Source organism: Anomaloglossus baeobatrachus, chromosome 5 (genome assembly GCF_048569485.1).
Source record: "Anomaloglossus baeobatrachus isolate aAnoBae1 chromosome 5, aAnoBae1.hap1, whole genome shotgun sequence".
In the NCBI taxonomy this organism is placed as follows: Eukaryota; Metazoa; Chordata; class Amphibia; order Anura; family Aromobatidae; genus Anomaloglossus; species Anomaloglossus baeobatrachus.
This window is the reverse complement of record NC_134357.1, coordinates 537,104,618-537,238,499: the sequence shown is the minus strand read 5'-3', so window position 1 is coordinate 537,238,499 and position 133,882 is coordinate 537,104,618. Positions and strand designations below refer to the sequence as shown.

The 133,882-nt window shown below is 45.3% G+C and overlaps 1 protein-coding gene across 1 annotated transcript; it reads right to left on the bottom strand.

Moving 5' to 3' along the window:
- Positions 1-12,767: 12,767 nt before the first annotated feature.
- LOC142312185 (uncharacterized) lies at positions 12,768-98,198 on the bottom strand. The gene is made up of 9 exons (XM_075351087.1): positions 98,023-98,198; positions 97,825-97,948; positions 97,645-97,742; positions 66,460-66,606; positions 66,151-66,330; positions 65,934-66,057; positions 65,753-65,850; positions 65,465-65,555; positions 12,768-16,389 (listed from the first exon to the last, which is right to left on the bottom strand). Exons 1-9 carry the CDS (start codon positions 98,152-98,154, stop codon positions 14,939-14,941), a joined length of 2,445 nt encoding a protein of 814 aa, XP_075207202.1. The 5' UTR covers positions 98,155-98,198; the 3' UTR covers positions 12,768-14,938.
- Between the last annotated feature and the right edge of the window lie 35,684 nt (positions 98,199-133,882).

The window sequence follows — 133,882 nt, the reverse complement described above, 5'->3', positions numbered from 1 at the left end:
TGTATAAATCTATATATATGGAAAATCCTCTAAAATGTTGCAAAATATTCATAAGGGGCAAAATAAATACATATATAGACATATAAAAAAATATATATATGAAAGTACTCAAAATATAAAAAAACAGTGTAAAAATTACAGTGTAAAGACTGCACACATGCATGTAAAAAGAAGAATTCACACTGATACAATAATAATCATAAATACTAATTACTAGAAAGTGAAAAAGTGCAAATAGTGCACAGTGCGAAGGTGACACGTGAAAATACAGTATGATAAATATATCATATTTTATTAAGAAATGTATCAAAAAAAATAATATTCTTTTGAACAATATCCCCTTGAGAAAAATTTCTTTGTTATCAATGATAAAAAAAAGTGCTGGAAGTGCTGAAAGCTTGTTGAGGATGCCCATCAGATGGTCTCATAATTTTACACAGCAGAAGAGATGTCCATTCCAATATCAACACAAAGGGCCTAAGCTAGAATATATAAATTAAAATTGTTAAAAAGTAAAAATAAAATCAAGCTAAAAGAGTGCACAAATCGCCGTTGATACCAGTAGGAAGTTCCAAAATCATGTGGAACAAAAATTTGATTCGCTCTCTAAAGAAATGGTGAATAACTAATATTCTCATTTAACCCATGAGGTACTAAAGTGTTCAAAGTGAAGATACAACGTGACTCTTTTTGAACCAGAGCCTTTTTCCACTTTCCCCCTCTTTGACTTACCATAATTCCATCAATAGCGCAAATCCGTAAGTGAGAGGGATTGCATTGATGGAACTGCCTGAAATGACGAGGGATAGTCGTAAGTTTGGATACATCCTCTTCATCCCTTGCTGCGGAAATGGCTAGGACATGCTCCCTTACTCTTCTTCTAAATTGTCTGGTAGTGAGGCCGACATACCACAGGTTGCAAGGACAAGAAGCCAAATATATTACCCCTTTTCTACTGTAGTTTATGGCATGTGTGATTTTATATTCCTTTTTGTCGTCGGAGCTAAAAAATTTTTTTGCTCTTTCGACATTGGGACATGCCACACAGTCACCACATGGTTTACAACCCAAAAAAGTTTTTCCTACCTGACCTCTGTGGTGACTGTATACGAGAATATCCTTGAGGCTCCTGGATTTTCGGAAAGTAATGTTTGGATCTGAGGTGCACTGATGACAAACGGATGACATACGGACCAAATACGAAACGGAAACAGATGCCACATGGATGCACCCGTGAAAAAAAGGACCGTTTTTTGCGGACCGCAAAAACGGATCGGTCGTGTGAATGTAGCATTATTCTGATCTGCCGTTTATAAACAGCAGGCAGAAATAAGTGAATAGCGCCCCCCAGCGTCAGAAAATCTCCGGGATTTCAGGGGGTAGCTGAGACCCTGGAGATCATGATTCAGGCCAGTTTTTCCGGTCCCCGCTCATGTGATCACCGGTATACACCGTATACCGATGATCACGTTACAGTAAATGACAGCGCCGGTAAAAAATTATTTATCTCCCATCTGGCATGAACAAACATGTCAGATGGGAGATAAATCTCCTCCCCCGGTCCCCTCCAGTCCCCCGGTTTTGCCAAAGTGCCCCCGCCCGACCCCCTCCCGGAAATCCAAGATGGCCAGCGCACAGCAGCGCGCCGGCGGCATTCACCCTACTCTGATTTCTGTCTCATGTGCCAGGCCCTGCCAGGTCACCCCCTATAACTCCACCGGTGTTCCCCGGTGTCCCACGGTACCTGTGCAGCGTTGATCCCCCGCGGCCCCCTCCTTCACATGCACACAGCGGCTGTCAGCTCAGCTTCCTGTGTTGAGACACAGTGAGTGGCGGTAACCATGCATCTGTAAGCAACTGCAATGCCCTGCTCATGAGGTAAGGAACATAGTTGATCAGGAGAGCTATACTACATTTCCAAATGGAGGTATTTGATTTTATAGTTGCCCTGCTGAACGACTACCAAACATGAGAGTCCGTTATACGCCACAAGTAAACACATCTAAATAGCGAGCTCTGTTGTTTAGTATTCATTCAGCTGAATAACTGGACTTAAAGGGGTATTCCATCTCCAAGATCCTATCCCCAATATATAGCAGGTGGAATAGCAATAATATCAGCAAATACCAATATTTGGAAATGTAGAATAGTTCTCCTGATTAGGCATGCCCTTACCTCATGAGCAGGGCATTGCAGCTTTGGTAGCAACACTTACGACATGGACTCTGCTGCTATGGACCCGGGGAGAGTGGGTGCAGATTCATTGCACCCACACTCCTCACGTGGAGGGTCTGCACTCCTAGAAAATGGGGGATACGTTCCATGAGCGTGTCCCCCCATATTCTAGACGGTCCAGAGTCATCGTGTGATCCCCTTATTTTTTTTCCTTACAATAAATTGGTGAAAGAGGGAATGTTTTGGGGATTGTTTTTTCAAATACATTTTTTTTTGTTAGTACTGACAGTTTGTGATGTCGGGTATCTGACAGATGCCATGACATCACAAACTGCGGGGCTTGATGTCAGGTGACCTTACAGCTAGTATCAACCCCATTTATTACCCCGTTTGCCACCACACCAGGGCACGGGATAAGCTAGGGTGAAGCGCCAGGATTGGCGCATCTAATGGATGCGCCACTTCTGGGGCGCCTGCGGCCTGCTATTTTTAGGCTGTGAAGTGCCAATAACTATGGACCTTCCCACCCTGAGAATACCAAACCACAGCTGTCCGCTTTACCTTGGCTGGTGATCCAATTTGGGGGGGACCCTACTATTTTTGTAATTATTATTTCTAAAATAATTATAAAAAAGAGCCTGGGGTGACCTCCACATTGGATCCCCAACCATGGTAAAGCTGCCAGCTGTGGTTTCAGGCTGCAGCCATCTGCTTTACCCTAGCTGGCTATCAAAAATGGGGGGACCCCACGTCATTTTTTTTTTAAACTATTTTTTTAAATAAAAAAAATTAATGGGCTTCCCTGTATGTTGATTGCCAGCCAAGGTAACGCCAGGCAGATGGGGATGGCAACCCGTAGCTGTCTGTTTTATCTGCGCTGAGAATCAAAAATACCGTGGAGCGCTACGTAATTTTTTTTAATGATTTATTTTTTACAGCACTGTCATGTCAGGCAATCAAAATACAGAAAAGCCCATTTTTTTTTAGTTATTTAAATAAATAATAAAAAATATATATATATATATGGGCTCCCGCTGCATTTTTTGTATTGCTAGCTCAGGGTAATCCAAGCAGCTACTGGCTGCTAACCGCCACTGCTTGGTGTTACCTTCACTGGCAATGGAAAATCCAGGGAAGCATTTTTTTTTTTTTTCCCCAAAAAAATAAAAAAAAAAAAAAAAATGACGTGAGCTTCGCCATATTTTTGTATGCTAGCCAGGTACAGCAGGCAGGTACGGCTGCCCCCAACCCCCAGCTGCCTATTTGTACCCGGCTGGGAACTAAAAATATAGGGAAGCCCTTTTTTTAATTATTTCATGAATTTCATGAAATAATTAAAAAAAAACAAAAAACGACGTGAGCTTCGCCCCATTTTTGTGTCCGGCCGGGTACAACTAGGCAGCTGGGGATTGGAATCCGCAGCACAGGTTAGCCCGAGGTTTCTAGGCGCATCTGCTGCGAATTGCAGTCCGCAGCCACTCCAGAAAATGGCGCTCTCATAGACGCACCAGCATCTGGCGCTGTATCCAACTCTTACAGCAGCCCTGAAGCTGGGTGGCTTGCTGGGTAATAATGGGTTAATACTAGCATTGTTTTCCTAGCTAGTATTAAGCCAGAGATTCTTAATGTCAGGTACGTTTGACCCGGCCATTAAGAATCTCCAATAAAGGGTTAAAAAAAGACACCACACAGAGAAAAAATACTTTAATAGAAATAAATACACAGACACACTTAGAGACTCCATGTGTATTACTCCCTCTCACCCCTCCACGATCCATGGTCTTCTGTCTATTTTCTCCTTCAACCCATGCAGCTCTGCTACATCAGGCTTCACTGCATGGGAGGAAGACGCTGCTGCCCCATGCAGAAATCACTCAGTGAGAGTGACCCAAGGCTGCCGGCTGTTAGCGGTGACTTCACAGCCGGGTTGCCATAGCAACGGTGCTCCGATCACGTGATTTCCGGTGCCGCTATTCACCGGCTGTGACAGCCAGTCCTTGCATGTGGGCTGACTCTGTAAAGAGCGCCCCATGCAGGACCGGGGAGTCGTCCATGTGCCAGAGAATCTCGCCAGTACACGGAGATACACAAACGATCACCACGTACTGGAGAGATGCAGTGACAGGACCTAGGACAGGACATGACGTCTAGCCATGTGACCAGTCTGTAGCCAATGAGATAAGACACGTGACTGGTCACATGGCTATTTTGACCTCATGATAGGTCCTGCAATACTGCTGGTTACTGGGAAGACGCAGCGATTACCGATGGAAACGCGGCGGGAGACAGAGTGCAGGACGGATCGCGGGCACGCGTAATTGTTATGGCAATGTTTATTAACTGTATGTGTACATTTATAATGTGTTTTTATGTGTTTGTGATTGCCTCCCATTGTTTTCTATGGTGTTCGAGTGGTTCGCCGAACCGAACTCGAACAGAGCCTCCGTTCAGCGAACCAAGCTCGAGCCGAACCGCGACCGGTTCGCTCATCTTTAGTTAGCAGCTGTTGGATCTCCGTCTCCAAAGCAAGGTCTTCTTCCGGTGACAGTCTAGAGGTATAAGTATAAACCTTCGAGGATGAGACGTTTGAAAGGAAATTCCAGATCTCACCAGGCCAAGTAACCATTGGTTCAATGAGATATTTTCCTAGGACGGAAAGAAATGAGAGTCTCGCTCCGACCTGTGGAAACAAGTCACTGGGAGGACCTTTTCTGGTCTTTAGAGGGTCCCTTAAACGTAAACCCCTTCCCTGCCTTCTTTCTATTGGACCAATTACTTTGGTCCCTGTGTGGAGCTCCGCAGCAAACCTGTTTCTTCTGAAAGGACCATCTGGAGGATGGAAAGGATGGAAATGGAAATTCGTTCTTTTTATCACTCGTCTTCATTAGGATATCATCCAAGACCGGCCCAAATAAATACTCTCCCTGACATGGGATGGTGCAGAGTTTTGACTTTGTCTGCATATCCCCCAGACAGCATTTTAACTAAAGGGCTCATCTGCCTGTATTTAATAGTGACACTGACTTCGCTGCTTAGTAAAATCTGCCGAAGCATCTGTTAAAAAGGCCGCTGCTCCACGCAACCGGCAAAAGGATGAGAACATCTCCTCTCTTGGGGTTTTTGCCCTTAAGGGTGCTTTGCATGCTGCAACATCGCTAGCAATTGCTAGCGATGTTATGCGCAATAGCACCCGTCCCCGTCGTATGTGCGATATTGTGTGATCGCTGCCGTAGCGAACATTATCGCTACGGCAGCGTCACACGCACGTACCTGGTCAGCGATGTCGCTCTGGCCGGTGATCTGCCTCCTTTCTAAGGAAGTGGTTTGTGCAGCGTCATAGCGACGTCACACAGCAGCCGTCCAATAGCAGAGGAGGGGGGGAGATGAGCGGCTGGAAAATGCCGCCCACCTCCTTCCTTCCGCATTGCCGGAGATGTTCGTCGCTCCTGCGGTGTCACACATAGCGATGTGTGATGCTGCAGGAATGAGGAACAACATCGCTACTAAGCAGACAATGATATTTGGTTTTTGGACGACCTCTCCAAAACCACTGATTTTTGCCTGTTTTGCGATCGTTTAAGGTCGCTCGTACGTGTCACACACTGCGATGTCGCTAACGACGCCGGATGTGCGTCACAAACACCGCAGCGATATCCCAGCTTGTAAAGCCCCCTTTAGGTGATCTTCCAGCTGATCAATCCACAGTTAGAGACCTGGCCGTACAGGTGGCTGCAATGGCAGGTTTGAATCCTCCGGCAGACACTTCCCAGGAATTCGTCAGAAAGTGATCCGCTTTCTTCTCTAGGGGGTCTTTAAGGACCCCATGTCCTCAAACGGCAGAGAAAACCTCCTAGATGCCTTGGCGACTGCAACATCTAGCTTAGGAGCTTTATCACAGGTTGAACAGGAGGCATCCTCAAAGGGATATTTTCTCTTAAAGGCTCCCAGAATGGAACCCTTCTTATCCGGTGTCATGAACAGCTGGGGGAGTCAATCAGATATCCCAGCGCTGCCCCCAGTTTGTCATGAACAGCCGGGGGAGTCACTCAGAGATATATATATTATATATATATATATATACACACACACCTCGGTACCCTTAATGATAGCACCCCAATAATTCTACACAACAATAATTTCACTGCCACCACCGGACCCTTCACAGGCAGTCCGGACACCTGTTACAGATAACATAGGGCCCTTCGGGTTTGGATTCATATATAGAACAGGAGCAAATGAACTATTAAATTTTATATATTTATTCCGAAAATAGGCAGTGTTTATAAAATATACAACATTTTACAAAAGGGAACAATATAAATACATTGTAGACAATTACATAAAAATAAAAGGGATAAACATGAAACTTACTAAACTTGTGCCATAGATGTGACGTCCGGATTTAGGGGGGGGGAAGGTCCCCAAAATAAGATCCGAGCAGACAGCACCACAGCCTAGCAGTGCCTTCCTCGACTTACCACCTCTAAAAATAAGCTTCAGACTTTTATGACCTAGGTTCACCCTCCTTCTTATGACCTCATTTTATGATACCTTGTGGGCTGTGCCAAGGGGTCAGAGAAATGAGCTAATTCTAGTTTTTCACATATATTTGCCCCTGGGCCACACAGGTGAAAGATATTAATGTTATATTTTATACCTTGATTTTACATTCGCATAGATGCCAAACACAACATATCTAGCATGATTTTATTGGCCTTTACCCATATGTCGGATACCAGCGATCTCCTAGTAAAGATAAACGGTGCGCTGAATTCAGCGCTCCGAAGGGATTCTGGCAATATGCTTTTCATTTTTCTAGCTTTAACGTGGCATCTAAAAAACTGAGTTTGTAGCTTTTCCCTCCAAAAGAACAAATATGTTTGTGTGTATGGATTTGGTTGTAACTACCATCACCTGAGTTGTAACTACCTAGCTCTCAGCCAGATCAGATAGTTGTAATGGCGATCTCCATCTTTGTGCTAGCTGATGGTGGGGAGAGGTATAGGAACCTTAACAGTTAATATGACATCTGGTCTCTTCCATTCTTTTGTAATCAGGGCCAGAATCCTGTCTATGACAGGGAAGGTGCACTACTTTCTTTGTTGCAGGCCACTCAACATACGATCTTTGTAGTCATCTCGGTTTTCTCATCCGGGATGCCCATAGTGGAGCTTACTGCCTTAACTAGCTTCCTCGTGTTTTCGATTGGGAAGCATTGACGACCCCCTGAGTCACTAATCTGATGAGGAGGGTGAAGGTGAGGCAGAGGAATCACACTCCCCTATTGACCTATCCGATTCTGCATAAGCAGGGGAGGGGGGCCTGGATTTTTCTGAGCTCTGACTATCCTTAGACAAGGATCTAAGTGAGTTCCTGACCTCTGCCTTTATTATGGACCTCAGATAAGAGGCAAATCCCGTGGTTTCTTCCGACAATGTCTGCTGAATGCAGTCCCGGCACAGCCTTTTTGTCCAGGAACTAGACAGTTCCTTTTTACACAGAACACATTCACTATGCCTGGTTTTGGAGACACATTTTTAGGTTTGTTCCGAATCTAGAAGAAACAGAGACAAAGACGACTTTAAAAAGTGAACTTTCACAAAGATCACTTACCAGTCAGACGCAAAGAGGCGGTACCAGGTTAGGAGTGATGCCATCCAATTCTCCTCCCTTGGAGAATCTCTTGCTGTCGAGTCTGCCAGACTTTGCCTCCCACTGGCTGGATCGGCCATCACTTTTCCCGGAATGCTTTCCACCAGATCCTGTGGTACTACTGTTTCGACCACGCTGAGGTTTGCCTCTTTGCTGCCACTTCGGAGTGTCAGGACAATCCACCTGATCAGACTGCAGCCGTGGTGATAGAGGAGGCGATGGTGATAACTGCTCCTTCTGCTGTTCATTGATATTATCAGAGGGTTCAGAGGCTGTAACACCAGCCTGGTTTGATGCTCAGTTTTGAGCTGACGTGACCAATAGGAGAGGATGCCCCACGTATGTGCAGTGTCCACGATCGCGTCAGTAAAAATGAGAGGGTTCTCAGCTAGTAATGTGCGGACCCGAACTGTAAAAGTCCAGAACCGTGCGGGTTCAAAAGTATCCATGCACCAACCCTGGTCCTGGAGTTCTCAAGAAACTCCATGTACCTATTTGGATCTGGCAATTCAGGTAATTAAAAAAAAATAATAAAGGAAATATAAAGAAAAAAATGGAAAAGCAGGAACATTATACTTACCAGTCTCACATGTGGCTGTAACACTACTTCTGGGGCAGATCATTATCCTTCATACATATGCACTGCTTCCCCCACCACCACCAGCGCCACTGATTAGTTGCAGTCATGCAGCGCCCCCTCACTGTATGGCCTCATTCACAGGTCCGTGCCTCTGGTACATGTTTGTAGATAAAAAGAACCTGCAGACAAAAAAGCGCAATAGGGTCTTACCCTGACAGACAGGGGGTGATAAAGGAGATGATAAGATAGATAGAGATTTGATGTAACTTATGCCTGTTTGGTCCTGAGGAAGGGAGCAGAGTCTCCTGAAACGCGTAGACCTGTGCAAGAATAAAAAGTTTACATTAATCCAAGATTTCATCAGTGATCTTTGGCGCATTACAAAGCCCCTTTCTACAATTTCTCTCTGTTATCCGGTACGTGTTTAGTAGTTTTCTCACTTACCGGAGACACGTACACACGTAGATCTATGGATTCCTATGGTTTTGGACACACGTAAGTATTTTCTCACGGATCGTGTGTCCGTTCCGTACTTACGTGTGTCCGTGTGTTTCTCACGGCAACATGTCTGTTTTCTCTCCGGCATCACGGGTGTCACACGGAACGCAAACGTGTCACACGTAATGCAAACGGACAACACGGATGTGTTCCGTGTGACACGCACTGGAGAAAAGACGTGTCTGTGAGAAAAAAAAACCAAAACTTTACTCACCTTCTCCAGCCTTGCAGTCTCTGCCGCTGCTGTCACTTGCTGCCGACCGCCGCTCATTATGCTCATTGAATATTCACTTCCCTGCAGCCGGAAACAGCAGCAGCGGGGAGTCGGCAGGACCAAAGACCGAAGATCAGCACCACGGACAGCGACGCCAGGGACAGGTGAGCAGAAAGTTCCCGTTCTCCGTGTGTTATCACGGATAACACACGGAGAACACATGTGTGCCATACACACGGCACACCGAGGGCAATACGCACCTTTGACACGTCCGTGAAAAATGTGCGTGATTTTCACAGACTTGTGAAAGAGGCCCATGACAGCGTGTCTGGCTGCTTTCAAATTACTGACGCTGAGTGCGTCTATAAAGTGTAAAAATATAGAGTTGGCACCTGAGGACCTTGGGCAACTTTCTTTAACATCACCCCTATGCAAATCAGCAAAGCAGTCCAATAGGAGAGGGCGCCCCACGCATGTGCAGTGCCCACAATTGCATCAGCCTGCCACACAACGTGGCGCCTCCCCATCAGTACCAGTAGCACCGTCGGAGCCCGCAGCCACAAGGACGTCCCATCCATGTACCGGACCTCCCAGGTAAGCGAACCTGCACCACCGCCTGCTCTGAGACTCACCTGGTCCTCTAGGGACCCCTCGCCGTCCCCATGGACTCACCGCATAGGGGTCCTCGCCACTACGGTCACAGCCCATGGGCTTGTTGTGGCATCACTGGAGGAGGGTGATCCCGCACGTAGCCAGCACCCCCGTGGGTCTGCTGCGGCATCTCTACAGCACCTCAGCTGGCCGCAGCAGGACCCGTGCCTCTGCCAACACCGGCCGGCCAGGACTGGAATTCCCATCTTCAGCCCCCAGGACCATACTGAATCCTGCAGATTCCTGGAGGCTCCCTGTTAAAGGACAGGAAACCAACTGATGCGGGGAGAGGTACCGCTCTTTTTATCCTGTAAGTTCTGTCCTTGAAGGGTGAATCTACTCTCTCGTGGTGCTGTCATGGGTGCTGGAAAAAGAAGGGATATCACAGCAAACCAGTTCGTTCCTGATTCTTATGGACAGACCTTCCCAGAATGCAGCCACCAACTCCTCATTATTCCAGCCTAGTTGGGAGGAAAAGGTGCTGAAACAAATGGCATACTGGCCTACGATGAGATTTTCTCAGGATGTGAAGTCTCAGAATGCTGCAGAGGAAACTCTACCTGGTTCCCTGAATACCTTGTGGAATGCCCCAGGAGGGTTTGCAGGTCCAAGATGACAAGCTCACTTCTCTTCCATAATGGATTGATCCATACAAGGGCCTCGCGGCTCATCTGTACATCATAAAGGCCACTTTGGCCCTGTGCAAGACAAACTGATGACACAAAAGTTCAAAATGCAAGGCACACTGCATTACTTGGTATTGCAGTCAAACCATAGAGGAGCGAGACATCTGAGGAACAGAGCTTAGAGCTGGATGTGCTATCAGGGTGGCGACTACAGCCGGAACAGGATCAGGTGAAGACTTGGGTGTCAAGGCTTGCAAGCAGGTGTCCCCTGACCATAAGTAGGTCAGTATCTAGTCTTGTTGTTTCCGTTTACGGATCATCTGTTGCTGAATATCTGCAAGCTGAGTACTGGAGTCATTGGGATCCATGGCCTGGGAAAATTGTTATACGCACTGGTGTGAGCCAGAGTGGACCAAGTGGGCCGCAGCTTCGGCTCTCCTCTCATTGCTAAGTCATTACCTCATCTAAACTATAGCCTCTGATGGTGAGAGTTGGTTTGCTCTGGAAGATAGCCGCCAGGTGCTACACATGGAAAGACAATACTGATAGAGCGAAGGCCAGGTGTAGGGAATACCGGTATGGCACGGATTCAAGGAGGTACAGTCTAGTGCAGACAGGTTCAGCCTGGACAGCAGATCCAGACAGGATGGGTGGGACCTTCAGAGATGTAGGGTTTGGATGATACAGCAGTTGTGGGTGGTACAGCTGCAACGGTACTGATGGGTGCAGCAGGTTCGGCTAGGACAGTGGGTATAGTAGGTATGACAGGTATAGTGGGCAGGGCTGCTACAGATAGGTGCAGCAGGTACAGCGAGTACTAGGACACAGATACATATTCGCCTATAGTACAGCATACGGGAATGGGACCGGATAACTAGCAATGTGTCTCTTAGAATAGACCACATTGCCCAGGGGGAGGATGCCTTAAATACCTAGTGCATTTCAACCATAGTCTGAGCGTTACTTCTGGGTTAGGGTTAACTGGGCCTTTAAGAATAGGTGCATGTGCCCCATGTTTGTTCCCTGGAAACCTTTGTGGCATGTGCAGGCCCTGGGAGCTGGCGGCAGGGATCGGGGACACAGGCGTTACCACTGAGCGGTTGGGAGGGTGAGTGTGCTAGCGTCCTTTAAAGGAGGGGGTCAGGGGATTGCAGCTACACCAATAATGGCATAACATGCTGCCTCCTACTACAGAGTGTATCAGACGGTGGCACTGAATGTTGTGGAATGCTGAGGAACCTTCTGTAGCCTGCGAGCACTTTAATTTTGGCGTGTAGCAGGTAAAGATCGACTCCATCCTCTCCCTTTAGCAGCTACACCTTCACCACCAGCACCCTCATAATGGTCACGTCCTATATTTGATGCTCTCCCCATAAAAAGTACACACTATTATATGGGCTGTAAAAAGAGAGGGTTCTCAGCTAGTAATGGGCGGACCCGGACTGTAAAACTCCAGAACCGTGCAGGTTCAAAAGTATCCAAGCACTGACCCTGGTCCTGGAGTTCTCAAGAAACTCTAGGTACCTCTTTGGATCTGGCAAACCAGGTAATTAAAAAAAAAAAAATAAAAGGAAAAAAAGGGGAAAAGCAGGAATGTTATACTTACCAGTCTCACATGCGGCTGATACACTACTTCCGGGGCCGATCATTATCCTTCATACATATGCATTGATTCCCCCAACCACCAGCGCCTCTGATTAGTTGTGGTCATACAGCGCCCCCTCCCCATGTGACTGCTTTCAAATACCTGACGTTGAATGCGTCTCTAAAGTGTAAAAATAAAGAGTTGGCACCTGAGGACCTTGGGCATCTTTCTTCAACATCACCCCCTTGCAAATCAGCAAAGCAGTGTAAACCTCAACAAGTCAGGCAAAAGAACAAGAAATCAGGAAGGGGGCAAACTACTGTATATAAATAATGTGAAATATTGAATGCACATGGAATATTGGTGTTTATTTTCTTTTTAGATAACATGTCTATTTTTAACTGCATGTACTATTATTTGTAATATAAGATCTAAATTTCTAGTTTACTTATTTGTCGTTACTATGAAAATATATTACAGTTTCTCCTCGTGATTTTGTTGCTCGTAAACAAAATAGGATTTACAAGTAAAACATTTCTCACCTTTCAGGCATGATACTGGCATCTTCCAAAGTGAGATTTTGGAATATAAAGTTCCTTCTTTTTTGTGTTCTTTGAGAGCAGTTTATCTTGGGTTCTGCAGGTGAAGCAGCGAGCTGTGGTTTTAGCCATTCATTGTCTTACGTCACTGGTATACATGCAATTTTACAATCTCAGAGGACTCCGGACAAATGTGTGTTTGTACTCAAGGAATTACAAAGAAGGAATGGATCATGTAGATTAATAGTAATTTGCAATATGAACATATTTATTACTGTAACTTAAAAACAAAAAGAACTTTTCACACAGAGATTGTGACTTAAAACATACTGTAATGAATGGCAGATCACTGAGATTGGGTGTAAGGAAGAAGCGGGAGGAGGAAATGTTGGGTATTTGGGGGATTTCAGGAGCGGGGTAAGCAATACCTTTTTCCATATATATATTGAATATATAAATATACAATGTGAAATATTCAATGCACATAGAATATTGCTTTTTATTTTCTTTTTTAGATAACACATGTCTATTAGTAACTGCTTGTATTTTTAATTCTAATGTAAGTTTAAGATTGTTTTCCCTTTTGTATTTACTTTCACTCTCTTTCTTGTTTTCTTATACAGTTTGTCATAATATATGGTTTCTCTCCATATGAGATTTTCTTGGTGTCCCAACAAAATATAAATTTCAAGTAAAACACTTATTTTCTATGTGGCTTCTCCCCATGTGAAATTTGTGATGTACAGTGAAGGAAATAAGTATTTGATCCCTTGCTTATTTTGTAAATTTGCCCACTGACAAATACATGAACATTCTATAATTTTAAAGGGTAGGTTAATTTTAACAGTGAAAGATAGAATATCAAAAATAAAATCCAATAAATCACATTGTATAAATTTGCATTTTGCAGACAGAAATAAGTATTTGGTCCCCTACCAACCATTAAGAGTTCTGGTTTCTAGTTAGACCAGTTACATGCTCCTAATCAACTGGTTACCTGGATTAAAGACAGCTGTCTTAAATTGTCACCTGTATAAAGACTCCTGTCCACACACTCAATTAATTAGTCACACTTTAACCTCTATGCCATGGGCAAGACCAAAGAGCCTTCTAAAGATGTCAGGGACAAGATCATAGACCTGCACAAGGCTGGAATAGGCTACAAAACAATAAGTAAGATGTTGGCGGAGAAGGAGACAACTGTTGGTACAATAGTAAGAAAATGGAAGAAATACAAAATGATGTCAGTCGACATCAATCTGGGGCTCCATGCAAAATGTCACCTCATGAGGTATCGTTAATCATGAGGTAGATGAGAGATCAGCCTAAAACTACACAGGGGAATTTGTTAATGATCTCAAGGCAGCTGGGACCACTGTCCCCAAGAAAGCCATGGTAACACATTACGCTGTAATGGCTTAAAATCCTGCAGTGCCCGCAAAGTCCCAATGCTGAAGATGGCACATTTGACATTTGTCAGTGAACACATGGATGACTCAGAGTTATTTTGAGAATGTGCTGTGGTCAGATGAGATAAAAATTAAGCTCTTTGGCATTAACTCAACTTGCCGTGCTTGAAGGAAGAGAAATGCTGGCTATTACCCAAAGAACACCATCCCCACTGTCAAGCATGAAGGTTGAAACATTGTTTTGGGGGTATTTCTCTGCTAAGGACACAGGACTACTTCACCGCATCAATGGGACAATGGACCATAATACCCTAAGTGACAATCTCCTCCCCTCCGCCAGCACATTAAAAATGGGTCGTGTCTGAGTCTTCCAGCATGACAATGACCCAAAACATACAGCCAAGGTAACAAAGGAGTGGTTCAAAAAGAAGCACATTAAAGGTCATGGAGTGGCCAGCCAGTCTCTAGACCTTAATTTCATAGAAAACATATGGAGGGTGATGAAGCGCCGAGTTGCCAAGCGACAGCCTCAAAATCTTAAAGATTTAAAGATGATCAGCAAAGAAGAGTACACCAAAATTCCTCCTGACATGTGCATAAACCTCATCATCAACTACAAAAAAGGTCTGACTGCTGTGCTCGCCAACAAGGGTTTTGCCACCAAGTATTAAGCCTTGTTTGCCAAAGGGATCAAAAACGTATTTCTCTTTGCAAATTGCATATACAGTCATACAATGTGATTTTCTGGATTTTATTTTGGATATTCTCTCACTGTTAAAATGAACTTACCCTTAAAATTATAGACTGTTCATGTCTTTATCAGTGGGCAAACTTACAAAATCAGCAAGGGATCAAATACTAATTTATGTACAAGAAGATGGCATTTGTGGATAAAACAATTTCTACATCCTGAACATAAAAAGGGCTTGTCCTCTGTGAGTTTTCAGATAGACAACTAAAAGTGATTTCTGACTAAAACATTTCTCACATCCTTAGCATGAATATGGTTCTAAAAACTCTGGTGAATTTTTTGGTGTTCAAGCACTTCTGATTTTTGTGAAAAATATTTCCCACATTCTGAACATGAAAAAGGCTTCTCCCCTGTATGTGTTTTCTGGTGCTTAACAAAATATGGTTTACGTACAAAACATTTCCCACATTCTGAACATGAAAAAGACTTCACCTCTGTATGTATTCTCTGGTGCTCAACAAGATGTGATTTCATTACAAAAGATTTCCCACATTCTGAACATGAAAAAGGCCTCACCCCTGTATGTATTTTCTGGTGCTGAACAAGTGTTAATTTACGTACAAAACATTTCCCACATTCTGAACATGAATATGGCATCTCCCCTGTGTGATGTTTCTGATGTATAATTAGATAGGATTTATCTGCAAAACATTTCCCACATTCTGGACATGAATATGGCTTCTCCCCTGTGTGAGTTCTTTGATGTCTGACAAAAATAGATTTATCTGCAAAACATTTCCCACATTCTGAACATGAATACGGATTCTCCCCTGTGTGATTTTTCTGATGTATAGTGAGATAGGATTTCTTTGCAAAACATTTCCCACATTCTGAACATGAAAATGGCTTCACCCCTGTATGTATTTTCTGGTGCTTTACAAGATCTGATTTTCCTACAAAACACTTCCCACATTCTGAACATGAAAAAGACTTCACCTCTGTATGTATTCTCTGGTGCTCAACAAGATGTGATTTCATTACAAAAGATTTCCCACATTCTGAACATGAAAAAGGCCTCACCCCTGTATGTATTTTCTGGTGCTGAACAAGTGTTAATTTACGTACAAAACATTTCCCACATTCTGAACATGAATATGGCTTCACCCCTGTATGTATTTTCTGGTGCTTAACAAGATCTGATTTTCCTACAAAACACTTCCCACATTCTGAACATGAAAATGGCTTCACCCCTGTATGTATTTTCTGGTGATTAACAAGCTTTGATTTTTCTGCGAAACATTTCCCACATTCTGAACATGAAAAAGGCCTCTCCCCTGTGTGCGTTCTCATATGTCTACCAAGATGTGATTTTTCTGCAAAACATTTCAAACATTCTGAACATGAAAAAGGCGTGTCCCCTGTGTGCGTTCTCATATGTCTACCAAGATGTGATTTTTCTGCAAAACATTTCCCACATTCTGAACATGAATACGGCTTCTCTCCACTTGGAAATTGCTCTTTTGCTGTAAGAGCAGGTTGATTTTTACCTCCCCTTTTATAACTTTTATTTTTCTCAATAGTCTGTGATGAATCAGAAGGTAGGACCTGTTTAATAGGATCAGATAACAGATTATTTCTGCATAGGGATGATGAGATATCTGGAATATTGGCAGATACTTCAGAAATATCTTGTATGTCCATAAGGTCATCTGAATCTGATTTACAAATTGCAGATGTCAGTTTTCCCTCGGATCTCGTTAACCAGTAATCTGAAAAGAATAAAAGATTATTTTTTAGTAAAGTAACCTTAAATTATATTTTTTATAAAAAAAATTCTAAACTAGCCATAGAAATTAGGATATTAAACTAGCACAAGTCAATTAAGATAAAAGCAGTACACAATCCAACAGTAGATCTCATAGCAGGAACCACAAGAGCATGATGTTCAACCCTTTTTGTTCATTCTGCCTCCCAAATATTGGCCGAATAATTCATCAAAAAAAGTTACACAAGCCAAAATGATAACAATAAAAAATTCTACTCTGCCCCCACAAAAAAACAAGCCCCTACTTCCCTCCATCATTTGTACATGGAAAATCAGTACGTTTCCACATTACTAGCAGCGGAAAGAAAATTAAAAAGCAGCATAGTTTCCATAAACCAGTTTGGTAAAGTCTGTGCTCTCAATGCTAAATGTTTCTGTCTCTTCTGAACATTGCAGGGTGCCCAAACACTTATTTTTCACATATTTAGCATTGCTGTCTACGGTTTGTGTGTCTCTAGAAGTACAAGCTGGGCACTATACATTGAGCTCTAAAATGGCATATTTGCAGTCTTCTCTCTGCAACATCCACTACGTGTTAATTTCCAGAAAATGCCTTTGGGGTCAAAATAGTCACTACACTGAGGAAAATGGAGTCACTTTGTTTTTTTTTCTTCTGTTCTAGGGTTTTACAAATTGTGCCCACAAACTTTTCCAACATAATCTGTGTTCTGTTCCAACAGCCAAATAGCGTTCCAACCCTTCGGAGCCCTGACATGTGCCCCAAACAATAGGAAACTGTTCGATTCAGGAGCAGTTGCAAAATACATGAAAACAAGATTAATACAATTTTTTTTCCCCCTTTCTCAAGCACCTGGGCCCCCAAAACAAAGCCACAGGTGCAGACATCTCGCAAATCATTCATTGTCTCTGCTCTCATTGGAACAGTTTTCCACATCATCTTCACCTTCTATTCATTGATCTTTTTACATCTTGGAGAGAGTGGCCATAGTCTTACATAGCAGTACCCGAGACACAATGTGTTTGACGATTAATCATTAAGGTCTGATAAGTTTCCTTGGCAATTATTATTACACAATTTAAGGGTTAATATATGTATGTGGTTTTGATACTACAATTTTCTATGCTGTAGGTCCCGCCAAGTCACTTCCAAAGTAATTTAATCAACATCAGACGTAAAATAGAAATATGGTAAATGCTATTAACTATTTTCTGTGGTATCGCTTTCTGTTTTAACCTCTTCACCCCGCAGCCTGTTTTCACCTTCATGATCATTAATTTCAATTTTTACCAGTGTCAATTTATGAGGTTATAACTCTGGAACGCTTCAACAAATCCTGGTGATTGTGAAATTTTTTTTTCATGACATATTGTACTTCATGTTAGCGGTAAACTTGGTGCAATATTTTTTGCATTTGTGAAAACAAATCGGAAATATGGCAAAAATTTAGCATAATTCTAACTTTGAATTTTTATGCCCTTAACCAGTTCATGGTAAGTCATCGGTCACGTCATGGTAATCCCCACCAGCTGCTTCGGTGAGCCAGTGGTGATCCCTACATATGTCTGCTGATATGAACAGCAGACATGTGGGGCTAACAGGAGTGGGTGGATCCATGATCCACCTGTGCCTGCTTGCCACTTAGATTGCGTTGTTAAAATTTGACAACGTGATTTAAATGGCCACAGCAGGGATCGTTCTGTTCCCCACCACCATCGGAGGTCCCATGACGTGATCAAGGGGAGACGATGGTTTTCATGGTAGCTCGGGGGTCATGTGATGAGCCTTGACGAGACAATTACGTATTTCCTGTAGGAGCCGACAGAGCGGCAGCACTCACCGGAATGCTGCAGCTCTGTACAACAGAAATGAACAAGCAATCAGACAGTGAATTCATAAAGTCCCCTAAAGGGACCAGTAAAATAAATCAGTTTTTAAAAATCTAAAAAAAAAAGTTCAAAATCACCCCCTAATTCACCCCATTGAAAATAAAACAGTTAAAAAAAATACAAATATTTAGTATCGCCGCATTTAGAAATGCCGATCTATCAAAATATAAAAACTGTTAATTTGATCGGTACACAGCGTGGTAAGAAAAACATTTCAAATGCTAAAATTAGAGTTTTTGTTTACGGCAATTTTTTTTTTTTTAAAATGCAATAACAGACCATCAAAACATAGCATCTGCACAAAAATGGTATAATTAAAATTGACAGTTCAAGACACAAAAAATAAGCCATCCCTAAGCCCCAGATCCCGAAAATGAGAATGCTACGGGTCTCAGAAAAAGGAGCCAAAAGTGCTACTCTTTTTTTGGACAAACTTTAGAATTGTTTTTAATTCCTTAGATAAAATGATGCTATGGGGTTGTAACGTTTAAAGTTCATTACCTCCCCTGCGTGGGAAGACTGTTAAAAATTGTAACATGCTTAACCTTTTTCCTTTGCGGTTAAAAAGAAAAGAACAAAAATAAAAGTAATAAAACTATCTTGCTACAGCCCGAAGACGTGCTGTGTTTTACCAAGGGGGAATGTAGCACCCCTGAACATGTCAGGGCACTACAAGGAACTGCATTCTCTTGGGGATGCAGGACCTACCCCCTGGGACCTAGAGTAACAATGGCATTGACCACCTAAACACAAACCAAATCCTAGTGAACTCTCCACAACGAGCATAAAGGGTTAACAGAAGGGTTTAGCCAGCTTGTTAGGAGGAGTTAGTCAGTCAGTAGTTGGAGTCTGAAAGCGCACGGTGAAGTTTTTGTTCACGGCAATTTTTTTTAAAATGCAATAACAGGCCATCAAAACATAGCATCTGCACAAAAATGGTATAATCAAAGTCGACAGTTCAAGACACAAAAAATAAGCCATCCCTAAGCCCCAGATCCCGAAAAGGAGAATGCTACGGGTCTCAGAAAATGGAGCCAAAAGTGCTACTCTTTTTTTGGACAAACTTCAGAATTTTTTTTTAATCCCCTAGATAAAAGTAAAAGTATACACACGTGGTCAAAATTGCTTCCACAGAATTTTTAAAAACTCATGAAATAGGCCTGGACAGAAATGATGGTACCCATAACTTAATATTTTTTGCATAACCTTTTGAGGCAATCACTGCAATAAAATGATTTTTGCACCTGTCGATGAGACTTCTGCACCTTTCAATGGGTATTTTGGCCACTCAAGAGCAAACTGCTTCAGTTATCTTTTATTTGAAGTTTGCCCTTTACAGACAGCATGTTTTCAGCTCTTTCCAAAGATGCTCAATATGATTTAGGTCAGGTGTAGCTCCCCTGAACATGTCAGGGTACTACAAGGAACTGCATCCTCTTGGGGATGCAGGACCTACCCCATGGGACCTGCAGTAACAGTGCCATTGACCACCTAAACACAAATCAAATCCTAGTGAACTCTCCACACCGGGCATAATGGGTTAACAGAAGGGTTTAGCCAGCTTGGTCGGAGGAAGTTAGTCAGTCAGTAGTTGAAGTATGAAAGCACACGGTGAAGTGTGACAACGTGCCTGCACTGGGTCCGTGTAACGGTGACCCTGGGGGCACGTGAGAGAGGTCACCAGGACGGGTACTGGAGATACCGCTGGGACCAGAGTATGAACGGGGCACAGGGCCCTTGATTAAATGTCAAGTTTCAAATGGTTTGATAAATACCTGCACGGTGTGGAAACCTTCACGGACTCCACCGAACCAAATAATCCAGGGGCATCAGAAGTAAACTAGGATCGGGGTTCGGACACTTACCTCCCTGCAGAGTCCGCACTGCCCTCCATACGGAGGAGACTGTACCCCAAAAGGGACAGTCGGGGCCCCCAAATGCTTCAAGCTACGGGGACTCAACTAACAAGAGAGTGCCGGGGACAGAGCAACCTGGGTCACTACATTGGCACTGATACTCCTGGGACCGGAACAAGCAAGCCGAGGGTCCATGTGAGTAGAGACGACCCTGACAAAGGCCATGTGCTGAAACACGTGTTGTTTTGGCGTCGGCACGGCAGTGGGACATGACCTCAGGTAAACCCTCTCCTTTACATCTGTAACTATTGCTCCTACCTGATTGCCTGTCTTGGTAGCTCCCTATATTAATATCTACTGAGCTTGTTACACATCTACATCAAGATACTAGTGCCTATTTGGTAACACCTTTATAATGCACTTTATTATTGCACCTTAACCCTTTGCACTTTAACCTTGCACCTTAATCAATTTTGTGGGATTATTTCCTACATACTATATTACATTTTCTATTACACTTTTTATAATTTAATGTGCAACTTCGTGCTGGATATGTGTGTTATCTTTTTGTACCTTTGAATTTTATCTGGGAGAATATACTACCATGGACGTATTTTTCGTATTTATTGCTATTTTATGATTGTCATCTCATTTACATTTTTTTCTGGTATATCATTTGGAGTCTTTAATAATATTCCTGTAAATTTTGATACTATTATATATCCCTTGTCGTACTGTCCTGTCATGCACTTTGCACTAGTTTCATTTTTATCTTGTTTTTAATCATTCATTAATAAAACTTAGTTATATTGACTATTATTGTATTGGCTATTTTTTGTTTATAGGGGTACATGATTTGTATTTATAGCCTCTCCATATATATTGGATGGGGGATATGATGGTACATTGATACCATCGGACATTTTGGTTATTCCCCCATGTGTGACATATTTTGGTAACATTAAATGTGACGTATGTACAGCAGTCCCAGTGTCTCCTATGTGAAATCTATGATTGTGAAAATAAATTTTATAAAAGAGTTGACTGCACTCCTGTGATACAAATGAGACAAATATGAGTGTGTGATTGAATTAAAATAGGTATCCAGTCTTCAGAATAGGTGATTATGGAGGTCATGCTGTCCATGTGCTGCAATCTTAGAGCGTTATGTCTGAACATGAGAAGTTAACTTGCTGAAAACAACATACCAGTGAACTTTAAGATGTTAGACAATAGCAAACCAACCTTACAAACAAAGTTTGGGTTATGTTAGCGACGCTCCAGCGATCCCACTAGCGATCTGACCTGGCAGGGATCGCTACATGGTCGCTGGTGAGCTGTCAATCAGGCAGATCTCCACAGAGATCAGCCACCAGCGACCCGTGTAATGACGCTGTGCTTCGTAACCATAGTACACATCGGGTTACTAATCAGAGCGCTTTGCATAGTTACCCGATGTGTACCTTAGCTACGTGTGCAGGGAGCAGGCAACCGGCTTCTAGCAGCTGCGGACGCTGGTAACCAAGGTAAATATCGGGTAACCAAGCAAGGCGCTTTGCTTGGTTACCCGATGTGTACCTTGGTTACCAGCGTCCGCACTGTCAGAAGCCGGCTCCCTGCACATTCAGATCGTTGCTCTCTCGCTGTCAAACACAGCGATGTGTGCTTCACAGCGGGAGAGCAACGAGCAAAAAATGAACCAGAGCAGTGTGTAACGACCAGCGATTTCACAGCAGGGGCCAGATCGCTGCTCAGTGTCACACACAGCGAGATTGCTGATGAGGTCACTGGTACGTCACAAAACCTGTGACTCAGCAGTGATCTCGCTAGTGATCTCGCTATGTGAGAAGTACCCCTTAGTAAGAGACAACCTTGAAGCATTGTGCAGTGGGTGATCATAAAACTTAAGTAAAACTTTAACTTTGTAAAAAGCCACATACTGCGCAGTTGGAAGAAACTGATGAGTTAGCCAAAACATATTGCGCAGCTGTCATGGAGGAGGATGTGAGAGCTGTGTATAAAAAAGGGGGACCTTGTTCAGCGAGTTAGGGACGTTCTAGAATTAGTGGACACACCGATCCGGGCGCGGGATTTCGGCTGCACAATCCGGAATCGGCAATTAATAAAAAATAAAAAAAAACAATAAATAAATGAGCGTTTCCTACTTACTGAGACTTTGTCATGGTGGCACACTGCTTCCAGGTCGCGCTTTCACTTCCTGTGCTGTCACACAGCTTTCTGTGTTTTCCCCGCCCACCGGCCGTCCTCTCAGCTGTGATTGGATGCAGTCTGACGCGCCCCCCAGCCTGTGACAGCTCTGCCGTGCAGTCATCGCTTATCGCGGTCAGTACTATGCTGCACTAGAGCAGGCAGCCGTGCTCTATGGCTGCTCGCTGTGACATGTAGCAGAGCTGGATGTGTCTTCGCTGGATCTCATGTGGATTACGTTGAAGCTGCAGGGTGTTGGGATAATAAAGTGGTGAAGGAGGAGGTTGCGTTTGTACTTTATTCTGAATAAAGGATTTCTCTGTGTCTTGTTTATTTACTGTAATTTACAGGTTTGTGATGTGGGTGTCTCACAAACGCCCGTGCGATCACAAACCTGGGGTTTAATAGCAGCCATGCGCTGGTATTAACCCCTGCTATTACCTTGATTGCCACCGCACCAGGGCAATCAAGATGAGCCGATATCGCCCCGGAATGGTCACATCTAACAGATGCGGCTATACCGGGTGGCTGCGGGCTGAGGACATACCAGCCCCCGGCCGGCGTTATCATGGCTGGGAATGAAAATTGGAGGGGACCGCACGTCGTTTTTTTTAATTATTTATTTAAATTAAAAAAAAAATGCATGCGATTTATCTTAGGCAGCAGTCACACTTGCGAGGGACTCCCACGAGTCTGACATCGCAGCACAGCCGCACACACTTCTGACAGGAGCGTGCATGTGTTTCTAGGTACATGCACGCTCATGTTCAGACAGCAGCAGACTGTGCGTTATGATGTCATGTCAGACTTGCACGACTCTGACATTGCATCACCCCTACACACATCTGACAGGAGTGTGCATGTGTTGTTTCTAGGTACATGCACGCTCATGTTCAGACAGCAGCAGGCTGTGCCGGGTGATGCCAGACTCGCACGACTGTGACAGCACATCACCGGCACAGCTGCACACTTCTGACACGAGCGTGCATGTGTGTGCAATTTTATTCCACATCTGCATCTCCTGGCAAAAAACAGCCAAAAACCGCAGTATGAAAACCATTTCATTACCGTTTTCTGCCAGGAGATGCAAATTTGTTGGTGAAGTAATACACCAAAATCCTGCACCAAATTTGCACCTCCTGGCACAAGACCGTACAAAAACAGCATCTAAATGTTTGTTTCTTTTTAATTCTTGGACCAAGGGATGTAAATTGTGTGATTATTACAATTTGACACTATATTCCGGCACCCAATCTACACCTCCTGGCAAATAAATGAGGCAAAAATCGCGGGGAAATAACCGCAGCAAAACCGCGGCAAAAAATTGCACCAAAACACCGTGGATTTTTTGCCAGGAGGTCTAGATTGGATGCAGCAATATGGTGTAAAAATCTCAGCATCAAATTTGCATCCCTTGGCCCCCAAAAAGAAAAAAAAAAATTCTGCCACAGGTGGAAATTTGGTGCTGAAAGCTGGTGCAGACGATTTCAGCACCAAATGTGCACCTCCTGGCAAAAAACGTGGCAAAAATCGCAGAAAAATAACCGCGGCAAAAAAATTGTGTCAAAACACCGCGTTTTTTTGCCAGGTGTAGATTGGATGCAGGAATTTGGTATAAAAATTTCAGCACAAAATCTGCATCTCTTGGCAAAAAAATCTGAGATTTTTCTGCTAGGAGATGTAGGTCTGTGAATTCAGTGACCTCCACTTGAAGTCAGGTTACCTGCGATCACAGATGAAGGACTGTGGGAACCTCCAACTGTGACCGCAAATGACCTGAGTGACGTCACCGCTCAATGCGCAGCTCATTCATTTTCTGGAGCTCACAGAGAGCGGTCGGTCGTGCCGCTCTCTGTGATATTCAGATGTAGCAGAGCTGAAGCGGCGTGGGACTTCTGTGGATTACGTCGGAGCTGCATGGTGTTTGGGGTTAATAAAGAGGAGATGCAGGGTGTGTTTTGTATTTTATTCCAAATAAAGGATTGTTCTCTGTGTCTGTGTTTATTTACTGTCATTTACAGGTGTGTGTGATGCAGGTATCTGATAGACGCCTGTGCCATCACACAAACCTAGAGTGTAGCAGCAGCCGTGCGCCGCTGCTAATCCTGCTATTACCCCGACTGCCACCGCATCACGCCAGTGGGAAGAGCCAGTAGCGCACACCGGTATGGTCGCATCTAACAGATGCGGCTCTACCGGACGGCTGCGGGCTGAGGATATACCAGCCCCCGGCCGGCGTTATCTTGGCTGGGGATGAAAATAGGGGGAACCACATGTCGTGTTTTTTTTTTTTTTACTTTCACCGGAATCACACATTCGAGGGGTTCACGCGGGTCTGCCATGGCAGCACCCGGCAAAGCCTCGCACGTGTGACTCTGGGCACAGTATACACAGCACAGATGCAGCGTGACAGCTGGGGTTGCAGCCGCGCGCTATACCTGTGCTGCCGAGTGTTTATTTTTACCACCGTGAACTGACCGACAGACTGTACTGCTTTCCCCACCCACCGGCCGTCCTGGCACCTGTGATTGGTTGCAGTTAGCTGATACGCTGCCACTCAGGGTGGGGGCGTGTCTAGCTGCAACCAACGCGAGTCAGTGGGCGGGGAAAACAGTGAATATTGAATTGTCGGCTCCGGAAGGTGACAGCGTGACCAAGAAGGAGTGTGCTGCCATGACAGCGTCTTGTTGAGTATGCCGCGCTCGCTCCTAGTCCCCTAGTCCCTCCACAAACGTTTTTAACCTCCGGATTCCGGTCCCCATTGACTTTTATGGGCACCGGATTCCGGAGTGGATCGGACTTATTTTTAAGTCTGTTAATGATCCGCCGTCCCCGGATTATTGGCATCCCGCTCAACTTTAATGGTGATACCAGAGTATTTCCTTCTCGCTGACCGTTGTCCCTCCGGTGGGGAAGGGATGCTACAATACTTAGGTAATGTATTGATGTTTATTTCTCATTATACTATGATTTACATTATTTGAATCAAAAGAACAGGGTAATATTGTTGCTGCCATTCCATAATTGAACATTATCCTGATGCAAGCGTAATACATTGTTACATTATTAATGCCTATAAAACTACCAGGTAGAAAGTCCAAATGATTTCAAATCAAAATAAATCTTTATTACAAAAAAATAATACACAAATACACAGCATTTTAGAATGTAGAGATAAGTATATGGCACATGAATAAATTGATAGTCATACAATATGCACAGGTGCCAACGTAAATTCTAAACCATGAAAGGTAATTAGATGGAAGTTGACAGTGTGCAAAAAATATTTACAATCACCCAACAGTGGGAATAATGGACATATCAGATATAACCTGTGCCAAAAAAATGAATGATGAAACCTACATAGTAATATGACATAGGCATAATATGATAACAATGTGAAACAATGTAAAAATCAATAAAATAGCAGATGAAAAAAATAATAATAGGTATGTCAGGAAAAACCTGATACAAAAGTAACTAAACTGCCAAATGCCAATAGATGATTGTACCACATTGCTACATACTAATAAAGCCTTACCCTGACGCGTTTCGCCGTGGCTTTTTCCAAGGGCATATGCCCTTTTTTTCATCTGCCATTTTATTGATTTTTACATTGTTTCACATTGTTATCATATTATGCCTATGTCATCTTACTATGTAGGTTTCATCATTCATTTTTTTGGCACAGGTTATATCTGATATGTCCATTATTCCCACTGTTGGGTGATTGTAAATATTTTTTGCACACTGTCAACTTCCATATAATTACCTTTCATGGTTTAGAATTTACGTTGGCAGCTGTGCATATTGTATGACTATCAATTTATTCATGTGCCATATACTTATCTCTACATTCTAAAATGCTTTGTATTTGTGTATTATTTTTTTGTAATAAAGATTTATTTTGATTTGAAATCATTTGGACTTTCTACCGGGTAGTTTTATAGGCATTAAGTTACCACTGAGCAACTACCTGGTTGTTCTTTTGTTGTTATGGTCTCTCTTTTTTTGATTGGTGGTCAAAATTGTAGGTTTATTGTTACATTATTGTTTTACTATAAAACTGTATTCAGTGTGCCTAATTTGTGTATTAGTGAGCGCTACGTAAGTAAGGGCGTATCCGCCCTGTCACTTTGACATGGTAAGACAACTCCCGACCGAGACAAACCTGAAAAAGCAGTTGGGACAAGCAACATGATCAATATCACCTAACATGACAGCCGCACCAAGGAGAATCAGCTCCAGCCACCACAAAAGGGGTGAGTTAATTGTTTGACCAAATATAGAAAAGTAATTTTAAAGATGATAATTTTGTGCAGCTCCAGAAGATTGGTAGAAATATCCAAATGGCCCTTGACAGAAAAAAAAGTTCCCTACCTCTGCTATAGCCCCACAAAAAGCATTTTCACAATGGTACCAGGAAAAATTGCTCAGTACAATTTATTGTACAATTATTCTCCTGAGTACGCCAATCCCCCATATGTGGTGGAAACTACTGTTTGAGTGCACAGCAAAGCTTGGAAGTGAAGGAGCACCATTTTACTTTTTGAACTCAAAATTAGAGATGAGCCACCCCCCTAGAATTCGAGTTCGGTTTGTCGAACGGGGCAGCCGTTCGACAAACCTCTCGAACCCCGCTGAAAACAATGGGAGGCAATCAGAAACACCTAAAAAACACCCTCAAAGTTGTCCAAAAGGTGCCAAACAACTCCCAAGACAACACAAACACATGGGACAGTGACAAGGACAAATACCCATGCGAAAACTAAACAGCTGGACGAGGAAAAAGAGGAGGAGACACATATATAGGCATTGCATGCCCTTCTAAAGTCATGTAAAACACAGAAAGGGGACTCCAAGCAGAGTCTCCCTTTTTTCCAAACATTGGGCCACACACACCACTTCACTGGCATCACTTGTGCCCCATTTGCAAACTTGACAGGTAGATTTGCATCAAGCACATTCCAAAATACGCCAGCCTTAACGGTCCCCAGGATGACACCGGGATAGGTAGCAAAGTCTTTGCTGAACCATGACTTGTTCATCTTGGCTCATTTTTAAAACACAGCAAGGGTTACTACAAGCGGAGTCTCCCTTTTTTCCAAACATTGGGCCCCACAGACACCACTTTAGTGACAGTACTTGTGCCCTAATTGCAAACAGGATATTTTGATTTGCATCAAGCACATTCCAAAATACGCCAGACTCAGCTGTCGCCCGGATGACACCGGGGAAGGTCTAGCAAAGTCTTTGCTGAACCATGACTTGTTCATCTTGGCTCATTTTTAAAAGCACAGCAAGGGTTACTCCAAGCGGAGTCTCCCTTTTTTCCAAACATTGGGCCCCACAGACACCACTTTAGTGGCAGCACTTGTGCCCTAATTGCAAACAGGATGTTTTGATTTGCATCAAGAATATTCCGAAATACGCCAGCCTTAGCTGTCGCCCGGATGACACCGGGGAAGGTCTAGCAAAGTCTTTGCTGATCCCAGATCTGTTCATCTTTGGGAGATTTGAATGCTGTGGGTTTATTACCCCATTGTCTGATGTGTGGTGTATCTCTGATTCATCTATGCCCAATGACTGGCCATCAAAGGGCATGGATCAATAAGACTACAACATATTAACTTTAAGGCTTGTAATATTGTTCAAGCCTCTATAACAGGGGTCAGGAACCTTTTTGGCTAAGAGAGCCGTAAACGCCACATATTTTGAAATATAATTCCGCGAGAGCCGTACAATATGTTTAAAGGGCCATTGACAGATCAATCGCTCCAATGTTCACTTAGTACAGCAAGGAATGCTCCTCCCTGCTGTATAAAGCCACAACTGGACTGAAACAATGGTAATTAGCAGTAAAAAAATCAAATAAATAACTTACATTGTAAACTTGAGATGCATGACATCAGTCCAGCAGTCTGGCTTCTTCTTTTTCCTGCGCATGACTGGAAGCTGGCATTCTTCCCACCTGATGTTGAGAGAATGCCAGCTTTGAGGCATTCGCAGAAGAAAGAAGCTGGAATATTGGACATGTCACACAACGCATTGTCAGTTATGTCAATTATCTATTTTATTATTTTACAGCGAATTATTGTTTAGGTCCAGCGGTGGCTTAGTGCAGCAGAGAGGAACACTCCTTTGTGTACTAAGTGACCGCTGGAGCAATTGTATCTGTCAGTGGCCCTTTTAAAAGTGTTGGTCTTACAGAAAATGAACAAAAAAGAGAGGCTCAGACCCAGGAGATACACACACAAGCCATACACAGCACTCAACATGCCGTATACACAGTACATAAGGAGAAGAAAAAAAGCTCTGCAGGTAAACATATGCACACCAGGAATTAGATATACCAATAAACCTCACAATATGAAACTTTATTAAGTGCCAAACACAACAAACACAGCACACATACACACCATATACACAGCACACACTCACACACGCCGAATACACAGCACACGCACGCGCCGTATACACAGCACACGCACGCACCGTATACACAGCACACGCACGCGCCGTATACATAGCACACGCACGCGCCGTATACACATTACACGCACGCGCCGTATACACAGCACACGCACGCGCCGTATACACAGCACACGCACGCGCCGTATACACAGCACATGCACGCGCCGTATACACAGCACACGCACGCGCCGTATGCACAGCACACACAGATATAAGTACCTGCTGCTTAGTTGCCCTGTAAGATCAGGTGCAGCACAAGTGATGGATGCAGCAGTTCAAGGGCTGGCTTCATTCTCCTCTTTTCTCTCCAAGAAAAGACCTTATAGACCTGAGCAGCAGAGCACAGAACTGGAGGGTGAGAGGCAGAACGCACGGCACTATACAGGCCCCTGCCCCATCACTCTGCTTCTATCTGCAATTTCACAGGGGAGCATGTAGGAGCCGGAGGGAGGAAGTCCCACCCCCAGTGCTGTCTGCCGGCAATAGACAAGATCAGCGGCTGCCCGAGCACTGCAGCCTCCGGGAATCTGCCCCAGTGCCCCGGGGGCCGCAGAAAAGGTCATCGCGGGCTGGATGTTCCCCACCCCTGCCTTAAAGGGACGGCAGGCACAGTTTCCTGCCGAGGACTGCGGTCCCCGGAACTCAGCCCAGGGACAGCAGAACTGAAGGCGAGTGGCCAAAATGCCGCCCCCCTGACATGTGCCGCCCGGGGCGGACTGCCCCCTCCGCCCCCCCTTTGCTACGCCACTGCAGACCTGCGGGAGAGGCGGGGGGCGGCGGCCCCCCACCCCTCCACCGGCCAGCCCACCGGGAGAAGTCCCGCCCCTCCCGCCTGTCAGTCCGGGCCTGATCAGCGTGCACCGCGGCCTGATGGAGCGCGGTGCATGCATCCTTCCCATAGACAGGTAGGAGCCCTGTCTGTGAGCCAGATACGGCCATCAAAAGAGCCATATCTGGCTCGCGAGCCATAGGTTCCCGACCCCTGCTCTATAAGATCAGATGAAATATAGCACAGACAAAAGCTCATGAACCTGTACCGAGACGTCCGGTCAGTGTTGGGATTTCCAGGAGTTTTCTGTCCATGTCATGCTTCTCTGACTGTAGTTCCAGACAGATGATGTTCCAAAACTCCTTGGTGATGTAAGTATTTAACTGTACTTAACCTTTGTATGTTCAATATACAAAAGTGTACGCAATATCATACTTTTCCTTTATGTTTGTATTTCATATTAACCTTTATAATAAAATTACTTATTTGCCTTCTTTAAAGCCGTATCTGAACCTTAGTGCTAAAAATATAGCAAAACATTTGGCGTAGTTGGCAGGATTCGCAGAAGGCTCTGATGTTATTTTTGTTAGTGTGATAAAAATATGCCTCTTTTTAAGAAAAAAGTGGTTGTGAGTGAATGCATTGAGATTCCAGGTTGGGAACAGAGTCCCTATGATATTTTGGTAACCAAGTGGTCGCACAGTGTTGGTTTGAGTGAACCATGGGACAAATGTTTGAAAAATGCTGAACCAGTAGATGTGGTTGAATGCTTGCAGAAAGTGAAAGTGGAAAAAGGTAAAGAATTGGGCGCTGTTGGTAGGCGTGGATGGATCCTGTTGTCTGCATATAGAAAACAGCATGAGGAAAAGATACGTATGGTAACAAAAGTTCAGGAATTAGAGAGACAGTTGTGTGAGGTCCAGACTGCATTGGTCACAGCACAGTGTCAGAATAAGTTGTCAGTGGACAAATGTGATGGATATCAGCATGATGCAGAAAAGTCTGCTGTATGTATAGAGCAGTATAAATACAGAAAGAAGAGAGGGAGGGAGAATAGAAAGAAAGTGGCTTTGGCCATAGCCAAAGCAGGGACAGAGGGGAACTCAGATGAGTGGAATGGTGATGTACAGAACTCATCTGATTCTGAAAACGTCACCGATCCAGACCAGAAGGATGAACATGTCAGTGGGGAGAAAGACATTGATCCTCCTCTTAACCCAATAAGAGTTCATCCTATATACCATAGACGAGTATTAGAAACAGCTACAGGTAAACAGAACAGGAATATGGTACAGGATTGCAGTCAGCTTCATGATCGTTATTCACAAAGGTCAAATGAACCTTTGATAACTTGGATAGTCAGATTATGGGAGACGGGGGCTCATGGAGTGCATTTGGATGGTGTGGATGGCCCAAAGTTTGTTAAACTCAGCCATGAGCCTGTAGTGAAGGAGGCATTTTGTTCCTTGATAGTTCAGCGACCACATGTGGTGTGTAATATGTTGGATGTTGTGGCTATGGCATTGAAGCATAAATACCCATCTGAGGTGGACTGGCCGTCCAATGAAAAACCATGGTTTACATTGAAAGATTGTGCTCGGAGATTGAAGGAGGAGGCTATGAAAAATGCTATTTCAGCAAGTACATATGACGATTACATGCAAGTTGTTGTAAGTGTTTCTATTAGAAATTGTATCATTAGAAATGCCCCTCCAGCTTATAAACATGTCTGATGGCATTAATGGTAAATCAGACTGGGAAACCCATCTCCAATACATTGGAGGTGATCCGACAGTTAGGGGGTCTGGGAGAATGGGGTCCCAAACAGAGAGGTCAGCTTAATTTTGAAGAACAGTGTAACAACGTCAAAAGTAGTAAAAATCGTAGATCCAGTGTTAGCAGGAGAGATCTGTTTATGGCCCTGATAAAGGATGGTGTTCCCTGGGATAAAATAGACGGGATAAGTACTGACGAGATGTGGAAATTGTATCAAAAGAGAAAATTGTATCAAAGGAGAAGACTCAATAAAAAGTCAAGGGTTTCACATAATAAAACAGTTGCAGCAAAAGATTCTGAATCTCCACAGCAGGGGCACAGCAGGACACGGGGAGAAAGAGGGCCCACTTTCTCATCATCACCAGCAAAGCCCACAGCACCGGGGTTTGAGGATCTTTATGCTGAAGTCAGATGTTTGGTGCAGGAAATCAAAACCCAGCAGAAGAGGTTACCATCATCTTCCACCAAGATGTCTCCATCTGAATGGAAGATAGATGGGGGGGGAAAGATAAGGGTAATATTGAGACCACAAAGGAGATTACCACCAATACAGAATGTACAGAGATATATAAAGAGATAAGTAATATAAAAGCCATTCCTGCTCATAAACAATACAGAGCCATCCAAATGTTCACAAAGGAGAGACTGGAAGCCAGCAGGATCCCTGTGTTCAGTCTATTGGAAGGGCAATTATTTTTGCTATTGTTTGGTTGGTCATATATTTACATACTCATGCTGATAATTAATACAGCACAATATATCAATATGGTTGGGTAAATAGTGAGCTTTTTTTGGCTGCCAAGTTAGATGTGAATCTTTTAGCATATGGATAATGGACTGGATAAAATTGTGTTTTTTGTATTATTTGAGCTTGTATTCTAATCATGTTTGTGCTTTCTTTTTAGACTGGAGACCAGAGTTTTACATGTTATTAGAGCAATCAGGCTAAAACAATGAAACAAGTAATCATCCCATTGTGATGAATGGGTATTGTATTTACCTAATGGTTGTTGTTTGTTTTATGTGTATGTTCAATCAGGACCACAATAGGCTTGTAAATGCCATCTCAGTATGATGGTCTCATAGTCCAAAGGTCAGATTTGGCCTTCAACTGATTTCAGTTAATAAGAGAAGGGATAGATCAGGATTATTAATTAAGGTAATTCTAATGAATAGTGGAGACAGTGACATGTTAATACAGAAGTGAGATAGAATAGCTCAGTTGCTAGTACTGTCTATTTCTAAAATGTAGATAGACAGAGGGAGGGCTCCTTCAGTTCTGCAGAGAAGATAAATGATTTGGATCTTCACATCCTATCAATGATTGTGCAATTGTGCAAAAATTTGGGTGAAACAATTGAGTGACAAAGGTCCTCCAGAACCTGCTGAAGTCATTGCTCAAGGAGCAGACAATGTGCTGACAGTTATGAAACAAGAAAAGTGGGAATACATCCCAACTGACAGATGAGTAATATGTGTATTTTTGTCCCTTTAGATCAAAATCTGGAAATGTTGCATCATTGGCGCCACCATGTGCATGGATCTACTTCCGTCAGAAGCCAAGCAACCTTCAGACCGAAAACTGAGAGACCAACCATGGAAAATGTGGTCTTATTGAAAACCAAACAGAATAAGACCTAGAAGAAGAAGATGTGACCCAAAACTTCACCTCCAATCTGTATTGTGCCTATATGAACTGCACTGGGGAACATTCTCTAACAGAAGAGATGATTGCCCTAAGGACTCAAAGTATTACACCAGCTGATTTATCAGAGGACTTGTCAAAGCAAAATAGACAGATGTCAACAATTAAAAATACAGAATCAGACAGGGCATAAAGAGATTGCTATTATTTGTGGCTCTCATACAAATAAAAAATGCAAACGTATGAAAGCAGGAAATAATAATAAGATTAACAATATAATGACCTTTTCATCATATACACAAGATGTAAAATTGTTAACAAAATCATAGATACAAGGATTATCTATAATAATTGTAGGAACACTCACTGTAGAGGCATATGCAGCTAAAGCAGTAGGCCGATTCTCTTGTTTGGTGGTTAAATTTATAAATACCACAAGTAGAGATACATTTATACTAGATTAATTACATTACACAAGATAATGGTAGATGGTGGGAATGGGTACTTTCTTAGTTACCTGATTTTTGGATATATGCATTATATATTAGGAGTAATTTTTGCTATTGTGCATGCATTGCTTTTTGTTGTTGTATCATCCGCTAAAACTATGCCGTTAGGGTATGGTACCTGGTATAAATAATGTATTGTATTTGAATGTATTGCAAATATAAAAATGGCTATTTTTGAGCACATACATTATGTTATACTATAACATATTGTTTAACCATACAGACAAAGTGTACATGGTGACAAAATCTTGTGTATGCTTAAGGGTTTCTGTGTGTTTGTTGTATTTATACAGACAGACAATATACCATTGTAGGAGAATCCTTATAATTTACTTTAGTTCAACAATCTGATGTTTTATGGGTTTGCTATATACACAGACAGACAATATATCCATTTACCTAGCTCAAATACCTGATGTGTATTCTTGGGAGATTTGAATGCTGTGGGTTTATTACCCCATTGTCTGATGTGTGGTGTATCTCTGATTCATCTATGCCCAATGACTGGCCATCAAAGGGCATGGATCAATAAGACTACAACACATTAACTTTAAGGCTCATGAACCTGTACCAAGACGTCAGGTCAGTGTTGGGATTTCCAGGAGTTTTCTGTCCATGTCATGCTTCTCTGACTGTAGTTCCAGACAGATGATGTTCCAAAACTCCTTGGTGATGTAAGTATTTAACTGTACTTAACCTTTGTATGTTCAATATACAAAAGTGTACGCAATATCATACTTTTCCTTTAAGTTTGTATTTCATATTAACCTTTATAATAAAATTACTTATTTGCCTTCTTTAAAGTCGTATCTGAACCTTAGTGCTAAAAATATAGCAAAACAGCTATACGTCATGACGTATTGCACCAGAGCTCGGTGGTGCTGCCACAGTCCCTGTAACATGTGGAGAGTCGAATTCAGTGTGTCGGCACATCGCATTTCAGGCGATGAACCAGCAGGCCGAAAGACTTCTGGAGCGATGCAAGTCGCTCAGCTGCGGCGGTTGAACGGCGGAAGTGAGCAGACAATTTTCGTGCCCTGTGCAGAAGGCAATCTATGGGGAGATAAGGTATGCACACCAGTGACTATGGAAGGGGAATACATGGAATAGCAGAAACTGCTGTGTGAATACTGACATGAAAAATTCAATAGCTATTTGTAAGAATGAAATGTGAAAAATGGAACCTGCATTACTGCCATGAATATATGAATAAAGAGAAATTTAGCTACTGAATTGATCAATGCAGAAGAGCCCCAACACTACGCCAAAGTATTTCTCTACGTTGGGGTCCCTAGCTTGTGTGTGTCCTCTCATGCAGTTGAGAAGGCAATCTAGGCCGGGATAGTGTGTTAAAAATTGCTGGACAACAAGGTTCAACACGTGAGCCATACAAGGCACGTGTGTCACCTTGCCCAGGCGAAGGGCCACACGCAGGTTTGCAGCATTGTCGCACACGGCCTTACCTGGCTGCAGGTTGAGTGGAGACAACCATTTATGAAACTCGGACAGCAGAGCTGACCACAACTCAGCCGCTGTGTGACTCTTATTTCCAAGACATTTCAAGCTTAAGACCGCCTGATGCCGTTGCACTCTGCTGCCAGCATAGTAAGGAGGTGTGTGTGATTCCTTGTGCGCAGTTACAACGCTGGTCGCCTGACCAGGCAGGCTTGGGGCGGAGGTGGAGGACCCAGATGAGGTTGAGGAGGCAGAAGCGTTGGCGGAACTTATACATACAGAGGATTGACGCACAAGTCTTGGGGACGGCAAGACTTGTTCAGCAGACCCTTCTCCATCTCTCACCATAGTTACCCAGTGCCCAGTCAGCGACATGTAACGCCCCTGTCCATGCTTACTGGTCCAAGTATCCTTGGTGAAATACACCCGTTCACACACAGAGTTTCTCAAGGAAGCGGTGATGTTGTGTGCAACATGCTGGTGTAGGCCAGGCACACCTTTCTTAGAGAAGTAGTGGCGACTGGGCATCTGGTACTGGGGCACAGCGACGGACATAAGGTCTCGAAAATCCTCTGTGTCCACCAGGCGGAAAGGCAGCATTTCGGTAGCCAAGAGCTTACAGAGGGATAAAGTCAACCTCTTAGCTTTGGCATGGGTCGGAGGAAATGGCCTTTTATTTGTCCACATCCGAGGGACAGAGATCTGGCTGCTATGTGTAGACGGTGGTGAGTAGGGTGTCCCTGGAAAAATGCAGGTTTGTGAGGAAAGTTCAGGCGTAGACATGATGTTGCCTTCATCCAACGTTTGTGCTATCGATGTCTGAGAGAGCTGTACACCCGCACTTGTTTCCCCTTCCAAACCAACTGACGACCTAACAAGCAAACTGCCTGTTGCGGTTACAGTGGTGGAAGGTGTGCGTGGAAAACCAGGTGTGACAGCTGTCCCGACAGTCATAGAAGATGAAGAGCGCGCGGATGCACTGGAAGGGGCAGGCGGTGGTTGGCCTGCTACGCTAGGCCGCATTGCAGCACAGTGAGCTTCCCACTGGGAATTATGTATTCATGTGACGATTCATGGAAGAAGTTGTCAAACTGGTGAGCTTTTTGCCTCTACTTATAGATTCACGACAAATTTTACAGATCACATGATTTTGGAGATCCTTTGCAAGGTCAAAAAAAGGACCCGGCTAGGCAAGGCTTAGAGGACATGCGACCTGCAGAGCCACCCCGACTTGTGCTCAGAGGCAGAGTTGTGGCTGAGGATGCAGTTGTAGACGTGCTACCAGTACTCCAACTCTGTCCAGGAAGGCGCAAGATAACTTCGTCGTCAGTTGCATCCTCCTCCACCGCCTCTGTTGACCTCCTCAAGAGCCTGACTGTGGGTTGACAGTAAGTGGGATCTAGAACTTCATCATCAAGCGTTGTGTTTGCACTTCCCTCGCCCTCAGACCTAGCCTCTTCCTGCCCTGACCGAATATTTAAGTTGTCATCCCAATCTGGTATCTGCGTCTCATTATCATCAGTATGTTCCTCATTGTCTCCACCAACAGGTGTTATAGTTTGGGAATGAGGGTCTACATTATGCTCAGAAACTTGGTCATCAGGGCCTGAATGTGACTCACAAAGGGCATCACTGCAGACCATTTCCTGGTCTGTACTCACTGTAGCTTTGGAGCAGACCTCTGATTCACAGGCTATAGTGTGACTGAACAGCTCTGCAGACTCAGCCATCTCTGGTACACCATACTGTGCAAGGCAGGTGGAGACTTGATAGCTGGGAGAAAGCAAGTGTGATTGGGATGACAACTCAGAGGACTGTTTTTTTTATGTGGTAGTTGAGGTGGAGGAGAGGGCACTTGTTGGAGCACTTGAGATCCATTCAAGCATGTTCTTTTTTTGTGCATCATCTACTTTTCTTACAGTTGTTCGGGTCCGTAAAAAAGGGAGCACATCGGATTGTCCACGGAAAGTAGTAGACATCTTACTTTTGCTGGAAGATGGCTTATCTTCAGCAGATGTTAATGTAGCTTTGCCACCTTCCCCACAGACACAAACTTTTTTTCCTTTTCCAACACGCCTGTTCTCCTTTCCACCAGCATCTGTCCTTTTGCCACTCATTTTGTTAGCGACAAGATTAGCCACTTAAAATGTGGTAGCAAAAATTGAGAGGTGGTGTAGATTGCAGAGGTGGTCTAGCTTTAGCTGAAGAACCAACACTGACTATCCCTGACAATGCAACTATGGCCCTAAAACTGTCATCACTGTTTTCTATAAAAATAGCGTAGCAAAATGTGCATGAGGGTTTAATGCAGAGGTGCTGGAAAATGCTTGGCACCAGTGGGACACAAAATTAGCATAGCAGCCACTTTTTGGATGCCACTTATGTTCAGCACTGTTTGCTATAAAAATAGCGTAGCAAAATGTGCATGAGGGTTTAATGCAAAGGTGCTGTTAAATGCTTGGCACCAGTAGGACAACATTGGAGTATAGCAGCCACTTTTTGGATGCCACTTATGTTCAGCACTGTTTGCTAAAAAAATAGCGTAGCAAAATGTGCATGAGGGTTTAATGCAGAGGTGCAGTTAAATGCTTGGCACCAGTAGGACAACAATGGAGTATAGCAGCCACTTTTTGGATGCCACTAAGTTTCAGCATTGTTTGCTATAAAAATAGCGTGGCAAAAGTGGGCAGGTGGGTACAGTGGCCGGGTTCTCTGGGTCAGTGGACATGAAAGGAAGCCTCACTTTCTATCCCTCCTAATGGTGAAATGCAGCAAGGAATTCCCTGAGCTTAGGTACACAGACGCTGTTATCTGAAGCTGTATACAGCGTTCCCACGGACCTGCCTGTCACCTATGGCTCTGAGCCCGAGAAAATGAGCCCTGAAAAGGGCTGAAATAAACTTCTGTCCCTAATCTGTAGAGCGATGTGTGTATAGCGTACACAGCTGGAGCGGCACCAGGAGCTGCGTGAGCGGTGACTGTCACCTACACACAGAAAGCAGATAATGGGGCCGTGAGGGAAAATGGCCGTATTTATAATGCAAGGACATGTGACATGGACAGCGTATGACACATGCCCTTGCTTGTCTGGCAAAAAAGACCACTTAGCTGTGTGTGTGTCTGGATTGGCTGACATGCTGGCCCGCCCCACTGCACGAGCGCTTAGGAAAAAAAAAAAAAAAATGGCGATCGCCATTATCCCAGCAGCACTGATCCAAACGCGACGTCCCCGCACACTATACACTAAAATTAGATAATAGTGTGAATCACAGAGTGACTCACACTATTACAGTGAAAAGCCAGCTAGTAACTAGCTAGGCTTTTTGCTGATCGAACCGTTCTCGAATGTAACTCAAGCTATCGAGCTTTTAGCATAAAGCTTGCGTTCGATCTCGAGCACCCCCAAAATCACTCGAACATGAAATTGGCGAACCTCGAACATTGCTCAACTCTACTCAAAATTGGCTGGAATAGTTAGTGGATTTGGTCATGATCGGAGAGCCCCTGATGTCACAAAACAGTGCAAAACAACTACAACGGACTCCATTTTGGAAACAAGACCCCCCAATGAGTTAATTGAGATGTGTGGTAAGCACTTTGAACCCCCAGGTGCTTCACAGAATGTTATGACATTAAGCCATAAAAAAATACATTTTTACCACAACAATTTTACATTAACCACAATTATTTTCATTCTCACAAATATAACAGGAGAAAATGGACCTCAAAATTTGTTGTGCAATTTATACTGAATACGTTGATACCCCATAAGTAGTGGAAAACTACTGCTTGGGCGCACAGAAGGGCTCCAAAGGAAGGAATGCCATTTGACATTTTGAACGCCAAATTGGCTGGAAATGTTAGCGGAAACCATGTCACGTTTGGAGAGCCCCTGATTTGCCTAACAGTGGAAACCACTCACAAGTGACCCCATTTTGGAAACGACATCCCCCAAGGAATTTATCAAGACATGTGGTGAGCACTTTGAACCCCCAGGTACTTCACAAAATTTTACAACGTAGAACTGTGAAAATGAAAAAAAAAATCCCACAAAAAGTTGTTTAACCACAATTGTTTTCATTTTCACAAAGCTAACAGGAGAAAATAGACCCCAAACGTTTGTGAGCAATTTTTTTCTGAGTATGCGCTGATACCCCATATGTGGTGGGAAACTACTATTTGTACACACTGTCAAGCCCAAAAATGAAGGAGTGACATTTTGCAGCGCAGATGTTGATGGACTGCTCTGCGGGTGTCATGTTGCATTTAGAGAGCCTTTGACATGCCAAAATAGTAGAAACCCCCCACACGTGATCCTATATTGGAATTGATCTAGGGTTTTCCTAGTATGTTATTTTTTATAATGGGGTGGCATATGTGATTTGTGTAGCTTGTAGCACGGTGGCATATGTAAGTTGTGTAAAATAAATCAGGTTGGCAAATGTGAGTTGTGTAGAGTACTTAAGGGTGGCATATGTAAATTGTGTAGAGCATGTCAGACTGGAATATGCGGATTGCGTAGCGTGTATCAGGTTGGCATATGTGAGAACGTCAGGTTGGCATAACTAAATTCCATAGAGCCTTGATCTCTACCTCCTGGAACTAAAGGAAGGTGCTGGTATTCCTGCACATAATAATAGCACGAGAGCATTAGATAGTACAGATGGCACTATGTGCATGGCCAGCTTCTTGTGCCACACCTTACCTTTGCGCATGGCACTGTAGGGCTTGAGGACTTGATCAGAGAGCAACTCACATTAAACCAAATCAAGAAAAAAACCCATAAAATAGTAAACTTTATTACTGTATTTTTCGCTTTATAAGACGCACTTTTGTTCCCCCAAATTTTGGGAGAAAGTAGGGGGTGCATCTTATAAACCGAATATACGGGAGGGGGTATATATATATATATATATATATATATATATATATATATACTGCAGGGTCTGCTCTGGAACGGTGCTGGGGGCAGGTGAACGCTGCGGGCGGCAGCGTTAGATCTCCTGCTCCCGCTCATATAATATGCACAGCCGCTGTCCATCAGCGTGGTGCTGAAACCGCATCGCGCTGATGGGCTGGGGCAGCGGGGCATATTATATCTGCCTGCGCCCTCCTTTGATCGCACATGATCCCCCTGTGTTAGATATGGCCCCCATACTGCTGCCCATAGTAAAATAAAAAAGCTTTTTTTACCTCTAGTGCTGATCTCCTGGTCTCCTGCTGCTGCTGTCTGTGATCAGGCACGCATAGATGATATCACTCTGCTGTGCCGATCACATGACCGGCAGCAAGAACCAGGAAGTGGAGGAGGACGTCAACCCCACGAGGGAGACACAGGGATTACAGCGCTGAGAAGGTAAGGAAAGAGTGTTTTATTTTATTATGGGCAGCAGGATAGGGGGCATATCTAACACAGGGGAGATGTGCCATCTATAGTGGCCATGGGCAGCAGTATGGGGGCCATATCAAACACAGGGGAGGTGTGCCATCTATAGGGGCCATGGGCAGCACAGGGGGACGTGTCCCAGCACAAGGGGGCTATATTCAATATAAAGGGGCCATATCCAGATTAAGGGTGGCTAATTTTAGGATTGCGGGGCTATGAGGGACATATACCCTATATGATTTGTTAGACGGACACTGGCATTATAAGATGGACCCCATTTAACATTTAAAAAAAAAAATCTCTTTTCCTTCACCAAATTTGGGGGTGCGTCTTATAATCAGGTGCGTCTTATAAAGCGAAAAATACGGTAATTATCAAAATACATAAATACAGTGCAAATTAAAAGCAGAGCGCTTGCTGTATATATCTGGTCACAGGAGGGTTCCGGGAAAAAGTTCCCTAATGTCTCCCTACCTGGCCGCGGAGGTTGGCACCCTATTACTATTGCGCAGTGGCTCCCCCGCTCAACGTGGACTGGCCCTTTTAGACCCTACACTGACAACTTTTCAGTGCAGCTATTCTGTGTCTGGGCCTTACAGAATACACAGTGAGGTCATTACACACAAAACGCTGACGGATTTTGAAAACAAACTCAACAGAGATTAGATGGATAGAAATATCCCTCTCAGTAACTGCTCTTATAGCACATCTCCTTCAATCACCATACAGTTGAATCCAAAGAGCCTACTGTAATAACTCAATCGTCACTTCATTGGGTCAGGGCAGATCAATCCTCATAAATATACATACAAAACACCTACAAATATGTCTAGTAGATATTAAGAGCCAAATGGCCAATACTTAGCCACATATTGTAGCTTTTTTCCCGACGCGTTTCTCCCCAGGAACAAAATTGATCGGAGGTTCATCAGGGGCTGTCCATATAAAGTTCACACATGACAGTATTATATTTCCATCATCTAATAAGCAGAAAAACCGGTCCTCCAATGAGGCACTATCCACCCAGTCAGTCAATCCTCCAGTGAGGTGCTATCACCGATTAAATAAGTACTGATGTGTGATAACATAGAGGGTGTACGTAGAGAGGCGGTCCTCCAGTGAGGTACTATCCATCCAGACAGTCAGTCCTCCAATGAGGTGCTATCACCAGTCAGCTGCCAAGATGTATAGTGACATGCAGGGCGGACGCCAGAATCAGCAAGGGGTGACGCGGGTTTTAATTTGCACCACATTTATGCATTTTGAGAATTAATAAAGTTTACTATTTTATGGGGTTTTTTCTTGATTTGGTTTAATGAGCTTATGATACCCCGTGGGGCATTCTTTATGAGGTTTTTTTGATCAGAGAGCAACTCCCCCCATGTTTTTTACTGAACCCCAGGACACAGTTTTGTTTGTGGACCTCTGTAGAAGAACCACGTACAGCGGTGGCGGTGCTGCCATATCCATGGATTGTGGTCAAGAAAAAGACATCCCTCTTGTCCTTGTACTTCACTGCTACCAGGTTGTTGCTACATTAGGTTTTGCTCTCTCCCTTTGTGATCAGCTGCCCAAATGGCATCTTAGGGAGTCCGCTCTGATTTTTTCGCACAGTACCGCATGCTGCAGTAGCTCTGGTGGAGAGGGAACAGTGAGATGCTGGTATAAGAGTTATCTACGTACAGGTGATAACTAGAGATGAGCAAAACCGAACTTGAAAGTTCGGAATTTGTACGGAACACACATTTTAAAAATAACAAACAAACAGAGTTCTTGTGTTTTATTTATGCTAATTACTTAAGCATCGCTGTGCTTGCATATGTTCGGTCCTTTGGGAGTGTTTGAATGCCCCCCACTGGAAGTAATAATAGCATTATCAGATGTAGTGTCCCCTATTTACGGCTGGCTGCACGTGAATGGGGAGCCGAACTGCTCAGTCAAGTCCAGGTCCAGAACTGAACTAAAGTCCGGCTGAAACCACCGAACTGAACTTCAATGGGTCCACTCATCTCTAGTTATAACCCTTATCCAGCAGTGGGTGTATATTTGGAGAGTTATGTTCATTTTCAAAAATGTGATATGACTATATTTGAATAAATGTTGATTTTTTGGTTGAAGAATAAATTTGGATTGTTGTTCATGGAAAAAAAATAAGACATCCCCTGAAAATAAGCCTTAGCCCATCTTTTGAAGCAAAAACTAACATAAGACCCTGTCTTATTTTCTGTAAAACACGGTAATAACATATCTACTAAAATGATCGTACTCCACCCAGACAGTCTTCATCGTCATTGATTTAGTAACTAGTGGTGAAACATCTCTGGGTTATTAGAGTATGTATCATATTAACACTCAGAAATCCAATCTCTTATAGGGGGCGATATTTTCTGTTAGACGAGTTTCTTGCAGAAATCTTAGACATTTAGAGGGAACTTTTTAACACTGTCCACTGAGCCATCATAAAATATATATTCTATATATTACACATACATATATCTCTATCTAAGCTGTGCATGGCTCTAATATACATTTATTCACATTTTCAGGAGATGTGTTGGCGTGAGCAGTTGTTTCATAGCCTGACCCAAAGTTGTAAGCGCCACTGATACTTTTTCTACTTTTCCGGTCAGAACTCACAGGAGAATAAAAGGTCCATTATAAATGGGCTCACGCCAACACATCTCCCGAAAATGTGAAAAAATGGATATTAGAGCCACGCACAGCTTAGTATATATATATATATATATATATATATATATATATATATATATATTATATATATATATACACACAGTTAGGTCCAGAAATATTTGGACAGTGACACAAGTTTTGTTATTTTAGCTGTTTACAAAAACATGTTCAGAAATACAATTATATATATAATATGGGCTGAAAGTGCACACTCCCAGCTGCAATATGAGAGTTTTCACATCCAAATCGGAGAAAGGCTTTAGGAATCATAGCTCTGTAATGCATAGCCTCCTCTTTTTCAAGGGACCAAAAGTAATTGGACAAGGGACTCTAAGGGCTGCAATTAACTCTGAAGGCGTCTCCCTCGTTAACCTGTAATCAATGAAGTAGTTAAAAGGTCTGGGGTTGATTACAGGTGTGTGGTTTTGCATTTGGAAGCTGTTGCTGTGACCAGACAACATGCGGTCTAAGGAACTCTCAATTGAGGTGAAGCAGAACATCCTGAGGCTGAAAAAAAAGAAAAAATCCATCAGAGAGATAGCAGACATGCTTGGAGTAGCAAAATCAACAGTCGGGTACATTCTGAGAAAAAAGGAATTGACTGGTGAGCTTGGGAACTCAAAAAGGCCTGGGCGTCCACGGATGACAACAGTGGTAGATGATCGCCGCATACTTTCTTTGGTGAAGAAGAACCCGTTCACAACATCAACTGAAGTCCAGAACACTCTCAGTGAAGTAGGTGTATCTGTCTCTAAGTCAACAGTAAAGAGAAGACTCCATGAAAGTAAATACAAAGGGTTCACATCTAGATGCAACCCATTCATCAATTCCAAAAGTAGACAGGCCAGAGTTAAATTTGCTGAAAAACACCTCATGACGCCAGCTCAGTTCTGGAAAAGTATTCTATGGACAGATGAGACCAAGATCAACCTGTACCAGAATGATGGGAAGAAAAAAGTTTGGAGAAGAAAGGGAACGGCACATGATCCAAGGCACACCACATCCTCTGTAAAACATGGTGGAGGCAACGTGATGGCATGGGCATGCATGGCTTTCAATGGCACTGGGTCACTTGTGTTTATTGATGACATAACAGCAGACAAGAGTAGCCGGATGAATTCTGAAGTGTACCGGGATATACTTTCAGCCCAGATTCAGCCAAATGCCGCAAAGTTGATCGGACGGCGCTTCATAGTACAGATGGACAATGACCCCAAGCATACAGCCAAAGCTACCCAGGAGTTCATGAGTGCAAAAAAGTGGAACATTCTGCAATGGCCAAGTCAATCACCAGATCTTAACCCAATTGAGCATGCATTTCACTTGCTCAAATCCAGACTTAAGACGGAAAGACCCACAAACAAGCAAGACCTGAAGGCTGCGGCTGTAAAGGCCTGGCAAAGCATTAAGAAGGAGGAAACCCAGCGTTTGGTGATGTCCATGGGTTCCAGACTTAAGGCAGTGATTGCCTCCAAAGGATTCGCAACAAAATATTGAAAATAAAAATATTTTGTTTGGGTTTGGTTTATTTGTCCAATTACTTTTGACCTCCTAAAATGTGGAGTGTTTGTAAAGAAATGTGTACAATTCCTACAATTTCTATCAGATATTTTTGTTCAAACCTTCAAATTAAACTTTACAATCTGCACTTGAATTCTGTTGTAGAGGTTTCATTTCAAATCCAATGTGGTGGCATGCAGAGCCCAACTCGCGAAAATTGTGTCACTGTCCAAATATTTCTGGACCTAACTGTATATATATATATATATATATTTATATATATATATATATATACACACACACACACACACACACACACACACACACACGCACACACACACACATACATACATACAGTGCCTACAAGTAGTATTCAACCCCCTGCAGATTTAGCAGGTTTACACATTCGGAATTAACTTGGCATTGTGACATTTGGGCTGTAGATCAGCCTGGAAGTGTGAAATGCACTGCAGCAAAAAAGAATGTTATTTCTTTTTTTATTTTTTTTTTTAAATTGTGAAAGGTTTATTCAGAGGGTCATTTATTATTCAACCCCTCAAACCACAAGAATTCTGTTTGGTTCCCCTAAAGTATTAAGAAGTATTTCAGGCACAAATAACAATGAGCTTCACATGTTTGGATTAATTATCTCTTTTTCCAGCCTTTTCTGACTAATTAAGACCCTCCCCAAACTTGTGAACAGCACTCATACTTGGTCAACATGGGAAAGACAAAGGAGCATTCCAAAGCCATCAGAGACAAGATCGTGGAGGGTCACAAGGCTGGCAAGGGGTACAAAACCCTTTCCAAGGAGTTGGGCCTACCTGTCTCCACTGTTGGGAGCATCATCCGGAAGTGGAAGGCTTATGGAACTACTGTTAGCCTTCCACGGCCTGGACAGCCTTTGAAAGTTTCCAGCCGTGCCGAGGCCAGGCTTGTCCGAAGAGTCAAGGCTAACCCAAGGACAACAAGGAAGGAGCTCCGGGAAGATCTCATGGCAGTGGGGACATTGGTTTCAGTCAATACCATAAGTAACGTACTCCACCGCAATGGTCTCCGTTCCAGACGAGCCCGTAAGGTACCTTTACTTTCAAAGCGTCATGTCAAGGCTCGTCTACAGTTTGCTCATGATCACTTGGAGGACTCTGAGACAGACTGGTTCAAGGTTCTCTGGTCTGATGAGACCAAGATCGAGATCTTTGGTGCCAACCACACACGTGACGTTTGGAGACTGGATGGCACTGCATACGACCCCAAGAATACCATCCCTACAGTCAAGCATGGTGGTGGCAGCATCATGCTGTGGGGCTGTTTCTCAGCAAGGGGCCTGGCCATCTGGTCCGCATCCATGGGAAGATGGATAGCACGGCCTACCTGGAGATTTTGGCCAAGAACCTCCGCTCCTCCATCAATGATCTTAAGATGGGTCGTCATTTCATCTTCCAACAAGACAACGACCCAAAGCACACAGCCAAGAAAACTAAGGCCTGGTTCAAGAGGGAAAAAATCAGGTGTTGCAGTGGCCTAGTCAGTCTCCTGACCTTAACCCAATTGAAAACTTGTGGAAGGAGCTCAAGATTAAAGTCCACATGAGACACCCAAAGAACCTAGATAACTTGGAGAAGATCTGCATGGAGGAGTGGGCCAAGATAACTCCAGAGACCTGTGCCGGCCTGATCAGGTCTTATAAAAGACGATTATTAGCTGTAATTGCAAACAAGGGTTATTCCACAAAATATTAAACCTAGGGGTTGAATAATAATTGACCCACACTTTTATGTTGAAAATTTATTAAAATTTAACTGAGGAACATAACTTGTTGGTTTGTAAGATTTATGCACCTGTTAATAAATCCTGCTCTTGTTTGATGTTTGCAGGCTCTAACTTATTTGCATCTTATCAAACCTGCTAAATCTGCAGGGGGTTGAATACTACTTGTAGGCACTGTACACACTAGCTGTAGTATATAGTAACTGTCTCTCTGTCTCTCTCCCAGTCTCTGTCGGTGTGCCACTGTCTCTCTCTCTCTCTCTCTTTCCTTGTCTGCCTGTGTCTATGTCTCTGTCTGCCTGTTTCTATCTCGCTGTCTGTATTTGTAGCAGTCTGTCTCTCTCTATCTCTGTGTCTCGTTGCCCGTCTGTCTTGTTGCCCGTCTGTCTCGTTGCCCATCTGTCTCTTTCTGTATCTCTCTCTGTCTGTCTTTTTCTGTCTCTCTCTATCCATCTCCCCACCGACATCTTATTACCTCACACATAAGCTTCTTATACTAACAGTTTATTTTGTTCCTATAGCAACCACTGACAGTTGCTATTAATAGCCTGCAGCTACCAACTCCATCCAGTTTAATAAAGGCACGATTTTGGAGAGTAACTGTAAAGCGCAGGGTTAAATTTTCCCGTCAAAACATTGTCTATGACCTTCCCCGAGTCACATGAGGCGTCTGTGCAAAACTTCGTGATTGTAAATGCGACGGGGTGGATTCCTTTAGCGGATATACATACACACACACAGCTTTTTATATATATATATATATATATATATATATATATATATATATATATATAGAGAGTATTATATATACATACATTTATATGTATATATATAGTATATAAAGCTGAGTGGATGTATGTTTTACAATCACGAAATTTTGTCCAGACACCCCATGTGACTCACGGAACTATGTATTGACAAGAAAATTGAACACTGCGCTTTACAGTTACTCTCCAAAAACCTGCCTCCATTAAAGTCAATGGAGCTGGGAACTACAGGTCATTAATAGCAGCTGTGATTGGTTGCTATAGGAACAAAGGATATTCATAGTATAAGAAGCTTATGTGTGAGGTAATATGATTTCTGTGGAGAGACGGATAGAGAGAGAGACAGATATGCAGACAGGGAAAGAGACAGACAGTTAGAGAAATAGACAGACAGGGAAAGACACAGAAAGACAGGGAAAGAGACAGACAGAGACAGACACACAGACAAATGTAGAGACAGACAGACACAGACAAAGAGAGACAAATAGAGAGATAGACAGATAGACAAAAAAATACAGAGAGAGACATACACAGTTACTATCCCGGGCGACGCCGGGTACTACAGCTAGCGTATATGTATGTGTAATTTTTTTGGTTATTTATCCCAATCCTCTTTAAGTTAAGTTAGTCCAGTCTTTTCTCACAGGAACTGAAAAGTCAGGATAAAGGGAAACTCTGCTGTTATTGTACAGAAATTCACATTTGGCTAAATTAAAAGTAATTTGGCCAAGTTACAAATATTATCTTCATAAACTCTTGAAATTAAGGGGAGATTTTTATTTGTTTGCCTTTTTAAAAGGGAAGTATATCTTTCTCTTCCTTCAGGAACCCTTTTTTTGATTTATGCTTTTTATCAAACCATTGTTAGAAAATGTGTGCATTGGGTATGTCCATTGTGACCGGTTGCATCACAAATTATCCATATATACATATGGACATTGATTTGTATTGCTGCGAGAAGGGCTCCTCCTGTTTCATCACCACTGGGTTTGGTTATTTTGTGTCATTTCATCATTCTTTATGTTATATTGGCTGTTGAGGGATAAATATTGTGTAGGACTTAAGTCTCAGTTGAGGGGGGGGGGAGGTGCTGCTTCTAGGGTGCCAACCTCTGGGGCAAGACCAGACTATATTAAATTCTGGGAATCAGATCTTGGATTTACCTATTTACCTTAAACAATGGGAAGATATAAATTCTGCTAATGTTCTCTTCTCTATGTCCAGTCAAGGAATATTTTAAGTTATGGGTATTCACAGTTATTCAGTGGCAGCAGATATATTTCATATGTATCAGGACTGCCCGGGCATTAAGCAATTATGCGAACAGATTATCACATTTATTGATGAGAGGCTGAATTTTGTTTTTACATTTGACTCTATAGCAGGGGTGGGCAATTAATTTTCCCGAGGGGCCACAGAGACTGTGACTGGTATGAAGGGCCGAACCAATAGGCTGAAATTAGTTCTACTCAATTTTAATATATTAATTATAATTATTTTATGTTAATTGTATCATTTAACATTGATTGGAAGTATTATTATTATTATTATTATTTATTTATAGAGCACCATTGATTCCATGGTGCTGTACATGAGAAGGGGGTTACATACAAAATACATATACAAGTTACAGTAGACAGACTAGTACAGAGGGAAGAGGGCCCTGCCCTTGCGGGCTTACATTCTATAGGATTATGGGGAGGAGACAGTAGGTGGGGTGTAGGTGGGGCGGCAGCTCCGCACGGTGGTGGGGCGGCAGCTCCGCACGGTGGTGGGGCGGCAGCTCCGCACGGTGGTGGGGCGGCAGCTCCGCACGGTGGTGGGGCGGCAGCTCCGCACGGTGGTGGGGCGGCAGCTCCGCACGGTGGTGGGGCGGCAGCTCCGCACGGTGGTGGGGCAGTGAGGTCATTCAAGGTTATAGGCATTTCTGAACAGATGAGTCTTTAGGTTCCGTTTGAAGTTTGCAAGTGTAGTAGATAATCTGACGTGTTGAGGCAGTGAGTTCCAGAAGACTGGGGATGTTCGGGAGAAGTCTTGGAGGCGGTTGCATGAGGAGCGAATGAGAGAGGAGGAGAGAAGGAGATCTTGGGAGGACCGGAGATTACGTTTTGGAGAGTAGCGAGAGATTAGTTCAGAAATATATGGAGGAGACAATTTGTGGATGGCTTTGTAAGTCAGTATTAGTAGTTTGAATTGGATACGATGGAAGATTGGGAGCCAGTGAAGGGACATGCAGAGAGGAGAAGCGGGGTGGTAGTGAGGCGAGAGGTGGATCAGTCGGGCAGCAGAATTAAGGATGGACTGGAGAGGGGCGAGTGTGTTAGCAGGGAGACCACAGAGGAGGATGTTGCAGTAGTCGAGGCGGGAGATTATGAGAGCATGCACTAGCATTTTTGTAGATTGAGAATTGATGAAGGGACGGATTCTGGAAATATTTTTGAGTTGAAGACGACAGGAGGTGGTGAGGGATTGAATGTGTGGTATGAAGGACAAGGCAGAGTCAAAGGTCACTCCGAGGCACCGAACTTTGGGTGCTGGGGAGAGCGTGATGTTATTTATTGTAATAGATAGATCAGGTAGAGAGTGTAGGTGAGATGGAGGAAAGATGATCAGTTCAGTTTTGGCCACATTGAGCTTTAGGAAGCGAGAGGAGAAGAAGGAAGATATAGCAGATAGACACTCTGGGATTCTGGACAGCAGAGTTGTGACATCTGGGCCAGAGAGGTAGATCTGAGTGTCATCGGCATATAGGTGGTACTGGAAGCCATAGGACTTTATGAGTTGTCCCAGGCCAAATGTATAGATAGAAAAAAGTAATGGTCCCAGGACAGAGCCTTGAGGGACACCAACAGAGAGAGGGCGGGATGAAGAGGTTGTGTGGGAATGGGAGACACTAAAAGTGCGGTTGGAGAGGTATGAAGAGATCCAAGAGAGGGCGAGGTCTCTGACACCAAGGGAAGAGAGGATCTGTAGTAGGAGGGAGTGGTCAACAGTGTCAAAAGCTGAGGATAGGTCTAGAAGTAGGAGTATGGAGAAGTGGTTGTTGGCTTTGGCAGTAAGTAAGTCATTTGTGATTTTTGTCAGGGCAGTTTCAGTGGAATGATGTGGGCGGAAGCCGGACTGTAGGTTGTCAAAGAGAGCGTTAGAGGAGAGGTGGGAGGAAAGTTCAGCATGGACGTGCTGTTCCAGGAGTTTTGAGGCGAATGGGAGTAGCGATATGGGGCGATAGCTGGCAGCAGATGTTGGGTCGAGGGAAGGTTTTTTTAGGATGGGTGTGACTGTTGCATGTTTAAAGGCAGAAGGGAAGGTACCAGTTGTTAAAGATAGATTGAAGAGATGGGTTAAGGCTGGAATTAGGATAGTGGTGAGGTTGGGGAGGAGGTGGGATGGGATGGGATCACGTGCGCAGGTGGTGAGGTGTGCTTTTGAGAGAAGACATGCAAGCTCTTCTTCGGTGATGGTGGAGAGGAAGTTTATGGGGGAGGAGCAGTGGTCTGTTATATGAAGAGGTTGTGGTGGTTGAGCAGAAAAGACTTGTCTGGTTTGGTCGATCTTTTCTTTGAAATATGTGGCAAATTCTTCTGCAGAAATGAGGGAGGTTGGAGGGGGCAGTGGTGGGCGAAGGAGGGAGTTGAAAGTATTGAATAGCTGTTTGGGGTTGTGTGTTAGAGAGGATATGAGGTTTCTGAAGTATTCCTGTTTAGCCGAGGTAAGGGCCAAGCGAAATGTGTGGATTGCATTTTTGAATGTGGTGAAGTCTTCCTGGGAGTGCGTTTTCTTCCAGCGCCGCTCTGCAGCCCTAGACACTTGCCGCAGTTTTTTAGTGAGGCTGTTGTGCCAGGGTTGTCTATTGATTTGTCTCACTCTGCCGTGCACAAGGGGAGCAACTGAATCAATAGCTGATGTGAGAGTGGTGTTGTAGAAAGTGGTGGCACTGTTTGTGTCGTGCACTGAAGATATGGAGGACAGTGGTAGGATAGAGTCAGAAAGGGTGTGTATGTTGACGTGTGCGAGGTTTCTGCGAGGGTGTGATACGTGCTGGACAGGAGGGGCAGGTGAGGAGGACAGAGCAGAGAAGGTCAATAGATGGTGGTCAGATAAAGGGAGAGGGGAGGTAGTGAGGTTAGATAGAGAGCAGAGACGGGTGAAGATAAGGTCTAATGTGTGTCCATCTTTATGGGTGGCAGAGGTGGACCACTGAGATAGACCAAAAGTTGAAGCAAGGGAGAGGAGTTTGGAGGCTGCTGACTGGCGGGTGTCAGTGGGGATGTTGAAGTCACCCATGATGATAGTGGGAATGTCAGCAGAGAGAAAGTGTAGAAGCCAGGCAGAGAACTGGTCGATAAAGGAAGTGGTAGGGCCTGGGGGTCTGTATATGATGGCCACTTGGAGGTTGGAAGGAGAATAGATGCGGACAGAGTGCACTTCAAAGGAAGGCAGGACAAGGGAGGGTAAGGGTGGGATTGGATGCTGAAATCCCTCTATATACCATATGAGCCCAAGCCTAGCCCTTTACATGAGCCCCAAGTAGCCTCCTATATACATTATGAACCCCCACATAGCTCCCTTTATACAGTGTGAGCCCCCACATAGCCCCTATATATAGTATGCGCCCCATAGCCTTCTATATTAAATATAAGACCCACACATCTCCCTATATACTGTAAGAACCCCCAAATAGCCCCTTACAAGAACCCAAAATAGCCTTTTATATACCTTATGAGTCCCAGATAGCCTCCTATATACTGTATAAACCCCACACAGCCTCCTATATACAAGACTCCTACATAATCCCCTATATACAGTATGCACCCATATGCATATGAAAAACAAACACATACTCATCTCTCTCTACTTGGCTCTCACTGCACATGGAATTGTGTCTCAATCATAAAAGCGAAGCATCAATGTACTGATATATTTCTTCACATGATTTTCTAAGTTGTCAGCACATTCTATCTACGATGTCATTGGGCTTTGCAGTTTAGAGATCTGGGTGGGTAAATGTCAGCATCTTCTAATTCCACGGGGCACCCAAATGCATCTCAAGGCTCTGGCCAACTGGTCCAGGAAGCCATTATCTATCCCCCATGAGATGGCTGGATTGTCATTGTAAATAAGCACTTGTACCTTGCCCCTCCCCCCATCTCATTGTAGATTGTAAGCTCTCACGAGCAGGGTTGCCATTTTTCCTTTTAAATATTGTATCCTCTATAATTGTTACTTGTTTGTATATGTTTATGTATATGATATGTATATGTTCCTCCTGAATTGTAAAGCGCTGCGGAATATGTTGGCGCTATAGAAATAAAGATTATTATTATTATTATTATTATTAGAGTTGACCTCTAAGCTGCAAGCTCTCACTAAAACCAATCTCACTCCAACAAAAAGATTTGAAATGCCCAAAGTAAAGGGGACAATTTTGGGTGGGGGGCTGGTGACCACCTAATTACGATATGGGACTACACTGCTAATAAAGCAGCCACAGCCGATGACTGAGGAGAATTTATGACTTTGTTGAGGATAAGAATTGAGTAACCAAAAATACTTAATTCAGCCATTTCATAGACTCAGGTATATAGTTTAGTAGATGTAAACTAACACACATATTTATGAATGCTTTTGTTTTTTACTAATATATATATATATATATATATATATATATATATATATATATATATATATATATATATATATATGTATATTGTATATTTAGTGATTTTCCTTAACACAGTATATACCAGTATATGTAACTTGAAGATGGCTGCCACATCCTGGACAACTCCCAAAGAAGATGATGAACAAAGAAATTCCTAAAGCTTGGACTGACCAATCCAGAAGAGATTATGCTAATTTCTATATGTCCTGAATCCAGCTTGCGATACTAGACTGTATTTTGTCCACACCCTTCACTTCTCAAGAGCTATAGAAAGTTTTAAACAATAAAGACCAGTTGGTCAGCGCCCGTCATGGAGATAGTTATAACTGACTTGTTGTCCGTTATTTTAGTCTCATGTGCACACATGACAATATAATTTGAAACAGCAGTCAGATCCCGAGAGACCGCTTGAGTCTCAAGCGCAATGCATGAGGTGCATACCAAAATACTTGAAAAAAGGCTGTTATACTGTGACACTGAAAAGACATATATGTTAACATAATAAGCACATCATACCTGCCAAGTATATGGTCCCAGTACCACGTCCATGTCCAGACCCCGACACGTGTTTCGCCCTAGCGTCCTCAGAGGGCTAGGGAGAAACACGTGTCGGGGTCTGGACGTGGTACTGGGACCATATACTTGGCAGGAATGATGTGCATATTATGTTAACATATCTTTTCAGTGTCACAGTATAACAGCCTTTTTCAAGTATTTTGGTATGTACCTCATGCATTGCGCATTACCATGTGCTCTGCTTGACATACGCATACGCATACTATAGTTATTTACAATATAACATAATATTTAGTCTGCCACTTACCATGGCAAAACTATACTCTGTTATTTTTGGCTGAATTCTGTGCCACTGATAGACTATTAGTACTTATGTGGTTTTGTATATATTAAGAAATCTCTTTGAGTGCACATATCTGCACATTATCAATGCGTCATTTTTCAGATACTTACAGCAAAAAACATTTTTTGGTTGATATATATCCCATATGTTTGCATTGGTAGTTATACTGATATTTGGTCCCTTTACATGCCCAATCGTCTTGAGTGTTAAAATTATCCATCTTGAAGCACCTATTTTGCTGTATCTACCCTTATTTCATTAAAAATATTCCATTCATTTTTTGGACTTTGTGTCACTCTTTTGACCAATACTATGGTCAATGCTGTGGGTTTAAAACTTGATTGACCGTGAGTGCGGTCTATTTAATTCCTTACTTATATTCTAGGGATCTTGTGGTTTTCATAAAAGATAAGGATGGAATGTGTCTTTCCCCAATAGTGAAGTAAGTTCTGTTTAATCCTTTAAGTTCAGGATTTCACATTTTAGTTTCCTGCTCATACCTGAATGATTCAATTAATTTTGTAGGGAAAATTAGATTTCATGAGATATGCAAATTAGTTTCTGTGTTGTTTTGTTTTTTTAATGGCGATTTATTCGAACAATATATTTTTATTTTGTGACTCTATCCCTTTTCTGTTTGTACGATTCGTTCTAAACAATTTATATTTTTGCAGGTTAGCCACCCAGTCACAGCTGTCACCTAACCATGTTTCAGTTATTTTTACTATCAAAGGTCTTCTTTTTTATGGATATAGTGTTGTTTATCGTAAAGTTTTAAAATTCCCCAGCCATGTATATTGTTGTAAGATATAGGTTATTTTCACTGTTTGTCTAATTTTAGTTTTTAGTATGTATTTAATTTATTACCTGCTGTCTTATTTTTTCTTTTAGGGAATACCAGCATAAAAACTCTGAATTTTGCCACATTGGTAAACAAAAACAAAAATAAGGCACAGCAGGCATATTAGATAGGTTTTGAAGCTGGCTTTTCCCTTGCAACAGTTATGTTTACTAGATTACTATGAGGCATATCTATTAACTGAAATAGGAAAATCTTGTTTTATATGTTTATTTGTTTATTTATTTAGTATTTTCAGTCATGTGAAGTATAGATGACCACTAACTGTATTATGGTCAGAGTTAAAGTTATAAGAATGATCTAATGTATATTTTTTAGTTTTTGTTTTTATAGATGGAACAAGATGTTGGTCGATTCTACACTGGATATGCTGCGGTTTGCACAACATGAGGTAGTCTAAATTTGAACCACTCCCTCCCCTCCTATCAGTACAGGAGGAAGTGACGTTTTAATGCCTCTCTAGATGGGTACGGCAGGAGTGGGTAAGATGGTTAGATGTGTTTGTAGGTTGTAGATTTTTTCCTGTTGTCACATGAGCTAGGTATACTGAAGATAAAGTCTAGATCTGAGCTGATGGAATCGGATGGAGATCCCCGCACAGGTGCAGCTGACAAAGAAGTAATGAACGGGCCTAGAGTTGAGAGTCTTTCACCAATATGGACCATACCTCGGTGACACCTGTCACATCAGTGACTTCTGTCACTCCTTGTGTTCTTAAGGGTATGACCGCACTTTGCATTTCCACCTGCGTTTCAGGTGCTTTTTAGGTCCGTTTTGGGCTGCAGCGTTTTCATGTCAAAAAGCATGCGTTCTGCTTTTCCATAATAGTCTATGGAAAATGTTGACTTATAGACCGCACTTTGCGTTTTAAAACACTGCGTTTAATTTGCATATTTTGTGGCAAAAACCAAGCATTCAAAGAAGCAGCATGTCAATTGTTTTTCCCATTTCTGCAGTGTTTTACTAACATTGAAGTCAATGAGAAATGGAGAAGAAACTTCAAATTTCCTGCGTTTTAGGTGCAGAAACATGCGTTTTGAACAAACAAAACGCATGCTTTTCTAACATTAAATTAATGGAATAATATGTCCCTTTACACTCACACATAATCCGACAATTAAATTAAAGAAAATTATCATTTTATTGCTATTTTAGCATTAAATATTATAAAACCGCTATAATTTCATGAAATATAACTTTTTTCTTTATTAATTCACAAAATATAAATGTATTGGGTTTTTTTTTCTCTTTTTTCATTCTGTTTGAATGTGTAAACTTTATTTAGCAGTGTCTTGATGTTCAAAACCCATCTGTCAAAACGCAGGTGAAAAAGCATGTAAAAAGCACTGAAAACGCATCTAAAACGCGGTAAACACGCATGCGTTTTTAGCGCTAAATTTCTGGAAAAGGCAACTTTGGCTAAATCAATTAAGGCAAAAAAGGTGCGTTCTAAACTGCATGTAGGGCAACGCAAAGTGCGGTCATACACTAAATCCCTACAGGAACAAGCAAATCAACAAGGAATGGAGTGTGACAATGCAGGGAGCCAGTTGACTGAGGAAGGTCTGTGGATAAAGGGTGGTAAGCTTTCTCTGCCATGAGATCTTTTCTTAATGATGGCCCAGGTAACCTATGGACTAAAATCTGTGTAAGATGGATATCAGTGTGCACTCTGGTGACGCCAGGGTTCAGTACCCAGGTAGGCAAACCCACCCGGTCTTGTAGAACACGTTTTTAAAACTAAGTGCGGAAAAAAAACTGTAAAGAATCCACAGAAACACCCTGTACCTGCTCTACCCATTTTTAGAGACTGCAAACTGATTATAGATGTATATCATGAGCACGTTGTATGCAAGTCTGTGCGTGTTGTGTAGATTTCTCTCCAGGTTTGGTCAGAGGCATTTCAGTGCAGAAAACGACATTATTGTTGAGAAGCACATGATGGTGGTATGTAAAAAAATGGGTTTACAAAAAGTGCATATTTTATAGAAAAATGGAAACTGGCAAATCGTGAATAAAATGTATGTTTTGTTTTCTTTTCGTAATAAACAGGTTTTTATGTAAGATATTTTTTGGTTTAGCACAGGCATGTACAATTTTTTATATGATTGACTAAGGAGTGTGATAATCAGGTGTATTTTCCAATTCCAGATCATAAATCAGAGCTAGTAATATATGGTTTTCGGTCAGGAGACTGATTGATCCTAAAGGACAAGCAAGAGAGAGCCATGAGTCAACACTAGATGAGCCGATCCAACCACAGAAAAATCTATGAATCCATGCCTCGCATTGTAAAAGGGTCGACCAACCAGAGCTGCACTGAGCATCCTGCTCATATTTATCCTTTTCAAAAAACCTATACAGTCTCAGACCATAATTGCCAGAACAGTTAGAAGAGAGGACTTAGAGAACCTTGAGACATGGGAAAGTCCAACTACAAACGGTGAGGACTCGCCTAGGAGTCCTTGATCTGAAACCGGTGAAGAAAACCCCTTTTCCTTTCCGCCCATGCCTCGACGTTCAGTTAGGCAGGTTTTCCCAACAGATCTTTCTACCTCTCTTCCTAAGGGAACACAGTACCCTTAGAATTCAGAAATGGCAGAAATAAGTCTTTAGGGGGGACTGTTGAGCAGGGCTGTGGAGTCGGAGTCGTGGAGTCGGAGCTCATTTTGGTGGAGTCGGTATAAAATGCACCGACTCCGACTCCTAAAATATATAATAAATTGGGGACATTAGTGCAATGCAGAATGTGCTGAATATTTTTTACTAGGAATTTGGGAAACTTATGAAATGTCCTATAAATGGCTGTTCTATTTCTGATCTAAGGCTACATTCAAACACAGCGTTTTTTGAGGATACGTTTGTCAGCTGCAAAAGCAGATCAGCTTTTTAAAAAAACGCATCACCTGAAAGGTTTTTGAGCTCATAAATAATGCTTTCAATAGCAAAAGCAGATTAGAAAAACACCACACAAACTGACATGCTTATTCTCTGTGAGGATCCTCACAAAATGCTGTGTCTGAATGCCCTATCTTTTCACCCATTGCCTTTGCTGGGATGCCAGAGTCACTGCATTTCACTGAATTATTTTGCCATCAATGTTCGATATGTTTGTAACAAGAAAGAAATTGTTTGTAAGACACTGGCAGTAAAAGATACTAAAGCTCATCACACCAGCCAGTTTCTCCAGGCCTTAGTGGAAAAAGTTCTGCAAGATTACGAACTCAAAAAAGAACAGGTTCTTGCCATTGTAGCGGACAATGCTTCAAACATGATAAGTACAATTAAACTGATGAATGAGAGTAATAAACAACAGCTAGAAGAAAATTTAGGATTTAGTATGTGTGAGATGGAGCCACAGTGCTGTTCATGTAACTGAGGAACAAACAGATATTACAACAGAAGAACAGCAAAATGATACTTTAGGATTAGATGATCTTGTTGAAGCTGCTTCAAAACACTTTCATATTCATCACATGCGCTGTGTTGTACACACGCTGCAGCTGGCAATAAGACAGTCTGCAAGAGGGACCCCAGTTTCACACATCCGGCTTTTCGCCGGTTTGGCGGATGCGGCGCACTCCAGTACAGTGTATACAGTACAGAGTACAGTGGCAGCGCGATAAACTCCGGTCACATGCTTTCATGTGACCGGAGCATGTGACCCGAAAGTTCCGGCGCTGCCACTGTACTGTATCGTGCTGTACTGACATGCGCCACATCCGCCAAATCGGCGAAAAGCTGGATGTGTGAAACTAGGCGTGTATGCTGGAAATCTAATTGGAAAAGTGAGGTAATTGGTTATTGACACCAGAACCCCTAAAATTGATTCCATCTTGAAGAGATGTGCTAGGAAAGGGGCAATTGTTCATCAAGACACTCGGTGAGGCAGCACTTATTTTACGACTGAGAGATTGCTTGAACTAAAATCGTTTCTTATAGATATGGTGAACCCTCAAGTAACATTAAATGAAGATCAATGGACACAGGTGGGTGAATTGAAGGAATTGCTTAATCACCCATTTACCGTGACTAAAAAATTACAAGCTGAGGATTTAACTCCTGGCATTTTCATAAGGGAGTGGAAAAACTTGCTATTTTGCCTGTCCCAAAGAGGAGGTTTAATCGCAGATGGCATTTCTGCTTCAAAGAAACGGAGAGAGACGCAGCTATTGGAAAATAAAATTCTTCTGGCAGCTGTTTATGTGGACCCAAGTCATTGTATACTGCTTGATGATCAACAGCTTACTAAATGAAAAGAAGCTTTGAGTGAGGTAGCAGTTAGGATGAGCAGCTACAGGACTGCCAGGCGGAAGAGGACTTGGGTCCTGACAGTGCTACTGCTGCCATATCTTCATCCTCATCAGATGAGGAGTTTAAGTTTGACAAGTATTTGGATGACATGGAGCAGGCAAAGTGTTGCCGCAAGGAAAAAGATTTCACTCCGTCTCCTATAGCAGCAGATTGACCAGATTTCAGTAAAATTTTTCACTTGCTCTCAAAGAACTAGAAAAATTCAACCGTTCATCAAAACTGACTGTGCATGAGGCAATACCTTTATACCCGGAAATTGTTAGAGATGTTGCCCATGTGGTTACGGCTTTGCCTCCAACCCAAGTTACTGTAGAGAGGTGATTCTCTAGCCTTAAAATTATTAGGTCAGATTTGAGGTCATCTGCGAAGGAGGATCTGATGGAGGCAATTCTATTTCTTAGAACAAATTCATAGACTGCACAAATGTTTAGTATGTTTTGTTGAAAACTGTTTTTTGCTACTTACATAGTGTATTACATAATAACATTATGTAATGCACTATGTATGTGGCAAAAAACAGTTTTCAACAAAAACATACTAAATAATAACATTTAGTATATTGGTTATATTTAAGTGAAAAATGTTACAGAACATCAGACATTTAATAATTTTTATGATACAATAATTAAGATATTTAGAACATAAAATATATTTATTGGAATACAACTTTAGAACACAACAAACTAATAAGATTGTAAATATGTAATACAATATGTAATATATTATATATATATATATATATATATATATATATATACACACATACATATATACACACACAAGATATATATGTAATCTATTGTATATTACATAGTGTATTACATATTTACAATTTATTACAGTTTTTGTGTTCTAAAGTTGTATTCCAATAAATATATTTTATGTTCTATCCAAATATCTTGATTATTGTATCATAAAAATTATTAAATGTCTGATGTTCACATACACATGTTCATGTACTACAATACATTTTTCACTTAACTATAAGCAATATATGTAGGAGTCTGAGTCGTGGAGTCGAAGTCGGTGCAAGGGAAATTGAGGAGTCGGAGTCAAAGGTTTGGCTTACCGACTCCACAGCCCTGCTGTTGAGGATAAGAATTGATTAACCAAAAATACTTAATTCAGCCATTTCATAGACTCAGGTATATAGTTTAGTAGATGTAAACTAACACACATATTTATGAATGCTTTTGTTTCTTACTAATATATATATATGTATGTATATTGTATATTTAGTGATTTTCCTTAACACAGTATATACCAGTATATGTAACTTGAAGATGGCTGCCACATCCTGGACAACTCCCAAAGAAGATGATGAACAAAGAAATTCCTAGAGCTTGGACTGACCAATCCAGAAGAGATTATGCTAATTTCTATATGTCCTGAGTCCAGCCTGCGATACTTGATTGGACTGTATTTTGTCCACACCCTTCACTTCTCAAGAGCTATAGAAAGTTTTAAACAATAAAGACCAGTTGGTCAGTACCAGTCATGGAGATAGTTATAACTGACTTGTTGTCCGTTATTTTAGTCTCATATGCACACATGACAATATAATTTGAAACAGCGGTCAGTTCCCGAGAGACCGCTTGAGTCTCATCATCATAATCATCATTTTAACCTTAACAACTTCTCTACATTTAGGGTACCGTCACACTAAGCGACGCAACCAGCGATCCCACCAGTGATCTGACCTGGCAGGGATCGCTGGAGCGTCAGTACGTGGTCGCTGGGGAGCTGTCAATCAGACAGATCTCCACAGCGATCAGAGATCAGCCACCAGCGACCCGTGTAACGACGCTGTGCTTGGTAACCATGGTACACATCGGGTTACTAAGCAAAGCGCTTTGTTTAGTTACCTGATGTGTACCATGGTTACCAGCGTCTGCAGCTGCCAGAAGCCGTCTCCCTGCTCACGTAGCCAGGGTACCCATCGGGTTACTAAGCAAAGCGCTTTGCATAGTTACCCGATGTGTACCCTGGCTACGTGTGCAGGGAGCCGGCACTGGCAGCCTGAGAGCGGCGTACGCTGGTAACCAAGGTAGATATCCGGTATCCAAGCAAAGCACTTTGCTTAGTTACCCGATGTGTACCATGGTTACCAGCGTCCGCAACTGCCAGAAGCCGGCTCCCTGCATTCAGATCGTTGGTCTTTCGCTGTCAAACACAGCGATGGGTGCTTCACAGCGGGAGACCAACGAGCAAAAAAAGGACATTTTTGTGTACTCACCGTAAAATGTCTTTCTTGGAGCCTTTCATTGGGGGACACAGACAGTGGGTTATATGTTGTCTCCAGGGGAGGCTTGACACTAGGTTTAAAAAAGAGTTAGCTCCTCCTCCCACAGCATATAACCCCAGCTAGGCGGGAACTAGCTCAGTTTGGTGTAAAAGCAGTAGGAAAAGGACAACCAAAACCACAAGGGCGGGAGCTGTGTCCACCAATGAAAGGCTCCAAGAAAGACATTTTACAGTAAGTACACAAAAATGTCCTTTCCTTTCTCGCCTTTTCATTGGGGGACACAGACAGTGGGACGTCCCAAAGCAGTCCCTGGGTGGGAACTGAACTATTAACAGTGTATAACATCAGACTAAGAGCTGACTAACAACTGCAACTGCAGTGAACATATATCAAAAACTGTCAAGAACTGAGCAGTGGCCACTTATAAATGGGCCACTGCCGCCTGAAGGACTTGTCTTCCAAGAGCAGCATCCACGGATGCATGCGTATGTATTCTGTAGAATTTTGTGAACGTGTGCACACTGGACCAGGTAGCGGCCTTGCAAAGTTGGGCCGCCGAAGCCTGATGGCGGATAGCCCAGGAGGCACCCACTGTTTGTGTAGAGTGGGCCCGCACAGATTGAGGGGGAACGGCACCTCGTGCTTTGTATGCCTCACAGATGGCAGTCCTGATCCATCGAGAAATCGCGTGGATTTAGACGCCGGGTTGCCCTTTTTGTGTCCTACTGGGAGGACGAAGAGGGCATCGGACTTGCGCAACGGCGTTGTTCTGGAGATATAGATCCGCAGAGCCCTGACAAGATCGAGTGTGAGAAGGGATTTCTCAAAAGGAGTGGACCAGGGCCGGGCAGAATGACGGCAACACAATGTCCTCGTTCAGGTGGAAAGAGGATACGACCTTCGGAAGGAAGGCGGGGGAAGGCCGAAGGACCACCTTATCATGATGGAATATCAGGTAAGGTGAGCGACAGGAAAGAGCTGCCAGTTCGGACACTCGCCTGATAGAGGTAATAGCGACTAAAAAGGCAACTTTCCAAGACAGTCGTTGAAGAGAGATTTCTCTCAGAGGTTCGAAAGGAGGAAGTTGAAGTACTCCGAGAACCAGATTCAGATCCCAAGGATCTAAGGGGTGGCGATAAGGAGGGACCAAATGCGCTACCCCTTGAAGAAAGATACGGACCTGAGGGCGAGAAGCCAGCTGCTTCTGGAAAAAAATCGACAAGACAGAAACTTGTCCTTTAAGGGTACTGAGAGCAAGACCCGAGTCCAGACCGTCTTGCAGAAAAGCAAGAACATTAGGGATTGAAAAGGTCAGGGTCGACCGATTATGACGGTCACACCAGGAAAGATAGGTCTTCCAGGTCCTGTGGTAAATGCTGGCGGAGGAAGGCTTCCGATCATTAAGCATGGTATGAACTACCCTGGAAGAAAGACCCGATTTGGCTAGAATCAGGGATTCAAGCGCCACGCCGTCAAATGCAGCTGTGCTGTATTCTGGTGGAACACTGGACCTTGCGACAGAAGATCCAGGCGGTCGGGAAGACGCCAGGGAGTGTCGCTGAGAAGTTGGAGGAGCTCTGGATATCAGGCTCTCCTGGGCCAGTCCGGGTCACAAGGATCACCGGGATTCCCTCCGCTTTGATTTTCTTGATTACTCTCAGAATGAGAGGAAACGGAGGGAAGATGTAGGGCAGGCGAAACTGCGACCATGGAAAGACTAGGGCGTCGGAGCCGAGCGCTAGCGGGTCTCTCGACCGAGATATGAAGGGACGTATTTTGGCATTCATTCGAGACGCCATGAGGTCCACATCCGGGAGTCCCCAACGAAGAGTGATCTGATGGAACACTTCGTCGTGGAGGGACCATTCCCCTGCCGCTAGACCTTGCCTGCTGAGAAAGTCTGCGGCCCAGTTGTCTACCCCTGGGATATGGACAGCTGAAATAATGGGGATGTGCTTCTCTGCCCAAAGAAGACTCCTGGATACTTCCTTCATCGTTGCCTTGCTGCGAGTTCCTCCATGACGGTTGATGTAAGCCACGACCGTGGTATTGTCTGACTGGATCCGAACAGGGAGGCCCAATAGTAAGGGTTGAAAATTCAGAAGGGCCAAAAATATGGCTCTGATCTCCAGAACATTGATGTGCAGGGAGCGCTCGGAAGAAGACCAGCGTCCCTGAACAGTGTGGTGGAGAAACACCGCCCCCCAGCCTATCAGGCTGTCATCCGTCGTGACTACCTGCCAGTGGACCGGGCGGAAGGAGTTCCCTTGAGATAGGGATGAGGCTTGAGTCCACCAGACGAGGGAGCTGAGCGCAGACCGAGATAGGCAGACTGACCGGTCCAGTGAAGCTGGATTCTTGTCCCAGGAGGATAGAAGATCCAGTTCTAGAGGGCGCAGATGGAATTGGGCAAAGGACATGGCTTCTATGACCGCCACCATCTTGCCTAACACTCTCATTCCATTCCGAAGGGATGTGTGATGGTGAGAGCGGAGGGATTGGACGGCCCGGATCAGGGAAGACCTCTTGTCCTCTGGAAGAAAAACCCGGGACTGAGCCGTGTATCAGCATACCTAAAAAGGTGATGCGCTGATGAGGAATGAGAGATGACTTGTTGAAGTTGATATGCCACCCTAGCCTTGACAGCGTGTCTAGGCAAATCTGCATGCTGTCTGAGTAAACGTGAAGAGAGCTCCCTTTGACAAGAAACTCGTCTGAATAGGGAACGACCAGGATACTTCTGGGGTGTAAAATGGACATGACGGCCGCCATGACCTTTGTGAAGACCCGAGGCGCAGTGGCCAGCCCAAAGGGGAGGGCCCTGAATTGGAAATGACGGTGTCCTACGGCAAAGCGAAGGAACCGTTAATGAGAGACACATATGGGAATGTGTAAATAAGCATCTTGAACGTCTATGGAAGCTAGGAATTCTCCAGTATGAATTTGTTCAGCCGTTTGAGGTCCAAGATAGGGCGGACAGAGCCATCTTTTTTGGGAACGACAAAAAGGATTGAATAGAAACCTTTGCCGCGCTGTTCCAGGGGCACTGGAATGATAACGTTTGCTTTCTGTAAAGAGGCTATGGCCTGAAATAAGGCCTGGCTTTGCGTTTTGGACTTTGGAAGACGAGAACGCAGAAACCTGTTGGCCGGCAGGGAATGGAAATCGATCTTGTAACCTGAGGTGACGATTTCTCGAACCCAAGCATCATGAGTGTGGTCTAGCCAGATATCCCGAAAAAGCAGAAGCCGCCCTCCCACAGGAGTCGGATCTGAGGAATACCTGGCGTCATGCTGAGGGGGCCTGTACAGAGCGAGGTCCTTTGGGTTTAGGTTGCTTGGAGTGGGAACGCCAAGAAGAGCCCCTTGAAGAACCGGATCCTCGATCTGAGCGATGGGACGGTCCTTGGGCTGATGGTTTTTGGGGGGCAGGCCGAAAGGACTGCCTGCGCCAAGAAGATATTTTGAAATTTCTGGCTACAGGCCGCTTTTATGGTAGAATGGTACTTTTACCACCCGTCGCCTCAGATATGAGTTTGTCCAGGGATTCACCAAACAGACGAAGACCCTGGAAGGGAAGTGTGGACAGGGACTTCTTGGAGGCACTGTCCGCATTCCATATTTTTAGCCACAGAACCCTGCGGGCAAAGACAGCATTGGCTGCCATTAGGGCTGACCAGCTAGCTGCATCTAGGGAGCCGTGAAGAAAAAAATTAGAGGCTAGAGAGAACAAATCAAGAATCTCAAGAGCCTCTGGAGGAATATTGCAAGGGCGAAGCAACTTGCGCAGGTTCCTACTCCACACGCTCATAGCTCTTGCCACCCATGTCATGGCAAACAGGGGGCGCAGAGAGGAGCCTGAAGCCTGGAAAATAGATTTGACCGCAGCCTCAACTGCGCGGTCGGACGAGTCCTTGAGAGACGCGTTGTCTGAAACAGACATAACCGTGTATTTAGCCAGTCTGGATACTGGCGGATCCACAACGGGGGGGTACCGACCAGGGCTTAACCATTTCCGGAGGAAAGGGATAAGCGAATGAAGAGGAGGATTTTTTATTAAACATGAGCTGGCCTGGGGCTCAGGCCAGACGTGTGAGCCTCCCTGCTGACACTAAAAAGAACTGAGCTAGTTCCCGCCTAGCAGGGGTTATATGCTGTGGGAGGAGGAGCTAACTCTTTTTTAAACCTAGTGTCAAGCCTCCCCTGGAGACAACATATAACCCACTGTCTGTGTCCCCCAATGAAAAGGCGAGAAAGGAATGAACCAGAATAGTGTGTAACGATCAGCGATTTCACAGCAGGGGTCAGGTCGCTGCTTAGTTTTACACACAGCGAGATCGCTGATGAGGTCACTGGTACGTCACAATATCTGTGACTCAGCAGCGATCTCGCTATGTGAGAAGTACCCCTTAATGGTTCTTACTCACCTGAGTTGTTATCTGTAGGAATCTCCTCTTTATTCCGCTCATCACCTCTCACATACGTCTCTGTAGTATTAATATGGGTCAGATCTTCACCCTGAAACAAATATTGTGAAAGTCACAGACAGATGGAGAAGTCACATCTATGATCAGCTCTAATCCTGCCATCCCCACTGTTCTCATTACACAAGTATAAAACATATAATACTGGCGGATAAAACTAGACTGAGCACAAGACCTTCACAGCCATCTACACATCATAGGGAGGTTTCACGACACCTTCTCTCCATCTACCTGATGATCCTGAGGAACATTGGGATCTTCTTGTTTACAGTCCTGTGGAAGAAGAGGACCGGGACATCTCTCTGGTGTTGTCGTCTTACTGGGTAGAACTGGAGGAAACACATACAGGGATTGAATTCATTCTTTACATACAGATATTTATAGGCCGTGTGTATTTAGTCTTGTCTATTACCTGGTGATATAAAGGGCTGAGGAACCTCCATCATGACATCATTGTATAGATCTTTGTGTCCTTCTAAATACTCCCACTCCTCCATGGAGAAATAGACGGCGACATCCTGACACCTTATAGGAACCTGACACACACAATGATACCATCATCCCCCGATCCCTTCATAGAGTTACTGTATAATGTCCCAGCATTCCCAGCAGTGTCACCTCTCCAGTACCTCTCCAGTCAGCAGATTAATCATCTTGTAGGAAAGTTCTAGGATCTTCTGGTCATTGATGTCTTCATGTATCAGGGGGTGAAATGGAGGTCCTGTAATTAGGCTCAGGGGTCTTCCCCATCCCTCAGACACAGGTTCCTGACATCGCTCACTAGAGGTCTTCTTCACTACTGTGTAATCCTGGTTATGGAGAGACACAGTAATAAATCTCACTACAGACATTTCCAGAGTCCTCACCTCTCCAGTTCTGTCCATCTGTTATTCCCATAGATAAGAATGATGTAATGTGACGTCATCAGAATCTCTCACCTCTCCAATAAGCCGAAAGAGGATCTCTAGGGTGAGGTGTAATATTCTCTCCACCATCTTGTCCTTGTCCATATCCATCCTTGATGGGTCAGTCAGAATAATTCTCTTATATATATCTTCACCAAGAGGATTTGATATTGTGAGGACCTGAATAGTGGAAGCAGGGTGTTGATTATACTGGTCAACAAAAAAAAAAAAATCACCAAAGGTAATATGTTTGTTTTATGGAGTTTGATGTGCGGATTCCAAAAATATGCTTAGTTTTGATCTATCACATAAAGTTTCTGAGATAGAAGTATTTTGTTATTACGTTATTTTTGCATTTTCAATGTATGCTGGGCCCCTGATGTGATATGCTCAAGTTGTTCAAATGGTCTTCGTGACTGCTTAAATATGAGGAAAGTGGCTATGCCACTTGCTGCTCTCATGATTTGAAGAGAATCCAAAAATCATAGTTATGACTGCTAATTTTGTTTTGTCAAACTGAAGGGTTTTCTACAAAGAACAAACACGATTAGGCCAGTTCCACTTGCCAGTTTCTGTGCCACCGTTGTCTGGATTGATGAAAATGAAGTAGAATGTGAAGACTATGGAGCTGAAGCTACTAGGGAAGACATGGAGACCTCAAGTCAAGATGAGCATGTCTAAAAAAGCAAAAAAGAAAATATCATTACTTACAGCAAGATGGAATTGCAGCTGTATATTGCTCAGGCCAAAAGACTACTACTACTACTCCAGCAGGATACAGCTAAACCCCCACTAGGTGGAGGCAACACAGGTGCAGGTGGAGCCATTCACACTCACTTCCAAATATGGAGGAGGTGATGGCTGGATGGTAAAACTGCACACTGGTGGCTTGCATAGAGCACTGTTCACACTAGCAGACGCACAGTCACAAACCCGCAGCCTATTAGGTGACGCCCATACTTTTAGATCAGGCGGGCTGCCAAGCCGTACCCCCACTGCGCGCTACGTAGGGACAGAAACTCTGATAGCAAGGCCTAACAAAAAGGGGCCTGGCTGTATCCTGTACAAAAAAGTTTTTGAGGTTTTTTGTTAGCGTTATGGCCATAAGACGTAAGCCTACAACCCTCGTCACGGGAACCTCATGCTTGTAGGTCCCTACACTATATATAAATCTATATGATAGATGATATCTATATGATATTTTCTTTTTTGCTTTTTTAGATTTATATATAGTGTAGGGACCTACAAGCATGAGGTTCCCGTGACGAGGGTTGTAGGCTTACGTCTTATGGCCATAACGCTAACAAAAAACCTCAAAAACTTTTTTGTACAGGATACAGCCAGGCCCCTTTTTGTTAGGCCTTGCTATCAGAGTTTCTGTCCCTACGTAGCGCGCAGTGGGGGTACGGCTTGGCAGCCCGCCTGATCTAAAAGTATGGGCGTCACCTAATAGGCTGCGGGTTTGTGACTGTGCGTCTGCTAGTGTGAACAGTGCTCTATGCAAGCCACCAGTGTGCAGTTTTACCATCCAGCCATCACCTCCTCCATATTTGGGAGTGTGAATGGCTCCACCTGCACCTGTGTTGCCTCCACCTAGTGGGGGTTTAGCTGTATCCTGCTGGAGTAGTAGTAGTAGTCTTTTGGCCTGAGCAATATACAGCTGCAATTCCATCTTGCTGTAAGTAAAGATGAGCATGTACCTGATGGAGCAGCCGAGCAGCCAGAATGCTTTACTCAACATGAATTAAATTATTTAATCAGAGACTTTTCATTGCCAAAAGATAAAGCTGAACTTCTTGCGTCTAGGTTGAAACAGAAGAATCTTCTTCATGATGATGTCAAAGTGTGTTATTACCAAAACAGAAGTAACACTTGAACACATTTTACACAGTTGATGGACCAATGGTGTACTGTAATAATGTGAATGGCCTCTTTGAAGAACCGAATCAAGAGTATTTTGTGTCAGATTGGCGATTGTTTATTGACTCATCCCAGAGAAGTGTGAAAGCAGTGTTGCTTCACAATGGAAATATGAAACCATCAATCCCTATTGCTCACTCATGTCATCTGAAGGAAAGTTATGAAAATCTGTCAGTTTTAGATGCTATACAATATAAGCATCATCAATAGAATATCTATGGAGATTTGAAAATGATTGGTCTGCTAATGGGAATGCAAGGAGGTTTCACAAAATATTGTTGCTTCTTGTGTTTATGGGACAGTAAAAATACAGTAGAACATTATGTTCATTGTGATTGGGGACAGAGAAACATCTATGCTCCAGGTAGAGACAATGTTCAGCATAATCCTTTAGTTGCTCCAACAAAAAGGTTTTTTCCTCCACTACATATAAAGTTGGGATTGATCAAAAACTTTGTGAAAGCCATGGTCAAAGACAAATTTACAAGGGTTCCAGTACATTTCACCGAAATTCTCCAGCATTTCACCAGCAAAACTGAAGGAAGGGGTATTTGTTGGTCCTCAGATCAGAGAGCTTATAAGAGATGATGTGTTTGAAGGAACACAATGATAAGGCATTGAGATCTTGGAAAAGCTTCAAGTGGATCTATGAAAACATCTTAGGAAACAAATAAATCTCCATAAAATGTTGAAGGTGTTGAGGAACTGCTAAATGCAAACCAGTGTCTTGGATGTCGCATGTCTTTAAAAATGCACTTTTTGCATTCACATTTAGATTTCTTTCCTCAAAATATTGGGGATGTAAGCGATGAACAAGGTGAGTGGTTTGACCAGGACATTAAAAGTAATGGAACACAAATGAATCAATGATGGCAGATTACTGTTGGATGTTATATAGGGACAACCCTGAAAAATCGTATCAATAGTCTGATGTCAACACTTTTCATTTCTGCTCATATTTTAGTTTCTATTTTGCATGTGAAATTATTTTGGTTCGATAAAAACTGTTTTGTAAGGTGAAGCATTTCTTTCTGATATGTAGATTACTGTTTTCTTAATGTCACCAGTATATTTCCTATACCTTGTAATAATGATGCTGCTGCATGGAAACTATACGTGCTACAGAAAAACTATATACATTTTTGAAATCAGGACAAAAAGATAATTCAGAAAAGTACAGTCACCTGCCATGATTAAAAAAAAAAAAATTTTTTGTAGACCTGTGTTATTAACATTTTAGACAGAAAAAAAATAACAGTAGTCTGTTTTTTTTATAAGCAATTATATTGTTTTGCTTCAGGTTTTTCTGATGGGATGGATCAGAACAGCAGCAGGATCACAGGAGAGATCGAGGCAGATCGATGAGGCAGCAGATGGGGGGGTAGTGGCAGATGAAGGGGAGCAGCAGATGGGTGGAGCAGTGGTGGATGTGAGAGGGCGGCGGCGACTATGAGAGGGTGGCAGATGGAGGAGCGGTGGCGGCAGATGGTGGCGGATGGAGGGGCGGCGGAGGATGGAAGAGGGCGCAGCGGTTGCAGGAGCGGCAGAGAGGATGGGAGAGGGCGCAGCGGATGCAGGAGCGGCGGAGGATGGGAGAGGGCGCAGCGGATGCAGGAGCGGCGGAGGATGGGAGAGGGCACAGCGGATGCAGGAGCGACGGAGGATGGGAGAGGGCACAGCGGATGCAGGAGCGGCGGAGGATGGGGGGAGAGTTGGGAGGGTGGAAGGGGAGTGGGAGGTGAGATTGGGGATAGCTACCTTACAGGATGGATCTAGGCAGTAGGATCAAAGCAGATGGAGGAGGCAACAGATGAACAACGCAACAGATCGGGGAGAGTGAGAGTTGGGAGAGGGGGCAGCAGATGAAGAGGATGGGAAAGAGCGGGCAGCAGATGGAGGGGGGTAGCGACTGATGGGGTAAAGCGGTGGCAGATGGAGGGGCCAGCAGAAGGAGGGAGGCAGCGGCTGAGGGGAGAGAGCGATGGCAGATGGAGGAACGGCAGCAGATGGAGGGGGCAGCGGCTGATGGGGGAGAGCGGTGGCAGATGGAGGGGGCAGCGGCTGATGGGGAGAGTGGTGGCAGATGGAGGGGGAGGCAGATGGAGGGGGCAGCGGCTGATGGAGGGGGCAGCGGCTGATGGGGAGAGCGGTGGCAGATGGGGAGAGCTGTGGCAGATGGAAGGGGCAGTGGCTGATGGGGTGGGAGGCAGATGGAGGGGGGGGCAGCGGCTGCAATAACCTACCGATGGGGCACGCACAGGGATCGCTCTCCTTAGCTTCTACGGATGGAGTGAAGCTGAGGGGAGCGGTCTCGGGCCCCAGATCCACAGTGATTGGAGAGATCGGTCACAAGGCCGATCTCTCCAATCAGAGCTGGGGGCGGGTGAAGCAGAGGTCGCTCAGCTCCAGCCAATGATCAGTGCTATAGCTGCACTGATCATGGCTGGATTTCAATGTTGCTGAAACATTACAGTGGCTGTGATTGGCTGACGAGCGCTCGTCAGCCAATCACAGCCTCCCTAGGTCCGGGGAGGCACCACCCCTCCTGAGGTCAGGCAGAGGTTCCCTCCTCCTCCAATCTACGGTTTTTGTAAACCCATCGCAGTCAGCGGGGCTCCGGGGCCGCGATTTCACCATGACGTACTGAGTACGTCATGGGTCCTTAAGTACCAGGGAACCATGACGTCATGGGTCGCTAATGCAAATGAATAGAGAACCGGATCGACGGAGACATTTATTGCTGGTTCGGGGAACCGGCTGCTATTTTAACAACCGGTTCGCCCAAACCGTACAGAACCAGCTGAATCCCACCCCTGGTCACACCTCCTGCCACAGTGATAGGTACGACCCTGGTGCCAATGACCCTTGTCTGTGTTATCCTCCCATTACGTCACTTCCTCTTGTTAAAATGACTTCAGTAATAAAACCTTTGAGCTCCAGTTAGGGTGAATTTGCGCAATTCTGAACCATGCTCAATAAGTGGCTTGCAAACAAGTAGAGTTTATATTTTTTTTTAAATAAAATAAAAATAAAATAAATAATAAATAAAAAATAAAAACAGGTGTTAGGTTAAAAAACGATTTTAGGCCTGTAAGTATTTACCTTTCCAACCTTTTGTTGTATTTTTACTGTTTGTTTGGATAATGGAGGGCACATTTGAGGTTTCTGATATACTGTATGTACAAACAACTCAATATCGCTGGGCAGATGTGAGCATGTTGGCCATCTGGAAGCTCAAATTAGAGATCTAGATGAGCAAAGTGCATCACAGAAGGCAACTAACAATCATGAGTGGAGCATACTGCTGACTGAGCAAGCAATTAGTGGGTAAGATACGGAGGATGGTGAATACTTAAGAATAATTTTAAAGAATTAGGCACCAAGCTGAAGGAAAAGGACCTCCAGGGCAGTGTTCTCTGAAATATTGCCTGTGCCATATGCATCATAGTATAATGAGATATATGAAAAAGAAAAAAAAAATGATATACTGTTTGGTAAGAAGCTAGAGCAGAAGACTTACAGTATATCTAATGGTCAAAAGACTATGTTTATTTATATGAAGCCTACATAGTTAGCTGAAACGCATTGTTTTAATAAATAAAAAAACTTTTTCATTTACTGGATCTGGATCTGTGTGGAATCACCTTCCTGGGGCTTTCACTTTTTTTGGAAGTATACACGTAAAGTGAGGTCTCGTCTTCTGTATTTATTTTTAATCTTTTCTTTGGATTTTGATGTACTACAATGAATGTGATATTCTAATCTACTCATTTTTTCAGTTGCTGAAATTCTCTCTCCTTTTTAATGTGTCACACACTCAGGAACCAGAATCAGGCCACAGTGCACCGCACCCTATTTTGAGAGATTTCCCTACGTGGTGAGATGATGCTTCTGTCTTTCTGTGTGTTAGAGTTAGTTCAAAGGCGGCTAACTAGACTACTACAAGGAACGGAAGGGCTCCCATATGATGACAGTTTGAAAAAGTTAGAGATGTTTAGCTTAGAAAAAAGACGTCTTAGAGGAGATCTCATTTACATGTATAAATACATGTGTGGTCAATATAAAGGACTGGCACATGACTTATTTCTTCCAAAGACAATAGTAAGAACCAGGGGGCATACACTGCGAGTGGAAGAAAAGCTAAATAGGAAAGGGTTCTTTACAGTTAGAGCAGTCAGACTGTGGAATGCCCTATCACAAGAGGTAGTAATGGCAGATACTATAAAAGCTTTTAAAAAAGGGCTGGATGATTTCCTCAGTACACACAACATTGTTGGTTATAAATGACTAAATGGGGCTTTACACGCTACGATATCGTTAATGTTTGGTCGCCGGGGTCAAGTTGTTAGTGACGCACATCCGGCGTCATAAACAATATCGCAGCGTGTAATACTTTCCAGCGACCTTAGGCGACCTCAAAAATGGTGAAAATCGTTCACCATGGAGAGGTCGTCCCAAAGTCAAAAATCGGTAAGGGTTGTTTAGCATTGTGGTTCATCGCTCATGCGGCAGCACACATCGCTATGTGTGACACCGCATGAGCGAGGAACGTCTCCTTACCTGCCGCCGGCCGCAATGAGGAAGGAAGGAGGTGGCCGGGATGTTACGTCCTGCTCATCTCCGCCCCTCCGCTTTGATTGGCCGGACGCTTAGTGACGTTTCGGTGACGTCGCTGTGATGCCGAACGTCCCTCCCCCTTGAAGGAGGGATTGTTCAGCAGTCACAGCGACGCCGCCGACCAGGTAAATATGTGTGACGCTGCGTAGCGATAATGTTCGCTACGGCAGCGATCACAAACAATCGCATGCGCGACGGGGGCGGGTACTTACACGGTCGCTATCGCTAGAAATTGCTAGCGATATCGCTACCGTGTAAAGCCCCCTTTAGTGACCAAATGTAGAACTGGTGGAGGAAGGTTGAACTAGATGGACCTAGGTCTTTTTTCAACCTAAGTAACTATGTAACTATGTGTATACACAGAGCACATACTGTACATACAAACACAAACATAAGTACAGAGAGCATATATATATATATATATACACACACACACACACACACACACACACACGTGTACATCAAGCACATACATACACACATGTACACAGAGCACATACATACATACACAGATGTCTACACAGAGCATATACATACACAAATAAACATATATCCATATAATATGTATGTGACTTCTGTGAAAGGTCACAAGCACAAAATAGCAATCTCGCACTGACTAGGCAAAAGCCGCTGAGCAAAATGCTGAGAAAAACTGACACCCTTTACCCTAATACAAGGATCTGGATTTACCACAGGGTCCAGTAGATTGCTGCCTATGTATGGGCTGCAGTCTAGAGATGGGAATAGTCACCAGGCAGGATCAAACCAAGGAGATCAAAAGAGAGGAGCATCAGCATACCTCCCAACATTTAAAGATGAGAAAGAGGGACAAAGTCTGCGGCGCGGCGCGCCGCGGCAATTTTAGGACACGCCCCTATCCACACCCATTTTGCAATCTGTCACGCCCACATGCAATCCTTTTCAGCACTGCTGATCACATTGTTTAAGGCTGCGTGCCCACGATCAGTGTTTGCAGCATTTTGCATGCAGTGTGTTTTTGCTGTGTCCAAAACGCTGCGTTGTACAGTACAAGCACAGTGGAAGGATTTCTAGAAATCCCGTGCCCACTGTGCTTGTTTTTTCTGTAGCAAACACTGACCTGCGGAGCGTCTTTCCAGACTGCAGCATATCAATTGTTTGCTGCAGTTGCATGCGTCCTCCGTAGGGAGAACACAGCAGGAGACCGCAGCGCACTGAACCCTGATCATGGGCACAGGCAGCTGCGGTCTCCTGCGGAGGAGACTTATAGCCCCGCAGGTCAGGACCCAATGCCTCCAGGACACAGCGAGTCCTGATCATGGGCACAGGCAGCTGCGGTCTCCTGTGGAGGAGACTTATAGCCCCGCAGGTCAGGACCCGATGCCTCCAGGACACAGCGAGTCCTGATCATGGGCACAGGCAGCTGCGGTCTCCTGCGAAGGAGATGTGCAGCCCAGCAGGTCAGGACCCGATGCCTCCAGGACACAGCGAGTCCTGATCATGGGCACAGGCAGCTGCGGTCTCCTGCGGAGGAGACTTATAGCCCCGCAGGTCAGGACCCGATGCCTCCAAGACACAGCGAGTCCTGATCATGGGCACAGGCAGCTGCGGTCTCCTGCGAAGGAGACGTGCAGCTCCGCAGGTCAGGACCCGCTGCCTCCAGGACACAGCGAGTCCTGATCGTGGGCACAGGCAGCTGCGGTCTCCTGCATTCTCCTGCGGAGGAGATGTGCAGCCCCACAGGTCAGGACCCGATGCCTCCAGGACACAGCGAGTCCTGATCATGGGCACAAGCAGCTGCGGTCTCCTGCGGAGGAGACGTGCAGCCCTGCAGGTCAGGACCCGATGCCTCCAGGACACAGCGAGTCCTGATCATAGGCACAGGCAGCTGCATTCTCCTGCGGAGGAGACGTGCAGCCCCGCAGGTCAGGACCCGATGCCTCCAGGACACAGAGAGTCCTGATCATGGGCACAAGCAGCTGCGTTCTCCTGCGGAGGAGACGTGCAGCCCTCCAGGTCAGGACCCGATGCCTCCAGGACACAGCGAGTCCTGATCATAGGCACAGGCAGCTGCGGTCTCCTGCGGAGGAGACTTACAGCCCCGCAGGTCAGGAACCAATGCCTCCAGGACACAGAGAGTCCTGATTATGAGCACAGGCACCTGCGGTCTCCTGCGGAGGAGACTTGTAGCCCCGCAGGTCAGGACCCGATGCCTCCAGGACACAGCGAGTCCTGATCATGGGCACAGGCATACGCACATATACGGTACATATTTGAAGACAAATTCCCTAAAATACATATAAACAGACAAATCTATACACAGTCATCTGCACTGACATACATAGATAAGTATAGGTAATAATATGAGGACGCCGACAGCAGCCGCACTCACCTACCCCACTTGTCTCTGTCCAGCTCCTCCTCGGCATGTGATCACTTGGCATCACTTTAACAGACCTAGCCACGCACAGTGCACACTGACACCGCTGTGTATGTATCACAAAGGAGGATGGGGGGTTTATATAATATATATATATATATAATGTGTATACACTGTATATATACAGTATATATCACAGGAGGGGCTGGGGGCTACAGTATATACATCACAGGAGGAGCTGGGGGCTACAGTATATACAGCACAGGAGGGGCTGGGGGCTACAGTATATACAGCACAGGAGGGGCTGGGGGCTACAGTATATACAGCACAGGAGGGGCTGGTGCTACAGTATATACAGCACAGGAGGGGCTGGGGGCTACAGTATATACAGCACAGGAGGGGCTGGGGGCTAAAGTTTATACAGCACAGGAGGGGCTGGGGGCTACAGTATACACAGCACAGGAGGGGCTGGGGGCTACAGTATATACAGCACAGGAGGGGCTGGGGGTTACAGTATATACAGCACAGGAGGGTCTTGGGACATAGACAGTACTTGAGGGGGCATACATATTAGGCCTGTTTCAGATGTCAGTGATTCTGGTATGTATGTGCTAGTTTTTATACGTACCAGAATCACTGACCTATGCAGACCCATTATAATCAATGGGTCTGCACACACATCAGTGATTTTTCACTGACCGTGTCTCCATGCGGCGTACATGCGTATCTGTGATTGCCGTACAGAAACATGTCCGTTTTTTTTCTGGCATCACTGATGTCCCAGGACCACACTATGGTGTGATCCGTGAAACACGTACCAAAAAAACATGGACATTTAAAATAAAAAGCTTTTTCAACTCACCTTCTCCAGCGATGTGAAGTTCGGCAGCTGCACTCTGCTTCTTCCTGGCCGGCTCATTATGGCATGCATATTCATTTATGCAGCCAGAGCCGACCCGGAAGTAGTTGCAGAGGTGAGAGAGCGGTGACTGGATGCTGAATCGCGGGACTCTTCAGCACCACGGAGAGCAGGAGCGGGGGCAGGTGAGTATATGTCCATGTGCAATCACGGAGTACGGATCACGTATCACGGATTGCACATGGACTCATGGAGTATGAAGGGACATATGCGTGTTTAACATGTCAGTGTTATCACATCTGTTTTTCACTGAGGGGCATACACGTTACTAAGGGGTATACACATTACTGGGGGAAATACACTTTACTGGGGGAAATACACTTTACTGGTAGCATAGATATTACTAAGGGGCATATATCTCTGGTGTTGGGGCTTATACAGCTCTGGGGGCACATACAGCTCCGATGGGGGGGCTGGGGGCATACAGATCTGGTGGGAGGGGGCTGGGGGCATACAGATCTGATGAGGGGGGTGGCTGGAGGCATATAGCTCTGGTGTGGTGAGGAGAAGGCTGGGGCATACAAATCTGGTGAGGGGGGGCTGGGGGATACAGATCTGGTGGGAGGGGGCTGGAGGCATACAGATCTGGTGAGGGGGCTAGGGGGCATAAAGATCTGGTGAGGGGGCTGGGGGGCATACAGATCTGGTGTGGGGGCTGGGGGGCATGCAAATCTGGTGTGGGGGCTGGGGGGCATACAGATCTGGTGTGGGGGCTGGGGGGCATACAGATCTGGTGGGGGGGTGGCTGGAGGTATATAGCTCTGGTGAGGAGAGGGCTGGGGCATACAGATCTGGTGAGAGGGGGCTGGGGGATACAAATCTGGTGGGAGGGGGCTGGAGGCATACAGAGCTGGGGATATATAGATCTGGTGGGGTGGCTGGGGGGCATACAAATCTGGTGTGGGGGCTGGGGGGCATACAGATCTGGTGAGGGGGGGTGGCTGGAGGCATATAGCTCTGGTGAGGAGAGGGCTGGAGCATACAGATCTGGTGAGAGGGGGCTGGGGGATACAGATCTGGTGGGAGGGGGCTGGAGGCATACAGAGCTGGGGGGTATATAGATCTGGTGGGGTGGCTGGGGGGCATACAGATCTGGTTGGGGGCGGGGGGCATACAGATCTGGTGAGGGGGGGTGGCTGGAGGCATATAGCTCTGGTGAGGAGAGGGCTGGAGCATACAGATCTAGTAGGAGGGGGCTGGGGGATACCGATCTGGTGGGAGGGGGCTGGAGGCATACAGAGCTGGGGGGTATATAGATCTGGTGGGGTGGCTGGGGACATACAGATCTGGTTGGGGGCGGGGGGGCATACAGATCTGGTGAGGGGGGGGTGGCTGGAGGCATATAGCTCTGGTGAGGAGAGGGCTGGAGCATACAGATCTGGTGAGAGGGGGCTGGGGGATACAGATCTGGTGGGAGGGGGCTGGAGGCATACAGAGCTGGGGGGTATATAGATCTGGTGGGGTGGCTGGGGGGCATACAGATCTGGTTGGGCGCGGGGGGGCATACAGATCTGGTGAGGGGGGGTGGCTGGAGGCATATAGATCTGGTGAGGAGGGGGCTGGGGCATACAGCTCTGGGTAGGTGGTGGGGGGGTCACATACAGCGTTCCTTGGTGTTCAGCTCCTCTTCCTGCAGTCTCTTCATCTGTGGACAGAGCTCTGCATGTCGGCGGTAGCTCTGCCCACAGATGAATTTCCTACACAAGCAGCCCAGCTGAGAGCAGTGCACGCTGAGCTGCAGGTGCCGGGTTTAAAGCGACGGCAGCCAGGAAAGTGCTGCTGTCGCCCACCCATAACAGCGGCAGTACACAAAACCAGAGCAGTGAAGCAGCACTCGGCTCTGCTCATGTGCATTAGGAGGGGGAGAAAGTCAGACGGGGAGAGAGCGGGTGGGCGGAGCCACGGGACAAAAGCCTCACGATCGTGACCCCGGGACACCCGCTCAAATCCGGTACAGTCCCGCTGTATCCGGGACGGTTGGGAGGTATGGCATCAGGATCCGAAGAATCGTCAGGGAACCGGGGCAAAACCAAGATGTGAGCAAGGTACAAAATCAGCTGGTAGGAGAATCATCTGAAGAACAGGCCAAGGTCAAACCGGGACAAAAGTAGCAAAGCACAAACAGAACTAGAGAAGCATGAATAACTAAAGTGTATCTGACAAGGTCCAGCAGACGACTGAAGGCTAAAGAAGAGTGTGGTGCCTTCCCATAGACTGGAGCTGGGGAGTTCAGCTGGAGAGTACACACATCCATAGTCAGCTATAAGTACTGCAGGTCCTAGCCCATGCGCTCAACAGAGCTACTGGAACTGACTTCTCCGCTGTCACCTGCATTGCCTAGAGAGGGAATACGGTGGCGCCTGGTGACAGAAGCAAAAGTAACAGAAGCAGCCTCTGGTGGATATAGGACAGTATACACAAACACACATGTATACAATGAACACATACATGTAGGAGTCCAAAATGGTCGCCGATGCAGGAGGACGTATCTGACAGAGCTCCGAGACATCCAGAGACATCTGAGCCCCTGCCCGACTTAGATCCATCTGAAGCCTCCATATACCGTCCCTGAGATCCAGCGGACCCCAGGAGACGAGTATTGTGGGACAGGACCCTACCTGAAGCCCAGCAGACATTATTCTCAAGGGAGGTCTGTGACCACGCTGCAGACGCCGAGACCGGGAGCGCGGTGAAAACCGCCCAGAGGAAGGAGAGCCGACGGGTGAAGACCGCTGAACGATACCGGAGTGGGAGCGGAACCCGGAGGAGGGAGAGCTGAGCCCCGGATACCGACAGCAGAAGTGGGCAGTGAGAACCACAGAGAGCGCGGGAGATCGGGAGGAAGCCGACGCCATCTTATGTCAGAGGGAGCGGAGGCCTGAAGATCCGTCAAGAACACAAGGGAGACCCAGGAGCCCCAAAGCGGAGGAGAAGCAGACACTTACCCAGCCTGGAGGAGGGAGGGACGCTGGAGCGGAGTGGAGCACGAGCCGGACACAGTGAGGGGGAGCCGCCTGGTGACTGTCGGGCCTGAGAGAGAGCCGGCTGGAGGCAGGCAGTGAAGTAACAGGCGAATGGCAAGAGAGAGGAGGCTGGTGAGTGGAAATCCCCTGTGCATAGAGGAGACAACCAGCTGGGTAACTGACTGGTCCTCGGACGCATACATCCCCTGGCTCTAAAGCCAGTGCCACCCACTAGAGCGCCGTTACCCGCTAGGGCTGTAAATTAATCCTCACCCCCACCCCACCCCCACCCCCGCAGCACGAGTCGCGCTGCTCTGTGGGGGAGTCTGAGGCTGGTTTCCCTGGAGGGGAGGGAGCAGTACTAGGGTGAAGTGGAGGGCCTGGTCGGGAGAGAAGAGGGGAAGCTAAGACCTCCAGAGAAGAAAGTAAGCCCTGAGATCTGATAACATCCAGTGCCCTCATAACATCTGAAGAGTTAACCCTTGACTATCTGAAGCCTCATCCACCATAAAGAGCTGTGCCCCTGAGCACTGGAGGTGCAGAGGGGAATAGAAAGAGTGTTGGTGCCGATCTGACTGCTGCCTCTCCACAAGAATTCACTATAGTCTGCCTAAAAAACAACACCACTGGATAGCAGTGACAAGAGCCTCCTGCAGCTTGCCAAGAGTTTCAAGATACACATACAAAAGAACAGTCCCTCCCCCTCCTGCTGCCAGTGTGGCTGATCACAATACCCCCAAGTGGAGGACCTACTTCTACTGGCGACAGCAAGGGTGTCTATGCTGATCGGTCTAATGTTTCCTTACCAGAAATAACCCTACACTGCCGCTACTAAATCTCCATCGGGTAACATTGGATCTTCAGCATTACTGAGTGGTGGTGCCTGGCTCCCCGTGCAGCCAGACAAGAGTACCAACACACATCTATATCAGAATAAATTAACCCTCTCCCACTGCCATTGTAGTTGGACATAGTGCATTAAAGTCGAAGTCCCCACTCCATCCTTCCCTAACAGCATACCCAGTGTGGAGTTAAATTGAGTTAAACCTGTCAGAGACGGAGACCTGATGGAGGTCAATTTCTATAGCTAAGCAACCGAGAACACAGGATGGTGAAAATCGGAAACAAGGCTGCGGGAGCCACTTATAGACCGGCCTCATCATCAACCCAAGCAGAAATTGATAAATTTATTAAAAAACACATGCAAAACCCAAAACAGATGGTATCTCTTCTTCCGGCCACACCTGCAAGGGAAGATTCTGAGTCTGAGGAAGAGAGCGATATGGAGGAGAAAGGAAAGCAGAAGGAGCAACCTTTGTCAAGATCGTTTATGAGGCGCCTTCTTGCTAAAACAATGGCTCCTGTCCTAAAAGACCTAACGGACATTAAGCAGGATGTAGCGCAAATTGGCCACAGAGTGGATGCGCTGGAGTCCGCCAATTCCGCTGTGGTTCATCAAGCAAACTCTACCCTCTCTTGTCTCCAGGCCCAAGAAGGTCATTTCAACCAAATCTACAACATCCTTGAAGATCACGAGAACAGGGAACGAAGGAATAACTTTCGTGTTAAAGGCCTGCCAGAGTCCGTCGCTACAGAAGCATTAGACTCTGCTCTCAAAAAAATATTTACAAAGTTGCTCCTCCCAGATGACCCAAGCTCACTAGACCTAGTCAGAGCACACAGGTCTCTGAGACCCAGACCCAAACGGTCTGACCCACCTCGGGACATTATATGCCGCTTCTTAGACTTTCGTGCAAAAGAGCTAGTACTCAAAAGAGCCAGGGAGGCGGAACGTATCACCTATGAAGGAGCCAATATTTTAATTTTTCAAGATCTTGCTGCCTCCACTCTCAACAAGAGACGTGCCCTCAAACCCTTTACAGAAGCCCTGCGTCTGAAACAGTTCCAATATAGGTGTCTATTTCCTTTTGGGATTGCAGTCACTGCCATGGATAAAAGATATCAGGCCAGGACACAAACAGAAATCCTCAAGATCTGTGAGGAGTTGAATATTGTTTTGGAGAAACCCCCGGACCTGGAAGCAACACAACTCGCATCCATGGTTCAAACAATGCCGATTCCTGCTCCGTGGCACACGGTAACTACGCCCAAAGCCCAGAAGCACAAGCACAAAGCTGCAAAATGCTCCTGCTAAACTCGACTAGCAAACAGGTCTGAGGCATTATCTGAGCCCTATTCTACATCAGGCGTGCTCCCATCCTCACTCTTTGCTTTTGGAAACACCAGGGAGCTGGGATCCGGACTTCCCAGGGGAAATGTCTAGACCTCTAAAACACCCAATGTCTTACCCCTGAGGTGCTAAAAAAACCACTGCTTTCTCCTCTAAAGAAATAGAGTAGTCCCCACGTGTGGAACATTGAATTTAACGCCCTCCCAAAAGCCTTTTTGAACTTGCTTTGGACGTGCTATACCAGGGATTCCACCCTAAGGAGGCGCCTCAGGGAAGCTACGCTTGCTATCACCATCCCTTACATCACTACATATAGAATCGACAAACTGTTAAAAGTTACCCAGCCCACAAAATTCACACCCATCCGGTCACAAGTTCTATCAAACTCATGTTGTTAAATATTAACACTGTTATATCTTTTCTTCTAGCATTGAACATTTTGTGTTGTCATTCCCCTCCTTTCCTGGTCTTTCCTCCCTCCCTCACAACCTACGGCTCTGAAAGGTATTCCTGTCGGCAAACCGCCGCTCGATCTGCACTTCGCCATGGCTTCTGCACACAAGGTAATTAAAATAGCCAGCCACAATACACATGGTTTCAATTCCCCCATTTCACGATCACAAGCTCTAGATAGATTCCGCAGGGAAGGTATTGACATTTTAGCCCTTCAAGAGACATTTTTTATCTGATAAAGTACCCAACTTTGATAGGAATCATTATAACCAGTGGTTTCACGCAGATTCCCCGCAAAAAGGCTCCAGAGGAGTTTCTATCGCCATCTCAAAAAACATCCCTTTCTCGGTAATCGAGTACAGAGCAGACCCAGATTGCAGATACATCTTTGTTAAAGGTCTAACTGGCAGATCCTTGATTATGATTGGAAGCATTTATGCCCCAAATAGGAAACAAATTAAGTGGATTTTGTCTACTATCAAGAAGTTTGGTCTCTTTTCAGAGGGACTGCTCTTCTTGTGTGGAGACTTGAATCTGTCAATGGACCCCTCGTCGGACTCCACGGCAAGGAGGTATCACATATCTTTAGGAGATCTAGCTCGGGTTAAAAACTCTCTGCAAATGTTATCTCTATTAGACTCATGGCGATATCTCCATCCCTCTGACCAGGATTACACTTATTATTCACATCCGCACCATTCTTATCATAGAATCGACTATATATTTACATCTAAGTCTGTTTTGCCTGCGGTGCTTAAGTCTGATATCCTTCCAGCAGTCCTATCGGATCACTCGATCGTCACAATTCACCTTACACTCCAACAATCACACTCGGACATTAGAACCTGGAGACTCAATGAGTCTATTCTATCTTCCCCTGATAACAAGAAACGCATACAGGCCGCTCTGGAAAATTACTTTAGAATAAATGAGACCCCGGAGATTTCTTCGCCCACCCTTTGGGAAGCTCACAAGGCGGTAATTAGGGGGGAGATGATCTCCATCGAGTCATATCTAAATAGAATACGGTAAAATACACTTCACAAATTATATGAAGAGATAGTGGCCCGGGAACTATCACACAAGAAATCCCAGATCGGTTCGGTAGCGGAACAGTTAGCCGCTAAAAGGCAAAGCTTGAAAAAGATTTGCTTAACAAGCAATCAGCCAAGTTATATATGAACTGGAAAAATAAGCTATATGTACACGGGGACAGGGCATCAAAACTAATGATGTCCCTAATCAAAAAGCGCCAAGCACACACCTTTGTTCCATCGCTTAAAACAGCAGGGGGTGGCCGTACCACTGACCCTTCTGGGATTTCTGCAGAATTTCTAAGATTCTATACAGATCTTTATCAAATCCACCCGAACGAGACATCCGAGGAAAAAGAAAAGAGAATCCCCCTCATCCATGATTTTCTTTCCAAACTACAGCTACCCAAGTTGACCCTAAACCAACAAACAGCTCTTTCTAGGCTCTTTACCTTTACGGAACTCCAGTCCACCCTGTCCAGAACCCCTCAGGGGAAAGCGCCAGGGCCTGATGGTCTCCCAATAACTTACTACAAATCATTCTCTAGAATATTAACATCTCATCTACTTAACACGTGTAACGCTGTCATGGCTGGGCATCCCTTCCCTTAACAGGCTTTAGAAGCTCACATTTCGCTAATACATAAAGAGGGTAAGGACCCGGAACTTTGCAGCAATTACAGGCCAATTTCTCTCCTGAACGTTGATTTAAAAATCTTTGCTAGAATGATTGCTGGTAGAATGGCCGAGTCCCTCCCCCATCTTATCTCCACGGACCAGACAGGATTCGTAAAGGGAAGGGAAGGCAAAGATAACGCTATAAGTGTTCTACATCTCCTACAGCACGCTAATCTGAACAAAACCCCCTTGGTCCTACTGGGCACAGACGCTGAGAAAGCGTTTGACAGAGTGGATTGGACCTTCCTTAGGGGGACCCTCACACACCTACTGTTCCCCCAGCCCCTTATTCAGGCCATAATGTAAATGTACACCTTCCCATCAGCAAGGATTAAACTCAACAATTCCTTAAAGGACCCATTTGATATCCAGAACGGGACTAGGCAGGGGTGCCTGCTGTCCCCTACTCTTTTTGTCTTAGTGATGGAGCCCCTGATACAAGCTATTAAAAACTGCGGGGATATTCAGGGAATAAAAGTAGGCGGCGCACCGCATAAAACCGCGGCTTTTGCGGATGACCTCCTTGTCATCTTATCACAACCCAGCAAAAGCATCCCAGCGCTCATGACAATTCTGGAAGAATATAGCTCCTTATCTAATTTTAAAATAAATCCATCTAAGTCGGAAGCCATTGGTTTAAATATTCCTACACATCTAATTACCAGCCTTAAAGCTAACTTCCCTTTTCGTTGGCCTCCAAAGTTTATTACATACCGAGGTATTAAGATTGGCCGGAATTCCAAAGATCTCTTTGAGCTCAACTTCAAACCCTTACTACCAAAGATCTCAGAGTGTATTAATTCCTGGAGGGCCCCATTTTTGTCGTGGATAGGGCGAAAGAACTTGATAAAGAGTATAATCCTTCCAAAATTCGTTTACTTATTCCAAATGCTACCAATTCAGGTCCCAGATTCATTCCTAGCACAGGCCAACTCACTTATTAGAAAGTTTATTTGGAACAACAATAGATCCCGCATAAACTTCCACACTCTGTCTTTACCCAAACATAGAGGAGGAATGGGGGCACCAAACATCCGTTTATATTATCAAGCGGTACTAGCTACCAGAGCACTGGACTGGATCCGGAGACCCAAGGAGAAGGCATGGGTTAGTGTAGAGGACTGTTTGGCCCCAATCCCCTTTCGCTCCCTCCTACTTCTAACTCCTGGACTCGATCGGAAAAGGAAAATACATAATATCCTGACGAGGGCCACGTTCCTGGAGTGGAGAAACCTAGCAAGGGTACTGGCTCCATGTGGGTCTCCCTTAACTCATATCTCAGATATTTTGTGCCTCCGCCAACCACACATAGATGGAAACACTGATAATCGGTCCCTTAACCTCGCTATCCCGGTACATGAGTTCATGAAAGATGGTGCTCTACTAACATACCACGAATTGGGTAATTTCCCTGGACTCGCAAACTTAACTTTTCTACATTATAATAGAATAAAAAACTTGGTCCACAGCCTGCAACTAGAAAGGAGCCCACCAAGGCCACTCACGAAATTTGAGGCACTATGTTCTCAACTGAGGTCTCCCACGAAGGTCCTTTCACAAATTTACAGTCTTTTGATCTCCGATAATATACCCAAGAAGAGGGCCTTTGTGGGAAACTGGGAGAAGGACATGGGCATCACCTTTTCGGACCCACAGGTCAACATTATTTACAGGCGATCACACAGCCCTTCACGCTGCATCAGAATTCAGGAAAACTCATATAAAGTGGTAACCAGGTGGTACACTACGCCAGGGCAGTCGCACCAATGGTATCCATCCTCTTCCTCATTGTGCTGGAGATGTGGTGCAGAGGAGGGTACGTACATGCACATATGGTGGGGGTGCCCAATAATTAGCTCCTTTTGGCGGGACATCTCACTGCTGATTTCGTCTCTTGTGGGTGGTAAAGTCCAGCTCATCCCAGAAATGGTCCTACTCAACTTTCCGATCTGGCCGGCTAATAATTCTCTGTCAAAAATGGCGGCTTTTGTGGTGGCAGCGGGAAAGCTTTAAGTCCCCACGTTCTGGCTTACACCCAACACCCCGTCCAAAAAGCAGGTACTTAGCAAACTAGACCTGTTATTTCGCACGGAGGAACTGGCCTCCCTCTCTCAACTTAGCCTAGACTCCTTCCACAAGGTTTGGAACCTGTGGATGGCTTATAGGAAATCCGCAGAATTTCTCTCAATAATTGCAGCAGAAGAGGAAGCACAAGGGTGAGGTTCATAGAAGACAAGCGGTACCTGTCTTGCCCAAGCATCCTCTTTCTCACTTGAATGCTCTCAGAGTCTACCCATCTCTTAAGGTCCAGTCACACTAAGCAACTTACCAGCGATCCCAACGATAGGGATCGCTGGTAAGTTGCTAGGAGGTTGCTGGTGAGATGTCACACTGCGACGCTCCAGCGATCCCACCAGCAACCTGACCTGGCAGGGATCGCTGGAGCGTGGCTACACGAGTTGCTGGTGAGCTCACCAGCAACCAGTGACCAGCCACACGTGCAGAGAGCAGGGAGCAGCGCACACTGAGCGCTGGCTCCCTGCTCTCCTAGTTACAGCACACATCGGGTTAATTACCCGATGTGTCCTGCAGCTACATGTGCACAGAGCAGGGAGCAGCGCACACTGCTTAGCGCTGGCTCCCTGCTCTCCTAGTTACAGCACACATCGGGTTAATTACCCGATGTGTGCTGCAGCTACATGTGCACAGAGCAGGGAGCAGCGCACACTGCTTAGCGCTGGCTCCTTGCTCTCCTAGCTACAGCACACATCGGGTTAATTAACCCGATGTGTCCTGCAGTTACATGTGCAAGGAGCAGGAGCCGGCACTGACAGTGAGAGCGGCTGAGGCTGGTAACAAAGGTAAATATCGGGTAACCAAGGACAGGGCTTCTTGGTTACCCGATGTTTACATTGGTTACCAGCCTCCGCAGAAGCCGGCTCCTGCTGCCTGCACATTTAGTTGCTGCTGTCTCGCTGTCACACACAGCGATCTGTGCTTCACATCGGGACAGCAACAACTAAAAAATGTCCCAGGACATTCAGCAACAACCAACGACCTCACAGCAGGGGCCAGGTTGTTGCTGGATGTCACACACAGCAACATCGCTAGCAACGTCACAAAAGTTGTTCGTTAGCAGCGATGTTGCTAGCGATGTTGCTAGCGATGTTGCTTAGTGTGACGGGGCCTTTATTCCCGTACTCCACCCTTCCCTACTTCTTCCTCCTCTTCCCTTTGTTTTCTATGTAGTTTTATTGACTTGCTTATTTAGTTGATAACTGATCTAATTATATGCTAAGGCCATTCTCGAGATTATTTCAGCTCCAAACTAATGATGGCCAATGTTTGAAGCATTGTATGCTGTTATTGTTCTTCTCTGAAATACATCCTGATGAGATATGCATATGTTCCAATGAAAATGTTATGTTATATGTGTTTAAAAATTAATAAACAAAACATTGAAAAGAACACATACATGTATATACAGAGCACTTACACACAAATATGTATAAACAGTACATGTTCATAGACATGTATACACACACCATATATACATTTATACACACACACACACATATATGGCAGATCAGATTAAATGTGGAGAAATATAAAATTATACACAAGGGAACTGATAATACAGGGGTACCATATGTTCTAAGAGAAGTAAAACTAGGAGAGGCACTTGTAGAGAAGGGTCTGAATGTACTTGTAGATCACAGATTAAATAACAGCATGCAATGTCAATCCGTGGCTTCTAAACCCGAAGGATACTGTCTTGTATTAAAAGAAGAATAAACTTGAGGCTAAGGGATATAATACTACCACTTTACACAGCATAAGTGCAGCCTCATCTGGACTATGCAGTTCAGCTCTGGGCACCAGTTCATAGACAGGATACCCTGGAGCTAGAAAAAGGTACAAAGAAGAGCACAAAAAAGCTCACCACTCCAAGGCAGGTCTCTCCAACTTCTGGTACAGTGCAGAGAAGATAGACTCCTTATTCATAAGCAACATGCTTATGAATAAGGAGTCTATCTTCTCCGAAACGCATATAGTGTAAATATAACTTGCACTTGGTTGGATTTAACTTTTTTATGAAATTTGAATAAAGAATCCTTTTATTATGTCGGTGCTGGATTTTCTCTCTCTCCCTCCTCCCTTCGATGTAACTGATTATACAAAGAAGAGCCACAAAACTGATAAGGGACATGGACGATCTTAGTTACGAGGAAAGACTAAAATAATTAAATGTACTTATACTTAAGAAGAGATGTCTAAGGAAAAAAGTGATTAACTGCCTAAAGTACATAAATGGCCTATGAAAAAGTATGGTAAAAAGCAGTTTCATGTAAAACCCCCTCAATATAACAAATGGGCACTTCCCTCTGTTTGGACTAAGAAAGGTTCAATCTACTGAGCAGACAAGCCTTCGTTACCAAAATATCTGTGGAATAGTCTACCTCAAAAGCTGGTCAGAGCAGGAATTAAGACAGCAAAAAAGGGCAACAGTATTTACCTCTCCAGGTCACAAAAACTAATGCACTAAGACAGGGGTGGGGAACCTCTGGCCTGCGGGCCGTATGCGTCCCATGAGGAAGTTTTCTGTGGCCCTCGGGCAGATTCCTGTGGCCACAGTGCTTGGCCCAGCCATCGCGTCTTGCTGGCGCCTTAAATCCCTATGTGTGCTGTGAGGATGCACATTCTGGAGTCACACTTGCTAGTGACTTGCGTGAGTCTCACATCGCATCACCCGGCACAGCCGTACAGATGCATGTATTTCTAAGCAGCTGAGATGCTCTTGTCCGCTGACTGTGCGGCCGTGCCAAGTGATGCGATATGTGACTCCGGCAAAAGCGTTCACTACTGAACGCTGCGTGAGCGTACCATTGGGTCCTCACACTGGCCTGTGCCTGTATGCTCAGGACTATGTGGGCGGGGTTAGCGCTTTGCGCTCCCGTCCCACAGAAGACGAGCAGCAACTTCAAGGCTTCCAGCACTGTATGACCGCCTTATGGTGCTGTGTGATCCTGTGCTGTGTGAAACCCACAGTGTTGTGTGTCCCCTCCCCAAGCGCTGTGTGTGCCACTCATAGTGATGTGAGCCCCTATAGTGCTGTGATCCCTCTCCAGTGCTGTGTGCTACCCTCCAGTTCTGTGTACCACCCCCAGTGCTGTCTGTGCTCCAAAAGTGCTGTCCGTGCCCCCCAGTTCGCACCTAGTAATGTCCGTCCTCCCCTAGTCATGACTGTGCTCCTCAAGTGTTATCCGTTTTCCTTAGTGTCCCGCTAGTGCTGTCTGTGCCCCACCCATGAAGTCCATGCTACCCTCATCATATCCGAGCCCTCGTGCTGTCCATACCCCCAGTGATGTCTGTGCTCCTCCAGTGCAGTCCGTGCCCCCCAGTGATGTCTGTGCTTCCCCAGTGCTGTCCGTGCCCACCCAGTGATGCCTGCTCCCCAATGATGTTCATGCCTCAACAGTGCTGTCCGTGTCCCCCCAAGTGCTGTCTGTGCCCCTCAGCCATATATGTCTCCCAGTGATATCTTTGCCCCAGCATCTCCTGTGATGTGTATGCCCCCATCATCTCCTGTGATGTGTATGCCCCCAGCATCTCCTGTGATGTGTATGCCCTCAGCATCTCCTGTGATGTGTATGCCCCCAGCATCTCCTGTGATGTGTATGTGTGACGCCCTGGCCGGGCCAGGTAGTCACAGATAGGGCCCCGATTACACCCTTCCCTCACAGGTAACACAGCCAAACATTTAAACCCTAGTCACCCCCCCAGAGCTTGATGGACACACCAGGGGGTGGAACCAGGCGGTTGGAAGACGCCCACCAAGGAGTCTAGACAGCCCGGGGCGGGGAAGCAAAAAAGTCGAGTTTAGAGTTCAAGGAGAGTGGAGGTCAGGCCTGTGACAGGGTCTGAGGAAAACTGACAGGTGCCAGGGTTGGAGCCCTGGTGCCTTTGGCTAGGAGGCAGGGTTGGAGCCCTGGTGCCTTTGGCTAGGAGGCATACGGCAGTCTCATCTGCAGGAGTCGGGAAGACGGCTCGGTGGAACTGAAGTGGACCGGGACAGGGTTGTAGCCCGCCGGTACCGACCCGGGGAACTGACCCGGAAACCGGAGCACAAAGGGAGGTACTCAGACCCTGAAGCTAGGTCTAGAAGCGACTGGCACTAGTTAATTAACTGATTGCGGCCAGGACTATAGGTCCTGTCCCACCCAAAGTCCCGACTGAAGACAACAGCCCAACGAGGGGGATAAAAAGGCCACCGCCATGGCTCAGAGATTCCACGGGCCAGCATCTGCGGGCAAAGGGCTCCTTAGGCCATATCCAGCCGGGGAGCGTACTCCTGGAGTTGTAAACACAGGCAGTCCATCATTCTACACAGGTGCAGGAGAAAGACAGAGATCACCAACCGGGTGGGGGACCAGAGCGCAGCCGGCTGCAGGCACCGAACATCACCTTGGTTTACCAGAGACTCGTGTGTTTCCTAATAGTGAGTACATCAGCACCCTGCGGTCGCCCATCTCCCAGCACCAATCCCCAACGGGTCCCGAGGCAACCATCCCTGCCCACGGAGGGGTTAACAACTTGCTGCATAACACCTCCCTCGGGTGCCCCATCACTGCAGCGGTGGTGTCCCATCTCACCACATCCCGTGGGTGGCGTCACGAACTTAACAGGCTCAGCCCGTACATATACGTCCTGCAGCCACCACAAACCCCGCCCCCCCTTTGATTAAAGCGACCGCGAGACCCCCGGGTCCGGAGACCCTCGAGCCACCCACAGAAGGTCCGGATCCGAGCAGCTCGGCTGCTGCGAGTGGGGCGGCACATATGCCCCCAACATCTCCTGTGATGTGTATGCCCCCAGCGTTGCCAGTGATGTGTATATCACAGGAGGGGTTGGGGCATCCACATAACATGAGGGGTTGGGCCATGCACATCACAGAAGGCACTGGGGGTATACACATCACCGGATGGCCTGGGGGTCATTCCATGACAAGTGATCCAAATATGAATTTTTTTTTGCCTGACGTCTTTAGATTTTTATTTTTTTTTATTTTTATGAAGTACAACTTTAATTACAAATTAAAAGTTTTGAATTTTTTTCTTCATCAGTTAATTTTTTACCAACTTTTAAAGTTTAGAAAGCGCGAATTTTGGCCTGGTATGGCTTTACATTATTTATCATATCTCGGGCTAGAAGATAAAGAGGTGAGAGAAGCATAATTTTTTCTCAGAAAGGTACCGGCTTTCATTTGATATGTCACAAAACTATGTTTCTTTATATTTTGTTTTGGAGAAATTAAATAAAAAATGTCGATGCGCAATTGTGAAAAAAACTTATTTTTTAAAATTGTGAAAAATTGCATGTGTTATTTGTGTTCTTGGTTATATTTGTGCAGGGATTCAACTCTTTGGTAGTGTAGTCAGTATCACGAACTGTTCACTTCTGCTGTGGGTGGATTTAAATTTAGCTTTAATCTGCAGAATGATGTCTGAATCAGTGTCACTTTTTCCTTCACCTTCTACTGTTTCACCTGCCAGATTAAGGATCCTTTTTTTTTTTTGTAACTTTTTCTAATTTTTGTTGGCAGTATCCTGGATACTGTTTTTTGTCTGTGGTTTGATTTTTTTTGCAATGGGCAATTCTTCGATATTAGAAAGTGATTTATTCAAATACTCTTGTTAAATCAGGATTTATAAAATCCTCAGTGTTGGAAGTCGGGGCTGTGGAGTCAGAGTCGGAGTCGGAGCTCATTTTGGTGGAGTCTGAGTTGATGTCGGTAAAAAATGCACCGACTCCGACTCCTAAAATATATAATAATTTGGGGACACTAGTGCAATGCAGAATGTGCTGAATATTTTTTCATAGGAATTTGGGAAAGTTTTGAAATGTTCTATAAATGGCTGTTCTATTCCTGATCTAAGGCTACATTCACACAGCGTTTTTGCTGCGTTTTTTGAGGATACGTTTGTCAGCTGCAAAAGCAGTTCAGCTTTTTAACCTTTGTCCGGCTGAATAGGTACAATTGTAACTATTCCGTTTTAAAATTGCAATACATTTTTTTGTTCCAAAAGCCGTAGAGGGCTGAAATTTCGTGACATCTCTGCAGTTTTGGTCCAGAATATATTGGCCAAATTTCAATAAAATATCTCCACCCCCTTCCGAGATAAGGGGTCGCTGTTAACAATGTAAAATTATGCAGCCTGACGAAGGTTAAAAAACCACATCACCTGAAAGGTTTTTGAGCTCATAAATAATGCTTTCAATAGCAAAAGCAGATTAGAAAAAGGCCACACAAACTGACATGCTCATTCTCTGTGATGATCCTCACAAAACGATGTGTCTGAATGTCATATCTTGAAACCCATTGCCTTTGCTGGGATGCCCAGAGTCACTGCATTTCACTGAATTATTTTGCCATCAGTGTTCGATATGTTTGTAACAAGAAAGAAATTGTTACCAAGACACTGTCAGTAAAAGATACTAAAGCTCATTACACCAGCCAGTTTCTCCAGGCCTTAGTGGAAAAAGTTCTGCAAGACTACGAACCCGAGGAGATACATTATCTGTAATTTTGTAGTTTAACATAATCATAATGTGTGTATTATATGATTATTGATTATTTGTTTTGGTTATTAAAATCTAATAAAAAGGTTAAAAAAAAAATCCACCTTTGACTTTTAGGATCGCTGCTTCCAATAGGTGGCGTTACGCTAGAGTTTGTCTTCCTTTCCTGGAGAGACAATTTGAATATTGCTTACAACAAATTCATGGACTGCACAAATGTTATTTAGTATGTTTTTGTTGAAAACGTTTTTTTTTGCCACCTACATAGCTTATTACATAGTGTTATATATATATATATATATATATATATATATATAAACACTATGTAATAAATATAAATATATATATATATATGAACACTATGTAATAAACTATGTCAGTGGCAGGCAACAATTTTCAACAAAAACATACCAAATAATAATATTTAGAATAATGCTTACATTTAAGTGAAAAATGTATTGTAGTACAATGTGAATATCAGACATTTAATCATTTTTATGATACAATAATCAAGATATTTAGATAGAACATAAAATATATGTATTGGAATACAACTTTAGAACACCAAAAATGAATAAATTGTAAATATGTAATACAAAACTATATGTAATATATACTGTATATATATATATATATATATATACACACACACACACACAAGATATATATGTAATCTACTGTATATTACATATTGTATTACATATTTACAATTTATTAGTTTTTTGTGTTCTAAAGTTGTATTCCAATAAATATATTTTATGTTCTATCCAAATATCTTGATTATTGTATCATAAAAATTATGAAATGTCTGATGTTCACATACACATGTTCATATACTACAATAAATTTTTCACCTAACTATAAGCAATATATGTAAGAGTCGGAGTCGTGGAGTCGGAGTCGGTGCAAGGGAAATTGAGGAGTCTGAGTCTGAGTCGAAGGTTTGGCTTACCGACTCCACAGCCCTGTCAATGGAAGTAACAGGTTCTTCAAAATTTTCTGCCTGCAAAATATTTTTCTCTTTTGCAAGTTGCTTTCTACAACTGTCACAAATTTTCATTCCTGCATGGATTGATGGATTTATATAAAACATCCAATCTTGTCAGGCCTAAGATTTTTTTTCTTGTGTGTCCAGTTTTTTCAAAAGGATTACAACAGCTTATATTATAAAATGCTGTTTCTTGAGAAGTAGCAGCCATTGCTGTGTGAGAAAAATACAGGTAATATTATGTTAAGGGCACATTACACGCTTCAATCTCGCTAGCGAAATTGCTAGCGAGCGTACCCGCCCCCGTTGGTTGTGCGACACGGGCAAATCGCTGCCCGTGGCACACAACATCGTTAGTCCCCGTCACACGGACTTACCTTCCCTGCGACGTCGCTGTTGCTGGCGAACCGCCTCCCTTCTAAGGGGGCGGTTCATGCGGCGTCACAGCGACATCACACGGCAGCCGTCCAATAGAAGCGGAGGGGCGGAGATGAGCGGGCGGAAGATCCCACCCACCTCCTTCCTTATTGCCGGTGGACGCAGGTAAGGAGATGTTCGTTGTTCCTGCGGTGTCACACACAGCGATGTGTAGTGCCGCAGGAACGACGAACAACATCGTACCTACAGCAGCAATGATATTATGAAAAGGAGCGACGTGTCAATGATCAACGATTTTTGCCGTTTTTGCGATCGTTGATCGTCGCTCCTAGCTGTCACACGCTGCGATTTCGCTAACGACGCCGGATGTGCGTCACAAACACCGTGACCCGACGATATGTGGTTTGCGATGTCGCAGCGTGTAAAGCACCCTTAAGGAAGATGGGTCATAAAAATAAAGATTTACAGTACACTTGAGATAGAACTGTGTCACTATAAAGTGAATATTAGGGCTAGCGCACACAGCTTTTTCTGTCTACGGATAAACGCTGCGGTTTTGGCAGCATTTTTCGACCCAATTTTCACTATATCTGCATTAGTTTTTTTAATCACTAGTGAAAACAATGGCAGCTTTTTTCATATAAATAGTGATAAATGCTGCGTTTATTGCAGTGATCTAACAGTTGTGCAAGCAGTGATTTACTCACTGTGTTTCAAAAAACACTGCGTCTTTAACCCCATTGAAATGAATGGGGGGTGTTTTTCTAAACAATGATCACTCAGAATAGTGGTGTGTGTGTGTGTGTGTGTGTGTGTGTGTGTGTGTGTGTGTGTGTATTAGCCCTTAATAAGAAAAGCATTAAACTATTAATATAAACTTACTCACACATTAAACACACTCACCAAAATTGTAGCACACCAACTCCCTTGATGCCTGTGTAGAGAACGGTTTGTTGAAAAGTGAACGTGTCCAGGCATGGCGTCCACATGAAAGCTCTGAAGCTCGGTCTTACTTCCATATTTTTAAATATGATCCCATCGCGATCCCAACTGGGATTTTGGTACAGATATGGCCAGGAACATAGCAGGCACATGTGCATTTTTTGAAATTTTTAAATTAAACTTTTTTTCCGGAAATTCGATTTAAAATTTTGCATTTGCGTTCAGATGGGTAAAATATTAACAAAGATACTCTTGTTACATATCGGTGAACGCCTGTATAGGTCTGAGTAGAATGGCGTTTATTTTGTTTCTCTATCTTTCTTCTAGCCTGAGTTATAAGGAGAAATGTAAAGGCAGGCAACACCGAAACTCGCACTTTTTTCCGAACTTCGAAAATTAATTAAAAAATAAAATCTAGAATTTTTTTTTCTTCACATTTTGCATTTGCTGACACACTCTTACCACATAACAAAATCTCAAAAGAATTAAAAATCTAGAAGTAAAAATCATTGGTTCACTTGATATGGAATGACTCCTGGGGCATATAAAATTCCAGAAGGGACTGCGGTATATAAAATCACAGGAGAGGCTGGGGGTATATATATCACAGGAGGGACTAGGGGCATATATATCACTGGAGGGGCTGGGGCATACACATCAGGTTGAAGATGAGGGGATGGGGCAAATACATGACATTGGAGACGCTGAGGGAATACACATCACATTGGAGAACCTGAGGGCACACACATCACAGTGGAGAACCTGGGGGCATACACCTCACAGGAGGGGCTTGATCATATACATCACAGGAGGGGCTGGATCATACACATCACAGGAGGGGCTGGATCATACACATCACAGGAGGGGCTGGATCATACACATCACAGGAGGGGCTGGATCATATACATCACAGGAAGGGCTGGATCATATACATTACATGAGGGGCTAGATCATATGCATCACAGGAGGGGCTAGATCATATACATGTCCCCAGCCTTTCATGTGCTGCATGTGCCCCCAATGTCTCTTGTGATATATACAGCAGTTCCAATGTCTCCTTGTGATGTATATACAGCAGTCCCAGCATCTGTTATGTGATATATATGATTTACCAATCTTATTCTCACGAAAAGTTGAATGCGCTCCAGACAAAGTCAAACCTGGAAAAGCAGTTGTGAAAAGCAACATTACGTGATCAATGCCACCGAATATTAACCGCCGCACCAAAGTGAAGCTGCTCTGGCCACCACAATAGGGGTGAGTTAATTCATTTCTTGATCAAATATAGGTTAGTTTTCACATTGATAATTTTGTGTGGCCCCTGAAGGTTTGTAGCAATTTGCAAATGACTCCTGGCAGTAAAAAGGTTCCCCACCCCTGCATGAAGAGGATACTTTAAGAACTCTTAAAGGGAACCTGTCTCCAGTTTTTTTTAGACTCTCAACAAATGCCACAACAATTTTCTCCTTTTCTTAGGCATTTCACAAATGATTACATTGATCCCTGACTCCCCTGTACACTCTTAAAATATCATCTGATTTGGTCCTGCGCTGTATTTAAATGAGGCTGATCCGGTTCGATGGGCGTCCTCCTCATGGCATCTGTTTCTCCTCTCTGATTGATGTGGATGACAAACCCTACATCATCCACATAGCTGAAGTCTTATGCCTGCGCAGTAGCTTTGTCGGCCGCACAGGCGCATTTTTCTCTTCCCTAGTGTGGGCACAGCATAGGACTTTTATGAGCAGGGAGGAGGAACAGACGCCATGAGGAGGATGCCCATCGGAACGGATCAGCTCTAATCCTGCCATCTCCACCGTTCTCATTACAGGTATAAAACAAATAATACTAGTGGATAAAACAAAACTGAGCACAAGACCTTCACAGCAGTCTACACATCATAGGGAGATTTCTGCTTGGATCTCCTCATACTTAACCGATCGAACTTTCAGCGTCTCCCACTCTCACACCACTTCCTCATCTCGACCCCTATCTGTCGGTGTCCCCCAAGGTTCAGTTCTTGACCCCTGTTGTTCTCCATTTACACCTTCGGCCTGGGACAGCTCATAGAGTTCCACGGCTTTCAGTATCACCTCTACGCTGATGATACGCAGATCTACCTCTCTGGACCTGACATCACCTCCCTACTAACCAGAATCCCACAATGTCTGTCTGCTATTTAATCCTTTTTCTCTGCTCGATTCTTAAAATTGAACATGGACAAAACAGAATTCATTGTCTTTCCTCTTCACAACTCAACTCCACCACCTGACATATCCATCAATGTCAATGGCTGCTCACTTTCCCCAGTGCCACGTGCTCGCTGCCTGGGAGTAATCCTAGACTCTGATTTCTCTTTCAAGCCACACATCCAAGCCCTCTTCACCTCCTGCCGGCTCCAACTCAAAAATATTTCCCGGATCCGTACATTCCTTTCCCAAGAAGCTGCAAAAGCCCTAGTACATGCCCTTATTATCTCCCGCCTGGATTATTGCAACCTCCTGCTCTGTGGCCTCCCTTCTAACAGTCTCGCACCCCTACAATCTATTCTAAACTATGCTGCCCGGCTAATCCACCTGTCCCCCCGCTACTCGCCGACCTCTCCTCTCTGCCAATCCCTTCACTGGCTTCCCACTGCCCAACGACTCCAGTTCAAAACCCTATCCATGACCTACAAAGCCATCCACAACCTGTCTCCTCCCTACATCTCTGACCTAGTCTCTCGGTACTTACCTGCACGTAACCTTCAATCCTCATAAGGTCTCCTTCTCTACTCCCCTCTCATCTCCTCTTCCCATCATCGCATCCAAGATTTCTCCCGTGACTCCCCCATACTCTGGAATGATCTGCCTCAACACAACAGACTCCTGCCTACCTTGACAAGCTTCAAAAGGAACCTGAAAACCCACCTCTTCCGACAAGCCTACAACCTGCCGTAACCCTCACTCTGATACAGCGCCGCACACTCAGCTCTACCCTCAACTACTGAATCCTCACCTATCCCTTGTAGACTGTGAGCCTTCGCGGGCAGGGACCTCTATCCTCCTGTACCTGTCTGTGTCTAGTATTGTTTATGATTATTGTACTTGTCCCTATAATGTATACCCCTTTCACATGTAAAGCGCCATGGAATTGATGGCGCTATAATAATAAATAATAATAATAAATAATTTCATGACACCGTCTCTCGATCTACCTGATGATCCTGAGGAACATTGGGATCTTCTTGTTTACATTCCTGTGGAAGAAGAGGATGGGGACATCTCTCTGGTGTTGTCCTCTTACTGGATAGAACTGGAGGAAACACATACAGGGACTGAATTCATGCTTTACATAGAGATAATTATAGGCCTGTATATTTAGTCTTGTCTATTACCTGGTGATGTGAGGGGCTGGGGAACCTCCATCATGGCGTCCTTGTACTGATCTTGGTGTCCTTCTAAATACTCCCACTCCTCCATGGAGAAATAGATGGTGACATCCTGACACGTTATAGGAACCTGACACAAACAATGATACCGTCATACCCCTGATCCCTTCATAACGTTACTGTATAATTTCCCAGCAGTGTCACCTCTCCAGTCAGCAGCTCAATCATCTTGTAGGTCAGTTCTAGGATCTTCTGCTCATTGATGTCCTCATGTATCAGGGTGAGAGGTGGAGGCCCTGTGATTGGGCTCAGGGGTCTTCCCCATACCTCAAACATAGGGGTCTGACAGCGGTCACTAGAGGTCTTCTTCACTACTGTGTAATCCTGGTTATGGAGAGACACAGTAATAAATCTCACTACAGACATTTCCAGAGTCCTCACCTCTCCAGTTCTGTCCATCTGTTATTCCCATAGATAAGAATGGTGTAATGTGACGTCATCAGAATCTCTCACCTCTCCAGTAAGCCGGAAGAGGATCTCTAGGGTGAGGTGTAATATCCTCTCCGCCATCTTGTCCCTGTCCATATCCATCCTTGAAAGGTCAAATCAAGAAAAATGTCTTATATATAGAAGATCTCCACTAAGAGGATCCGAAATCCGATATTGTATTGTAATAAGACAATTACTGGAGATTATAAAGGGAAACATATGAGGAGATAAAGCATGAAGTTGCTATATTCTCGGATTCTATAAACTCGAGTATCATAAACACCGGATACTCGCTGCACTCGTCACTCAGATGTGATAGTAAAGGAGACTCCAATTCTCGCTCGTCCACTCAACTACCGCAATAGACTAAACTGAGCTAAGTGCTCACACAGGCAATTCACTCATCATAAAAACAAAAAAAAAGTTAAAAAATGATTTTCAGCGAACTTTTTTTTAACAGATTTAGGAAAAAGAAAAAGGACATTGTCCATTCTTGATGAAGACAGAGAGAAGCCATCTTCAATATATCTGAGGTTACTGACAGAGAGCAGCCATTATGTTTCTGAGGCAGAGAGAGATACAGACATATACAGCCGCATCCATCTTATCTTACAGGAAAATATATCTTTGTACTTCATTATCCAGTAAAAAAATAATCAAAATTCAAAGTTGAGCGGACCTTTATATAAAGTTCAGTTTTGGACCCCATTGGAAATCACTGAGGGGATGGTGGTACTATGGAAACATTATACTGTGTTTGGGGGAATGGCAGTACTGTGGGAACATTATACTGTGTGTGGGAGGGATGGCGGTACTGTGGGAACATTATACTGTGTGGGGGGGATGGTGGTACTGTGGGAACATTATACCGTGTGTGGGGGGGATGGCAGTACTGTGGAAACATTATACTGTGTGAGGGGGATGGCGGTACTGTGAGAACATTATACTGTGTGGGGGGGATGGCAGTACTGTGGGAACATTATACTGTGTGGGGGGGATGGCAGTACTGTGGGAACATTATACTGTGTGTGAGGGGGAATGGCGGTACTGTGGGAACATTATACTGTGTGGGGGGTATGGCGGTACTGTGGGAACATTATACTGTGTGTGGGGGGATGGCGGTACTGTGGGAACATTATACTGTGTGGGGGATGGAGGTACTGTGGGAACATTATACTGTGTGTGGTGGGATAGTAGTACTGTGGGAACATTATACTGTGTGGGGGGGGATGGCAGTACTGTGGTAACATTATATTGTGTGGGGGGATGTCGGTACTGAGGGAATATTATACTATGTGTGGGGGGATGGCGGTACTGTAGGAACATTATGCTGTGTTTTGGGAGATGGCGGTACTGTGGGGACATTATAAGGTGTGGGGCTAAGAAAGGAGTGGTAGTATGAGAGCAATTATTCATTCCTCACTTCCTGGTCTTCAGAGTTGGGTTATCTGTATCTCTCAGGCCTAAACACACGTCATTGAAAACCACGTGCGTGTAATACGGGTCGTTTTTCAGGTCCGTTTTCTGTTTTTTTAGGTCAGTTTTTATGGTATGTGTGGCCTGCGTGTGTATCCCGTATACTAGCCATATGTGCGTGTGAAATGTCCGTGTGTGTGTGTGTGAAATTTAACTGACATGTGTTTGTGTTTTCCGTGAGAAATGTTGCATGTGTGATGCAAAATGTCGTTACTACATGTCGGCTGACAGCAGACAGAGTTGCGCAATGAGAATGAACTCGGGTGAACTTCACCTGAATTCATTGTCAAAAAGGCCTCCATGTCCGGCGTAATCCACGTAGTTCCAGCGTCGCTTCCAGCTCTGCTACATGGAGGTGACAGGAGCTGCAGAAGACACCGCCGCTCCTGACAGCTCCATGCAGCAACTGAAGACAGCCGCGCGATCAGCGATGATGTCACTGAGGTTACTCGCGGCCACCGCTGGATCATACAAATGTGACAGCAAGTCGCCCAAGTGACAGCGATGAAGTCACAGGTGAGTTGCTGTCACAGTTGTATGATCCAGCGGTGTCCGCGAGTTTCCTGACTGACGTTATCGCTGATCGCGCGGCTGTCTTCAGTTGCTGCATGGAGCTGTCAGGAGCGGCGGTGTCTTCTGCAGCTCCTGTCACCTCCATGTAGCAGAGCTGGAAGCGACGCTGGAACTACGTGGATTACGCCGGACATGGAGGGCTTTTTCGGGCTGAATAAAGTGGTGAATGAGGGTATTTGTTAGTGGTTTTTATTGCAAATAAAGGATTTTTTCAGGTGTGTGTATTTATTTATTGTAATTTACAGATTACTCATGAAAGGTATCTCGGGGAGACGCCTGACATGATTAATCTAGGATTTAGTGGCAGCTATGGGCTGCCATTAACTCCTTATTACCCCGATTGCCAACGCACCAGGGCAAAATCGGGAAGAGCCGGGTACAGTCCCAGAACTGTCGCAGCAAATGGATGCGGCAATTCTGGGCGGCTGCTGGCTGATATTGTTAGGCTGGGGGGCTCCCCATAACGTGGCGCTCCCCATCCTGAGAATACCAGCCTGCAGCCGTATGGCTTTATCTGGCTGGTATTAAAATTGGGGGGGACCGCTCGCCGGTTTAATTATTTATTTATTTCTCTGCCCCATAGTGACACGCCCATCGGCGGCTGTGATTGGTTGCAGTTAGACTGCTGTCACTCAGCGTGTGGGCGTGTCTCACTGCAACCAATCATATTTGCCGGTGGGCGGGGAAAGCAGGGAATACGAGATTGTTTAATGAGCGGCCGGCTTTTTCAAAATAGTAAAAGCCGCCGGAGCTTTTAGAACAGCAGTGCAGCGCCGCGCCGGAGATCGGGGAACGGTAAGTATGAGAGAGGGGGGGGAACTGACCGACAGACAGCGAGAGGGACAGATAAAACAGAGAGACCGACCGACAGACATAGAGAGAGACTGACCGACCGACGGACTGAGGGAGAGAACGACACAGAAAAAAAAAAAAAACAACATCACATGAAAAAAGCACAAAACATACACGGAGCATACAGAGATGCGTCCGTGTCACTTAGGCGTGCGCACAGACCCATTGACTTTCATTGGGTCCGTGCTGCGTGTTGCGTGCTGAAAACGGACATGCTTCCATGCAAAACGGAGACACAAACGTAGCACGCACATGGACCTTAATGAAAAACGCACAAGTGTCCTTGAACATTAAATAACATTAGTGCACGTTTGCCCGTGTCTCCGGTATATACGGAAACGGACCAAACACACACGTATTTCATGGATGTGTGTTGGAGGCCTCAGAGGAAAAGGAACAAAATCTTTCTGATTCTTAGAAAGTGAGAAAAAAAACAACAACAACTCACCAAAACAATCCCAGTACTGAAAATATTAATGCCCCAGTAATGGGGAATCTCCATCTACAGAGCCGCACACCCAGATGGTAAATGATAGAATGTACGGGCTCCTTCCAGGTATGAGGTAAGTTGTCACATGATAGGGGCGTGTTCAAAATGCAGCCGGATGTTTTGCAGAGGGAATAAACATTTTTCTAAGTCCACGTGGTCCTGCAGTTATTTATAATAGAAGCGAGGAAAGGGGGTAAGAGCCCCAGAAGGGGGGTGCAGGGGTCCCCCTTTCATGATTACAGTGTACAGGAGGGAAACATCATCACGCCCACTAACCTGGAAGGAGCCCATACATTGTAGGCTCAACTGTAGATATATAGCTGCTCTGTGCTTACAGGACCTGTGATGATGTCACATGGAGGGGAGGAGTCAGGGGTCACATGATCAGCTCCTCAGTGTATGCAGGACTCTGCTGTGCTGGATGAGGGGAAGTTTATCTGTGATGAAAGGGATCGACATATTGGTGCAACCGCACAAGGGCCGGGGGGTTTGGGGGGGTCCATTTCTACCTCCAAAGTCGGTGGAATTGTACATTTGCTTTTTGATGAGTTATTGGACTGAAAAGGCCCATTTACAGGTTTTGCACAGGGGCTCTTTTCTATCTGTGTCCATCAGTGATGTCATGTCAGGAGTAGAGATGACTAGAGATGAGCGGACCCAAACAGTGAAGTTCTGTGGCCGAACTCGGACCTTACAGAAATAAACAGCGTTCGGGTGCTTTACGTATGCTGACCACTCTCACGAGCTTCACTGTGCTGGTGTACACTCAGTGCTCGGTCCAGTGCGAGCCGCTTGTAGCGCTTGAATGCCTCGTGTGTATATATATATATATATATATATATATATATATATATATACAATCCCACCCACTTTCCCCTGGAAATACTCAGTTTCCATTGTTAGATTCTTATTAGTTTTCAAACAGAAAAATCATCAAAATAGAATGACGGTATGAGAACAAAAAGAGGGGGAATAGGGAAGAATTCCACCAATAACCAAGAGCTTCAGTTACAAGTAGGGGAGAGATAAGAGGGGAGATCAACAGGTATAAAAAAGTATAGATAGAAAGAAGGGAATAGAGAAGAGGTGAGATCAGCAGGTTTAAAAAGGGACAGATAGAAAGAAGGGAATAGAGAAGAGGGGAGATCAACAGGTGTAAAAAGGGACAGATAGAAAGAAGGGAATAGAGAAGAGGGGAGATCAACAGGTGTAAAAAGGGGCAGATAGAAAGAAGGGAATAGAGAGGAGGGGAGATCAACAGGTATAAAAAGGGACAGATAGAAAGAAGAGAATAGAGAAGAGGGGCGATCAACAGGTATAAAAAGGGACAGATAGAAAGAAGAGAATAGAGAAGAGGGGCGATCAACAGGTTTAAAAAGGGACAGATAGAAAGAAGGGAATAGAGAAGAGGGGAGATCAACAGGTGTAAAAAGGGACAGATAGAAAGAAGGGAATAGAGAAGAGGGGAGATCAACAGGTATAAAAAGGTACAGATAGAAAGAAGGGAATAGAGAGGAGGGGAGATCAACAGGTATAAAAAGGGACAGAAAGAAAGAAGGGAATAGAGAAGAGGGGAGATCAACAGGTATAAAAAGGTACAGATAGAAAGAAGAGAATAGAGAAGAGGGGAGATCAACAGGTATAAAAAGGGACAGATAGAAAGAAGAGAATAGAGAAGAGGGGAGATCAACATGTATAAAAAGGGGCAGATAGAAAGAAGGGAATAGAGAAGAGGGGAGATCAACAGGTATAAAAAGGTACAGATAGAAAGAAGGGAATAGAGAGGAGGGGAGATCAACAGGTATAAAAAGGGACAGATAGAAAGAAGGGAATAGAGAAGAGGGGAGATCAACAGGTATAAAAAGGGACAGATAGAAAGAAGAGAATAGAGAAGAGGGGAGATCAACAGGTATAAAAAGGGGCAGATAGAAAGAAGGGAATAGAGAAGAGGGGAGATCAACAGGTATAAAAAGGTACAGATAGAAAGAAGGGAATAGAGAGGAGGGGAGATCAACAGGTATAAAAAGGGGCAGATAGAAAGAAGGGAATAGAGAGGAGGGGAGATCAACAGGTATAAAAAGGGGCAGATAGAAAGAAGGGAATAGAGAACACGGGATTCAATAATTCTAGAAAAGAAAAGTCCCCAATTAATCCATCAGTGGCAGTATTTGTGCCCTCCTGCTGGCAATGAAAAATATATCTTTGTACCTCATTATCCAGTAGATAGAAAAATAATCAAAATTCAGAGTCCTCAGTAGTTGATGCCTTTAATGTCTGACGGAAAAGATGGAAAAACATATAATATAAAGTGACAAAGAGACCGGAGGAGTCTGGAGAGCGGCTAATTATTACCATCTTTTCAGTCATTAACAGGAATCAACTTCTGAGGACTCAACTTGGATTATTTTTCTTCTTATCTGAAGCAAACGAAGAAAGGAGGGAGAGGAGGCCGGTGTTCCCCATAGACACATCCCAAAACATCGCCATGACAGCCGGAGGCCTAACAATGGTGTCCTAGAAAGTGACAATACATTATACATTACATTATACAGCGACACTGACTGAAAAAGATAACGTTCTACTTCTGGAATATTCTGTCCCCACAATGTCTCCATTACACTGGAAACAAAAAATCCTTCAGTCCAGTATTATCTATATTCAGGGAAATAACCCATTTACTATGCGTATGTCCACCATAGCATACATGACAGGAAAAGGAGAAAGGAGATAGACTTGAATAGAGAAGTAAAAAAATTTTTATTGGTAACAATATTAAAAATTTGACATAAATATAGCACAATTATAAAAGCATAGAGGAAATGGACCGGCTATGCAAACATACAGAACAAACATTACAAGAATATCAAAGTTATGGCAGAATCCCAAAGATTACATGTGAACATAAAGGCTGAAGTGCCTGTATTGAATTGCCAGAATGGGAGCCATATGGAAATGAACAGTCAGCCCCCTGCAGGGCTATAGTAAATAGTGAGTTGAGCTGTTTAGTCACTATGTCAGAGACAGTAAAGCTGGGTTCACACATAGCGACAGCGACGTCGCTGTTACGTCACCATTTTCTGTGACGCAACAGCGACCTTGTAAGTCGCTGTTATGATTGCTGCTTAGCTGTCAAACACAGCAGATGCAGCAGCGATCATAACAACGCGTCGCTGTGCTACATGTGCAGAGAGCAGGGAGCTGTGCACACTGCTTAGCGATGGCTCCCTGCAGTCCTAGCTACAGTACACATCGGGTTAATTACCCGATGTGTACTGCAGCTACATGTGCAAAGAGCAGGGAGCCGCGCACACTGCTTAGCGCTGGCTTCCTGCCCTCCTAGCTACAGTACACATCAGGTTAATTACCCGATGTGTACTGCAGCTACATGTGCAGAGAGCAGGGAGCCAGCACTGGCAGCGAGAGCGGCGGACGCTAGTAACGAAGGTAAATATCGGGTAACCAGGGAAAGGTCTTCCCTTGGTTACCCGATGTTTACCCTGGTTACAGCTTACCGCAGGCTGCCAGATGCCGGCTCCTGCTCCTTGCTCGCTTCATTTCGTCACTCTCTCGCTGTCACACACAGCGATGTGTGCGTCACAGCGGGAGAGCGACGACCAAAAAATGAAGCTGGACATTCAGCAACGAGCGGCGACCTCACAACAGGGGCCAGCTCGTTGCTGGATGTCACACACAGCGACAGCGACGGGATGTTGCTGCTACGTCACAGAAAATGGTGACGTAGCAGCGACGTCGTTGTCGCTGTGTGTGACACCACCTTAAAGTGACGAAAGATTAAGTCAATCAATTACACAAATAGTACATACCAACCAGCTCAAAAAAATGCACCTGCAGGGGGGTACTGGCAAGGAACCACCCAACGCGTGTTTCACATGTCTTAGTACTCGCTTTATCAAGGGGGATACTTGCTAGTAATCTGCACGGACCTTTTAAACCATGTGGCAGGAGTCACATGTTCCAAAAGGGCCAGTAACAATGGGATTGCTGGCGCATGCGCACCAATTATGAAGCCGTCCATTGCCACTCCGGCATCAAGAAGCCGCACTCACACCCGGAAACCGGGACACCTCACCAAGCTTACCAGACATGTGCGCTAGCAATGAAAGACATCAGGGAAGCAAAGGAGGGACATTCATGGCGATCCGTGAATGCGCTCTCCCAAAGGAATGAAGACTCCAAATGTGAAAGATGTGAGTAACTATACAAACAATGTAATAACAATTAATTCAAATGAAGCCGTTCCATGTTGACTTCAGCATTCCCACCGTAGTACAATATAAACAAGATTTTCTTATTTCAATGCAGAAAATGAAGGGATAGTACATCAGGAAAATAGGATGTTGCCCATAACAGAAAAATATCAATATTACGTATATTTAGAAACACATAATAACGATTAATAACGATTATAAAGCTATATAGCAGTATCAAATATCAAAAGCCCATAGTGTATAGTATGCAGCAATAATTGATTGTTAGTTGATGAAGTCAGAAAGCAGAGACCACACAGGAGAGAATATCACAAAAAGAGGGTGAAACTTAAAGTTTAATTTAGTCCATTCGGTACCAGAGTACCCTAAGTTACTATCCAATATGCCTTCATTTGGGATAAGATTTTTTTGAGATTGCCACCTCTGATTCTCCCTTTGATCAGGTCAATGCCCCTTATTTTAAGGGATTTTATATCACAATTATGATATTCCCTGAAGTGGCGAAGTAAGGTTTTTAGGGTCATAACATCCCTGATTGTTTTGGCTGTGCCAATATCCCGCACATGTTCTCGAACTCTCACTTTGCGTTCTCTAGACGTTAGTCCAATGTAGATCTTAGAACAGTCACACGTGGCGTAATACAGCTTGTGTGTACTTTGCATGTAGGCAGGCCAAGCATTAACCACAGGGGAAGCACCCTTGTAATGGATCCCTAGGGCCAATGGGCTAAAGATTTTAGGCATATAATGACTATTCTGCCACCGATATATGTGTATGAGATGTGTCTGAGAGATGTGATCACGGATCTCTATATAAACAATGGCGGATAGTGTTATTCACTAATCTGTGCTCCTAGGCCTCAGCAACTGCGCATGGTGGTAGGAAGGATGATGCAGTTATAAGTCAACAGTCTTTATTTACAATACCTTGAAGAAGTGAGATGTCACAGATGATGAAAGGATGAGGTGGGAGTTAGCACTGTAGAAAAGGCTGGTATAGGCACACCAGATTAGAGGTAACAAGAGAATCCTTTCTCCAGTCCTGAAGCATGAAGTTCCAAGAAGGCAAAGAAAGCCCCACAACAAGAAGCCAGGCCAGAAAAGAGGAAGGCTTACCGCCCAAAGGTATTATGGGAAAATACAATAACATAAAATTACAGCGTAATACAAACAATGACCAGAAGATGGCAGCAGAGGACAGCAGATGCAAATGATGATGTGAGTAATATAGAACATTACAAGTGTCCATGTATGGCTAAATATCAATAGATAGGCGGAAGCAGCACACTCCCCGTCTGAAATCCTTGGATTTCACTATATGAACAGTCCCGTATTTGGTGTATGTACCTGGAGTGCACGATGCAATACTTCAACCTGTAAGATAAAGAAAAAAAATGCATACAATGCAACGATAACCAAATATAACAAGGTGGACGAAAGTCTGTAACAAGTTCCAGAAGTTCCAGAAGTAGTCCGAAGGATCTTTGGATTAAAGAAGCCGCACTAGGCCAAACTATCTCCAACCCAATTGTAATCCGAGCCTAAGTTACTTGGAGGAGTTCCTTTTGAAAAACATTTTGCTGCACATTGCGTATCACAAACAGTTCACTCGGAGCAATATCTTCTGCAGAAAGAGGCTTATGGCAGATATGCCAACCACGGCAATCAGTGTTACTGTCCTTATTGCGGTAGCATTGTACTATGTGGACTAACCTTGTAATGGTACGAACCAGCCTTGTTCATCTTGAGAACCGCTCAAATCGCCGACAGTCAAAGCCAACCTTCTCCTTGGAATTGGTGATGAAGGTGTTGACATCAGGACGAATCTCTGGGTCGACATCTGGATCCTGAATGCTGAAGCTGTCTTCAACTAACTGTTGGGCGTCCTTTCCCGAACTCTGTTTCGCCGTCGGAGGCAGTCCTACGTAGGCCATATGTAGCAACTGCAGGAGAAGGACTGTTGCCGAACACATGTACCTTCATGCGGTATTCAACCATCTCCTTATTGGTGTCGTTGTCTCGGTGCCATAGGAAACGGAGATAATTTCTGTGGTCTTGTCGCACGATGAAATAATGGAACTTTTTTTCGATGTCAGCAGTAATAGCGACTGGTTCCGTCCTGGATCTCATGAGCACTCCCACTAGGTTGTTAGTCAGGTTTGGACCAGTGAGGAGAACGTCATTCAGAGATACACCGGCATGTTTAGCGCTCTAATCAAACACCACTCTGATTTGTTTCGGCTTTCTTGGATGATATATTCCAAAGGAAGGTAGGTACCAGCATTCTTCATCGGCTTGCAATGGCGGAGCTGGCTCTGTGTGGTCATTGCGAAATATCTTGTCCATAAAGGCTATGAAATGTTCCTTCATTTCAGGTGTATTCTTTAATGCTCTCTGCAGTGAGATGAACCTAGTAGAGAAGGCCTGTTCACGATTGTTAGGAAGCTTAGTCCTTGTAGTCTTGAAGGGTAAGAGCGCAACCCAGCGGCCAGATTCATTTTTGAAGAATCAACTGTCCATCATTTTAAGAAACTCCCTGTCTTCTATGGATAAGGCGACCTTGTTGTCATCCTTTGTCGAGTGAAACACTGTTCTCCCTAACCGTCGCCGTAGGGGGTGGGAATGATGTCAGGCTCCTGGATGCAATCTGAGAACCTCTCTTTTACTTCGTAGTGATGGGGGTATGGCTTAAAGTGAGTCGTGCGATCATTTTGGAGCACGTACGTTTTACAGGCGTTGACTTCGGATGTCTCGTGACTTCTATCCAGACATACGTTGCCCACGATTGCCCAGCCTAGATCGAGTCTTTGGGCATCATCTGTGCCGTTGCATTGTTGGCGCACTTTGTGGACCTTCAGAATGTCCCTCCCGAGTAAGATTAGGATTTCAGCATTCATGTCCAAAGGAGGAATTTCCTTAGCTAGGTGCCTCAAGTGGCGATGATGAAGGGCGGCTTCTGGAGTGGGAATTTCCTCCCTGTTATCAGGTATCTGGTCACATTCAATTAGGGTTGGCAAGGGTATATGATCGTTTCCTTTGACTGAAGAGACTATGTACCCAGAGGCTCTCCTTCCAGAAGTCTCGACACGACCAGAGCAAGTGTTGAGGGTATATGGGCTCGTTTGTCCCTTTATGTTGAAGATCTCAAAGAGTTTTGGCCTTGCTAGAGACCGGTTACTTTGTTCATCTATTATGGCATACATTTTGGAGGCCTTGTCTGGCTGTCCTACTGGATAGACCTTGACCAGACACACCTTGGCACAGCATTTATGTCCAGTCCCTTTTCCACAAACCTCAATGCATGAGGAGGTGACGGTGGTTGCAGTTGGGTTAAGAACCTGTGGCTCCCCGCCATGCTTTTGAGCAGGATTTGATGTGGAAGGTTGAGTTGTGTGGAGCTGGTGTGGGATGCATAGATGTAATGTGTTCGTCACTACTGCATTCTGTGCACTTAATGACGGCCTTGCAGTCCCTTGCGAGGTGGTTTGAAGAGGCGCAACATTTATAACAAATTCCGAGCTCCTTGAGCGTATTTTTACGCTCTTGCAAGGTTCTTGCTCTGAATCCACGGCATTCCTTTAGTGGGTGAGGCCTTTTGTGGATAGGGCACAAACGGTTATTGTTCTCAGCTGCAGGAGTAACATAATTTGTTTTAGTGAAGGCTGATTCAATAGGTGGAACATTGGTCTTTCTCACGGACACTGTGTTCCTTGACTCGCTGCGATTGGCGATGTTATCATACCTTGTAGAAGATGATGATGCTGGTGGAGTAGGTTCAGTGAAGTCGAAGCTGGGATCGTTCTTCCGAGCTTGGTCACCGATGAACCTGGAAAAATGCGAAAAGGGGGGAAAGGACACATTATATTGCCTTTTGTATCGTGAGCCATGGTCTGTCCATTTATCTTGCATGCCGTGTGGTAATTTGGACACTATTGGATTAACGCCATGAGCAGTATCTAGGTAGCTCAGTCCTGAAAGGCGTGGGTCTAATTTTGCCAATTCTATTTCCTTTAGCAGATCGCTTAGATCTTGAAGTTTTCTATTGTCCTTGTTTGTTATCCTTGGGAAGGTTTGCAGTCTCTTAAATAAGGCACATTCTATAGCTTCTGAGCTGCCGTAGGTTTCTTCCAGCCTTTCCCAGGCTGCAATAAGGCCTGCATCTGAATAGTCCACATGAACTGCCCTTATTGTCTTGATGCGCTCTACTGATTCAGGGCCTAACCAATTAACAAGCAAATCCAGTTGTTCCTTGCTGGTGAGGTTAAGATCTTGGATCACTGCTTGAAAGGTCGATTTCTAGGCTCTATAATTCTCGGCACGGTCGTCAAACTTTGAGAGACTGATATTTATTAACTCTCGGCGAATCATGTATCTGGCGAAGTCAGACATGTCCGATCTCCCGGTCATTGCTGCAGGATGAACTTGTGATATCCGTGGGGAATGTAAGTTCTCTGGTTTATATGACTGCGACAAATCAGGACGAAATGATGCGACATAAGGGTTAAGCTGCGATTTGGTCTCTAATGGGTCTGCTGACTGCAGCCTAAATTGTGAGTTAGTGCTGGGAGTTACCTTGTCAACAGTAGGTGGCGACATCTCTTGGCCTGCCGATGCATCCGTGTTAAGAAACGAAGGTGGTGCTGGTGTAGTTGTTAAATGTCTAAGCACATAGTTAGTAGTGCGTTGAACTTTGAACTGAGTCCTCCATTTCTCCTGGAATAAGACAGTCCGAATTATGATCTTGTCCCAGCGCTTGTTCAAGGATCTTCAGTTTAGCAAGGGCTGTTGCTTCTTCCTTTTCTGCTTGGAGTATTTTTAATTTCTTTTGAGTTTCCATCTTGTTTCTCTGAGCTTCCATTTGGGCTTCTGCTTCCACTTCAGCCTCCTTCTTAGCAAAGGAGCTTTTTACTCTAGCTTCCTCTGCAGTGGCACGGAACTCCAGTAGCTTGTCGGACAATGTCGACTTCCTGGAGTGAGATGATCTGGAAGACCGAGACGTGACTTTGGTCGACGTTGTACGACATGACCTGGCCTCTTGGAGGTGGGTAATGCAGAGCTCTGCCTTACTCTGCGCGTCTCGCACTAATGAGGCCCTTTCTTGGAGAAGAGCTTCCCTTTTGTCTATTTCTGCTGGGGCATTTTCCATGTCATAAGTACTCAAGAATGTGATGTACCTTGCCAACAATCTCTGGTAGCAGTCATAGGCGGCAGATAAACGATTCAATGTGGCGGTTAACTCTGCGGCGTCACTGTTGGAGCGTGGAAGAGCTGCTAAATAGTGATCAACTTTGCCCCATAGATGTTCTAGGTTATCATGGATCTCGTCTCTAGTAGTCTCAAGGTTCTCTCTGACCTTTTGTGTCGGCTTAGATACACGTTTGGGTCGTACGTCCTGCTCTGCAGTAAGTGCGGACTCTGCTCCTGCAGCATCTTTGGTGTCAGGAACACGATGCATTAAGGGAAGTATAAATAGTCTCCATCTCTGTCTCAATCTCATTAAGGGAAATGCTATTGGATTCACAGAGCAATTGTTTAAAACCCTTCGAACAGGCACCGACCAAATCCTCCCACTTCTTACGAAAAGATGTATCGCTCAATTCTCCATTACACTGTACAGACTGCAGATAACGGCCCCTCATACATCTATAGCTCCTGCCGACTGCCGGATCCACCAGACTGGGGAAACTAGTCCAGGAGGTCGGTGCTGTGTCCTGGGGTAACAGATCTGTAGCAAGAATGGGGCTGGGTAAGATGTTATATGTTAGGAGTTAGAAAGGGTCGTACCATATTGTGGGGGGGGGGGGGGGCGTTACTGTAGGAACATTACAGTATGATGAGCAAAGAAAACAGCTCACTACTATGAGAGCAAGGAAGATGCTAGAATGCGTGGGCTCCTTCCAAGGATAACGTTATTTGTGTCACATGATATGAGGCGTGTTCAAAATGCAGCCTGATGTTTCCATATGGAATAATCATTATTTTTTTAAGTCCATGTGATCACGAAGTTGTTTATAACCGAAGCGCGGGTTTTATAACCGAAGACCACCAGGAGGCGGGTGCAGGGGGGAACAAAGCCTGCATCATTATAGTAGACAGGACTAAATATTGCCACGCCCACCAACCAAGCCGGTCACACCCACTAACCAAGACGGTCACACCTGCTAACCTGAAAGGAGCCCATATATTCTAGGCTCAACCATAAGAGCAATTAGTGATTCCTCACTTCCTGGTTTTCAGAGCTTGGTTTAGTGATAGGCAGTCCGGCTCTTGTTTGTGATCCGGTTCCCATGGCTCCAAAAACAGCCGGCTCTTTTGGATCCTAAATGGATCCCCATTAAATATGTGTTCATCCCAGGTGAACACATATTTAAGATTATATTAACGCCGCTGAAACCCGCATACCCGCTGCAAGTGAGTGGGTTTTCATTGAGGTGGGTGGGGTTTCATCCATTGCACACCGGACTTTTACACCTAGTGAGAGCCATTTAGAGAATTTAGTGATTCTCACTGTGGTGTCGGCTCCTGTAAGTCACAGCAGCGAGCCGGCTTTGTTTCGGATCGTTTGCGCATGATGTATCACTAGTTGGGTTGAATGTGTCAGAGGAAAACGGAAAAAAGCATTCTGATACTTTGAAAGCGGGAAAACACCCCCCAACATACAATCTCAGAGCTGAAAGGGTTAATGCCGCATGCACCCTAGTAATGGGGAATCTCCACATACCTCCACCTGCAGAGCCACACACTCTTACAGTGTGGATATAGCTGAAAAAAACACAAAGAAAGGAGCAGCTCACCAAGTGCTAAGCTTGATGCGGGTGCAGTGCACGGAAACTCTGGACCGGCCACCAGGAATCATGATTAAAGAAAGCATTACCAGCATCCGCATAAAGAATATATTGAAAAATAAAACTTTATTCCAAATCCATAAAAAAGAGAAAAATTGTTAAAACAGCCGTGTAGACAGAGGTCTACACTTTTCGAGTGGAAAACCGCTCTAAAGGGCCATTTACACGCTGCGACATCGCTAACGATATATCGTCGGGTCACGGTGTTTGTGACACAAATCCGGCGTTGTTAGCGACATCGCAGCATGTGAGACCTATGAGCGACCTTAAACGATCGCAAAACTGACAAAAATCATTGGTCTGTGAGAGGTCGTTTACTTACCAAAAATCATTGTCTGGTCATTAGCGATGTTGTTGTCGTTCCTGCGGCAGCACACATCGCTATGTGTGGCACCACAAAAACGAAGAACAATATCGCACCTGCGGCCGCCGGTAATGAGGAAGGAAGGAGGTGGACGAAATGTTATTTCCGCTCATCTCCGCCCCTCCGCTTCTATTGGACGGCCGCATAATGACGTCGCTGTGACGCCGAACGAATCGCCCCCTTAGAAAGGAGGCGGTTCGCCGCCACAGCGACGTCGCTAGGCAGGTAAGTATGTGTAACGGGTGTTAGCGATGTTGTTCAACACGGGCAGCGATTTGCCCGTGATGCACAACCGATGGGGGCGGGTACGCTCGCTAGCGATATCGCAGTGTGTAAAGTACCCTTTAATCCTGACATACAGTGGAACCTTGGATTAAGAGTAACTTGGTTTAAGATCGTTTTGCAAGACAAGCAAAGCTTTTTAAAAATGTGTAACTTGGTTTAAGAGCGATGCTTTGCAATAAGAGAAAATTCCCACCGTGCATGCTTCCGGTTCCATCCTTTCACCGTGCTCTGATCCGCTCTAGAGGTAACTTTCTGTATATATGTACTGTTTACTGTATACAGTATACCATTATACAGTACAGTATATACTATATAGCATGTCTATCAATTTGCATTTGTGGATACAGTATTGTACTTTCTTTCTGCTACACAGTACAGCACATTAATTGTACTGTACCTCTCGCACACCAATAATCCTGCTGTAAGCTAATGTGCAGTTTAATTTGTTTTATGTTTTTTACTGTACAGTACTTTATTAGTGTACTGTAATTGTATATGAATACCGAACATTATATTGTATTACTGTAATAGGTTTGTATAAATACAGTAAATATTTTTGGGTTGTGGAATGAATTGTCTGCTTTTCAGTTATATCCTATGGGAAAATTTGCTTTGATATGAGTAACTTGATTTAGGAGCACACTCCCGGAACCAATTATGCTCATAATCCAAGGTTCCACTGTATGTCTAAATGTTAGAAGGAATTTAATAGAAAATGCTTAATTAGGCAAATACATAAAAGGTGAGAACTCCCACAACCATCATTAACCATGACATCGCCAGGGAACATAGTTGACATAAATGAAACTAGTTAGATTCATTGCCCAATATAAACAAAAAAAATAATAATAATTTTCATACAAAACAAACCTCTTTCAAAAAATGTATATGTAGACATAAACATATTTATCTGTGTATGTGCACAACTTGTGTCCACATTATGCAGTGTGTCCACCGCCATTAACTTGAGAACGGCGGCAGCTATAGGCATAGAAGTGGTGTCTAGGTATAGTAACGTAGCCATGCGCTACGCATTGAAACCACCTATAGCGTCATCTGGTGGAAAACAACGGAGTTAGCATTTTTATCTCGAAAACGGAACGAGATAGAGAAAATAAGTGAATTACAAAGTTGTAGGGCATCATCAATTCAATACGAATCGACACCTGGCATACAGAAATGCTATGATATGAAACCCATGACCCCCCCAAAGCATTAAATGCTGGTCACGCATATGGCGCTTATTTAACTTTTATGCTCACAGTGGTCACCATTAGCTGCAATGTACATCTGGACTCTGGACAGCATACTGTATCTTGCTGCTGTACCGCCCTGCGGGCTCGGCTGCGACCGCCGAGCCGCTCAGATCCGTGCTTGTACTGCGAGCCTCTCACGGACACGGGGGTAACGTCGCTTTGCAAGGGAGTTGGCGCTACACGCGGGGACTTGGGTGAGGAATTCCACGGCTGGGGCCGCGGTGGTTTGGTTTGGGATTGTAAGTTCGTGACGCCACCCACGGGTTGTGGTGATTGTAGACACCACCGCTGCGGTGAAGGTATGGGGGCTCCCGGGAGCGGTGTAATGGCGCAGCTAGGTGTTGACCCCTCCATGGGTAGGGGATGTTGGTCCAGGGGCCCAGTTGGTAAGGGCTGGGGTGCAGGGTGAAGTGTTGCGGTGCGGTGCCTGATCGCACTGGTGTACTCACTCTGACACAACACACTGGAGTCTCTGGTATACCAAACGGAGTGATGAACGGGGCCCGCAGCTGGCTGCAGCTTCTCTCAGAATAGGTTGGTGGTTTCCGCCTTTCTCCTGCACCTCTGTGTGTAAATGTTTGACTCCTATGCCTAGACACCGGTAGTCCGCTCCCCGACTTGTATATGCCGTAGGAGCCCATTTACCCACAGACGCTGGCCCTTTGGGTCTCTATGCCTTGACGGTGGCTTTACCCTGTATGGTTGGGCTGTTGTCTTCTAACGGGTCTTGTGTGGGATAGGTCCTAAAGTCCAGTCCGCAATCAGTTGATTTGACTCAGCCATGTCGGTTCAGGGCTTTGTACTGGGTCTGAGTACCCCTCCTGGTGCTCCGGTTTCCAATCGGTTCCCCGGTTCGGTACCGGCGGGCCACCGCCCGACCCCGGTCCCTACGGTTCCACCGGCTGTAATCCCAGCTCCTGCAGGCGGCCACCACCATCTGCCTCCTTGCCAATGGTGACTGGGCTCCGACCCAGCCACCTGGTAGTCTCTTGGCAGGCCTGGACACAGGACTGCCCGTGAACTTGACTGCTCTCCAACTCCTCTAGACTACTCTGCACTTGTACTTGACTCTGTGTTTTCTCGCCTCCAGGCCTGTAAACTCCTTGGTGGGTGCAGCCAACTGCCTGGCTCCGCCCCCCTGTTGTGGACATCAAACCTGGAGGGTGATGACAAGGTTTTTAGTTTGACTGATGTCACCTAATCGGGAGGGGGTGTGGTGTTGTGTGTGACTACCTGGGAAGACCTGACTAGTCCAGGGCGTCACATTCCCCCTTGGTTTAATGCAGACCATCCGCGGGCTGCCCGTCCATCACCAGTTTATTTTTGCTTTCTGGAAAATAGTATAATTGTATTATGTTCCCATTTTTCTATCATTTGTGCAAACTTTCAACATTTTTAGCTTTTTGGATCTTCCCTTACGGGAGGCACATACTTAAACGTTACGAACGTAAAACATTTTTATTAATACGGGAACTGGGTCCTCAATCACCCACCCAAACAACCTAGCCTTGATGCTGCCCCTAAGAAGTGGGCAGCACCCCTTTTCCTTAGTCCAGGAACGGGCCCAGGTATGTTTTAACGGGACGGGTGCAGGTTTCACAGTCCTTTCAGAGGCCCCACGTCCAGGGGACCCCTGACTCGGAGGATGGCCACCGGTTGTAGTGGTGGCGGGCCTCGGCCAACAGCTTCCCCCAGGCCCATCCTCCAGTCTGCCTCTCCGGAGGCGGTGAAACCGGCCGGCCGGTTAAGGGAGGTGCTATTTACAAGCCCAATAGTTTTTGGGTGGCCTGCCAGTTCTCGGCCTTGTCTTTATAAAAACGGGGGCAACAAAAGTCCCAACGGGGACTTGCAGTAGGGTCCCAATGGGGACTGTGTCACATGGGCAGCCGGGTTCCGCTGTTAACTTTCATTTTCTTAGTTGCTTTCTGGTCGGGGGCGAGGGATGTCATCCTCTGAGGCAGACTCTGCCTCACCCTCGTAGAACTCCAGTACACAACAGGCTCGGCGGGAGAGGGCCATCCGGTACCCGTTCCCACCATTCTGCGGGATGTACGTGACCTCCATGTCGATCAGGCCGGGGGTCTCCTCACCTTCCGAAACCGGCTCCGTGTCGGGCCTCGAGTCACTGCTATCCGACTCTTCGGGAATGGCGACGGGATCCTGCGGGCCAGGTTCCACCCCTTTTTCAGCTGCGGGCCACTCACCGCCAGCTGTTGCACCGGGGGCCGCAGCCAGCACCTCCGGGTTGGCCGCTCCTTCAGCCCCCGTGGGCACTGCCGTGCCCTCTTCCGGGCCAACGATCTTAGTGGTATCTGGATCCTCTCGGGCCAGGGCCGCGGACTCCGCTGCCGGTGGAGGTGGCAGCGGGCCGGGCGGGGAAGCAACGGCGGCCGGCACGGGCAACGGGGAAGACCATATAGGGGCCAGGGGCAGACCGGGTCCCTCAGCTGCAGTGGCCGGTCCCTCGGGGACATAGGAGCGTGGGTCACCTACCCGCTCCGCAAAAATGGTCTCCACCTCGTGCGACCGCAGCCAGCTCCTCCACCTCGGCTGCCCATCGATCCATCAGGAGGTGCACTTCGTCTTCGTTGCGGCGACACAGTAGCATCGTCTGGGCCTCCAGCCACTCCGCCGATCCGGGCGCGGGCTCCGGGAACTCAGGTTCTCCTGACAGGGCGGGCATGGTGATGTTGAGGAGTCCAGGAACCAAACAGGTAGCAGAGTCCTGGCGTCCCTGCCTTTTATCTCCTCAGTCACATGAGGCTGGCTCTTCACCCGCCCCCCCTTGGTATTTTCCGAGCACTTCACTTGCTTTTTGCTCCGCTCCGCTCTCGGGGGGCGGGGCTTTGCTTTCGCGCCCTTTTTTTCAGGGAAGACGGCTAGGGCGGGAACTGTTCGCATCCCAAGATGGCGGATTCTCCAACTTTTCAGTGGGGCGCCGCTGACTGGGACTTCAAGGCGCACTTTCACAGGTAAGTGAACGGCTCTATCCTATTCACAGCGCCAGAAGAGTCGATGTGTACCGCCCCGCGGGCTCGGCTGCGACCACCGAGCCACTCGGATCCGTGCTCGTACTGCGGGTGGTGGTTCGAGCCTCTCACGGACCCGGGGGTAACGTCGCTCTGCAAGGGAGTTGGCGCTACACGCGAGGACTTGGGTGAGGAGTTCCACGGCCGGGGCCGCGGTGGTTTGGTTTGGGATTGTAAGTTCGTGACGCCACCTACGGGTTGTGGTGATTGTAGACACCACCGCTGCGGTGAAGGTATGGGGGCTCCCGGGAGTGGTGTAATGGCGCAGCTAGGTGTTGACCCCTCCGTGGGTAGGATGTTGGTCCAGGGGCCCGGTTGGTAAGGGCCGGGGTGCAGGGTGAAGTGTTGCGGTGCGGTGCCTGATGGCACTGGTGTATTCACTCTGACACAACACACTGGAGTCTCTGGTAAACCAAACTGAGTGATGAACGGGGCCCGCAGCCGGCTGCAGCTTCTCCCAGAATACGTTGGTGGTTTCCGCCTATCTCCTGCACCTCTGTGTGTAAATGTTTGACTCCTATGCCTAGACACCGGTAGTCCGCTCCCCGACTTGTATATGCCGTAGGAGCCCGTTTACCCGCAGACGCTGGCCCTTTGGGTCTCTATGCCTTGATGGTGGCTTTACCCTGTATGGTTGGGCTGTTGTCTTCTAACGGGTCTTGTGTGGGATAGGTCCTAAAGTCCAGTCCGCAATCAGTTGATTTGACTTGGCTCTGTCGGTTCAGGGCTTTGTACTGGGTCTGAGTACCCCTCCTGATGCTCCGGTTTCCAATCGGTTCCCCGGTTCGGTACCGGCGGGCCACCGCCCGACCCCGGTCCCTACGGTTCCACCGGCTGTAATCCCAGCTCCTGCAGGCGGCCACCACCGTCTGCCTCCTTGCTAATGGTGACTGGGCTCCGACCCAGCCACTTGGTAGTCTCTTGGCAGGCCTGGATACAGGACTGCCCGTGAACTTGACTGCTCTCCAACTCCTCTAGACTACTCTGCACTTGTACTTGACTCTGTGTTTTCCCGCCTCCAGGACTGTGAACTCCTCGGTGGGCGGAGCCAACCGCCTGGCTCCGCCCCCTGGTGTGGACATCAAACCTGGACGGTGGTGACAAGGTTTTTAGTTTGACTGATGTCACCTAATCGGTAGCGGGTGTGGTGTTGTGTGTGACTACCTGGGACGACCTGACTAGTCCAGGGCGTCACACTGCATGTTGTGCAATATGGTAGGTGACAAGTAGAGATGAGCAATGTTCGAAGTTTGAGGTTCGCCAATTTCATGTTCGAGTGATTTTGGGGGGTGTTCGAGTCGTTCGACGAACTCGAGCCTTTTGCTAAAAGTTTGCCAGTTCGAGTAACGTTCGAGAACGGTTCAAGCACCAAAAGCGTGGCTTTTCACAGTAAGTATGGGCGCACCTTTCGTATCTGCATGCGTCCTGCGTCCCCAGCACAATCCCTCTCTCTTTCCTACTCACCGATCACGGGCGCCGCGCTGCACGGCTGTCACAAATCTCCAGCGGCATTTCCTCTTTTGAAAATGGCTGCCTCTTCATTATTCAATTAGTTATTCTGTGCTTCCCCGCCCACCGGCGCCCATGATTGTTGCAGTCAGACACGCCCCCACGATGAGTGACAGCTGTCTCACTGCAACCAATCACAGCCGCCGGCGGGCGGCTCTATATCGTGCAGTAAAATTAAAAAAAAAAAAAAAAAAATGCGGTTCTCCCCATATTTGATACCAGCCAGGATAAAGCCACATGGCTGGAGACTGGTATTATCATGATGGAGAGCGCCACATTATGGGGAGCCCACCACCCTAACAATATCACCCACCAGCCGCCCGGAATTGCCGCATCCATTAGATGCGGCGGTCCCGGAACTCTACCCAGCTCATCCCGAATTGCCCCGGTGCGGTGGCAATCGGGGTAATAAGGAGTTAATCATGACAGGCGTCTCCCCAAGACACCTTCCATGATTAAACTGTAAGTGAAAGTAAAGAGAAACACACAGCTAAAAATCCTTTATTTGGAATAAAAGACAAAAAAACACCTCGTTTACCTTTTTATTAAAATACCAAAACAACAATCCAGGTCCGAAGTAATCCACACAACACTGTCAGCTCTGCTACATGAAGATGACAGGCAGCGATCTGTGTCCTCTCCACACAACAGCTGAAGTAAGCCGCGCTGTCAGCAGACTTCTCTCTGCAATGTAGACCTCAAGATTACCACATCTGGCTATGTTTCTCAATAGAGCCAGTAGCTCAATGGATAGAGCTCCCGTCTAAGAAACATTAACATTGTAATAAGATCTATATAGGTATGACATCAAGGGAAGTAAGAGTAAGGGAGCATGTGAGGGACATTCGGGCGGCAACCACAGCGACCAATGTGGCAGAATTAAAAACTATACCGCGCCACTTCAAATTGGTTCATGGATGCAACCCTAGATCTTTTATGGTCAGGGGTGTTGACGTGATTCACTGTGGGATTAGGGGGGGAAATGTCAAAAAGCTTTTGGCCCAACGTGAACTGAAATGGATTACCATTTTGGACACAGTCACACCAAAGGGCCTTAATGAGGCTCTAAACTTTGCCCCGTTTCTATGAGTGGCTCTTGTCATGTACTGCACCATTCCCTTCCTTTTTAATTTAAGGGATATTTTTAATTATTTTTTATCAGGTTTCTTTTTGGCCCCATTATTAATTTTCAGTGTTCCTAATTTAATTCTCTTGCCTTCATAGGACCTTGTCTAGTTATTATCCATTGTGATCTACATGTCGGACTTGGACCTGACATCGATTTTTGGAAAAATTGTCCGCACATGATTCCCTTAGGACATGGACGTACTGTCACTTTAAGAAGATCTCTGCATAATAATTCTCCTGTTTCTTGTTTTTATGTAATATGACTGATGCCATTGTTATCTCATTTCTGTGGTCGTATTTATGGGATGGCAAGGATACTTATTGATTGCTCACATTTTTCATTTCCAGCTATTAGCCTGTCCCGCCCTCTGGTTGCTGTGCGCGTTCCCATCGCGCGGTATCCTGTCCCCGCTGCTTGCCCGGCGTCCTCTTTGGTGGGGGTGGATGTTGCGGACCCCTGGGCCCGGGGGTCCGCCGCGTCCCCCCTCACTGGATTGCCGGGGACGTGGTGCGGACTTTTGCCGTGCTTTGGCGTACGCGCCGCCATGGCAACCCGATGGCTGATTGACGGACTCTAGCTGGGAGCTGTGTCCCGCCCTCTGATCTCCGTGACCCGTGCGCGCCGCTCGCCTTCCTTGCCCGCCCCTTGGCCGTCCTTACTGGGTGGGGGTGGCCTTGGAGCACGTGTGCTGTGCTCCGGGCTCCCTCTCCCATTGGACGGCTGAGGGGCGTGTGACGTTGGGCGCGCGGTGCGCGTGTGCGTCGGCGGGGATCCGATTGGCTGGGACACATTTTCCAGGTCCTGGTCAGTCCAATGAAGTCTCGCGACTTCCGATATAAGGTCCTTGAACGGCAATTGCCGTATACCTTCCCTGATGAAGCCAGCAGATGTAATCCGTGCGAAACGCGCGTAGGAAGGCTCCTTGCACTGTCGTGGGACGCTCTGGTGTTCACCCCCCTTCTTAACTATGTGTAAGTTATGGGTTCTTAGGGTCTTTTGTATGTGACTGGCTTGTTACTGGTGACCCCTGCCCTGTTTAAACGGACTTGTGCCGAATTGGCTGCACAACTTCATGTGCCCGGTCAGGGTGGAGGCGCCACATTTTTTAGTCATTGTTTTGTGACTTTTTTCATGATTGGCTTGATTCTTGGAATCTCTGTCCTGCCTTAGGGATCTATGCTGATTTGGCTATATATAATTACGTTTCCCGCCAGGACAGAGACGCCATAGGTATTAGCCAGCCACTTACGCTTATTTATGACCCTTTGCCCTTGCTAGTTATTTATGTCTACTTGGGGTGTTATCACTTCTGCTTTCCCACTTATGTGTGGTAATTCACCTTGTTCTCTATTAGCACTACATATGTACTTTTTCTATATGGATTGAAACTATTTTAATATAATAAGAAATTTGTATAATAAAATTTTGGATATTTTTACACTAACTGCCTTGCAAGCTCCATCTTTCTTTCTATGTTTATGTGCCATATGGAGTGGCGTTGATTTTTTGATGCGAGATGTGCCTTGGTTCAATGTTCTTGTGTCTCCTTCTCTCTGCAATGTAGACCTCAAGATTACCACATCTGGCTATGTTTCTCAATAGAGCCAGTAGCTCAATGGATAGAGCTCTCGTCTAAGAAACATTAGGTCACGAGTTCAAATCCCGGCCGTCCCGGTAAAAAATTCAATTTATTTTAAATTATAATTATTTATTTATAATTATAATTTAATTTAATTATGCACTGAGGGGAGGAGCCGGACATCGGCTGTGAGCCGCGGGACACACCTCTAAAATCGGAGCAGTTCATGGAATGAGGCTGCATTGCTCACTCTCTTTTTCCCTCTCTCCCTCTCCCTCTTCTCTCTCTCCCCCTCTCTCTCTCTTGTTCCCCTCTCTCTTTTTTTCTCTCTCTCTCTCTCTCTTTTTCCCCTCTCTCTCTCTCCCTCTCTTTTGTGGGGGCAGCCCGTAGCTGCCTGCTGTACCTTGCTAGCATACAAAAAAATGGCGAAGCCCATGTAATTTTTTTGGGGGGGAAAAACTCTTGCATCCAGTCCTGGATGAAGTATGCTGAGCCTTGTAGTTCTGCAGCTGCTGTCTGTCTGTATGGAGGAGAGCAGACAGCAGCTGCAGAACGACAAGGCTCAGCATGCTCCATTCACTAGTGTATGCAGGAGAGCAGACAGCAGCTGCAGAACTACAAGGCTCAGCATACTCCATCCAGGACTGTATGCAGGAATTTTTTGCCACCCCAAAAAATGACGTGGGCTTTGCCATATTTTTGCATGATAGTCAGGTACAGCAGGCAGGTACGGCTGCCCCCAACCCCCAGCTGCCTATTTGTACCCGGCTGGGAACTAAAAATATAGGGAAGCCCTTTTTTAATTATTTCATGAATTTCATGACAATTAGAAAAAAAAAAAAATCGACATAGGCTTTGCCCCATTTTTGTGTCCAGCCAGGTACAACTAGGCATCTGGGGATTGGAATCCACAGCACAGGTTGGCCCGAGGTTTCTGGGCCCCTCTGCTGCGAAATGCAGTCTGCAGCCGCCCCAAAAAATTGCGCTTTCATAGAAGCACCATCATCTGGCGCTGTATCCAACTCTCGGGTGGCTTGATGGGTAATAATAAGTTAATACTAGCTTTGTTTTACTAGCTAGTATTAAGCCCGAGATTCTTAATGTCAGGCAAGTTTGACCCGGCCATTAAGAATCTCCAATAAAGGGTTAAAAAAAAAAAAAGACACCACAGAGAGAAAAAATACTTTATTAGATTTAAATACACAGACACATTAGAGACTCCATGTTTATTACTCCCTGTCAGTCCTCCATGATCCTGCTCTTCTGTCTTCTTTCTCCTTCAACCCATGCAGCTCTGCTATATCAGACAGCACTGCATGGGAGGAAGACGCTACTGCTTCCAGTGCAGTCTATTCACTCAGTGAGTGAGCAGCAGTGACGGTGACGTCACCACTGACAGACGGGTTACCATAGCAACGGTGCTCCGATCACGTGTGATTCCCGGTGCCGCTATTCAGCGGCTGAGGCATCTAGTCCCTGCATGTGGGCTGACTCTGTAAAGAGCGCTGACATGCATGGACGGGGAAGCCGATCATGTGCCAGAGCATCTAGCCGGTAAAAGGACAAGCTCAAACGAGCACCGCTTCCTGGAGAGATGCACTGACAGGACCTATGACATCTAGCCATGTGACCAGTCTGTAGCCAATGAGATAATAGACACGTGACTGGTCACATGCTATTTTGACGTCACGATAGGTCCTATCATCAGTGCTGGTTACCGGCAGGATGCAGTGATTATCGGAAGGAAAAGCGGAGGGGGACAGGGTGCAGGACGCGTCGCGGGGACCTGTAAGTGTTATGGCAATGTTTATTAACTGTATGTGTACATGTATGTGTTTGCCTCCCATTGTTTTCAATGGGGTTCGAGTGGTTCGTCGAACATTCGTCGAACGGGGCCTCCGTTCGACAAACCGAACCGAACTCGAGCCTTCAGAGGTTCGCTCATCTCTAGTGACAAGTTTGCACAAGCATCTGTGATACGTCGTTGTAGGTCCTGCAATGTTGGTGGAGGGGTCGCATACACCTGCTGTTTTATGTGATCTCACAGAAAGAAGTCCAATGGGGTCAGATCAGGTGAGCGCGGAGGCCACTCCACGCAGCCACCATACCCAATGACTTGTAGGAAGGTCTCCATGAGGTATTGCTTCATGTCCTCAGCCTTGTGAGTTTTACACGTTCTTATCATAGCATTTCTGAATGCAAGGTGTCGATTCGTATTGAATTGATGATGCCCTACAACTTAATTGTAATTCACTTTTTTTCTCTCTCTCGTTACGTTTTGGAGATAAAAATGCTAACTTTGTTGTTTTCCCCCAGGTGGCACTATAGGTGGTTTCATTGCGTAATTGCGTAGCGCATGGCTACTTTACTATACCTAGACACCACTTCTATGCCTATAGCTGCCGCTGTTCTCAAGTTAATGGCGGTGGACAGGTTATGGGTGGACACACTGTATATCCATAACAATAATAAACACAAATCTAGAAAAATATAGAATAAATGCAGTACAAATGCGCAAATATATAAAGCGCAACCAATTCAAAAAATACAAAAATCCACAAAACTCAAATAAATAATAACAGAAAAGTCCATGACCAATTTATAATGGTAGATAAACCCACCCAGTATGCAGGGCGAGCTGGCCCAGGGGGCAGGGGTGCAAGTGCCCCCCAGGCTGCTCTCCTAGTAGCTGTACACGGCCAACTGCCTGCTGCATGATGCCAAAAGGAACCTGAAGACCCACCTCTTCCGACAAGCCTACAACCTGCCGTAACCCTCAGTCTGATACAGCGCCGCACAATCAGCTGTATCCTAACCTACTGTATCCTCATCTATCCCTTGTAGACTGTCAGCCCTCGCGGGCAGGGACCTGTCTCCTCCTGTACCTGTCTGTGTCTTGTACTGTTTATGATTATTGTACTTGTCCCTATTATGTATACCCCTTTCACATGTATAACGCCATGGAATTGTTGGCGCTATAATAATAAACAATAAAAATAATTACAGTACACATGGCCATGCGCTGCCTTGTCTCCTGTACTGTAATGTGGCGGTGATCCGGCCACATCATACAGGAGACATGGCCATGTGCAGTTCACTGTGTGTGGCCATGTGTGTTATAATGATGTCATGTAGCGCGTGCTGCCTTCTTCCCACAAAAGAGGAGCATCAAACAGGTATGTGAGCCCCATGGGAGGCAAGAGAATAAGTGTCCCCAATCATCAAAACTTAAAGCACCCCCAGTATGTGTGTGTAAGTCTGTGTGTATATGATTGTGTTTGTCTATTTATGTATGTGTATGTTTATATATTTGTGACTGTCTTCAACTATGTATATGCTTCTATGTGAATAGATCAGTGTATGTGTAGATGTAGACAGTATGAATGTGTGCACACCTGTAAGCAGTGTGTGTGTGAACGTCTCTACACCATATGGGTGCACATTTGGGTGCACGTCTGTACGCCGTGTGGGTGCATGTCTGTACGCCGAGAGGGTGTGTGACGCCCTGGCCTAGCCAGGTAGTCACAGAAGAGTGCATCCTCCTTGGTAATACCACACACCTCCACATGGTGCATATGAGCAGCCGCCCTCCCCCCCCAGGGTAGAAAGTGAAGAGAGCAGGAGGGGAGGAGTTGCGTTTAGTTGTACGAGAGAGGCAGAGGAGTGAGGTGTGTGTCTCCTGGGCTGCTGGAGAGAAAGAAAAAAAGCAAGCTGTGTGCCGAAGGAGCCTGCAGAGAAAGGAGCAGAGCGGTCAGGGGTTGGAGCCCCTGGACTGCGAGAACAAGTCAGGCATTAGGAAGGACCTGAAGTGGACCGGGGCAGGGTAGTGGCCCGCTGACATCGTGAACGGGAACCCGGACTAGTGCAGGGGAGTGGACTCCCTGTTCCAACCAGAGGAGTTAAGCAGACTACGAAGGGGCCCCTGCTCATTGTGTGCCGCCCCCCTGCCAGCAGCCGACGCTACTCGGGTCCGGACCTTCAGGGGTGGTGGCACGAGGTTCTCTGAACCCGGGGGTCTCGCGGTCACTCCGAATTAATGGGTGGACATATATGTACGGGCTGAGCCGTATTAAGTTTGTGAGGCCACCCACAGTGTGTGGTGAGGTTTGACACCACCGCTGCTGTTACAGGGCACCCGGGGGAGATGTGAAGCAAGTTGTTAACCTCTCCGTGGGCAGGGATGGTGGCCCCGGGACCCGTTGGGCTGGTGCAGGGAGAAGGGCGACCGCAGAGGGTGCTGGTGTACTCACTGTTAAGAAAACACACAAGTCTCTGGTAAACCAAGGTGATGATGGTCGGTGCCCGCAGTCGGCTGGGTTCTGCTCCCCCACCAGGCTGGTCGTCTCTGTCTTTCTCCTGCACTGTTTTAGTGAGGTGGACTGCCTGTGTGTGAAACTTCAGGAGTCCGCTCCTCGCTGGATGTTGCCTAAGGAGCTGTGCCCGCAGACGCTGGCCCGTGGGATCTATGGGCCCTGGCGGTGGCCTTTTATCCCCCTCGGTGGGCTGTTGTCTTCTATGAGGGACTTTGGGTGGGACAGGACCTCTAGTCCTGGCCTCAATCGGTTAATTAACCAGTTCCAGTCACTTCTGATCCTGGCTTCAGGGTCCAAGTACCCCCCTATGTGCTCCGGTTTCGGAGTCGGTTCCCCGTGTCGGTACCGGCGGGCTACAACCCTGTCCCGGTCCACCTCGGTTCCACCGAGCCGTCTTCCAGACTCCTGCAGACAGAGACCGCCATCTGCCTCCTAGCCAGTGGCACCAGGGCTCCTACCCTGGTACCGTTCAATTTGGTTTTTCTCCTTTGCTGGAGCTGCATACAGCTCCAGCCCACATACCTCTCCAACTTGAACTCTAATACTTTCTCTACTTGTTTTCCCACCCCGGGCTGTCTAGACTCCTCGGTGGGCGTCTTCCAACCTCCTGGTTCTGCCCCCTGGTGTGTCTGTCTAGCCCTAAGGGGGGTGACTAGGGTTTATGTTCGGCTGCTGTTGCCTAGTGTGGGAACGGTGTTGTGTAGGGGCCTACCTTTGACTAAGTGGCCCGGCCAGGGCGTCACAATTGCACCATGTGTGGAACCCAGACACTACTCGCCCACGGCTCCCGGACACTGGTAGTTTGGTTTACAAAAGGACTGTGTTTACTGACCCTCCACATCAGTACAGCCTCATCCAGCCCCACGACTACCAACTATAAGTTCCCTATGTCCTGCCTCCTAAAGACTGCTTCCTGCAACCCTTCACAATACACTAGGCCCTGGGGCATCCATCCCTACCCACGGAGGGGTTAACATCCAGCTGCCATCCCATCGCCCCTGGTTGTCCCACAACAGCAGCGGTGGTGCCATACCTCACCACACACCGTGGGTGACGTCACAGACAATCTCCCTTGTAAAATATCCCCTTTTCACTTATGGGCAGAGGACCGCTGCTCGAGCCCGGGTCCAGTTCCCACTCGAGCCACAGTAAAGCCCTGGATCCGAGCATCCCCGAGCAGCCCCTTAGCTATGGTCTGGCCCTCGCCCGCAACAGGTGCACGTCTAAATTGGGGAGCCGGCTGTCAATCATGACATCGGAAGTCGCTCACTGTTAACAAAGAAGAGAAGAAAAAAAGCCGCCACTTTGTTGATGTGGCGTCAACAAAAGCCGCTGAATCGTAGGGAGGAGTAGTCTGTGACCGCACTGTGCTGAAAAAGAATGGCACCGGGCACAACTGGCAGGTAGGTAGCAACTATCAACCGCCCTCTGATACAGTTTCGGCTTGACTTGTGTTCCTGCCATGGTGGTCATCATATGAAGCCAAACGGAAGCTCCTAGGAAGGTTTCTTCTTCCTACCGTTTTGTATTTGCTCCCAAATATCATAATTTGGTTATAAAAATATAAAAGTATTTAAATCATAAAGATTTGTTCAGGGACCTTGTTTGGAGACCTAAAGACCCAAGGCTGAAGATTCATCTCCAAAAGTCTATAAGAGAGGGAGGATTGGGAAGTCTGAATTGTTTTCTCTGTTTCATAGCTACATAACTGGGAGCCTGGAAACGTATAAATCAGCAGGTTTGGATGAAATGGGCGATTCATCAGGTTCCGCGCCTTGCTACTTATATTGGGTATGATATTTGGAAACAGAAAAACTCAGGACAAAACCAATTTCTGAAAACCCAACACTGAACAGTTTAATGTGATTTGGTAGAGCATGAAAAGCAGTGAGAATTAGTAACACACTGATCTCACTCCAATATGGAGGAACTGCACTTTCCAGAACATATTTTTGAGCGAATATAAAGTCTGGATTGCAAAATGTAAATATAAAATATCCATAATCCAGACAAAAAGACTGACGGCACTCCAAAAATTCAGTCTGAACAGGTGCAAAAATGAACATGACATAACAAAAAAAAATACAGTTGCACTCTGAAATGCAAACGCTTCCAAACAATGAATGTAAGAATATAAATAAGCAGTACTGCTTAAGGAAATCTAGGAAAAATGAAGATATTTAGCATACAAAAATGGCCCTTTCTATATCTGCCCAGTAGCCACGTCAAGGCATATCTCAATACTGGAAGCCTACACTGAACTGAATCATCTCTCAGACTAAATTTTGGGAGTGCCGTCAGCTTTTTGTCTAGATTATGCAGTCATACCCTCTGACTGTGCATCCCTCCCCCATTAACCACAGGTGATTTTGATCTCTAGTAGCAGGTCCTACTTGCCCACACACTTGTAGGTTTGTAACCCAGAAAGAGGCTTCAGTTCAGTGCAGTTTTCCAGTATACAAGGTATGCCTTGATGTGGCTACTGGGCAGATATAGAAATGGCCATTTTTGTATGCTAAATCTCAATTTTTTCCTAGATTTCCTTAAACAGTGCTGCATATTTATACTCTTACATTCATTGTTTGCATTTCAGAGTGCAACTATCTTTTTTGTTATGTCATTTTCAGTTTTCCACCTGTTCAGACTGAATTTTGGGAGTCTTTTTGCCTAGATTATGGTGACATGTATGAATTTCATATTCCTCATCATTTTTCTCAAACCTCCCTCCCTTTAGAAGGCACTGCCGTCTGTCATTCCCTTTCGGATTCAGAAACAGTCGCCTCCGTGAGGTCACTCTGCCCCTCAAGACACCTACTGGTAGGGCAGTCTGGAATCCCTGGCAAGAGATGGCGAGTAGTAGGTTTAGGACCCCACCTTTACAGGGACCCTCTGGGCAGAGTCATACTTTTCTACTCGCACTTTAATTTATGGTGCCGGTTTTACACAGAGTGATGTTCTTTACTTTAAAAAATAATATTCGACTCTGGTACTGGGATAGTGGGAATTTGGTGTTGAGTACCATACTCTTATCTCATACTTGAACATAGTTATGTTTTTGTCTGTTCTTTTATATCTTGGTTATATTCACAGATATGCAACTTATCAAGGTAAACATGCTTTATCACGGAGGGGCTCATGGAGGATAGACAACATGCGCACCAGGAGGAGGTGTCATACATTAGCCTTCACATTAGCATACGTTAAAGTTCTAGGATGGTTAAGTTAATGAGCCGTAATGTCAAGGGACTAAATTCTGATGTGAAGCGGAGATTGGTCCTCCAGGAGATGCGCAAATCTAGGGCTGAAGTGGTGTTTCTGCAAGAGACACACTTTGCAGAAAAAAAGCTCTTTTAAGGCCTTGTGCGCACTTACCGGATTTTGCCGCGGATTTTCCGTGGATTTGCTGCATGTTTCGCTGCAGAAAATGTTCATAACATCTCTGCAGTGAATCACCAGCAAATCCTATGGAGAAAAAAAATCCTGTGCGCACTGGGCGGAATTTGACAGCTGCATGTTTTGCTGCGGGAATCCCGCAGCAAAAACAAGTGCATGTCACTTCTTTTCCGCACATCGCTGCGGGATTTCACTCCATTGACTCCAATGTTAATCATGAAATGCCGCAGGGAATAACGCAGGCAGCAAATTCTGTGCGGTTCACTGCGTTTTCCTGCGTTATTCCCTGCGGTATTTCGCGGTTTACCTCCGGTTATGTGCATCGCTTGTCTGCGGTTTTGCAGGGAAGTGATGTCATTACAGGAAGAGGAAGCCGTGCAGAGAGTAAACACACACAGATCACACACACACAGACATCACAGACACAGAACACATAGACACAGACACATAGAACACACATAGAAAGAAAACGGAAATATAGAAAACAAAGAACGTGGGCTCCGCTGCATATTTACCATCCAGCCGAGGTAAGCACACAGCGGCGGCCCGGTATTCTCAGGCTGGGGAGGGAGAGGGGCAGGGTTAATGTCCCCCGCCTCACTCCCCCTCCGGCAGCCGAGAATATCAGCCGCAGCTGCCCCGGCACTGTCGCATACATTATGCGGCAGCACCGGCGTGTCCTCGGCTCTTCTTGCCACCGTGTAGCAGTGGCAGCAAGGTAATACAAGGGGTTAATGGTGGTGGGGGACCACCGCCATTAACTCCAGGCTTGATCATGGCAGCGTCTATGTGACAGCTGACATGATCAACCCGTAAGTAAAGTGAAAAAAACACAGACACCGAAAAATCCTTTATTTTAAATAAAACCAACAAGCCTCGTTCACCATTTTATTAACCCCTCCCGCAACAAAACTCCGGCGTAATCCACAGCTCCGACATAATCCACAGCTCCGGCTCCGGCGTCCTGCACTGCTGACATCCAGCCGCGACTGTCACAGACACAGCGCTGAATGAAAGCAGCAGACAGCAGAGGTAATTACCGGTCATTTCCCACGGCCGGTAATGTGAACTCACTGTCGACCGTGGGAAATGCAGCGATCTGTCCTCTATCTATCTATCTATCTATCTATCTATCCCTCTGTCTGTCTATCTATCCCTCTATCTATTCTTCTGTCTATCTACTATCTCAGAATTAAATGACTTTTTTTTTTTTTTTCTTCAATGTGCTTTATTGCATTGAATGCAATAAAGCACATCCCAACCCGCACGCGGCAAAACCGCGGCAATACCGCGAATAATACCGCGGTAAAACCGCGGCAAACCGCATGCGGTTTTCGGGTGCGGTTTCCCGCGGTTTTTTACCGCGGGTGCGGTAATCTTTGAGAGCATGCGGAATTTTCTCAAGAAAATTCCATTTCCCAGTGCGCACATAGCCTAACTTTGCCCGCCATTGGTTCCCCCAATCATTTTCAGCTACAACTAAAAAAAAAGCGGGAGTGGCCATATTAATTTCTCACACTTGTCCATTCCAAGTGAGTAAGTGGGAAGCAAATTCTTTGGGTCGCTTTTTAATGGTACAGGGCACCCTGAATGGGATACAACTGATCTTGTGTAACCTATATGCCCCAAATTGCAATCAGACTAGATTTGTCTCCTCTGTTTTGTCACGTCTCTCATCAGATCGTGGGGCTGCACATATTATAGGGGGGGGACTTTAATATGGTGTTTTGGGACAGGGCTGATAAGTTGCTGGCACCCTCACACTCTACAGGCTCACACAGATCTTCACATTTATCTACCGGTTTCCACAGACTGATCCGCAAACACCAATTCTATGACCTCTGGAGAATTGACAATCCGAAAGCAAGACAATACACTCTTTTTTCACATCCTCACAATTCACATAGTCTAATTGATTATTTCTTTGGCAATGTCCTTACACTTCGAACACTCCAACAAGCACAAATTCCCAGTATCACTTGGTCGGACCATGCCCCCCTGTTAGTATCTCTTAATTTAACCCCTTCACGACCGGCCGATTTTTCGCTTTCCGTTTTTTTCCGCCATTCTTCTTCTGAGAGACGTAACTTTTTTATTTTTCAGTCAATATGGTCATGTGAGGGCTCATTTTTTGCGGAACAAGCTGTACTTTTAAATGAAATCATAAGTTTTACCATATAGTGTACTGGAAAACGGCAAGAAAAATCCAAATGCAGAAAAATTGCAAAAAAAGTGCGATAGCACTATTGTTTGAGATATTTTATTCCCCGTTTTCACTATATGGTAAAACTGATGAGTGGGTGTGATGCCTCAGGTCAATGTGAGTTCGTAGACACCAAACATGTATAGGTTTACTTTTATATAAGGGGTTAAAAAAAAATTGGAAGTTTGTCCGAAAAAGGGGAGCGCATTTTACGCCATATTCCGTGACCCATAGCGTTCTCATTTTTCGGGATCCATGGCTCAGTGACTGCTTATTTTTTGCATCTCGAGCTGACGTTTTTAACGGTACCATTTTTGCGCAGATGCTACATTTTGATCGCTTGTTATTGCATTTTGCGCAAAAGTTGTGGCGACAAAAAAACGTCATTTTGGCGTTTGGAATTTTTTGTCGCTACGCCGTTTACTGATCAGATTAATTGATTTTATATTTTGATAGATCGGGCGTTTCTGAACGCGGCGATAATAAATGTGTGTATATTTTTTCTTTTTTTAACCCATTAATTTTCAATGGGGCGAAAGGGGGGTGATTTGAATTTTTAGGTTTTCTTTTTTACTTTTTTTTTTTAATTTTACTAGTCCCCCTAGGGGGCTATAGCAATCAGCAATCTGATCGCTCTGCCCTATCTGCTGATCACAGCTACACAGCTGTAAACAGCAGATACCGGCACTTTCTGATTCACTGGGCTCCGTGCCAAGTGAAACTGAAAGTGGTTCATGTCTAGCATAGGAATCATCACATAACCCTGTGCTACCATGACAACCACCGAAAGTCCGGTATCGGGCGGTAAGTAAAACTTTATCGCGATTATAATTGCGCTGTCACATATTGACAGCGTCATTTAAGGGGTTAAACGGCAGGAGCAGATAACGATTCTGCTCGTGCCTAGCAGGCACACATCTCAGCTGTGAAAATCAGCTGAGATGTGCGCCGATCGCGGAATGCTGCCGCCGGCAGACCGCGGGCAATAACGTTATGACCGCTAGGACGTAATATTACTGCCCGCGGTCGTTAAGGGGTTAACAACTGCCCCCTTAAAACGAACCCACTGGAGACTGAATGAATCCTTATTTACTAATATCTCCTCTCGAGAATCTCTTCGTAAGGTTAAATTGTCTCTCCAGTAAAGGAGACAAACTCTAGCACTGCGCCAGCTATTGGAAGTAGCGATCCTAAATGTCACAAGTGGATTTTCAACAATCCTTTGCAATATGACTCAGGATATATAAGCCAGATCAGAATCCCAATTTGCAGACACGGTGTTTCGGGGTGCTTGCCCCTCGTCAGTGCAAAGTATGGGGGTGTCTGATCTGGCTCATGAGAAAGCTATGTGGGGACCACGGAGGAACACTATTCTCCTTAAGGAGACTTTGCAAGCCAGTCTGGCTGCCAGGTAAGGGGACTTATAGCTGCCACGCCCCTCTAAGAAATATTCAAATTGTCTCTCCAGTAAAGGAGACAAACTCTAGCACAGCGCCACCTATTGGAAGTAACGATCCTAAAAGTCACAAGTGGATTTTCAACAATCCTTTGCAATATGACTCAGAATTGGGATTCTGATCTGGCTTATATATCCTGAGTCATATTGCAAAGGATTGTTGAAAATCCACTTGTGACTTTTAGGATCGCCACTTCCAATAGGTGGCGCTGTGCTAGAGTTTGTCTCCTTTACTGGAGAGACAATTTGAATATTTCTTAGAGGGGCGTGGCAGCTATAAGTCCCCTTACCTGGCAGCCAGACTGGCTTGCAAAGTCTCCTTAAGGAGAATAGTGTTCCCCCGTGGTCCCCACATAGCTTTCTCATGAGCCAGATCAGACACCCCCATACTTTGCACTGACGAGGGGCAAGCACCCCGAAACACCGTGTCTGCAAATTGGGATTCTGATCTGGCTTATATATCCTGAGTCATATTGCAAAGGATTGTTGAAAATCCACTTGTGACTTTTAGGATCGCTACTTCCAATAGGTGGCGCTGTGCTAGAGTTTGTCTCCTTTACTGGAGAGACAATTTGAATATTTCTTAGAGGGGCGT

What these genes read in the sequence shown, in the direction of transcription:
- LOC142312185 (XM_075351087.1), bottom strand. Translation starts at nt 98,154, where the DNA reads ATGTTTGAGGTATGGGGAAGACCCCTGAGCCCAATCACAGGGCCTCCA. An exon ending in CCAGCCCCTCACATCACCAG is followed by an intron (nt 97,743 to 97,824) that starts GTAATAGACAAG and finishes TGTTTCCTCCAG; the next exon opens with TTCTATCCAGTAAGAGGACA. An exon ending in TCAGCCCTTTATATCACCAG is followed by an intron (nt 65,851 to 65,933) that starts GTAATAGACAAG and finishes TGTTTCCTCCAG; the next exon opens with TTCTACCCAGTAAGACGACA.